General features: G+C 39.6%; 3 protein-coding genes across 6 annotated transcripts; all 3 read left to right on the forward strand.

The window, feature by feature from the left end:
- The first annotated feature begins 27,294 nt into the window (after window positions 1-27,294).
- ELF5 (E74 like ETS transcription factor 5) lies at window positions 27,295-34,205 on the forward strand. Its single transcript, XM_009513974.2, is given in 7 exon segments — window positions 27,295-27,348; window positions 27,350-27,423; window positions 28,665-28,742; window positions 28,744-28,780; window positions 28,782-28,894; window positions 31,532-31,581; window positions 33,973-34,205. Coding segments are annotated over 7 exon segments (639 nt in total).
- Window positions 34,206-55,144: 20,939 nt separating this feature from the next.
- CPT1A (carnitine palmitoyltransferase 1A) lies at window positions 55,145-98,035 on the forward strand. Of its 4 annotated transcripts, none has more exons than XM_064452360.1 (21): window positions 55,145-55,289; window positions 58,460-58,645; window positions 66,797-66,884; window positions 67,015-67,169; window positions 68,254-68,393; window positions 68,722-68,893; window positions 72,041-72,142; window positions 72,843-72,980; window positions 73,832-73,909; window positions 74,580-74,687; window positions 75,750-75,837; window positions 79,920-80,115; window positions 81,020-81,208; window positions 82,213-82,318; window positions 84,167-84,283; window positions 85,126-85,290; window positions 86,545-86,679; window positions 90,201-90,353; window positions 91,402-91,506; window positions 93,486-93,578; window positions 94,900-98,035. In XM_064452360.1, the coding sequence occupies exons 4-21, from the start codon at window positions 67,029-67,031 to the stop codon at window positions 94,984-94,986; spliced, it is 2,313 nt and encodes a 770-aa protein (XP_064308430.1). In that variant the 5' UTR covers window positions 55,145-55,289; window positions 58,460-58,645; window positions 66,797-66,884; window positions 67,015-67,028; the 3' UTR covers window positions 94,987-98,035. The 4 variants fall into 4 exon arrangements, with proteins under 4 accessions (XP_064308430.1, XP_064308431.1, XP_064308432.1 ...); XM_064452361.1 differs by having other exon boundaries at window positions 66,797-66,864; XM_064452362.1 differs by lacking the exon at window positions 86,545-86,679.
- Window positions 98,036-101,933: 3,898 nt separating this feature from the next.
- Window positions 101,934-117,084, forward strand: TESMIN (testis expressed metallothionein like protein). The gene is given in 11 exon segments (XM_064453257.1): window positions 101,934-102,416; window positions 104,315-104,432; window positions 105,159-105,217; window positions 106,471-106,629; window positions 107,276-107,396; window positions 109,161-109,237; window positions 110,655-110,746; window positions 112,085-112,187; window positions 113,594-113,731; window positions 114,278-114,453; window positions 115,898-117,084. Coding segments are annotated over 11 exon segments (1,719 nt in total). The 3' UTR covers window positions 116,091-117,084.
- The last annotated feature ends 27,095 nt before the right edge of the window (window positions 117,085-144,179 follow it).

The raw sequence follows: 144,179 nt of genomic DNA on the forward strand, positions 1-144,179 counted from the left end.
GAGCTGCTCCCTATTCTTCTAGCAAGCCAGCAAAAGCCTTGGAGCTGGAGTTATGATCTTCAGGAAACTCCATCACTGGTCTCATGCCCTGCAGGCGATCCTTCTACTTACACGCAGTTTCCACAGGAGAACTCTACAAGATTATTTTGTGTGAAAGTTATTCTCTTTAAGTACCAGGGCATATTAACAGGCAGCAATGCATGCTGCAGTCACCCTAGTAGTGGGAGTCAATCTCCCCAAGAGTGAAGTGAGCTGCTGATTAAGCAGACAGGTGTCTTTACCAAGCAATTCCACAAACATACACACATTGCAGAAATGCCTCTCAAGAGCATACCTGAAAGAAGCACCTATGGAGCAGCCACATCTGGAGGAAAGAATGGACACATTTAAGTCGATTTCTGTACTAGGAGATTGCACCATTGCTGTGAAAATTAATTGGCCATTCTGTCATTACTGTGAATTACATAATTTAGTTGTTGGTCTTGATGATCTAATCTAAATGGCTACTGGCACGACATGCTTGCGTCTGAGCATTTTTGGTCGTGGACAGAAAGTGCACAAAAAGCATGGTCTCAGATCACAACACAGATTGACAGGAAAGCATGTTAATACACCCAGGACTTTCAAAAGAATAAAAGGAGTGGAGAAGAAAATGGAAGGAAAAAAATGGGCAGGGGTAAGGGAGAGTTTCAACTTATGGACTGTATAGGAAATGGTACAGTCACTTCCTGTATTTCTTTTCTTCACCATACAGTTGGATGTATTTATTTCATAGGATGAATGAGGTTGGAAGGGACCTCAGGAGATCTCTAGTTTAACTTTCCACTCAAACTACAGTCAGATAAGTGAGCAGACCAGGTTTCTATATGCTTTAGGGTTTTGTTTGCCCTTCTAAATCAGTTCCTTGATCAATCAGGTGTATTCCATGAATTGAAACTACCATTATAACTACCATTGTAACTAGTATATCATCTAGACCAGTGCTTCTAAGTATGATTCTTGTATCTCTTCCTTTATGAGACTTTCCAATGATTTATCACATTCTGGTAAGAAGCTTATCCTAGTCATCTGGCTCAGGTTTGCCCTGCTCATGTTCAGCCATATGCTCCAGTTATAATCCACTGTCATATTCCTCTTGTCATGTCACTTCATCTTCTAAACTGTGCATCACATCCTTTTTCAGATCTCCAATAATGCTACACGTAGAGTCACTGAGGCACCATGAAATCCAGTGTCCATAAGCGTACAAGTTAAAAGAAAGCAGCCACGTCTTCATGTGCAACTGTGTATAGTAAAAAAAAAAAAAAAAAGAACAAAAAAAACCCAATAAAAAAAAAAAACAATAAAAAAACAAACCTGAAGCAAATTCCCCTGAAGATGATGGTTAATTATACATGAGTCCAACCATTGCTAAATACCACCTTCAGCATTTTTCTCCATATAGCATAGCTGCATAGAACAAGCTTCATTCCCAGCACCAGCTCTCATCCTGGAAAATCAAAAGCAGTCAAGGCAGGTAAGACATGATATGTTCATATATAGATTCATCACTCATTGGGAGATACAACGAAAAATAAGTGATACTAGAACTTGCACATATCAGTTGTCTTACCATTCCAAGCATTCTTCAGCTTAACACCATAACATATAAATCTAATGTGAGTTTCTGATGACATAATTCTTCAAGAAATGTGGGTTTTTTTACAGTAATAACGAACACAGGATGCATGTCTTAGCATCCTAGCATAAAATATTTGGCATGCAAGTTCTAAGTCTATTTGCTGACATTGAACTATTATTTTAATAATGAAAAAGATGGAGGGGAGTGCAGGGGGAGAGAGAGGGATTGGCAATCATCTATGAAGCACCATTTGGTGTCTATGGATCTTCTCTGAGATGCAAGGTGAAAACAACAATCTGTGTGTAAAAAAAAGATCACATTTTAAAATCACCACCCAGATGAGATTTCATTCATTTAGAATTGAGAATAAATATTTATATATGTATGACCATTACACATATAATTTTGACTGAAATTGATCCGAATAGAAGTGGCCATTTGCAATATTCGGAAGTGAATGAAAGCTTTAAACTAACCATGTTCTTGTGTAGAAATCCTAGAGCTGATAGGAAGCTTTGAACTGATAAAATTTTTCCAAGAGGAAATTATTTGCTGTTCACTTCTGACAGAGTGCAGTCTAATACTCAGGCTAGCAGATCTAAGAATTCATTGGTTTTTTAAACTTCATTGTTTTTTTAAAATGCTGTCTTAACGTCGACTCTTTTTCACAGTCATGGGTTTTGTGCCCTGATCGACTGACAGCAGAGGAAGAAGTCTGAAGAGTACAGTAATGATCTGATGATACTCACTTCAGCCCTGTGGTTGGCTGGACTCTCAGGTGCTGTGTTTTCCTATTTAAAATCTGTTACTCTTAACTAATATCCAATGGTGTCACTGCAAATAGCTACATCACCTGGTATTTTTCAAATTGTTTCAACTGCAAATTTTATAGGCAGATGAGTCCCTTGGACAGAGCTGTGAAAATAACAAATTTCTTATACGAAAGGACAATAAATCATTACTCTGGTGACTCACTCTCTGTATAGAGGATGGAAAATGAAAGGGTAAGTCCTTGAATAAGAACTGACTGAGACCTGAGTGAGACCAGTTACTGAGATAATTAGCCGATGAATGTGAGATGAAAGCTAAAGTCTTTTCATTTATACATTAATGAACCAGAAGATCAAAGACCTTGGCTAAGCCTATAACCACGACTGCAACATTGGCTTGCTATGCAATAATGAACTCATTATTAGCTGCTTTCATAAATTACCTGTGGTAGACTATTTTATTTTTAATACTGTACATAAAGCACAAAAACAACTACATTGTTATTTTAGAATATTTTAATTGCTAAGCCTGCAGTTTTGTGTAATAAGCACGTTCATCCTTTCAGCTGATTGCTGCTACCAACTCTAGTTTTCTCTTGGAAATTTCCCGACAGGTGGCAAACCTCTCAAATTTTGTGGAAGAAAGGGGAAATAAGTGACTGAAAGGCCAAAGTAAGCTTGAAGTGAGGTGCATCAGTTAAGAAAAATCTGAAAATCTACCTCAGAGGGAGGAAAAAACCTGGGCAACATGCTAGGATTTCATAAGACTGAGAAAAGTAAATATTCTAACTCAGCCTCACCCCATCATTTTGTGCCAGTATATTTCTGCCATTTATCATATTAGGGACAGATATGCCTGTACCCATGATCACAGAGTTGATGTTTAGCTTGGATGATTGTGTATTTAAGGCTCTGGGGTTGATCTTAGGCAATCTGGACTGTATTTCTCTTTCTACCATAGACTTTCTGCAAGACTAAAGGCAGGTTATATGATACCCATCTTTCAGGTCCAGACCTGTAAAACATTATATCATTTTATACAGATGCTAGGAGAATAAACGTATAAATGGTCATAATCTATATTTGAGAAAAGCTCATAATACACATGATTGAAACTTCCAGATAAAATCCTAGCAGTTCATGAAGGAAGTTGTGAATCAACAGTAAGACATGATATGGAGAAAAGCTTTGTCACAAATGGACAAGTTATTATGTGGGCATGTTAGTATATGCCCCGTTTTAAGGGGCATAGGAAAGAAAGGTATTTTATTTGTTGGCGAAATTTCTGATGCAAAGATATATTCATATTTATTTATGACCCACTCAGAAGATCTGACACTATTGGCGAGAATTTTAAGCTTAGGGGATTAAGCCATCAGTTGCTACAGCAACAGAAAGCAATTATTCACTGCTCTGGGAATAGGGTAAACCTGACACATTGATTCCCCCCTTATATTTTTTACTTAATGATTTACCTTCAAGATGATGACCGGATGATTCACAGCGCAGATGAAAAGAAGGGTGAGTGAAATCCCCACATCGAACAGTTTATTCAGAAATTCTTTTTGCCTGGAAATTATCCACAAGCTAACATTTTTTCATGTGCTTCATTATTTTGAACTGCTCTGCAAACTTCTGTCAACCCCCACAGTTCTCACCGAGGATTCACCAAAGCTTTTGTTTCCAGCATGACTATTCAATAATGTCTTATTCATCCTGTGACCTCAGTAACACGTTATGGTTGTTTTTCTCCCTAACTGAATGACTTGAGAACCCACAAAGATCTAAGATGGCTGCAGGAACACTTCCATTGAAAATACTCGTGCATGTCAGAGCGTGTCATTGCAGAGGTGCAGCTAGATGGATGTTTATGGCTTGTCCCTATTTCACAAACACAATAGTAAACAAAATGTCAAGCCAAACACAAAGACCAGCAAGTACAGTCCAGAGTTGTTATTAAAACATACATTCTCAAAGCTCTTTGAGTCACTCTTCCAGATTCCCTTGAGAAAGACAGAGAGAGAAATTCACCATTGCTTTGCTAATACACAGGACCTACACAGCACAGTTTTGTTGGCTCTTCTTATGCCCTAGAGAGAAAAAGGGATGTGGCTGAAAGACCTTCAACTAGATGCATTTCCCCAGGAAATGCTCATAGCCTCTGAAAAGGGTGCATTAGCCACAGGAGCTACAACATCTCAGTGAGTGCCAGGGGGCACTGCCAGTGCCAGTGCCGCTGCTGCAGAGTGCCTCATACTATGCCGTTGAAAATCTTTTCTGAGGACTTTAGTGGTAGATGAGAACTTGGCTTAGACATTGAGTTATTTTTGGTAATTAAAGAGACTGTTTAAAATATTGTCCATGGAAAAAGAAAGGGGGGGAGGGATAAGGGGGGACAGTGGAAAGAGCCCTCTAACACCCAGCACCAAAATCTAAATGCAGAGGATAAAGTCAGAAGATATGTGCCATCAACTTCAAGGACACCAGATAGTGCTAGCCCTGCGATCAATACCAGCAGTGCCTACCTGAGCTGCATAGCTGGAGGCTTTCTGGAAGGTGCATTCTTGTTTTGTCACTTCAGCTCTGATAAGCTCTGAATCACAGCAGTTCCTTGGTAGCTTTGGGGGGCAGAGTCCACTCCTTTCTCAGAAGAGTCCTGCTTCACCTCACCCAAGTGCTAGTTTTTTTAGCCTGTTAATTTCAGAGTTGAGATAGACTAAGACATTAGATCAACAAGCTGCTTGCTTTGTCAGTGCAACACCATCATCTTCATTATATGAGTCTATGACTCAGCAAAAACAGTTTCTCTTGCTAACTTTTGACCCATTAACTCTCACTAGTGCTATGCTAAACATCAAGAATCCAAATAGACTGCACCAGGCCCAGCAGTGGAGCTACCTTTCCACTGCCCCAGTTAGCTGGTGTAGGGAGGAAGCAGGATCTCTAGACCCTTCCCAAATCTTAACATTACCTTTTCTTTTGCCTGCCCATGCCTGAGGTAGGTAACGAGAAAGCTATTCATTCATTTGGTCTCAATACAAAGTATTATATCAGCTCGCTATTATTTTGAGCCCTAGTTTAGCTCTCTCCGCCTGTAATTAAAATGTCTAAGGAAGGGCAGCACAAACTGTGTGCTTGTCTCGACATAAAAAACATTTCTTCTTTGATTACCTTTTCTCCATGCATACCGTACAATTTGCATTTCTGCATCATGACCAAGAGTTTCCTGCAGCCCTATTGTCCCATCCTCATCAGAATTGTGACTGTTTCCCAATCAATTTTCACACTTCACAGTAGTATTGGGTCATCTAGCAAAAATCATTCCCAGAGACAGGTGAATCAATCAGCTCTGAATGGGAAAGAAGGAATCCACTTAGCCACAAATACTCTGAAGTTTTTTTTCTCTTGGGTATTGGAGCAGATGAGATCTTAAATTCTTCCAATAATGTTCCTTCTCCTATAAACGCTCCCATTATTAAGGTAGCTGGAGAGTGAGTATGAGAAGCCCACTCCTATGGTTTGGTTCTAAAATGCAGGCAAACTTCTGGGTAGGAAAAGACCAACCTGAAACAGACTTTCCAATCCATACTAACAAGCAGATCTTGAGCCATAGGATTTGCTGTCATTGATCCTTGAAGTATTAGGCACAAACCTATGCAATGGCTCTACCCCAATAATCAAAACCTTGGGAGTATATTTTTACCCCTTTTTATTTAAGAGTGGATCTGTTCATTATGGTTATAGCATCTAGGCATTTCAACAAGCAGGACACACAGACCTCACAACAGATAACATGATCTGATGCATCACTAAAACATCAAGGAAAATTAAGCTCAGGACAGCTCTCAAGGTCCAGGCAACTGGTCACCATTCCTGCACATGGACAGTGTGTGAAGAAGCTATTTAGAGGACTCAGCTGCTTGTCAGTGAGGAAAGTGTAATAATTTTTTGCTTTTTAACTAAACTAAATATCCACAATGGTACATAAATAAGACAAACAGGTCATGAAAAAACATGTAATCTAAAAAATATTAAAATTTATATTAAAATTATTTAGTTAGGAGGTGGAAAAAAAGGAAGAAGTAGAACGGAATTTTAGTTCAGCTTTCCAGCAGAAGTCCTAACTATTTTTAAGATGATGTTTGATCTATGGATGAAAGGACTTCTGTGAATTAGCAGCCTCCAACAGGAGAGGATAGGACTCAGCAGTTACAAGTCTTAGGGTCATTAGAGTCACGTGATCTCACCAAGTTATTCTTTAATCATTTTTTCCCCTTTTTAAACCTGCTTTTGTTACAGAGCGCCAAAAATGCATTGTAAAGATGCAAGCTAAAGCCCAGGCATACCTAGTCAACACTGACTCACTGTGTGCCTTCGGCAAGTGTCTGTCTTATTTCATGAAGAGGTGAATGGTGCTGTGATAATTCTCAGTCTCATAAAACACTTGAAGAGCTTCCTACAAAAAGGTTTAGCTCTACAGCTACAATCTCTTACCTGCCTCCTTCCTAGCCCACTAACATCATCAGAGCAAAGCACAAAAGTCCTACAGAAAAGCAACTCCTACTGCTCATCATCTACTAAACAAAAGTGGAAGCTACAAGAGCTCTTAGGTGAGATGCTCAGGGTGAGCCAAAGTGCCTTGGCCCTGTACAATATGAGATCAGAGCTTGCCCTCAGCAGGGAACAGACAGCCTAGTGTCAAGGCAAGTGCAGCTAGTGCCCTGGAAATCATAGGCAGTAGATGCTGTAAAAGCAGATTTGTTTCCTGCTTGACTCAGCTTTGATTTTAATTTGGCACATCATCCATTTGTTTACAGTGATACAGACCTAGTCTGGAGAAACCAATACATGATTTCCAAAGAGCTAACGCATTCCATTACAGGTCATAATCCCATGCTTGATTAATACATCGTGACCTGTAACAGTCAGGTTGGTGTGTAGAATTGCACAGCGGCTACCTCATTCCTAGGTTTGCTTGTCTCAGACAGTGCCATAAAGGCATATATGTATGGCGGTAACAAAGCATGGGGATGTATTGACTCAATGTGATTGCACTCAGTTGCGATATCAGTTTCACAATGAAGCATAAGGTTTTGAAGAACAGAACTGGCCACAAGCAACCTGTAAAGCAGTCACGCACAACTGCAGGTCAGACCTGCGAAAACAGGGCAGGCTTAGGCGGTCACCCGGTACGCTGCATCCAGGTGTGCGCTGTGGGTAGAGACAGATAAAAGACGTGCAGAGGGACTAAGGCTACGTATTACTTTATCGGCCTTGAACCACCACCTCACGACAAGGGAAGCAGCACCATCTGGTGGAGAGCAAGCCAAAATTAAAAGCGGTGATTCCTCTGGTCGCTTTATCACCACATTGCAAAGAACGAAGGAGTTACTATTGTCTCTAACTCACTTTGCACAACTCCGGGAACCCCTACTCACTCTTCACAGAAGATCAGATCTGTCTCATTTGTGTATGTAATCTGTGCAACTCATCACATAAGATAAAAATGGGTCTGTGAGTCTGGGGAAACTTGGACATCAAGGATGGTTTTGATTTAAATTCCTGAGCAAAATCAGATCCAGATATGACATAATATAAATCTGGGTTTTACTTTAATTCTAAAAATACAAATTATCTAAAGTCAGCGTGTTGCAATTCTATAATAGCTCATACATATTTCATGTTTCCCCTGAAAAAAATGCATTCTTGAGACTCTGTCTTCATAGATATTTTTTTTTAAGCATTCCTCCTCTCTCCAGTCAGAGGAATCTCCCCTCTTCATTCGTTAAAGCACTGAATTTCTTGCAAAGGGGGAAGCCAGAAGGAGCAGTACTATAGGAAGCAAGACCAAGAAATCCTGGTTGCCTGTGGATTTGAGTCTTCTCGCACAGTTCTCAAAACCCGTGTGGGCTCTACCTGAGAGATTCCCCCAGCAGTATTGTTAACTATAGCTGTGTCTTATCTGGATTCTCTCTTGTCTGATAGGTGTTCCAGCACTTCCTACATATCGTTTTTTACTGAGGGACTTGAAGGGTCTGCTCTTTTTCCTCATGTGGCTATTTCCATTGAAATTGTGGTTTCCTTGGGACTTCTACTCATGTGTTCAATGTAATTAAAACTGGCTGGTAGCTTCAAAAGACAAAAGGAGGCAGACAGAAAAGATGCACATGAACTTAGATGCACAAGCTTTCTTAGGAAGCAAGACTGCAAAGGCAAGAAGCTAAATGTGAGCCATTAGCTCATCTGATTGCTTTGCAGTGAGTGGCGCTCAGTCCAGCGATTGCAGAGTATTTCTGCAACTACAACATAGCAACAGAAAGATGCCAAGCATCTGAGCCTATTTGGTACCAAAGTAATTCATTAGAATTCAGAAGAATTAAGTGCAACATTCAGCAGAATTAAGCTGGTGAGTTACAGTTCAGGTCAATTCCAATGATGTTGTAGTTTGGAAAAGAGAAAACATCTAGCAGTAGTTTCAGAGTTTAATATTGAATCAGCAAACATCATTTAATGTTGCTACACTAGGGAAGATCCAAGGGACACCTGAAAAGAAACTTCAAAATCAACAGCTTTGAAAATTACACTACAGGCAGACTGTGCTGAGTCTTTGTTTCCTCCAATGGGATCACAGCTTCATTTCCCCCCCTTCGATTTTGACAGCATTTAGCTGTCTTGCACCTAATGGACCATCGAAGAAGTCAAGTACAGTATTGTGTAGCTTAGTGGGAGATGAATGTCAGATTTGTGTAAAGTGGTTTCTTCCAAGTTATTTTATTTTTGCTTGCCTTGCTAAAGAAATAAGATAAAAGTTATCAGGGGAGAGAAAGAGAAGGTGACAGCAATGGATCTTATTGGCCTTGCACAGCAGTTGCAGGGAGAGGATTAAGGCTTGTGGTGGTATAACCCCAGCCAGCAACTAAGTACCACGCCCGCAGCTGCTCACTGACTCCCTCCTGCCCTGGTGGGATGGGGGAGAGAATCAGAAGCAAGAAAACTTGCAAGTTGAGATAAAGACAGTTTAACAGGTAAAGCAAAAGCTGCACGTGCAAGCAAAGCAAAACAAGGAATTCATTCACCCCTTTCCATCAGCAGGCAGGTGCTCAGCCATCTCCAGGAAAGCAGGGCTCCATCACATGTAACGGTTACTTGGGAAGGCAAATGCCGTAACTCTGAACATCTTCCTCTTCATTCTTCTTCCCCCAGCTCTATATGCTGAGCATGACATCATATGGTATGGAATGTCCCTTTGGCCAGCTGGGGTCAGCTGTCCTGGCTGTGTCCCCTCCCAGCTTCTTGTGCACCCCCAGCCCACTCACTGGTGGGGTGAGAGGCAGAAAAGTCCTTAGCTCTGTGTAAGCCCTGCTCAGCAGTAGCAAAAACATCCCTGTATTATCAACACTGTTTCCAGCACAAATATAAAACATAGCCCCATACTAGATACTATAAAGAGAAGTCTATCCCAGCCAAAATGAGCATAATACTCTTTCAGGAATAATCAAATTTCACATAGAAAATATATAGTCAAATACAGAATTTATGATACTTGGATAAAAGGACTTCTGCTGCTACTCACTATTGAATTTGCCAATAAATGTTAACAATATCCAACACCAAATCTATTTGTGGTTACAATCACCAAAATGGCATTGACAAATAAATACAGTTCTGTCCAAGCTATCTATCTCAGTGTCTCACCTTCATTTTTTACCATGCTGGGAACCACTTATATGATAGTAGCGGTTGCACAACGAAACAATCATCTGTGTGTTTTCACTGTTCTCACAACAGATATCTGCATTCTTTTAACACCTACCCTGTAAGTCATTGTAGGGTTATTTCTTTTGCACTTGTGTATGCCTTCACTAACAAATTGAGACCTCTGCTTGTTTTGGGGTTTTTTGTTTGTTTGTTTTTTAACTGGCAAATCACAGTTCGGTGGATGGAGTATTCTGTTAACTCCAGTACAATCTTGGACCTCTTTTGCTGTAAGAAACCATGTTTCTGTCCTACTACTGCCACATAGTGTCACCTATGTGAAACAAGTAGAGTTCCTCACTGTCTGATTTGACCGAGAATCCCATTTCAAGGGATATTCTCTTGAAGTTGATATATTTTCACAAAATGTTTAAATTTTTGACAGAAGGGAATTTTATTGTGAAAAAAATGCTGTCCTGGTGGATTCCTCGCCAGCATTGCATTCAAGTACTTATCAGAAAATGCAATGACCAGTACCTAAAAAAAAGTTCTCCTAATTTCTGCCTAGGGACTTGGATCTTGCTTCTCAACAAGGAAACATAAAGCAGGGGCATTAGCCCATGTTCTACATTCCTCACTGCAGCTCCTACCTGCTTGGGAAGGTAGTATACATGGCCCATACACCTGCCCACATAGCCTCCACTATATCTGCAAGCAACAATTGCACATTCCGAGGAGAAATTTCCGGGAGGTGTAGTGAACTCAGACCTGGAGTCAGTGCTAAGAGAAGTAACAAATTGACTCACTGGCTGAATCTATGTCATCAGTTCAGCCTGCTCCTTGTTTCAGCCTGGGACCCATACCTGCCTGCATATATTTAATGTAGTAATCTCGCACCTTTACATATCATTGTGGTTTCTAGACATGCATGTGACCTTTCAGACTGTTTCCTTTTTTTCTCTTGTGTTTTTTATGGAAGTAGACTTTAAACGAGCAACCAACTTTTTCCACATTGCAGTAAAAAATAAAAAAAGGCTTCATAAGTTAAAAATAACTACATTTTGGTTTAAAACTACAAGGACTGTGAGATTTTTATGTAACAATGTTATGCTCTAGATCATCGAATCATCAAACCATAAAGGCTGGAAAAGATCTCTAGCATCTCAGGTCCAACTGCCAACACAACACTACCATGTCTCCTAAATCATGTCCTGAAGTGCCACATCTATGCATCTTTTAAATACCTCCAGGGATGGTGACTCCACCACCTCTCTGGGCAGCCTGTTCCAATGCCTGACCACTCTTCCAGTAAAGACATTTTTCCTAATATCCAATCTAAACATCCCCTGATGCAGCTTGAAGCCATTTCCTCTCATTCTATCGCTAGTAACTTGGGAGGAGACAAACACCCACCTCGCTACAACCTCCTTTCAGGTAGTTGTAGTGGTAAGGTCTCCCCTCAGCCTCCCCTTCTCCAGACTAAACAATCCCAGTTCTTTCAACCTCTCCTCATAAGACTTGTTCTCCAGACCCTTCACCAGCTTCGTTGCCCTTCTCTGGACATGGTCCAGCACCTCAATGTCCCTCTTGTACTGAGGGGCCCAAAACTGAACACAGTACTCAAGGTGTGGCCTCACCAGTGCCAAGTACAGGGGCACGATCACTTCCCTGCTCCTGCTGGCCACACTATTGCTGATACAAGCCAGGATGCCATTGGCCTCCTTGGCCACCTGGACACGCTGCTTGCTCATGTTCAGCCAGCTGTCGACCAACACCCCCAGGTCCTTCTCTGCCATGCAGCCACTCTTCTCCAAGCCTGTAGCGTTGCATGGGGTTGTTGTGACCAAAGTGCAGAACCCGGCACTTGGCCTTGTTAAACCTCATACAATTGGCCTTGGCCCATTGATCCAGCCTGTCCAGATCCCTCTGCAGAGCCTTCTTACCCTCAAGCAGATCAACACTCCCACCCAACTTGGTGTCATCTGCAAACTTACTGAGGGTGCACTTGATCCCTTCACCCAGATCATTGATAAAGATATTAAACAAGACTGGCCCCAAAACTGATGAACACAGACTACTTTGTAATGATGTGCTTCATTGAAAATTCTCTGCCTGAAGAGAGTTTGAGGTTTCTCAGCGCCACAAGACATCTAATTCCTTCCTTGATCATGCTGTTATTCTTCTGTTCGTTGTTTGTTTGGGGTTTTTTCCTAATAAGCCAATAAGAGGGATGTTTGCAAAAATGCCTCTGTAACTCTAATGTAAAGTTACTGCAGAGACTCAGCTGATGGCATTTGTAGCTGATTGACTAAGGTGTATAACAGGTTTTGGATCAGAGTTGTGAAGTACTTACACACATAGGCATATACAAAACTGTGAACAGAATATTAATGGAAGCATATTCAGACTCCTGGACCTCTAGAACATTAACAACATTCTGAATGAGCACCAAGGGGCCTTTGCAATTGATAATTCTCCATATTTTATCCTTGTTCTATAGGTAATTCTAAACAGGACTGAGAGCAAATCGTACTATCAAAACCTGCTTTCTGCTGACTTTTTTCAACATATTCTCCCCTTATGGATGGTTAATGTATTCATTTCAAGAAAAATATTGCAACGACAATTCAAGATTTCAATATTCAATTTAAAGAATAATATTGCAATATTGCAATGACAGCAATGACATATGCTACTTACCCTCCTCCACTTAATCGTTAATGTATCTTAAAGGAGCTGATTTATCTTAATGCGAATTACACTCTAAAATTTACCCTATCAGGTGCCTAGGTGAATGACTGCAGTCAGCTTAAGCACTAAAGGCTTCTTCCAGGTGCAACATACAAACAAAGAGACTATTCCTGTTTGAAAACCAAAATGCCTATTACAAATCCATAAGATGCTAGAGATCCCTTCCAAAAAGGTAATGTTCACAGATTTACATGAAAAAAAAAGAGATAGCACAAAGAGTAATATGAACTACTGACTAAAAAAAAAAAGAAGCAAGAAGGATATGTCATCCTTGTGGCTGGTCACTGTAAAAGCACTATCTTATAACCACTCTATCCCACCTTCATAAGTTGTGTTTAATCTTTAGGACAGCTAATGCTATTCTAATGCAGACTCTGAGTATCCTAAAGGAAAAACTGAAGCTTTGAAAACAGCATTGCAAACCCCAACACCAAAAGTGAACAAGACACTTCCCTCGTTTTCTAGATGTTTAGCACACATGCAGGACAGCAGTTCGCTGTTGCTCCCTGCCTCTGCCCTCCCAATGCACCTCACTTGCAGTTCTTCCCTCACAGTAATGTACAGAGACACACTACAAGCAAATATTCTCAAAGCATGACAACGGATTACTATCTGAGTTGGCATTGGTACAGCCCAAGCATGTTAAGACCTGACAGTATTTCAATGTTGTAAAAGGAATTGGACATGCAGTAAGGGCACGCCTTCTAAACTTCTTCACTAAAAGTTGGTTTGGGGGAGATCTGTAATCCAGCGTAATGGTAGAGTAATAAGACTGGTGATAGAAGGTGTAATCCTAGATGAGCTCCATGTAAGAACAAAAACATAGCAATGGTTGCAGAAACTACCATTACACTTATTAGCTCATTGTTCAGCTCTCCGGCTTCCTCACTGAACTTTGACTGTCATTTATATATTCAGGAAAGTGGATATGAACTAGTTAAGTGTGTGAAGTTGATATGTATATGCTAAAGCATGTTAAACCTCCAATTCAGTGTTCTCTTGCAGCCTTAAATCACTGTAGCTTAATCTTTGAGAGTAAGATTATTATATTTAACTTTTCTTTTAGCAAGGATAATTTATCCTAGCCTAGCTTTCAATCTATTTTCCATCAAATTTTTGCAGCGCGGTAGTCATATTGTCTTGTATTCTGATACTTTCAGAGCTCTTTCTTACACAAGGCCAGGTCAAATAAGATGACTAATTGGACATTAGATGGCCAAAAGTGTGACTGCTGTCAGCCAGCCTTGACCCAGCAAGTGGAACGGCTCTGTACCAGTACCAGAGGATGCTGCATTTGCTCTCATTGTTTGTGTGAATTAACCAATTGTATTGTTTGTAATAGTTAAAGCTTGAAAAAAAACCACTTTTTAGAGGAGTGAAAGTGTTCCTGGTATTGTTGCTACCTGCCAGCCTGGATCCATGCTGTCTCAAATGGTATGGTAATTCACTATTTAGGGAAACCAAGGGACTGTCTCCACTGGCAGTTTTTAAGAAGAGGTTGGATGAAAAATTATCAGGTGTTATCTAGATGCTGATTCTGCCTCAAAACAGACATTGTTTGAACCAACAGCACTGTCAGCGTTAAGCTGCCCAGCATTCTGCCCAATGTTCCTGAGAAACAGTAGACACAGAAATTTTCATTTCTTTCTGGAAGCCATCTAGTGAAAGGTAATTTTAATGTGGCTGATGTGCTGATAGTTTACAAGGTCATTTGAAGTAGAAAGTCAACATAATGAAACACTAGAACAGGCTTAAGTTTCAAAATAGTGATGGATGCCCACTGTGCTTCTGTACAGCACAAATTACTGCTACTCCTATTTTCAGGATTAAACTGAAGCAAAAGGTCACACGTATGTATTTCTCCAAAGCAATGCATGGCGAGACAAAAAGTCAAGGACAGGGCCCTTGTTGCTGACTGCTTTCTGTGGTCCCTGGGCTGTATTTTAAACTGCTCTTCACTGTGTCCCAAAGGATGTATGTCACCCACTGAGCTTCCAGACCATGGTTTGAAGGGACTTTTGAAGCAACATTTTCTGCCAAGAAACTACCATACCATATTAATGGTATACTGGTTTAGAAAGAAGAAAGTCTACCAATGCAAAGAGGCCTACCTATTTGACCCACTGTCTAGAAAGCTTAATTTGGGCAGAAGAACCTTTGTTCTTTTTGCTGTCTGTATCTTCCAGCCAAATTTCAGTCAGAATTAGTGAACGCTTTGCCCTTCTAAGTTGTACCATTGAAGGTGACAAAAGTTTGTAGAAATCCAAGCAGTTATCTGGTTATTCCCATTCATTTGTGAGTCTCCAGCAGAGCATGGGGTCTTGCAGGATTTAATGATTCTCATAATCAACTTTTCCAAATAAGGGTGTCATGAGTATTTCCACTCTCTGAGTCTTCTGCCTCAGGTCACTAACAGCTCCTCATGAGATTACTATTACCATTAATTAGATTGTTATTAATTATAGTTTTAGATTACTATTTTATAGTTTCATTTAGTAGTAGTAGTAGTAGTAGTAGTAGTAGTAGTAGTGGTAGTAGTAATAGTACTGTTTTAATTTAGATTACTCTTAATAGAAAATCAGAAGAAAGACTGTGCTTGTGAGAGAGAATTTTTGTTTCTCATACGTGGACACAGAAGGCAGAGTTTATTTAACTGGAACTGAGAAGTGTCCACCTTTCTGGTCACTAAAACATACATAAGAAGCCTTTGCAGGCAATGACAAACCATGCACACATGTCTAGCAATTAAGAGTTTACTTTTCTGTGCCTTTGACTTTCAAGGATTAAGAAACAGGCTTAAACACTTTTTGAAGTTTCTTCTTTCATTGAACCCCTTACTCCCACCAAGTTTTGCACCATTTCTTACTCATTTGTTTATATTTTAATCTAAAGATTCTCACTTGAGAACTACAGTGACCTTTTGTTTAAACCCCAGGCTGTGAGTGATGGTGCAGGTTGGAGTTTTGTCACTGCTTTTCCAGGTGCCTCTCATGACTGGGGGGTGGGCAGGGGCAGTGAGGGTGCAGGTGAGCACTTCATGATGTTGATCACAGCCATAGTAGCTGATTTTAGCTTTGCAGGTTTTGTCACTGGGCCTGAAGGCTTATGAGCTAACAGACAAAGCACTTGTAGAAAGCAAAGGATGTGATGCTGAAAGATCAATGACTGAGCAAATGTCATCTGTCCCTGTGGGCTAGATGACCCTTCATTTTAAATAGATACTAAGTAGAACTGTTAATATAGGTAAGCATTTATACAATGCTAGCAAAGGCCCAGAGCTCATGTTTCACCCACTTCACCAAAAGCTTAACTTTTGGCTTACTACAGGGCCACAAGGAAGAAAACACTCTTGCACGAACAGCAAGCATGGGCAGGACACAGAGGTTAAAACACATTAGTGAGCAATAGGGAAATTGTGTTCTCAGACCAGCATAAGCTGTGAGTTACTGGGGCCTTGCTCTACTCATCTTCTAGGGGAGCAGCAAAGATGCCCTCTCTTACCTATCCCCCCCCCCCCCCCAATTAGCAAAGTGAAGTTGGTGGCTGCTTACTTGTCATGCCGTGTGTTTGCTGGGGATGACAGAAAGACCCGTGTCCATCCTGTCAGAAGCTCTGATGCCCCAGCTGCAGCCCTGCACTCAGAGGCTATGTGTGAAGCACAATGTGCTCTGGCAGCCCTCTGGCTGGGACGGGATGCCACTGCCATGCTGCACCCTCAGCAAGGCTGTGTCAGCCTGTGCTCAGGCCTGGCTCTGGACTGGTCATCGGGAAGCAGTAAAAAACAGAAAACCAGTTCCTCCTTACCCCACATGCTGCAACATGCTGTGGAAACCCTGTTGAGCAAGAGCTCCAGTTGCTCTGTCTGACTTCCAAAAACAGCATCAGAAATGTTTGTCCCAGGTCTTATTTCCTTCCCTTCACTCAGTTTCTGATGCTGCAGCTGGAAGTTCTAACTTCCTTTTGGCCTGCTTTTTCCTCCTTCATGCTTCCATCCCTTCCTTTGCTATTTTTGCTGGGAAAGAAGGCTCTTCCTTAGGAGGAAGGAGACGAAGGACTGCAGCTCTGGTTTGAACTGCTGTACTTGGAGGCAATGGAGGCAGGTTAGGGCTTGACCCACAGGAGGTCTCTTAGAGTTCACTTCAGCGAAGAGTCATACACAACTAGACTGAAAATATAAAGGAGGTGAAAAAAGTTCCATTTCCTTGCTGCTGTATTAATAGTACATAGCACATTTCATTCCTGAAGATGTGTCTTAAGAATGAGGATGATCAACAGTGATCCCTAAAAGGAAAAGATTTTGTACGGCAGGGCTGCCTGTGGAGTTTGCTGCTGGTAGTAGTTATCGCTGAGACGAATGGAGCAGCTAGGTTTCAACAACATCAGCAGCATGACTATCCACTGCAGTTACGAAAAGAAGGACAGCAATAAAAGTTTCTGAACCTCATGGCCCATGGCATTAGCTAATGCCTTGAGAGTCAAGATGGGAATTTTCCTACACGTCCCCACCTCCCCACCTCCCCCGCCGCCCCTAAATTTCAGAATCAGCTGCATGCTTTCTGCGATGCTTCATTTTCCCAGGATATATTTAGTACCCTTCCCTCTGCTTCGTTCTGGCTCGTTAGATTTGGGATAAGAGATGAGATCTGCACCAGACTCTGCTTTGTACCAGGATAGATAGTATACAACATGGTTCCCCCTACCGTGTAGTGTAAAAACTAATTATTTGATCACATAGTGCCTTTCACTCAGAAATTTCACTGACTGACTACCATAAAAATCACATAGTTTTCATGCTGCCCAAAAGAGAAGAATTAGACTCATAGCTTTTATTCAAAAGATATAAAAAATCCTAATTTCTGCTAGTTATACTTTCCAGCCACCAAAATGTCAGGTTTCAACCACAGTGCCTAACCTCTCTAGGATCCACAGAGTCACTCTTCCTCACCCACCATGCTGGAGGCATCAAACCCACCAATGTCATCAAAACTTGCAGAAAAGAGAGAGCTGCAGCCAAGTCTGCCACAGGGTAAACTGCCCTTCTGTTCAGGGCACTGGATGCAGGATTTGACATTCAAATTCTCCCTCCACTTAAAGATCTCACATCCTTTATTGCTTATGAGACCCATGCTGTAGGGTGATGTTCTTTTACTTAGCTTAATTAAGGGGATTTCACACTGCATGGACTAATTCACTAAGCTGTAATAATTTGCTGAGCCAAAGCATGAGGATGAGTACTTTTACAGGACCACTGTTAGGGCACTGACCTTAAATAAAGGGGACTCAGGCTTACAAAGCTACAGAATACACAAGGTGTGAAGAAAGGCTTAGCTTTATTCAGAATTGCCTAAAGAACTATTTTCCTGAATGAAGCGCTTCTAGGCTCCTGTGAGTAGGAAAGGAAAACTGGCTTCAACTTAAAAACTATTAAATGTATTGTCCCAAGACACAGACAGATTCATTAAGCCAAGAAACCTACTGTGCATATGCATGTCTTTAAATCAATCTTCCTTTGAAAAAGAAAGGTGAAAAAAATTTCAGGGGTCACCAAATGATGAATAGTACAAAATGCATACAGATGATGGTTCCCAGGTCAGAATAAATTTGATATGCTTTACCTTCAGATCCTTGCTGTTACTTTATTTTACTTGAGATCCTTCATTTCAGGTAAGTCTAGGCATCTCCTGTGTAGACCTCTACATGAATAGTGGCCATCTAGACTTCTGAGAGAAATAAGCACTTCACATACTGGTGAAGTGAATTGCAGCCTGAGAGAACAATGCCTGTGGGAAGTCTGTGGCCCACTTCCTTTCCGTCAGGCAGAAGGAAAAAGAAAGCAACAAGTTCTCCCATAACAGACTAAATCCCTTTGCTTGATTCAAAAATTGCACAAAGACTTTTCTGCACCAAAGTCAATCCAGCAAAGTAGCATCTTCCATAGAGTCATCAAAGCCACGCTGCTGGGCTGGCTGGAGAACCAGTGTTTCCCTTCTGACCCATCTGCAGCTACAAATGCCAGCTAAACTCAAAAAACTCAAGCACTGCCTACTCTTCACCACCAAGACTCTAGTCAACCTTTGCTTCTGCTCAATATTTCTTTCTACCACCATTTTTAATTCTAATAGCAAAATCATTCAACAATGTCTTCTCACAAAAAATTTTTATAGTAGAAATTTTGCAGCATGTGACTAACATACAATGATCATCCCATGTAATGCCAAGGAGATTTTCAGCTTCCAATGTTCTCCAGCTGCACTCTGTCTGGTGGAGAGGGTGTCTAGGATAGAAGGGAATGGTATGTCAGACAAAATGTTGGGAACTTGTATGCTGTATCTTTCTTTAAACATGTTACTAATTGTGGTATCTCTTACGGACTCATCTGTTTCTAGTCAGTAGCAGTGTCTCTACATGGGATTACAAGAAAAAAGATGGAAAATCTGTACCTTTTCAGGAGACTGAGAAAACCTGTGGGAGTAGATACTATAAAACCCAGCAAAACCCAAGATAAATAACTATTCATGCTGCCGGTAAATGCTGAGCAGCAGGTGCTATCAGAAGTGTAATAGTTTAGGCATGTCTGATCACATTTAGGTTGCAGAAGGTAGGCACACTGAACTACTCTCAGGATCACTAACCAGCAGATTGTTACCGGAAGGCATTGAGGCTTTTTAGTCATGCAGGAGAAACATCTAAAATTCTGGTTTCTCCATTGGTCAGACCAACAGGGTGTAGCTGTTTAGGGACCTGTGCAAGTTACTCTGTTATGTACAGGACAGTTTCATCAGTGCTCCCCACCCCCACCAGGTTCATGCCATCCTGACACAAGCTCCCAACTGCTGGAAAAGAGCCTGAGAGAGGACCTGGTTCTTTCTCAGAATAGGCCTCCCCACTGGTGTTCATGTGAGAGTCATGTCTGTGCTGGCCCAGGTACATGAGAAATCCAAAACAAAATCACATCACAGTAATATTTCAGCCTACTTAATCTAGATTTTTGGAGCATTGTTACTTATCCTCACTGCAAATGTCAGGGTGAGACTCCTGATGGTGACCCATGAGGTGACGCACACTCAACAAGGGAGAGATGGAATATTTAATGTATTTCATGCACACCACTAAACCTTCAGATTTTTCTTTCTCATACAGATCTTCAGAAGTATATCAGGATTTGTATGGGACATTTCTGTGAAAGAGAAAAAGGGTTAATTAAATCAGTCAGTCCATCATTTGGTTAAGTAAGATGTCTTTTTCCAATTAATATTTTTCCAGATACACCTCCCAGAAACTCCCGATATTCTGGGGAAAGTGGCATGATTTTTGTTTAGAGGGTCTACATGTGCAGGACCAAAGATGTGATACAGTGTGTTCATCACGTCTCTGCTATGATAGAAGAGATGACCTCGAGCAGTTTTCTGTTGGTCAGTTCTGAATGGAGGACACCGAGTTAATCAGGTTTTCTGCTGCTGTGGATAAAAGAAGCAATTAGATTAGTATGTCATATAAGTATTGTCCATTGACAAGGGTCCTGCAACTTGTTACAGGAAATCTCATCCACTATGTGTAATAACTATAAATATGGACTTAATGCCTTGCTTTCATTTTAGAGAAGGGTTGTGGGTTTGGGGTTTTTTTCCCCAGAGTACTGTCTATTATATTGTCACATAACCTTAATGGTCCCTCTCTTACTTACAAAACACTATTAGAACTTCCCCCTTTTGGTAAAAAAATCAGATTAGTTTTGTTTAAGGATGAAAGAAAAGATCAGGTCATTATGATCTGAGGTATGCTGGTGAGAATTTTCTTTAAATTTCTTCATTGAGAGGGAGAGAAAGGAGACAAAATCTTTTTTTGTGTGTCTCATTTCTTAGGACTATACCTATCACATTGTGTTTACACAGTCTTTGAGATCCCTTCTGTACACTACAGTAACTCTTATGCCTTATTTAAACAGTTATTGATATGTACAAGGTTATTAAAATTTCTCTAGTAGTGTGTATTTTCTTTTTATAGCAACAGTCTCTATTTTCTGCTTTACCAAGGCAAAAGCCATGCTGCAGTAAATCAGACCTTGGCTTTGCAGAAATAGATAAGCTATTGCACAAACTCATTTGTTTGGCCTCACATACAGTGAACTGGGTTTCTGAAAAGATCTGCTTGCAACGGAGCTGCCACAGCATATATACATTTTCCCCATTGGTAGAAGCAAACTCCATCATTGTGCCATTTTGAAAGAAATGTGGACAGAAAAAGATACAGGAAACATAAGCAGAGAAGGAAATAAAAAAAAAAGAAAAGAAAAGAAAAAAGGAGCGAGAGAATGTAGTTAATTAAAGGAGAGCAAGGAGACTGCAGTGGGGAGGAGGAAGGAGGGGTCATCCAGGCCTAAGGCTTTGCCACATAGGAGCACACAGAGGAATCCTCAGTTACATTTCTCAGACATCATCTTGTGTAACTAGAGGTGAGTCCCCTGGTACAACATGCTGCTCTGACATGGGTAGCTGGGAGAGTGCACCTGGGTGGCCCTCTACATCTTCATTAGCAGCGTGTCTTGGCATGGGCCACATTGTGCTAGGTAGATAAAATGTGTCCCTCTGAGTCACTTTTCCTGGTATTCAGCATTAAGCAATAGCATTACCATACATCAGAGTCGCTTCTCCGTACAGTCACGCTGTGCAGCACCACTCACATGAGATGCACACGAAAGCAGCATGGTGAAGCTCATGAGGCATGCTGACACCACACTAATGGAGCAAATAAATGCCTTCACTTGAAGCGAAAGCATAAAAGAAAAGCAGAAAACTAAACCAAAGGGTTCCTGCAAGCCTCTCTATTTGTCTCATTTAATCAATCCTCCCTCCCCCATCCTGAATGACAATGCCAGCTGAAAATTTTTTTAATACAAAGCCCATATGAAAAATATTAAAAATGAGGTAATTTTTAGTATTAGCACTACTATGTCTCAGGAGATTTGAGGTCTCATGTATGCCTAAATTTGAACTCTTGCTGTTTATGCAGACATCCTCAAGAGGCTACTATTTAACATGAATCTCTGGGGCACAAAAATATTTTGATCTAAGCTGACCAAATTTATATTTAAAAGAAGTATAATTTTATGTTAGATGTACTTATTTCATTCTCCAATTCATTCTCTGCACCACCAGTGTCTCTGATCTGTTGTTTCTAATAGTGTCAAGCATCCTATCCATGAACATCCAAATCACTGTGACTGACTGTGAAGTAATTTCAGACTTAAGGCAGCTGCATCTGGGCTAGAACACAGCAGCTTTTTTATGATCTCAGAGGCACTGTGCTCAGCCAGACAGATGTTGCCTGATACCAGATGAGCACTTTCCTTTCTGTAACGCTGCAGATATTAGCTGCAAGACTTTAAACCCATCACTTCTCTGCATCCTGGTGGTTGCCAGATGCAGATGGTGAGAATGCCAGTTCCTGGGCTTTGAGAGCTCAGGACAGAACACAATAGCTCATCTTACATGCTAAGGTGCTGAAAGAAAGAGTGAGAGTCTCCTTAGTTCAAGTTCTTAAAAATACCATGTTTGCGTAAGGTGACACAAGAGTCATGCTTATGTAAATCAACACTTTTCTGAAAAAGAAGAAAAAAATAATATAGGTAAACTTCCTGCACTCGAGAATGTTTCCTCTATCCCTGCCATCCCTGGGCTATATTATACTATATATTACCACTGTCATCAAAAGGGGGTGTCTACAAGAACTGGAAAAAACAAACAAATGTGTCTGTAAGCTGTTCCATTTATTGCAGTCCTGCAGGTGGCTTTATTTCTAAAGTGCCGGGCTGTGCTGCTGTTAAAGCTGGCTGCACACCCTTGCTCCCAAGACCTACTTCTGCACTTTACTGCTGCATAAGGAGTTATCACCTACCTACAAGTAAGCTTCATTTCTTTATTGAACACATTCTTAAAAGAGCTGTAGGCTGTCAAAGTGGCTTTGCTATGATGATTTTATCAGGCACCTGACTGATGCACTGACTGCCATTCTCATTTGCGCAGCACCAGTTTTCTCAGTGACAAACAATTGACTTTGGTTTAATGAATTAATGGCAGAGGCAAGCATGAGCCTCAACAAGTACTTTTTAATAAGTTTACAATCTAGGCCTGTCTCACTAAATCAAAAGACATTGTTGGTAATATGACAGATAAGTAATAGCTTCTTTGAAGCCAGCACCAGCTGGAGTAAAACCAAGAGCTGTAAAGCTGTTCTGTTGTTTAAAATGAAACTGGTGACCCCCACTTTCTATGTCCCCAAAGTGTATTTAAGCAGATATGTCTGTGTACACATGAGCAGCACCAGCTAATAGGGAACTACTATTTGATGTGACCCAAACCAATATCTTGTTTGCATAAAATAATTGAAAATATATTATCTTTGCTAATGATATTAATAATTAACCTTATTTTCTGGAACTTCTATAGCCCTATATGGGAGCACGAGCGGAAACTGCATATGGGTAAAACAGGATTGTTTTTTTTCCTTCCCAAAAGGCTTTTGCTGCCTGTTGCAGAACATGGTCAGCTCTGTTGGTAGAATTTGAAGCTGCCAGCTTTGCCCTACTCCTGCGAGTCACAGTCTTGCCTGCAGCAGGGGCTGAGTTTGCCAGTCCACTTTACAAAATTAGTTTCCTGGCTTGGAGAAATAAGTCTTCCTCACAATAAACTACAAAATCAAGCATGTGCATAGTTCTGAATTTTTCCATATCTAATGGTTTTGGCTTTATTTCACACCCCCCTGCTTGTAATGGTTCATCCATCTTCCAAAGGATCATTTCACCTTGACAAAATCTAGTTTCCACATTCCAAAAAAATCATAACGAAAATTCACAGGCAAGGCACTAATCTATCATTACCATTTGGATAACAATGATGGAAATGCTAATAACTTCTTACTTTTCTACCTAAACCCCAATGGAGAAAGGACCATAATTTTGCAAAGTAACATTCTTTTATCTAAACCATATTTCCCAATGTTGTTTTTTTTACTAAAAGTACTAACTTTAAAAAGCCAGCAGATTTTTTTTTTGATACTACAAAGAAATTGTGAACTCGTCTTCCTCTCACCTTTGTTTAATTTGCATTTCTAGGGAGAAATAACTGTTAAAATTGTGAAACTGTCAGATAGAAATTATTACCTGGTGACAGACAGTAGAAATAAACCTGAAATTCTGTCCTTGCTGATTTCTCTTAGAAAATTCCTGTTTCTTGAGTAGAACTGGTATTTCATTCCAGGCATTTATCTGTGTGAAATCTTACATATGGACAGGCAGGTATAGAAAGTGGAGGAGATACTTTGAGAAGATTTTCTTCACGATCATTTTTAAAACATGTCTCTCCAATGATCTTCTGACATTTTCTATTTTCTGCAAAATGGTAATTGGCTTTCAGCAGTTTATTTCTGCCCACTGTCGTGGTTTCAGCTGGGATAGAGTTAATTTTCTCCCTAGTAGCCAGTGTAGTGCTGTGTTTTGGATTTATGATGAGAATAATGTTGATAACACACGGATGTTTTAGTTGTTGCTAAGTAGTGCTTACGCTAGTCAAGGACTTTTCCAGCCCCCCATGGTTTGCCCGGTGCACAAGAAACTGGGAGGGGAGGGGACACAGCCAGGACAGCTGATCCAAACTGACCAAAGGGGTATTCCGTATCATATGACATCATGCCCAGTATATTAACTGAAGGGAGTTGGCAGGGGGCAGGGCAGCGATCACAGCTTGGGGACTGGTGGTGTCAGTTGGTGGGTGGTGAGCTGTTGCATCACTTGGGGTTCTTTCCCCTGGGTTTCACATATCTCTCTCTCTCTCTCTCGTGTTGTTTTCCTTGTCATTACATCATCAGCATCATCATCACTGTTATTGTTGTTATTACTATTGTAATATTTTATTTTAATTATAAACTGCTCTTAACCCACAAGTTTTCTTACTTTTGCTCTTCCAATTCTCTCCCCCGCCGTATAGGGGTGGGGGGAGTGAGTAAATAGTTGCGTGGTGCTCCATTGCTGGTACCATTGGGTATCAGTGCATACTTACAGTGGGTTGGTCATTTTACTGAGGGGGATGACTCTTACAGGAACAGGAGTATGCTGGCTGCAGAGGGTATTGTTGGGAGGATCATTGTCATCACACTTTCCCTGGAGGCCTCTACCTTTTTCGGAGATGTTAACTGGGATCATCTCGTGCACAGATGTAGGTACATCTCTGGCAATGTCCCATCATTACAGAAGTGGGTTGTCAGTGACTCGTAACTCTCCCTGTTCTGTGACTTTCTATCCATCTCTTCTCCATGTCTCTGGCCTGCCACCTCTTGGTGACTAAAGAGCAGTGAAATTCTCCTATTGAAAGAATTTCCATTGATTTCAAGAGGGCCAAAATTGTTTTTCCTTTGTGATAAACAATTATTTTCTTTTGCATAAATGATAAGCATGAGTAGGTCTCTAATTCATTTTTTTTCAGAGGCACTGGGGTCAATACACTTGCACTGTAGTAAAGAATGGTTGACCTCCTTCTACCTCATCCTGTGAACTTCAGAATTCTGTGCACAGTAAGCCAGCATCATCTGATTAAATTATTGAAATTAAGCATTAAAGCAACAGCAGAAAAAATTAAATAAGCATTTTGTACTTATTTAGATTTGAATTATATTCTGCAGCAACTCAGAACTGATAAAAATGCCACAGTTCTGACTTACTAAATTGTTTGCAAACAGATATGACAGTGACATAAATGTATCTGACATATGAAACTTTCTCTGTATGGATCATCCAATCAGATGAATAAAAAAATCAGATTGGGACCATCACAAACCTAAATTCTGGTAATCTTCTTATATCTGAGACAGGACCTGGTATATTCATATGGCTCACTTTTTATGAATGCTATAAAATTCTCATATATAAATATTGCTCACTGAATATATGGTGTTCACCCAAAAGCACAGTTACACGTAATGACATTTGGCTGAAATGCAGAGATAACAGACTTTTTGACTATATTGACTAAAATGAGCAATAGTTTATATTCTTATATGTTTCATTCATAACAGGATGGTTAGGTGGAAATATGATGTTCTTGAAATACTACCTTGCCCTATATATGAATTTCAGTATATCAAAGGATTTCAGGAGCCTCCCAATGTTTCCATGTTCTGTACCTCATCATTGTTTTATTTAGACTAAGATCAGAGTTTTCTTTCAATTCTGCAATCTATCCATGGAAAAGTCTGAATCCTTCACATTCCTCAGTACACACAGCTATTTAGACAGCTTTTGAGTTTGTAACAATTTTAGACTACACATTGACCTTTAACAACATATTACCATACTAAAAGTCTCAGGTGTCTTTCTGCTAGATATTACCCAAGCTGGAATTAGTTATGAAAGGCAGAATCATCTTAGGTCTGAAGAAAAGAGCCAAAACTATCTTGAGCAGTTTTGTGTGAAGTCTGAAATGCAAGAGCCACAATCAGGTCCATTTATGGAAGTTAGTCCTTGGAACATTTCCAGTTTCTCCTGAACAGGAGAGTACACATGAACTAGAATATAAAGAACATTGGATTTAAATTCCACTTAATTCTTTCCTTTGAGCCTCCTAAACTGTCACCATTTCTACTAAATTTCATATGGGAGGTTTAGGTTCTCAGGCATAATGAGCCTTAGTCACAAAGTACAGAGACATCCGTATGTGTACATATGTGATCCATGTATAAGAGAAAGAGATGGGAAAAAATTCTTCTGTACCTGCTTTAGTTCATATCATAGATCATGTTATCCTCAGCCACTCATTTATTTCACTGAAATATCACCAGTTCCCAACTAGTTTATTCTTCGGTCATCTCACTTTTGGTGCAAGAACCTTCTTCCCTGAAAAGTAAAACCAGTTTTTTGCATAAATTCTGAGTTTCTAATCTCTTTTGAAAACATATTTGTTCCCTCAGCCTTTGTTCATCTCCTCATGCTCTGGTCTGGCTGACATCTGTGGCCGTATCTTACGGACAAAGTGAGTATCCTTATGGCCAGAAAAATGTTTTCTCATATGTTTGTGTGGGGGGTTGCTCAAAATTTTTTACCAATGACCTCATCAAAGCATGAAGTTAATCTCAACTATGTATTTCTAATTATTTTATGGCTTAGTCTCACTTTTATTTTTATATATATAAATTGAAGTATTAGTTTCCTAGGAATGTCTCATTGCAATAATTTTTACTGTAAATTTACTTATGGTATGTTCATCAGCTGCATTTTTGCTGAAATTCTCAGTTTCTTCCTTCACTGCAGTTTTCATAAGAACAACATTAGCTTCATCTGAAATTTAGTTGACGGTGGGCAATAGTACCTCACAGTACATAAACAGCAAGGGAATAATGCATGTAGCCTTATAACTTTGGTCCTTAACATTCTCTTTTCATCTTCAACTAACATATTAGTATCTTAAGGTGATGCCGGAGTCAGTAACTCAGAGCACGTTTCTGTCAACCACAATGATTTGCGATTCCTCTTGTGGCTTGGACAGTATTATATGGAACAACTGGAGATGACTATACCACCTTGGATCATCAGAAATGTAGGTAGATAGACTCCAATAGAAAAAAACCTGTACAGTGTCAAACTCAAGGGTGATTTGAATTTAATCCATTCCAGACTAATCAAGCAGCAAACAGTCTATGGATTATAAACCTGCTGCTGAGCCTTCTATTGTATGCATTCTATTTTTCTAGCCTTACTGACCTTTTCAAGAATATCAGCAGCCATGCAAAACAAAGTTGTACAGGAAGAGGAGAAACAACTAGCAGCTGTAGAGGTAGGACCCTGTTTAGAGGGACTTTAGTCTAGCACAGTGCAGCCACAGCTATGTTCCTATGAGAAAACTACAGGGTTAGTTTGCTTTTATTTTCCCACAGTAGTCTTTTTGATGTTTTATTTTTCTGGCCATTGGAATATATCAGGATTCACATTTGGGGAGGGCATATTTTTTTTTTTTAAATACAAAGTGGAGGAAGTTAAGAACTCTGTTACTAAAAACATTGAGTGATTTTCATTTCTCTTCTTTGTTTTCAAACACTGGGTGAAAAAAGGAAAATAATACAGAAAATTCCCAGAAATTCTAGGTCCAAAAATTAAAACATTTTGCCTAAATGAAATGTAACTTATCCAACTGACAAAAAGGTGGACCAAATTATATAGGGATTATCTGCCTGCCCTGTATTATCACTGGGCTACACACAAACAGACCGTAAAGTTTGCCATGGCTTATAGCACTATTTCCCCCCATTTTAAGCACACATACTACGTTGGCTTGCCCGTATATGCCATGCAGAAATCAGTGCATCACAGGAAAAGCTGGACAACTGTCTTTTATTTGTCCAGCATTCCTGAACCTACCTGAGACTTACTGACTTCCACAGCTAGACTTGTCACCACTGACAAAACCACATCCCCTGCAAGGCAGGAGATGCATTTCAGCAGTGTCACCTTAGCTAAAGGACATGAATCAAGTCAGATCTTTTTGCATTTTTTAAATTGTTATTTTAAGAGGCACATTTTCTTTTTTTCTTTTCACATGTAAGCACTTTATCTTGAAATTACTGACACAAGATGAATATTTGAAATACAAAAGGCTGTGACAATAGCAAACAGAAAAAATGCAAAAGGCAGGGCTTGATATGTTCTAGAGGAATCAGGAAGGAAGACTGCAGTCATAACAGAAGAAAGAAGAAGGATTAGTTTTGCTTGAAATAAGCTTATTAAAATGAACTCCACCATGAGATTTGCATTGCAATGTTCCTCTTTCTTGTCAAACATGTTGCAGATTATTATTCTTTCTGGACATCCATCCAGAATGCTAGAGTAAGTACAATGTCTGTGAATGGTTGCAGTTTTGCTGTGACCAAACTAAATACCAACTGCATTTCCTTTTCCCACTTTAACAAATATCAACAGCTTACACTTGTGCAACATAACACAGGAAGAGTCCCTAGATGCTGCAGACCCTTCTGGTAAATACTTGCATTACATCTTACGGAATTTCAGGATGCACTCTTAGTGTTCCAGAAATCAAAGACAAAACAAAAAGAACTGCGTTTTTGTGTGAATTTCACACTAACAGTGAATGTGGGATCCATAGTCTCAAACATGGAAAAAAAGGCAAAATAGAGAGGTCGCTTAGATAGGGCGTTGAGGAGTACACAGAAATATGGCAGGCAGAAGACATGCTCAATGCAACTTTGGGACTCAAAATTGCAAACAGACAAGGTTCATCACTGTGAGCCAGTCAAATATCCAAGCAGACCCCAGCACTACTCTCTCCTTGGCCATTCTACTGAAAATGGTGAAACTGCGTAATCCAAAGGAGCTTTACATCCTGCCTGGATATAGAAAGACATAATACACTGTTATTACTGTAACACAAAGTAGTGAAGGTTTCTCTGCTTCTTAAAAATTAAGCAAGGACTTTTTATTATTTTATATTTATATTTTATTTTATTACATTGTTATTTCTTATTTACTATTTATTTTATTAAAAATTTTAAATATTATATTAATCCACTACTCACTGGTAAGTCACCTCATTAGTAGCAGGTTTAATGATTGTCTTGAAAGCAAACAATTTCAATGTACCATTTTCAACCTTGTCTTGGAAGATTTATTACTGCTAAATGAATTTAGGCTCAAAACCTAAGTTATTCAAAGTTTTTTCTAAGTGAAATAAAAGTGAAATGTCTGCTGCAGATACTCTTTCTCTATATTCACTACTTCCCAAAGATTAGTGTGTATACCAGCTAGCAATATTCTACCAGGATCCATTGTGATGATACGAGCAAAAGAGTTTCCCTAAGCAGGGAAATTCATAAGTTAATTTCCCTTTTTATGAGGAGTCACATGGAAGAGACAGGGCCAACAATGGGTAGAGGTTATTCCTGGTGAGATTCCAGTCAGAGACAAGTGGAGAGTTTTTCACAATGAGAACAATCGGCCACTGGAGTAATCTTCCCCTGGAAGCAGTGGGTGCCCCAACACTGGACACTTTTAAGATTTAACTAGACAGGGTGCTGGGCCTTCTTACCTAGACCATGTTTTTGCCAAGCAAGTTTGGACAACGTGATTTTTGAAATATCTTCCAACCCGTTATTATATGATTCCATGATTCTATGCCATAGTAATAAGAAACTGAGGAGCATTTTAGCTTCTTGGAGCCCTCAATGGCTCAAGCTTTCTCTGGCTTAGCAGAGTATTTGACCAAACTGCAGCCATAGGACTCCTAGGAAAGGAAGAAAAGCTTAGGCATGGATCCTGGAGGGCTCTGTGGGAGACGACACTGCCAACAGCTCCCAGTGGTGAGCAGTTGCTGGGTCACAATCTGCTGGACCTTACGCTATCCCATGCTGGTCCCCTACCCACCTCGCAGCTGCCCAGCATGGAGAGTGGCTGGTGAGGCACAGGGACCAGAATGGGACGAAGGCAGCAGTGGAGGGTGACCTGGGTACATGTTGAACATGGGGGTGGCGCCAGGCTGAAGCTGAAAGGACCAGGAGTATTGAGAGACTGAGAAGACCGGAGACAAGGCAGTGCATAAGAAAATATGTGGCTAAGGCTTATCAAAATGAAGTAGGGTTGTGCAGTGACTGAGACGGTTGTCAATAGTACAGGTAAGACTGGGAGAGATGAAAAAGATTAGAGAATGCTGGAATTAAAAAACAACCTTGTGTTTTAGGTTGCACTGCTCTCCTGTGAGACTGACAGCTATCTCTGTCTTCCACCACAACCAGGCCATTCAGAAGATTATTAAATGCAGGCGATAAGGATGTTAGCAAGGGAATTACAGAATACAAAGCCAGGAAGGAAAGCTCATTAAGAAAATTAACTTTTTATAGTCAGTGCAGAGTTTGAACACTTGGCAGTAAAAGAAATACAACAGATCTACCTTTACAAATGGCATAAGGCCTGTGAGAAAAGACAGTAACTGGGCCAGTAATGCAAGACCTTGCCACTACATACTTAAACAATGAACCAAACTATGTCTGCATGAACATTTTAATTCTAGCTTTTCCCAATTTTGCATGCCAGACTCACCACATGAATTAAGTTCCTTGAATATAGATTTGTATGTGCAATGCGTTTATTTATGTGTTGTGAATGTAATGACTCACAAAGGTGATACTGTCCTACTAAGGCAGACAAGTTCCACCCCTGTGAAGATCTGATTTTCAGCATGAGACATGATTTTTACTTGGGGGAAGGAGGGAGGCAATACTGCAGAAGTAGTTTTATAGGGACACTGGGCTGAGTGAGAAAGAACTAATCTAAGTATAATGAAAGGGAGAGAAAATATGATATATATGACAGCAAAAACCAAGTGCAAAGGGACTAGAGAGAAAGGAAACTTAGTTCACATGAATCATGCCAATACAGACATACAGACACGATGCAAAAGGTAAGGAAAAAGAAAACAAAACCACAGGCATGGTCAGAGTAGTGGGAGGGAGAAATCATTTTAGTAGCAGATAAGTTGAAATTTTTTTTCATGGTTTTATAATCTGCTTTTTCTACAACATCTTTCTGAGCTACAGTCACAAGCAATGATGCAAAACGCTAGGAGGACTCGTCTTTAAATTTCAGTTCAGAATTTATTCTGTGAGCAGAAGGACTGAACACTGGGTTATGGTTTTCCCTTTTATGGATTTCGTTTTTTACTGATGCAGAAGAAACAAAGACATGCCTTAAGGACTGTAAGTAAACTTCTTTGTACATAATAAGCTCCATTCAACAGGAAACACACTGTATTCAAAGATTAGCAATGTTTAGCCATTCAAGAAATTCCTAAAAATGAAAAAAAATCCAGGCCATTTACTTCCTTACATGCTTTTCCTGAAATAACTGCAGTATGCAGAGAAGTAAAGAACAGCAGATATCCCAAAATTTCTGAATTGGTATTTTGAAGAGAACCAGGATCCCAGGAGCCTTTGTACATTCACTGAAACTGCAAGGCAAGCATTGAGCAGAGCAAAGCTGTTCTTATGTGCATAGATTTCAAAAGGGTAGAACTACACCTTCATTTCCTCGAGAATACTTTCAGTTTTTGCAGGAGGTTATATAGGTGGTGGACTAACATACAGTCAGAAATACAGATCTTGTTGATCCTGGAAGGAGTGTAGCTTGCCATTTATCTTCTGTGGAGGCAAAATAGGTAATGTTAGCAAAATATCAGGTGCCTGACTATGTCTAAGCACAATCAGAATAGTCTGTAATCACTCACTTCTGGCCAAAACCAGCTCTAATAGTCTAATAACTGTCAATCAGCTCTGGACTATTAGTGCTTCTGGCTGGATTCCTGCATTCCACATTAGGATTTAGGCAACGTGGGATAATGGTCAACCCTTCCAGCCAATAAAAGAAGATGCAACTAACTCGTTGACAAGAAAGAAGCAGTCAGAAACAAAAAAACAACCTGTATTCCAGAATACTATCTTACCAATTCTACCTTATGCTCTTTTGGGGTCTGAATATGGTATGAAACCATCATATCTGAAAGCATAAGTCCTTCAGACAGCCCTGCATGGACATAGACATCTTGCTTCCATTTTTTTATGAATATCATGGTTTCACATGGAGCCAAATAAACTCTTGGAGTTGAGCTCTTAGAAAGAAAACCAAAATGGGATATAAGAATATAAAACTGCAGCCCATCTTCATAGAAGTTCTCCTATTTTTGTCGGGTTTAGCCCACTATCTAGTGAAATGGCGTTGTGAGTCTTCACTTTGTGAGGTCTCACAGGACCTCAATGATTAACCATCACAGTAGGTGTGTACCAAGCAGATACAATTCTTTTGTAGCCACTAGAGTGGCAAAACACAGGAACAGGTTGCCCAGAGAGGTGGTAGATGCCTCATCCCAGGAAGCGTTCAAGGTCAGGTTGGATGGGTCTCTGAGCAACCTGATCTAGTTGAAGATGTTTCTGCTCACTGCAGGGAGGGTGGGGGGAGTAGATGACCTTTAAAGGTCCCTTCCAACCCAAACCAGGCTGTGACTCTGACTGCAGATGAGTATTGTTAGGAGACTTTGATAATCCTTCCAGTTGCAGTCATTCATTAGCCTCTTCTAATTGCTCTGTGCACCACCAGAATATTGAGACAGACACTGCTGAAGTATTAGTCACTTAGCATGGTGTCTACTAAGGCAGTTTTGCTAGTACAAACAAATAAAATTTCACTGAGGTTTGCCTTTTAAGTACTGCCAGCTCTCATGATTTTATCATGAAACTTGAGGTGATTGTTCTTTTTCTTAAAGTCACATTTCCTTCTCTCTTTGCCTATTTACACTGCTTGTAGCTATCTTAATGGCAGAGGTACTGGAAATAACATAAGTTAAAATAACCTAAAGGCTCTAAATGCAGAAAAGCAAATAAGAAACATCAGAAGTCACTATGCTTATGTAGCTCTCAGGACTTGGTGGGGGTCTGACCCATGATTTTTTGAAATGCTTGTGGCCGGTCTTGGGATTGAACATTCATTTAGCACCCAGCACCTTGATTAGCTAGTAACTAATCTGAAGTTAAGGCAATAGCTGCATATAACAGCTCTACCAGCTTTTTTAATAGATTCCTATTATTTAGAGCACATCTGATGCTCAAAATTACGTTTGAACTGAGTTGAAATAACAGAGAAGAGTCTAGCAATCTGGGAAATAGGCTTTGGAAGTCCTCATATTATTGTCTCATTTTTTCAAACAAGGCAATGTTTGTTACAATCTTTTGCTTACAAAAATTTAAATGAACTTGAAAATTGCTTTTAGAACATGAAGTTAAATACCGTGTTGAAGTAACTGATGATCAGTGCAACTGAAGCTATGAATGGCATAAAGTTTGCTATACAATAAAATTCACTAGATGCTAGCATCTGAGCTGCTTCCATGACCCTGATGTATTTTTTTCTGGAACAAGTAATTTGAAGCAGTTATAGAGAGGCAATGCGTTATAATTTTGAAAATTAATTTGAGATAAATGCAACTGGTTTGTAAGGTTAACCCAATAACAAAAATGTACTGTAAATGTAATTCTGCCTTAGAACTTTGGCAGAAGTAAGAAAATATCTACTAAATAGCTGCATTCTTTCTCTTCAAGACCTGCAGAATTCTTATTTGCAGAAAGGTATAAGAGACCTGCCCCTTTCTTCTGAAGAAAGTAATACCACCCTGGACTCAGAAAACAGGGGAAAAGGCATTTTTTTGATTGTTAGATCAGAAGCTCTGACAAAGATGTGGGGACAAAGGAAGTAAAATGACAGAACGACGTATGAAAAATTGAGCAGAACTCTCCAGTGGCTTGACAGGCAGCAGGACCCTTCATTTAGTTGATTCTATCTCAGCATCCGTTTTTCATAACTACCTGAAAACTCAAGCGGGGGTGGCGGGGTGTCTGCTTATTGTGCTTTCTGGCCCATCAGCGATATCTCAGGGAAAGAGGAGGGGAAAAAACCTCTAACTATAGATCTTTGCTATCCCCAACCATAATATCCCTAATGTTAGCTGTAATGGGCACTAACTAAAAGGCTAAACATAAATCTCATGGCTCCAACAGAAACCTTAATCCCCCTGTAAACCTAAACCTAATGGCTCTTACCTTTACCATAACACTAAATGCCACTGTGAAAAATAAACCTACTATGCCCTAACCCTGAAGCTAACCTTAATGAAAAAACAGAGTCTAACAATACACCAAGATCAACAGGGCACTATCCATAACCCAAACTGCTAACATCCGTCTTATCCATACCCCCACAACTTACTCAAAGCCCAACTTCAATAGAGAAAAAATAACCTGTCTTCCCACACAGAAGGTCCAAGTACTGCGATATGTTGCTAGCACTCATGTTCCTTTAGCAGCCTATTCACAGTCTCATCAACACTGGTGATTTGTGCTTGCTCTGTTACTTAACCCAGTCCCTCACCAGGGCCCAGCAACAAAACAGCCTCCACCTATGGCTCCCACAAGGAACTGCCCAGGTATAAGGGTTGTAGTAGTACTCAGTATTCTTTGGCAGCAATGTTGTGGCCAAACATCACCAGGGCCCCATGTGTCCCAGAGCATTCTCTCAATGAGAATCACATTTCCATTTGTCTGTGTTCCTTGTAACCATTAAGTCACCATCAGATAGTGGGAAATTGCTCTAAGATGCATCGGTTGTACCCAGTCCCCTCCTTGGTCCCACACTTGCAGTAGCTGTTCTAATTTTTCCCCAGGCTTAGCATAGGCTCACAGAATGGTCTGTGCCTCAAGAAGGCAGTAGCCCATAGTGACAACTGCCAGAAGGCAGTCAGAGGATACCAAACCAACCTGTAAGCTGCTCAGAGGAGCCTGGATACACAAAGACACTAGGAGGAATATAGGCAGCACAGAACAGCATCCAGAAAGTAATCAGTGGCCCACTGACACCAGCAAAATGCACTCGGGAGCTTGCAGGCTACAAAAAAGGCTACCATTGGATCCTGGACTGCTCCAAAAGGCTCCTGGTGAACCTAAACTGCACTGAAATTCACTCAGAGGCTGCTGAACTGGAGAGAAAGGCACTGAGAGACCACAGGCTACACTGAAAGGCCTGCAGGGCCTGAAAGGGCCTGAAAGACACTGAAATGCACCCAGCAACACTTCGTTAGCACCAAGAAGCACTCAGAGGCCCCTGGAGCACTCCAAAAGGCATTTGGAGACTGCAGAGCTGCTCTGGAGGACACTTGAGGACCCCAGAAGTACAGGATGGCACTCTGCAGCTCTGAAAAGCCACCAAAGAGCAACTGAAGAGCCTTTGACACAAGCAAAATTCATTCAGAGGTTGCTGCCTACATGACAAGGCACCTGGGTGACCCTGCACTGTTCCAAAAGGCACCCAGAGAACCTGGACTGCACAAAAAGGCACACAGAGGATGCTGAAAGTCAAAGAAAGAGACCTGGCAGTGCTTTGGCTGTACTGACAGGCAATTGGTGTCCTCCTCACCCCCCGAAAGGCACCTGGAGGATACAGAGCTCTTCCAGCAGACACCTGGATGACCCTGGATAGCATACGATGGCACTGGCAACCTTTTGACAGTCCTGAAAAGCACCTGCCACATCCTCTAGACTGCACTGAAAGGAGGTCCTACATTCCCTAGAAACACACTTGGAGGCACTCTTGGACTATGACAGTCTGTACTTATTGTCCCCGGAGCTGCACACAAAGACCCTCAGAGGCACAGGTCACACAAAAAAGGGCTCCAGTGGGACTGGACTGCTCTGAAAGGGGAACCTGCAGTGCACTGAAAAGCACTCAGCAGTGCTTTGACAGTACTGACAGGCACTCAGAGGCCCCTGGAGCACAGAGATATGCACTTGGAGGACACAGAACTGCCCCAGAGGATATTTAAATGACCACACAGAGCACAGAAAGGAAACTGATGCTACGGAAAAAGGGATTTGGGGAACCCTGGGCTGCACAGAAAGCCCACAATACTCTGCTAGCACCAAACATACTCAGAAACTGCTGGAGCACACTGAAAGGTGCTTGAAGCCCAGATCCCACAGAGAAGATGAGGATGGTGGACGGTGCCAGAGGACACTTGGAAGAATCTAGGCAGCCAGACTACACTGGTGGGCCCTTTAGTTCCCATCCAGGAGTCCATTGTATGCTGGACAGGTGGGCCTTCAAACTTGAGCATACTCTACAGATCATTGGCAGACATTGCTTTGGGCTAGTGCAGCTGTGACACTTGGCTAGTAGGGCATCAATAGCCACATTCTGCAAAACAAACTGAAGTCACCATTTTCTGTGAATCAAACTTTGCAGAGCATATTTGGGAATATTAGCACAGTGCTCCAAATTCTAACCCTTGGGCCAGGATCTCTACGGGGACCAGTGATCATATCATTTTCCACAGAGTGGATTCTCCCACAATTTACGATATGGGGGAATACTGCAGTCTTCCAAATGTTGGGCTACCAGCCTGTGCTGGTTTTGGCTGAGAAGGGGTGAATTCTCCTCACTGTGGGGGTCGGCTACCTTTCCAGCTTCCCGCGCTCTGCCGCGTGGCGGGGGGGTGGGGTGGGGGTTGGAGGGGCGGGGCCATGGTGGGGGCGGCTGACCCCGACTGGCCAATGGCAGGTTCATTCCATACCACGTGACACCATGACCAGTGTATTGAGGGGCGGCAGTGGCAGCGCGGAAGCGGCGCAGCGTCGGGTGGCTGCGTCGCGTGCGGTTTGTTCCGGCGGTTCGTTCTCCCTCTCCCTTCCCCCCTCCCCCGGAGCTTTGCGCCTCTCGTTGTTCTCCTTTACATTGCATTTCTGTTGTTGTTTCTTTTAAGTATTAAACTGTTCTTATCCCAACCCACGAGCGTTACCCTTCTGATTCTCTCCCCCATCTACCGGTGGGGAGTGAGCGAGCGGCTGTGTGGGGCTGAGCTGCCGCTAAACCACGACACAGCCACGGCAAATTGCAGGGCTGTGTAGATACCTCTGGGGTAGAACCATTGCCGACAGTCCCATGCGAATACCAGTTGCTCCTGTGATTCTTTAGCAGTAGCAATGCTGAAGAACGAATTAGCTAGCCCTAAATGAGCGTGCCATAGTCCAGCTTTGGTTCCACTTAGCTGAGGGAGTGTGCCAATGTCAGGCATGAGGGCTGCAAGCTGGCCTGGTGGGGGGCATCCTTATTTAAGAATCAGCAATCAATGTCATTCTCCAGGACCCATCAAGGAACAAGGCCAGCCTCTATCACTCTCTAATTATCTAGACAATCTTTGCCTGTGCTGCTTGGATGCAACCAGTTTTGGGCAGGGTGGGGGGTGCAGCCTTGCAGTTGTGGCAGGCTGACACCATTTTCTTTTGGCAGGTCACAGTATCCTTGTAGTCCTCCCAAAAAATATCGCACTTATAGAATGGTAGTTCTTCTGAAAGATGTTATCCTTCTAATTTTTATTCCTTGGAGACTTCAAGCTTCCAGGTAGGCTTGCACAGCTACCAGTGGGGTGGAGTGACCATCAGAGCTGCAGCATAAACTTGCAGGTGAGTAAAGAAAGGCAGCAGCTTGGCAACTGGCAGAGTGCGCTGCCCTGCTCACATGGCCTTCTATGCAAACTGCCAATGCCATGCCATCCTCGTGGCGATCCTAGCTGCTGGCTCTTCCTAAGGTCCAGTTACATGCAGCTTCCCATGTTTTGAATGGTCCATGAGGACCACTGGCACTGACCAAATCTCACCTGCCTCTCTCCCTGGACCTGTTGCCTGCCATCTGGTCCTTACACACACAGTCCAAGGGTGCTTGGGGCCCAGAAACCACCTCAGAGTATCCCAGGGACCTCCCAGGCCTTGCAGTCCTCTCAGCAAGTGGCAACAACTGCTGCTGCCACTGCCAGTGTCAGCTTCTTGCAGTCTGAACTGCTGATAAGTCTGCTACATTATACACTGATATTGTGTGCAGCAGCACACTAGGATGTCCTTTTGCTTTGTTAACAACCAAAGGGCGTGCAGGGATCACTCTACCATTTTTGTCCTCTATGGATCCTTAGGTCCATTGCTTGGTAGAGGAACCCCAGCTGACTCCATCCTAATATTCACTGCACTAAGTAAGTACATGACCCCTACCACTCCATTGCCCAGTACAGACACTAGAGGTGGGGAAATTAGGGAACTTCCTGACTGCATGTGCTTTGATTTCCAGCATGTCCTGCTCTACCTGGGCTTCCATTTTATCCAAGCTCAATTGCCTCTTCAAACTTTCCAGTTTTGCTTGCAATTGTCTTGTTTTCTCTAAGGCATTTTCTAGGGCACACAGGTGTCCAGATTTTTGCAGTTGTGCTCACGATTCCCTTGTTTTCTTTAGCTCACTTTCTAAGGTCTCCCCCAGTGTCTAGGCTTCCAATTTATGCAAGTGCAGCTGGGTCTTCAGATTTTCCAGTTGTGCTTATAATTCCCGTTTTCTTTCATCCACTTCCTAGGGTCTCCCCCCATTGCTGGAGGCAAGTTAAAAATAACCAGATGCTACTTTGATCTTGTCCTCTGCCCCATCCTTCTCCTTGGTTCTCTAAACATTGCTCAATATCCCTGCGAGTGAGGTAATTCCTTCTCAGATTCTCAAAATTCTGGGGGGTGGGGGGACAGTGTGATGTGTCCCCCAGTATAAACACTGTATAAACAGTGTTGGCTCACACAGTTGTGTACAGGGACACCCTGCAACTCATTTCACCTTTTCCTGCTCTCCAACATCCCTTGTCCAAAATGGCATTTCCTATTGGAGGCCCATGGGTTTTACAGTAAGGCAATAGGAGGCCCTGGGAGGTATGAGCACATAAGTACTTGGAGCCCCCCAGGTAGACCAGAACGGTACTCAGAGACCCATGTTGCACCCAGAAACACAGGTGGAAGTTCCTTGGGTGCACAGAAAGGCATGCTGAACAACAACAAAAAAGCTTTCAGAGGCCCCTGTTGCACAGATGAAGTCACTCAGAGGCTCCCAGACAGAATGAAGGGCACCCATAAACCCTGAGAACAGACTGAAAAGTGCTGCTCACAAAAGTAATCAGAGACAAGGATGTGCACAGAAGGGCACTTGGAGGCCCCTAGGCAGCACAGAAATGACACAGAAAAACATGGGCTAAACAGAAAGGCATCTATAGGCTCCTTCAGTTCAACAAAATGGCACTCAGAGGCCTCTGGGGAGCACATAAATGCAATGCAAGGACCCCTCAGGACAAAGACACTAAAAGTTTACACAGAGAAGCATTCAGAGGCTCCTTGGTTTAACAGAAAGGCACTGAGAGCCCTCTTTAACAGAATGGGATAAAGAGGCACCCGTGAGACAGAAGATCACATGGAGGAGGCCCCTGGATTGCACAAAAAGGAACCTGGAGGGCCCTGGGCCATACAGAAAGGTACTCAGAGGACCGTGCATCTAATAGAAAAGCTCACAGAGGCTCTTGGTTCAAACAGGAAGGCACTCAAGTGCCCCAGAGCCACACAGAAAGGCAATATGAGGCCCCTGGGTTGAGCAGAAGGGCAGGAATCATTGAATCATTAAGTCTAGAAAAGACCAATATGATCATCAAGTCCAACTGTCAACCCAACACTACCATGCCTCCTAAACCATGTCTTGAAGCACCATGTCTACATGTTTTTTGAACACCTTCAGGGACGGTGACTCCACCGCCTCTCTGGGCAGCCTGTTCCAATGACTGACCACTCTTTCAGTAAATACATTTTTCCTAATATCCAATCTAAACATCCCCTGATGCAGCTTGAAGCCATTTCCTCTGATTCTATCGCTAGTAACTTGGCAGAAGAGACCAACACCCACTTCACTACAACCTCCTTTGAGATAGTTGTAGAGAGCAATAAGGTCTCCCCTCAGCTTCCCCTTCTCCAGCCTAAACAACCCCAGCTCCCTCAGCCTCTCTTCATAAGATTTGTTTTCCATAGCCTTCACCAGCTTCATTGCCCTTCTCTGGACATGCTCCAGCAACTCAATGTGTTTCTTATACTGAGGGGCCCAAAACTGAACACAATATTCAAGGTGCAGCCTCGCCAGTGCTGAGTACAGGGGCGCAATCACTTCCCTACTCCTGCTGGACACACTATTCTTGATATAAGCCAGGATACTGTTGGCCTTCTTGGACACCTGGGCACACTGCCAGTCTGTGTGGAATGTAAAAATACACATTCTGTGACTCTGTCTTATTTGTCACTCATGTTAATGGGGTTGGTGGTCTTGGAAGTTGAACCCCAGGTCCTATTCTTTGTGGTTGTGAAACAATCTAGACTGCAAAACCCAAAAGCAGACTTTAATATAAAAATCACTGCTGTATGTAGTTGTTTGAGCATTGATAAAGTTCCGCGCTGTTATTTAGAAGGAAGGCCTGAAAAATCTTAGAAGTGAGAAGTTCAAATACAGTATTTACATTAATGCTGCTCTTGGTGTTACACATTACACAGCATGTTAAGGACTTGGTGTCCAGCAGCCACCAAAGTTGAAGTTCATCTTTAGGCACATGAACACCATCACAGAATGCACATGTAAATGTTTCAAGTGCTTTGCTGGATTGGAGCCAAAGACTCACATCCCACAGTAGTGACCTCTTTTTGGAAGAGGAAGGATCTGCAACTGACTTTGATTCTGTTCTTGATAAGAATCCATCATTACAAATGGTAAGGTCCTGCCCCAAAAGTCAGTCAGGACTATGTTTATTTAAATGTAACCAGGATGGAGGTATAGTAAGTACAACTAGTAATTTTACTGAAATGCTGCAGATTCTTTAGGCTGTGTGTGCACTGTGAGCTGTAGCCTACAAGAGCATGGATGGACTTGAATGAGCTACATAGAATAGTCAAGGCAATCAACTGCCAGAGCCACAATGTCAGCAGGCTAAATTAGCAGTCTTGCAGTGTAGGTAAATCTTTCTGTAGCCTCTTCACCCAGCAAGCCAATGCCTTTCACAGAGTGTGTCATGTGAAAGGTTCACCCTAGTTTCCCAGGCATTGCCACACTATGGCTGCAGCCAAGAGGAATAAGAGAACTGAGTTGGATTTCATAGGAGACTTCATCAAAGTGCTGATGTTTCTTGGGAAGCCCTGTCACTTGAATGAAGATAAAATGAGTCACTGCAACTTTCTGCCTAGAAGAAATGTTGCTACTGGTGACAGGGGAACCTGGGATCAGACTTAGTGAACTAAGTATCAGAGAGCCACCATAAGGTAAGACGAACTCTGTCGTGATGTCAGATTTAGTTGGGGCAACTCCCTGGATGATGGAAGATTTTCATTAAGCTGGGTTGCTGGGCCTGAAAAACCAACACCTTGGTTTTATGTGTTCCTTTCATTATCAGGCTTCCTACTTTAGCCTCCTGAATAACCTGTGTTTTCTCCTTCCACGGCAGAGATCATAAACTCCCCTTGTACATGACACCATCCTTGCTCTGCTTAACAGTGCAGACTAGGGTCTGGGGCCACCTGGAGAGCCCCTGAGATGTGGGGCACCAGCAATGATGCTTTCTCTAGTAATTTTTCCAACCAAGGATGTTGCTTTATTTTCTTTTGCTTTTGTGTTGTGTGAACAACTTGAGCATTTGTTAAACCACTTCCACCATGTCTGGTTGGTATTTGGTGGGATTCTGCTGAACAAGAGGTGACTGAGCTACACTTGTCCACCTTCACTGTCAGCAGGCTGGAGTGTAAACACCAGAGTAGGCGATAGTGTCCTAGCACCAGTATTTACAGAGAGAGAAGTAAATAAGTTGCTAAACTTCAAACCATATATCTTGTCCAGTTCAAGAGTCCAAACTGGACAAGGGTACCAAGTGTTTTTTGTGCCTGTGGCCTTCTTTTGAAAGGACAGGCTATTCAAGAAAGTCTACCTCCTTCTATTTGTACTCACCATTTGTTTTTAAAGACACTCTCAAAGGCCTCTGCTGTCTCTTGACTGCAGCAAGAATGTCTGGGAGAGAGGGGCAGGAATGGAGAACACACGACATTTTGCCAGTAAATTCAGGCCATATACCTGATATTTACCCTACACATATACTGCTGCATGCATACCTCATGTGGAACTGCACACGCCATACATATTACTTAACATGCCTGATAAGTAAGGAGTGTGGATAACTGACAATATCCCATGCACGGAACTCCACACAAGGACATCTGGTAGGTAAGGGCCCTCCATGCAATGCTGGGATCTCATTACATTAGAGAGTGACATTTCTACTTGGACACTGCAGGTACAATGTGGGAAGGTCAACCGTGAGCTCACAGGATTAATAATGTTATCAGTGTAATCACCAGGTGTTAGAGGAGGATTATGAAGGTATGCACCATGTGGGAAAAACAGAGATTGTGCAAGCTCATCTGTGTTGCAGTATTATTATAGCTACTAAAAAGTAGTGATGGATACAGTCAGAAGTCCCTCTGCAAAAGCTAGCAATGAAAGGGGGCAAGTGACGTTAGCTGATCTCCAAACAGTCCCATCGTATTTGCATCAATATTCATGTATTTTGCACACTTTCACAGGAAGTCCAGCAAAGCTGTGCACTTTTCTATTTGGAATTCAAGTCCAGCTCAGATCCCATGAGAGGGGTGAGAACTGCAGATATCTTTGAGGAGTCTGCAATGTGCAGGAGTTTTTACAAAGATAAAGATGAACAAACAAAAAACAGCCTTAAACTTTCAAAGGGGCTTAATACAAGTACTCTCTGAAAAAGTATGAGAGAAGAATAACTCTGCATTTAGCTAATTTCTCAAATGTAGTAATCAAAAACTATTTAAACACATTTCATGCTGTGTTTTCCAGAAAAACATTGACCTTCATGCAAGTAATCCTATGCTGCCAAGAAAATTATTAAATGACATAAGATCAGTCACAAAAAATATAGGATGAAAAAATGAATCCATAATTTCCTTCCTGTCCCCAAACAGAAGAGATAAAATACCTCCTCAGATTAGAAGAGCCCCGAAATTTTTGGAAAATATAAGATCACTGGGTCATCTAGTCAAGTGCTGGGGTATGACAAGTCACAGCTGCATCAAAGGCAAGAAGAGAAAGTTTCACAATGAGAAGCATGTGCAATCTATGCTTTGTGAGTGCCTGGTCCTAGTAGTTATGTTGAATTAAATCCCAAATCATAAATTTCCAAGGGGTTTTTTGTCTATTTTTTTTTATTATTTTTTTTAGCAATAGCCACGAGAGGGCAGTAAGCCCTATTGTCTACTGAAGGAACTATTCCCTCAGGTTCTGAACATGTTGCACAAAGTACTTGTTCAATAACATATGCAGCTGGTATGTGCAGAGTGAGGATTTAATGTGAGACAGGGCAGTACCTCACCAAGTTTTCAAGGTGAGGATCACTTTGACATACTGAATCAAACTCAGGAATCATGAAAATAAGAACATTTATTAGGGAACTATTATTATGGTCTTTTTAAAACAGCATTATTCTAGAGCATTTAATTTTCACACATGTATTCTTTCTACAAAGTCATTTTCATGTATTTGTTTCTAAAACCAAAATGTGTCTGCATCAAGTTCATGATTCAAATCATGTTAGCTTCCTAGAAAAGCCACATAAAATCAGTCACTGGCAGAGTAATTAACATTTTGCTACAAACATTAGGCCTACATTAAGATATCCTGAAAACACTGCTTTACTATTTTCATGAACTTTAGTATAAAGCAGTCTTTCCTTGGATACTGTGATGTTTCACTATGTTGCTTTTCTCCACTGTTCTTCATTTTAAATCATTCAGAAAAGTATAGCCTTTGAAGGAGAGGCGCAATTTCAGTCCCTTCTCTGACCAATTCCATTTCTTCTATATTGTCATATAGAAGAACAGTGACATTTCTCAGCCCTACATGTTTTTAATAATTCTATATACTGATGACTTTCTTATCTTAGTCATTTTTCCTTTGATCCTTCTATTCCTTCATTAAACTGCAGGAACATATTTATGTGTGGTAGTATTCTAGTCATCCAGCAGGTCATCTGTGCAATTCTTAAATTCGTTAGCCTCCCATGCACAAATGCAACCTAGACTTATTCTCACAGGCAATTAGTGTAAAGCTCCAGCAGGCAGAACATGGGGCTTTGCAATAGTCATTCCCTAGCTGACAGCATTTTGAAAAGCAGCCTGGTAGATATGGCTTACCTAGGAAGCCTACATTTTAGTAAATAGCCCACAGTCATGTATATTTTATTTCTTTAGGTCCTGGAAAATATCTTTGTAAAACATGTTGATGATCTGTCCTTCCAGTCACCTTTCTTTATCTGTTCTCAGCTCTTTATGTCATTTCAATGTGTCTTTCAGATATGTATGGGTAGAATTTGTGCTTTGTTTATGACCACAAAACTGAGCAGAATTACACTGAATGGAACTATGCAGCCACAGATATGGACAAAGTCCACTGGATGCTTACATCACTTCAAAGAGTCAGCCAAACAGCACAAAAGTACTTGTGCACTGCTTAGTTGACTTTCTGCTGCCCATCTTGATAGGAGCTGAAGTTAATGGTGGTAAATAGGTTAGTCAAACACCTTGCTTTCTGTAACAATTTTTATTACTTATTAGGATGGTTTGATAAACATGAGGCTGTTAACCATGACTAAATACTTCAATTTTTCCAGAAACTGAAAAATATAATTGTGCTTTTCTTAGTTATTTACCCACAGAGCCAATCTTTCACCTGCTTATATTTAGGTGAAGAGTACCACAAACTTCACTGCCTCCTGCACCAAATGCAAACCACTTTTTCCAGACTTGCTTTGCTTTTATATATGTAGATACAGCAATGTGCTCCAGAAATATGAAATCATAAAAATATAAAGACAATATATTTTGCCAATTAAGTGAGGAAGAAAGACCTGACAAGGTCTTGTCAAACATGACAAATAGTTTGTTCTAGAAGGAGCTTCCTCATGCAGGGAGGAGAGTAGATACAAACAGCAGAAGACTATAATATAAAACAACCCCCAAACTAAGTTTTGAATCTGGTAATTCTCCAGCCTTTAAACAGTTTTCCTCTCTAGTAAGGCCTTAGTGGTAAAAATCAGCCACTGACTTTATTGGTGTTGGTTTCAGTTTCTGACAGGAGAAAAAAGGGGGGAAAAACAAAAAAAACCAAACAAACAAAAAAAAAAACCACCACACACAAAAAAACCCAAACCGAAACTTCCTTGATGTCAGAGATTCCATGGCAGATGAAAGAAGATTTGGGCTCCTAATTTAAACATTTATGTGCATTAACCAAGATCCTGGTTTTGCAGCTACAGCTTTGAGCATTATAGTTGGGATCTGTCTGCTGTAACACTATTTAAAGCACATTATTGGACAGTCTGCTAACTAGTTCATCACATTACGTTGCTTCACTCTTGGAGGACCAGGGCTGGTATTAGAATGTTCCCACTGCTTCATAGCTGTCTTCAGCAGTTATGAAATCTCAGCAGAACTGTGGGAACTGCCCATTTTGGGGTGCTATTTGTGAGTATTTGGCACTGCTTTGGCAGGTGTGCTGCCCCACTCACCCCTGCAATGTTCCGAGAGACCACTTGAGAGGTTATGGCAATGTTTGCTTGCCTTTTAAATGCATATGTTTCCTCTCTTCCCAGTAAGGATACAAGAAGATTCAAAGTGTCACCAGGGCCAGCAAAAGCAACAGGGCAGAACAGGAGCTGAAAGGGAGGAAAGTGAATGCCAGAATCCTGCAACAATTCATATAGGCAGAGAGAGGAGCTAAACTATCTTTATGTAAGGTTTAGCACCATGAATCCACAAAAGACCTGTGATATTTACTGCCACAACAAGCACACAAGCATACCAGAGTATCTGTTAGGGAAAATGATCAGGTGCGGAGGGTGCGGAGGGTGCCGAGGCCCAACAGTTGTGGCAAGGACAAGACACACAGCATTATGCCACACTGGATCTGCCCCCAGCAGCACCCTACAAACCACTGCTGCAGGTGAAGAGCTGCATCCATAACCTGGATGTGCAGTATAACTATGCAGGGAGATTTTAAACTACTTTTCTTCCAGTGCAAACGTTGTCCATGCCCAAGTTACCTCACACTTGCTTTCTCATGTCCTGCTCAAATTTCTGCAGGATTTTTCCCTCTTCTTGCCCACTCAGCACTCTGCTTCACTTGAGTTGGTGGTACTATAGAAGTTAAAGGAAACATTCCAAATAAATTAGTCTTTATTATGGCTGCAGATATAGAAAGATAAGGAAATTCAATAGAAAAGGCACATATGTGCACACTCAGCTTTGACTGAAGATGAGACTTGCATATGTTGCAAATCTACAGGGCCTTAAAATCTCTTGGTTATGCATTATACATCTGAAACAAAGTCTTTGGAATTGAGCTCATATTGCAGCCTGTTTACAGAAGTCTACTGGTGCGATAAGAGAGCTACTACAGCATAGATAGTTTTTACTTTGGCATGAACATTATAGTGAAAATGAGAACCCTTTCAGGACTTTGCAAAGTTAGAATATCCTTTTCTTTCCTGAAACTCGTTGGGGAACAGTCTTTGTGAAAAGTAGCACTGTGGATCTTAGTTTGATTGCTGTGACTATGGTGTTCAGTGCTGGATACTTCATCTGGTTTAGTTTGGAAATAGCTCTGGCACTGATATTAGATGCTTGACGGGGGCAGGGTTAGCCTGATCCAAATTTTCTGGGAGGTATTCTGAAATGTAGAGCAAGAAAATCACAAAGCAGTAGGCAGAAAGGAAGCATATGTCCTCACACAGCTGTACTCATCACTAAAGAAGGCATATCTGAGCGGCCACGACAATAAATAAGGAAAATGCCATAATGAAGTGTGGATGTGCTTCAGTCAGCTATGGATGAGCTGGTGGCATTTGAAGGGAAAAGACTACACTGACACAGCAATGCTATATAGCCGACATCAGTCATAGTTGCAGTGCTTTGGGGTTTCATTTTATTTGTTCAAAAGCTATGAAGAAAGTGGAAGGACAATCTTTTCATGCCCTCGGCTGGAGGCATGTAGTCCTGTGCATTTTTTATTCTGTCTAAAATGGCAAAAACATGTGAAATAAAGGGAAGTTTCTCCTCCTTACTCCCCACCTGCACAGATCGGTTTTTGCATGGCCTTCCCATGTGCTCTGCTTATCTTGAGCTATGAATACCATTGAGGAACCCAGCTTATATGCTTTGTCCCTAAAGTAGAGTAGGAAGGAATTGAACTCACTTCATTTTAGGCTTGGTCTCTAAACAGCAGTTCTAGCTCCTTCAACCTCTAGACACAGTCTGAGAATTACTGTAAGGCACATAATTGGTATATTAGAAATCAAACAAATAGTCACAAATAGTTAATACCATTGTCTTTGCAGACCTATGTGAATAGCAAACAAACAGTTCTAATTCCATCCAGTAGGAAATAGTGCATAGAGTATCTGTTGCCCGATGGGCAAAAAAAATATGCAATACAAACCCCTTACTTTAGTTAAGCCTCACATTTGAACCTGTTAAGGAAATATATGCTATCAATTTGTAAGCGACTCTTCGTATGAGTGACAGGCTTTCTATTGACAATGAATTATTTTAAATAAAGACATAACAGTGTCTTCCAAAAAGTATTTGCCAGATCCTTCTATCTGAACAAGAAAAGCTCTACATAATCTCCCAAATAATCTCTAAATAAACCTCTATTCTTTGCTAGAAATGATGGTGTATATTTTCAGGCCAGAGTTTTCTTTCTCAAAGTGTTGCAGAGTTTAGGGAGCTCCACAAACACAACCATGATTAGCTTGCAACATTCACTGTGGCTTTTTCTAATATACAGTGACCTTTAGTATTGCATTTTTGACTTGTTCCCTTACCTTAGAAAACTTCCAACTACATTCTTCCCTTTCAAAGCTCGGCCAGGCTCCATTTTGCTACTGTTAGCATAACCTTAGGCACATGCTGTGAGACTTGTAAGTAATGTCCTTCATACTTGGGATGTCATCCATCTTCTCACATCCAGGATGCTATCAGGAGATCCATATTCCTCACCCAATGTGACTGTGAAGGGCAAAGCCAAGAGTCATATATATGCAAAGTAAGAGAAAAGAAGTGAAACATCAGGAGAGAAATGAAAACCAGATCTAAAACTCTGTGTGTGGGGCAGATCTGTCCCATGCTGTGGTTGTTCCTACTAAATAGCCTCTTGACCTATTTTTCTGAGTGGGGGATCCCCTCTGAGCTTGCCCAGAAAGACTGTCTCATCTGTATACCACAGCAGTGCTATTCATTTTGCTCCTACTTGGTCAATATGTGTTAAAAATAACTTGGAGAGACAGTGCTTGAAGTGTGATGTTTTGAGTATGCAGATGTCACTTAATTTCTTTTGGACATTTCTGCCAAAGATGCTCAGGCACTTTCAGAAAATCCCAATGGGGACTACCCATGGTTACTTGATTATAAATTTAACCTTTCCTGAAAAGCTTAGGTACCTGAAGTTTACAGACATTTTGGCCAGCAGCGTATTAGACCTATACCTATCCACTTCTCAATGGATACTGATCAGTGCTTGTGTTCACTTTGTCCCCTGGTCATCTCTTTGGAGGTAAGACTATCTCAGGCATACAAAATGCTAATACCAGGCACTGGGAGCATAACCCCAGCCGTGGAGAATTCTTGGATCAGATCTGGGGAAGTTAGGTGTTTTGTCACCAGCTGAAAGTTGTCATTTGTAATTTCTAAAGCAATAACAATTACAAGTGTTCACTTTCCAAGGAGATTGTAAAGTCTAGCTGGTTCAACAGAGCATTAGAAAGGTACACTGTTTTATTTTGATTTATAAACTCTAAGCAAAACCTGTGACATGTTCTGAGTGATCATTTTGCAATTCCTTAGTCAATGAATTTAAAACCAAAATGCTTGTCCCACTCAAGAAAAATTAATACACTAAAAGTGAATAATCACTTCTAAAAATTATATTGTTTAGAAGAGGGGCATATATATTTTCCCAAAATATCTTTCTGCTATTGCAATCACAGATGCACACCATAAGTCCTCTGCTAGGTCTGACTGCTACAGAATACACTGATAACCTTGTTGACAGCTCAGTCAAGTGAGGTGTAGTAGTAGCCGTTCTATCTGGTTAAAAAAAGCAGTGCAAGACACGGCAACTCACTCTGTTCTGTTTAAGTATCTGTTGCATTGCTGCTGTACCTTCATGAGAAAGTATTTAAGAATGGGCAAAGATCAAGCCAGATCAAAGTCTGAGAGATTACTGCTGGCAGAGCTTTGTGTTACCCAGTAAAACAACAGTGGCTGAGGTGACTGACTCATAGCAAGGGCTTGGGAGATTGGAATGGTATAGAACATGTTAAAAAAGGAGGATGTGGCAAGGCATGGGCATAATTTATGGTGTGTGAAATCACTCAGTGATTTTCACTGGACAGCAATGTGCACTACACAGTTTTGCAACATTTAAATCTTGACAAAAAATCCTATACCCTTTTGGACCCTGTGTTTTGTAAGGACCTTCACTTTTCCTGTATCATCTCACAGAAAGGTAGATGTGGCCATTTTGTGAGTCTGCATATGTGTATGTGTGTACATTAGCAGGGCCTTGAGGATATCCTCCCTCCCCCCCTCCTAGGCTTTTGTCTGCCAGATCTCTGTCCCTGTTTAGACACTGGGTGCAAGCATCTGGCCTTGAAATGAGCTGTTGGGGAAGCTGCACTGCAAGAACCCAGCAGGGTTCCCGCTTTGCTGGGGAGTAACTTTTAAGCTGAGGCCCAGTGCCCTCCTGTAGCCTTGCACCTGGCCATGCTCCCTGTTGATCTGGACCTTAATCCTGACTCAATTTTCCAGCTTGACAATCTTGGACTTACCTCATCTCAAAAAAAAAAAACCACCCCAAAAAAAAACCCCAAGTGATGCAACCAATTACCACCCACTGACTGACACCGCCAGCCCCCACGCCACGATCGCTGCCCCCAGCCAACTCCCCTTAGTTAATATACTGGGCATGATGTCATATGATATGGAATATCCCTTTGCTCAGATTAGATCAGCTGTCTTGGCTGTGCCCCCTCCCCTTCCGGCTTCTTGTGCACCTGACGGAGCATGGGAAGCTGGAAAAGTCCTTGGCTAGTGTAAGCACCACATAGCAACAACTGAAGCATGTCCATATCATCAACACTGTTTTTATCACAAATCCAAAACATAGCCACATACCAGTTACTAGGAAGAAAATTAACTCTATCCCAGCAGAAACCAGGGCAGTCTGCCAGACCTCTGGCCCTGCTTAGACACTGGGTGCAAGCAATCTGGCCTTGAAATGAGCTGTTGGGGGAAGCTGAGCTGCAAGGCCCCAGCAGGGCTCCTGCTTTGCTTGGGAGTAACTTTTAAGCTGAGGCTCTCATCCTTGGTGCCCTCCTGCAGCTGCCTTGCACCTGGCCATGCTCCCTATTGATCTGGACCTTAATCCTGACTCAATTTTCCAGCTTGAAAACCTCAGGCTTACCTCATTACTGAAGATATCACAGAATCACAGGTTGGAAGGGACCTCAGGGATCATCTAGTCCAACCTTTCTCAGAAGAGCAGAGTCTAAACAAGATGGCCCAGCACCCTGTCCAGACGACTCTTGAAGGTGTCCAACATGGCCAAGTCAACCACTTCCCTGGGGAGATTATTCCAATGGTGACTGTCCTCACTGTGAAAAATTTCCCTCTGGTGTCCAATCGGAATCTCCCCAAGAGCAACTTGTGTCCATTCCCCCTTGTCCTCTCCATGTGACTCCATGTAAAAAGATGTGACTAATGATCTGTCCGACCCTCCTTGCTTTCACAGGACCTGTGCTGCTCACCTTGCTTAGGTGCCATGGGAAGATGCCTTCATCAGGGAGGGCCCTGCCCTGCCTGCTTTGTCCTCACCCTCAGCTCCCTGGCATACAAACATGTATAAACTTACCTATCTACAGAAAGTTACATTTTGGAACTGATCTTCAATTCACTTACTATCAATTTGTTTTGCCACTCAGGCTATCAGTGGCACGTTGCTGTGGGACACTGACTTACCTGTGCTTACATCCTAACCATGAAATGGAAACTTTTGTTTTCAGATATCATAGAATGTCCTGAGTTGGAAGGGACCCACAAGGATCATCAAGTCCAACTCCTGTCCCTGCACAAGGACAACCACAAATCACACTCTGAAGCATTGTCCAAGTGCTTGTTGAATATCGTCAGGCTTGGCGCCGTGACTGCCTCCCTGGGGAGCCTGTTCCAGTGCTCCACCACCCTCTGGGTGAAGAACCTTTTCCTAATATCCAGCCTACACCTCCCCTGGCACATCTTCCTGCCATTCCCTTGGGTCCTGTCACTGGTCACCAGACAGAAGAGATCAGCACCTGCCCCTTCTCCTCCCCCTGTGAGAAAGCTGTAGACTGTGATGAGGTCTCCCCTCGGCCTCCTCTTTTCCAGGCTGAACAAACCAAGTGATTTTAGCCACTCCTCGTATGGTTTCCCCTCTAAACCCTTCACCAACTTTGTGACCCTTCCCTGGACACTCTCTAGTAGCTTTATAACCTTAATGTACTGTGGCGCCCAAACCTGCACACAGCACTCGAGGTGAGGCTGCACCAGTGCAGAGCAAAACAGGACAATCCCCGCCCTCGACCGGCTGCAATGCAGGGATTGATGCACCCCAGGACTCGGCCGGCCCTCTTGGCTGCCAGGGCACACTGTTGGCTCATATTCAAACTTCCCGTCAACAAGAACCCCCAGGCCCCTCTCTGCAGAGCTGCTCTCCAGCCTCTCGTTCCCCAGTCTGTCTGTACATCCAGGGTTGCCATGCCCCAGGTGTAAAATCTGGCACTTGCCCTCATTGAACTTCATATGGTTGGTGATTGCCCAGCTCTCCAGTCTGTCCAGATCCCTCTGCAGGCGCCTCTCTGCCCTCGAGAGTGGCAACAGCTCCTCCCAATTTTGTGTCATCAGCAAACTTAATTAGCATTCCTTCCAGTCCCACATCCAGGTCATTTACAAAGAGATTAAAGAGTACCGGCCCCAAGATGGATCCCTGTGGAACCCCACCAGCCCGATGTAACCCAATCAGGCTGGTGACCTGATGTAATATCATGGGAGGTAACATGAAGGAAAGAAACAAATGATCTTGGTCCTGTTTAAAATGAAACTGCAGTGGCGTTTTGACTGGCAAGCAAACTGGGAAAATATCTGCTCAAGCAACTGAGACTGCACCCAATAAATCTGGGTTCTGAAAGTCTTGAATAATTCAATTCCAATAAGCAGAATAATTCTGTTTCAGACAACAAAGAGAATCACTTGTCTGTATTAAAACTGCTTGACTTAAGCAACTTGAGAAACTGAATTAATTCCAGAAAAAATACACCAAAACAGAACAACACAAAATCACACTGGAGATACTCAGGTTTCCAGGCCAGATCCAGGTTTAGGGTATAGTGCTTTGTCATCATTAAAATCTGTTAAAAAATAGACAAAAGTAAAAATAATGAAAGATAGGTATACTAGAGAAGAAAAGCTGCTACAAAGAAGCCACGTTGCATATACAGGAGCCAGGATGTCTTGAAGGGCTGGGGTAAGATAACTAAATGTATTTAATTCAAGAGCTACATATCCATCGTGGTAAGCTGAAGTTATTTCAGCCTGCTGAGGCCCAGATAAATGTGACCTGTCATTGATTATTTTGATTTCTCTGGATTACAGAAATCAGAATTAATTACTAGGGAGGCCTTACAGCACCAAGCACATGTGGTCTTTAGTGATGATACTCATAAATTTTTAGAAGTTAAAAATATGTCAGTTAGTGGGGAGGGGGGAAATTGATTTACCTTTGCTGAGCAGTGTACCGTTGCTACAGAAGCACAAGCCACACTGCAGGCCTGCAGATGACTATAGTTGCAGCCATGAGAGGCAGAATTGCCTTATGCCCTTAGCTGAAGAAACATGGTTAACAGAGGAGATAGACCACTTCAGCAGTGCATGTTGCCACACAAAAGGTGCAAAATGTTCTGATTAGGACGGTCTTACAGAAGTATCTAACTTGCTCCTTGTGGTTTAACAGGTGAATGGAGCCTGACCTAGGTGTCAGTGCCAGGACCACTGGGAACTAGTCACAGGATTATCTGTAGGGTTCCCATTTGCCAGTTAAACAGAGCCAAGTCAGGTTTGGCTAAGTTGCAATCATTGCAGACTTATGTAATGCAGTACTTTAATGACTTTCCTAAGGTTAGCTGCAGGGGGCTTAGAACCATGTTGAAGTAAGCACTCTGTCTTACTAGAGTAATTAATGACAGCTTGCACAATGCTCCCTAATTCATGTCAGCTTGCACAATTATTTGGAGAACAAAATAATTAACACTAACATCTGTTCTGACTGATTCCCTCCTGATTATTGTGCAGATGAAAATGTTGACTAGGGACTAAGATACGTGCAAAACTCCTGGTAGAATGAGTGAAAGTAGATTTGGTTTGGGGTTTTTTTGATATTTCAAAGGTAAAAGGCACCTGGAAGATAAAAAAAGGACCTAACAAGACATTTTAGGTTGCCTTTGTGCGTAATGAAAAATGTACGGATTATTATTTTTTAAGCTATTAATTACCTCCTTGTAACTGTCCAAATTACATTCCTATCTGCTATGACTAAAAATATCTAGATATGAATGCTGCTGTTTGTAGTGATTTATTCTTTTGTTTCCTTTCTCCTCCTGCTAGCATTAATAGGTCGAAATTCCTCTCCTTTTTCTCCTCCTCCACTTGCTTTCTTCTAGGCTTTATGTTTCTTTCTGAAAGAGAACATCTTAAAATTGTATCACTCTGCACAGAACACTAGAAGGGAAAATTCTGACCAGAAGTGGGGTTTGGTTGGGGTTGTGGTTTTTTTTTTATTGATTGTATGATCAAGTGATCTAGTGTAAGGGAGAGGTTTAGTCTGTAGTGTCCCCACTTCTGGATGTGATCATTTGTGCGCTTTGGAGCTTCCAGCCGCATCCTGGAAAATGTGGTAGGCAAGAGTGTGTGGCTGGATGGGTCTGCCCACAAGGGAAAAAATGTGTGAATCCCAACTTGTACTAGTTCAAAGAGGCTTCATACCTACACCACCGCAGCCTGACAGGCCATCACCTCCTCTTGGGACACTGCAGACTTCCTGTTGCTATTGTACTGAAATCAGAGCATCAGATATTCAGGCTGAGTTCTTGAAGGTGACCAGCCTGTTGCAATCCAGAGGTATTTATTTCAAATTGAGTGCCATTCTGCCCTGAGACTGACACAAGTGATTTCTCTGTAATTACTTTCACAATTTTGCATTTTTTAAAGAATGCAGTTGCTTTTGCTGAGATGTATTGAGCGTACTTATTCTCTCCAAACCCCAGTATCTGCTGGAGTGGAGCGGGCTGGCTGGTCCTTCCCAAGGAGGCCATCTTGGGTACACAGCTGCACCCCAAACAGGTCCCCCACACCCAGCGCTTCCCCAAGGCACACCTTTTCCCCTACATATTTACACCCCCAGGACCTCTCCTCGCAAATCCCTGGAGCTTCCTTCCCCGGGACGGCTGTGAGACCACGGGGACCGCCTGTTCGCGGCGACCCGGTGATGCAGTCCCCCACTGCCACCTCAGACCCTGGCATCCCCTCGGGCTTCCCCCTCAGCGCCTTCCTTTGGCCTCGCCCTGGGCTCCCCGTCAATCACACAGCCCAACCCGCCTCCCGCCAATCAGTGCCCACCCCCACTCCCACTCCAGCCCACACCAGCGGCGGCCTGCCCCGCCCCGGTCCCGCCCCCCTGCCGCCGGCAGCCAATAGAGGAGCAGGCGGCAAGTCCGGCTCTGGCAGGGTGTGTGAGGGAGCGGCCGCTGCCGCAGTCGCCTCTCGTTCGTCCTGTAGCTCGCTTCGGCTGGGCTCGGCCTGCCCCGCCGGTAACGCTGCCGTTCTCTCAGCAGGTTGGTGGTGTGGGGGAGCCCGGTCGCTGGCCGCGGGCAGATGTGAGGCGCAGGTCCTCAACTGCCGATTTACCGCGGCTGGACTCGGTTTAGGACGGCGGGCCCCGGCCGTGCCGGGGGAGCGGAGCGGGCGGGAGACAGGCGTTCCTCTGTGCCCGGCGGATCCACCGCGGGCCGCCGCTTCGCCCCCCGCCGGGCCGCGGCACAGCGCCGTCCGCCCGCCCGCCCTGGGGCTGAGGGAGGGGGAGCCCGGCGGACTCTGGCGGACCGGCTCGCTCGGGCTGGTTTTAACCTATTTGCTGTTTTCGTTAGGGCGTGCGCCAAATTCCCTTGGTAAATGTGGGAGCGTGCCGGGCGCTGTTACCTCAGCGGGGTTTATCCTCGCTGGAGGAATGGGTGGAAACGCAGTGAGGGTGATGGGAGCGCCCCGGCGAGGCAAGGTGTCCTTGGCATCCTGATTACCTCTTCCCCTGGCTCGCGGATTAGTGTTTTGTGGTATCTTTTCTGGTTTAAATTGGAAAATCGACTTAAAAATATGATTTCGGTTTTAACCCAGTTGTAACAGCGGTGCTAGTGTTGATGAACAGTAACAGGAAGCACTTTCTTTAGAAAAAGTGCGAAGTAGGATCAAGGCAAGTGTCTCCTCTGCCCCTCATCTGGCTATTTGTCAGCGCTTAAAGGACAATCGATTTGAAACTCTGCAGTCTAGAGGTTTACCGTACAGAAAACCGCTTGTTTCCTTATCACACGTTTGTAGGAGCGTGGCACTGAGCATGGGAAAGATCTATTGCCTTCATCCTCCTTTCCTGAAACAATTACATTTCCCCGAGTATCTGACCTCTGCAATTTCCAGATCTAGAAGCTCTTTTATGTGTTTTCTGACCGTTGTGAATGGATGTTATTTAAAGATGTATTGTAGTCTTCAGCTGTAGCGAGCAGGTTCTTTTCCTGTAGTAAGCACATCTATATCCTGATATAAATGAATAATTACCGGCTTATGATACTGTAGGTAAGCACAATGCGGATCCCTACGAGTGTAGGAAATGTGACTTTAGCTGGTTACGCAGTTGGTGACTTGGCTTGAAGGCTATGTTGATCTGAGGGCTCTTTAGAAATTTGGGGTGTTATGGCCTTGATTCGGGAGCCTCTTCCAGGAAGAAAACATTACTTCTGCCTAAGAAAACTGTACCGTCAGGCGACCGGGGGTTTCTAGCCCCGAGAACCAGAACAGAAGCCGTTAAGCCGCACTTAAGAACGGCCAGGCTTTGGCTGCGCTTGGCCCGCCCGCGCTGCGCCGGCGCGACCTTTCACCCGCTTTTCGGGCGCGCGGTCACGTGAGCGGACCGGGGGAGGGGCGGGGCGCACCCCCGCGGTCACGTGGGCAGGCGGCGGGGGCGCTCCCCGCTGGGCCTCCCAGTGTCCTGGGGCGGGGGGCACCAGGCGGGGGGGGGGGGCAGCGCACCCGCCGCGGGGAGTAACGCGAAGGCGGGTTCCGCGGGGTGATGTGCGCTTGGCAGGGAGGCTGTTCCTCGGCGTGAGGGAGGCGGGTGGTGAATCCCCAGCGTGACGGGTGTTGGAAAGCCGTGGGTGAAAGGCGGCTTACGTGAATGTTTGTACGTAAAAACAAACAAACCAACACCGTGTGTTATTTTTAATATTCCAAAACCATTATCTTTGTCTTGCAGCATGCTGTATCATAGTCCTGAACTCACCAAAAACCAAGATCTAAATGGCTAAAAAGCATCCCTCTCTTCCCAAGTCTGGATTAACATTAATTTGAATGGTCATTTTCAATATTTGTAAAACGTTTGGAACTGGTTCCTCAGCCTTTCAACGTCGTACAGATCGAAAGACCTTATTCGAGTCTTTCAACCTTGTACAGTAAATGATCATTGAACTCCTGGGAGAGCAATCCATTCAGTTTGCCTTTGGTCACCAAACATTGTTGTCCATCTTCCAGGATCTCCAAAGTCCTAAAATGTGATATCTTGCATGTCTTGTAAAAGTCCTGCCATTCCAGAAATATTTTTTCTTGTAGAGAAGACAATAATTCTTTACTGCACGAGGATAGAAAATCATTAGCGCAAAGGGAGGGAGAAGGGGTAAAGCTCATATGATCTAAATGCCTAGACACATCTTTTATAGCAGTGTTAAAAACAAATACCCAGATCCTAAAGCCTGTTTTTTGTGGCATGGGGGAGGTTTCTGCGTGGTATGACAACTGTCGTGTGTTAGCTTTGTATGCTTCTCTCTTACTCAGCAAGATTATTCTGAATTTCTAGAAGGTCAGAGGAGGTAGCTTGCTGGGATGTGTACAATATAACATGTGTTGCAGTAGAGACTAGAATATTCTAAAAGGTCTAGGAACAGTGTAGTCATGTCCTACTCTGTATATGTAAAAAAAAACAAAACAAAACCGTAAATAATGACAGTTGTAAAAGTTTCTGTTTTGATTACACTTGCAGAGCATGTCAGTGTTTTGGGGGGTGGGGGGGGTTTAACTGTATATTTGGGAACCATCTTTTACAGGAGCATGCTATTTGGGAAGAGGACATATGATCCAGAAACTGTAGGGATTAATATTCCTTAGTGTTAGACTAGTAATTAACACATTGTCTGCCATAGCCAGTCTCCTCTACTTCTTTGGCTGACTGTCTCCAGTTTGATCAGGTGAGAAGACAACTTACTATCTGTGGCTCTTCTCCTGAAGTGCCAGTGAAAACAGTCTGTTCTGTGAACATCTCTAAGAAATCTTGATGGCATCTGTGTTGACTATAATGGGAGCTTAAAGCCTGCAGGTGAACACTTGGATGTCTTAAACTGAAAGCTGAAACTAGTGTTGGGAGTCTAGCCCCTGAGATTACCTTGCTTACTGCACTATCTAGTGATCACTAGTTTGAGCCCCCAGAAATGTCCAAGTGAATAGCAGACTAACTTTATTTCACTCCATAGTTCCTCACCATCTCAGACCTGTTAAATGAAGACAGATTGATCCAGCTAATATATTAATCCAGTGTACTGGAAAAGAGTGTTTCAGAACTGCTGTTTGTGACTATTCTATCATTGCCATTGGCTTTTCTAAAATGGTTCCAGCCTCATCCAGTTCCTTGGAGCAGTTGAAAGCTGTGTGTGAATCAAAGCTCAGACTGTTTTTCTTGACTTTATTTCAGAGCTACAACTGACTGTTTGCCGTTGCTGTAGTGTAATGTCTATTAGGAGCCAGCAGCGTTGGAATGAGGCTGCTTCTTGGTGTCCTTAACCTATACAAGATCCCAGCTGCAGTGGGCTTGTGGGACAAAAGATTTCTGTGTGACAAATAGATCTCAAGCCTGCATTTGAGGAAGACAGCTGTTCAGGTATGCTTGCATTTCATTTGTTCGTCTGTTTGTTGTTCTCTTCCCTTCCATATATGCCTGTTGCTCCAGTTTACCACTTGGGAAGGGGATAAAGAAATTGGTCCAACATTCCAGAGGAGATGCGTGCAGAGGGTAGCTAATATTCACCCACGGGTGATCTTGGAAGACTGCTGAGGACAGGATACGAGCTGATAGGTTGTCAGTAGGACAGCAAGTTACTGCAAACTCCTTAGGTGTTCTGATTTCAAACTGTCTGCTGTGGGTGAGGTTTGCTGTAGGTTGCAGTGTCACTGTACCTGGGCATATATATTCAGTGCTCCACCTTGGCTTGAACCACTGCATTTGGTCATTTTTTTCAGATGTGAGAAATCCTTTAAAACATTTGCAATTCCAAGGGACCACAGCTGTCAGCTATAGGTGAGGGCGGGAAGAATTGGAGCCAATGATTAGCAGTAACCACAGATGACAACTTGAAATGATGGCTGTTGGAGGAGAGGCTTCTGTTTCCAAGTGACTTAAGCCACTTCAGTCATGGCATAGGAATTTTACTTTGGGGACACTGTGAGAGAGGGCTGCCACATAAACAACAGATTCAGCTTTTAGAAGGCTTAAAACTGGTTTTAGCATGTGTCAGTCACAACTAAAGTGACATGAGAGAACCTGTCAGTTTAACTTTGTTTTTGTCAGATCAAATGAAAATTGCTTGAATGCTATGTTAATTCAAGTTTTAAAGGAGAGTGATTCTTTGGTTTCTGTTTTATTTCTATACCATAGTAACTAGATTCACTTGTTGAGCAAATTTAAACCACATGACTATTTATTGCACAGAAATAATTTGGCTTCACTGATCTCAGATTTCTCTTAATGATTTTTTGCCTGTAGAGTAGGATTATTCATGGTAAGGTAGGAGAGTTATTGGTGAGACTTGAGAGCAGCAGGTATCAGTGCCATATGCTGAAGCATAATTAGATATTATTGAAAGTTAGTATGCAAGGAAGCTATTTAGAAACAAAAATTCTCAAGTGAATAACAGTGTCTGGTTAATCTTTACAGTAAGTTCAGAAGTTGGCGTCTTGTGGAATATCACATACACTATGAATAAGCTCTCTACTCTTAGGCTTTGGTATCTTGTTACCTTTTTGCAGAAGTATAGTATATACTGCAAGAAAGTGACATTAGCTGGTAGAATATCCAAGAAACTGATAAAAGAGAGACCAGACAGTCTTTTTGGTCATATGTTTTAATGTTTGAGCTGTGTATTTTATACTGTTTACTGAAGATTTTATGGATCAAAACTTGAATTTCCTTTGAAAGGCATGAAACTCTAGACAGCTTCCCAGTGGTTTCATTTCTCTCTTTTACTGTGGAGCCCAGAACTGGACACAGTACTTGAGGTGGGGCCTCACCAGCACTGAGTAGGAAGGAAGAGTCACCTCCCTCAACCTGGTGGCAGTACTCCTCCTAATGCACCCCAGGATTTTGTTAGCCACCTTTGTTGCAAGGGCACCTTGCTGGCTTCTGTGCAACTTGCTGCAAAGTTGCTTTCCAGTCAGTCAGTCTCCAGCGTGTACTGGCATACAGGGTTACTCCTCCCTAAGTGCAGGACTTTGCACTTCTCTTTGAGTTTAATAAGTTTTCAGCCTGCCCATTTCCTCAGCCTGTCAAGGTCCATCTGGATGGCAGTGAAATCCTTTGGTCTATCAGCTGCTGCTCCCAGTTTCAGTCTCTGTACTGGTAATTCCATCTGCAGTTTGCTGCTTTTTTTGTTGTTTTTTTTTTTAGCTGTCCTTCAACCTTTTAAATAGGTTTGACAGCTACCACTTTTGCATCAAACATCTGGAAGGGTGTCAAATTGGTAGACTTCAGAACCTCCGCAGAATTAAGACAGATGAAGACATATTTGATGAATGTTACAAAGACAGCTACACTTACAAAAATTATTTGTTTTTGAAGACAAATGCTTTACATTTGTGTAAGAAGAGATCCTGATGCTTAATGTATTTGATATGCTTTTTGGTTTGAAGAACCTTGTTTGGACGAGTCTTTTTCAATAAACAAAAAAAACTCAAGCAATCTTGATTGTCCATAGATTGCATCTACTTCTGGGATGTCTGTATAGATCAATGTTGCCATTAAACTGTAGTTAGTGGCAAAGTATGGAAGTAAACTAACATGCTAGCAAGTTATTTTAGGATGTTGGCACTGGCTGCTTTGTGCTTTGCTACGTACCATTTCATTGCAAGCACGCTATCTAGGCAAAGTCAGCTCTCAGGGTAGTCTGAATTACTTTAGGGGATATTGAAGGCTTGGACTGACAGGAGCATTAGTAACAGAAATCTGAAGAGAAATTTGGAATAATGCATGAAGAGACTTGAATGGACATCTTGGTCTTTGGAATTCTCTTGCTTTTAGCTTAGTATCTGGTATGAAATCAACAGATTTGAGCATAAACAGTTCTTAATTGATTTGTATAAAACAAAATGCATTCATAGTTTTGGCTTTATAGGAGAGTAGAAAATGCAAATTTCTATAGTAATAGCTTAAACAGGTGAGAGAAAATACTTGATCATTGTCTCAGCGCAGACACAGCACAGGTATTCTAGTGGTTTAATACTGGCTCTGATTCCGTTGATCTATCCCGAAGCGTCAAAATACATTAATGAATGAATCTACAAATGAAACTTTTCAGGTGTCTGTCTTCTTCCAAAAGTGCTAGCAAGCTCATCTACTGAAGGGAGATATAATGTGCAGACAATAAAATACTGGGTAAAACTTCAATGTTTTCAATATCTAAACAAGTTTCAGAGTTGAAGTCTTCTTAAGAGAACTTGTGTGAGCTCTGGAATTTTTTTCCTGTTCTATGTGGCTGCTTGAACATTCAAACAGTAACTCTTTATTGCTTTGCATGTTGATAGAAATTGATTTCTCACCCTCCCCACCCCTTTTTCTCTTTGAAATAAAGACAATGGGGCACTTGCTTGGTTTCCTAAGACCTGAGTTGAATGTGTCTAGCTTTAAATAGAAATCATAATATAGTTCTAAGTATTAATGACTAAAATTAGGTTTAAATAGAAATCTTAATATAGTACTAAGTTTTTCCTGACTAAAATCGGGTTTAGTGTACTTTCAAATGATATCTCCCTCTTCTACCCATCTTGAAAATTTCCTTAAACAATGTAATTGTAAATGATTTTAGTATCACTAATTCTCTCCTCACCAGTCTCTATTCCTATTTGAAACCTGAGCACAAAGCTAAATTTTGAATTTGTAAGTTTATTTTAATAAAGGAGCAAAGAATTCCTCAGGGTCAGGTTTCTGGTTGTCAGGTTTGGTTTTTTCTTTTTTTTTTTACTTTTAAGCTTGCTAGTAGGAACTTGACAGGAGTCTGAAGACACTACCTATGTGATAAGATGCTTCTCATTGCTTTATTGGTGGTACCTTGCATCTGCATGAAGTTATGAGGGCTTCTGAATTCAGAACTGCCATTGTACTTGAAGATGCAGCATGTTGTAGCTCTTAGCACAGGACATGCAATGCTGCAGGTCTGCCCGCCATCTATGAACAGCCTGTGGTTTGGGTGGGTACCAAAGACCTCTATTTGAGGGCTCTGACAGTATGAAACCTGTGTGGGGTGGTATGTAGCAGTGTTCTTGGAGAAATTGTATGCAGCAGTCACTGCTTTTCCAAGAAAACTGTCAACCTTTGATCATCAAACTAGATTAACTGGAGAGAATTGTTTTGTGGGCTTGGTTTCATTACTGACAGGTGTGTGCCCTGTATATAAAAGCTAATCTATAAATAGATATCAAAAACTGAGGAGAGCCTCAAACTAAATTTTTCAGGTAGCTTGTAAGTGAGAATTCAGTCTTTCACCAAGGTTTTAGTTATTCTGGGCCATGTGAATAAGACTCTTCTCCAGTTGTCCTCTGCATTTGTTAGCTTGCTTCCTTTGCAGGAAAAGGAGCTGTAGATGTGAAAACTCATGTAAATAATATGTCTTTTTTTCCAGTGGATGTCTGGAGTCCTGTCAAGGAGAAATGGCAGGGCTTTCTCTATTACAAGAGGAACAGGAAATGCATAGGCCAAGCAATGCATGGGAAGCAAGTGGCTGAGCTCTGAGATAAGAGGTGACAGGGGTGTCCCCTTAAAGCTGAGGATCTGCTTTTTGTGAGGAAGAGGTGGTGACTTCACTTTTTTTTAGCACTACCACTTCATCCATATAAAGCTTATGACGTCTACAGAAACATCAAGACTCATACTTCTGGAATTGCTGTCGAGTAACTGCTTCAGGAGTTAATACTTTGTTTTGTGCAGTGTACTGTAATACATTTAACTCTTGTATCATGGCTTGGTGCTCTTTAAGAAGCACATGGTAATTCCTTCCCTGTCTTTCAGACATTGTGTTCTATGTTTATGTGCTTCAGAGCAACTTTACCTACCACAAGTGACTAAATGAAGCATCCTGCACATGGTATCTCTTTTAGTCTCAGATTTGCCAGAGCTGAGGCCTTAATCTCCTCCTGTGACTGTAGGAACATGTAAGCCCGAATAGAGTTGACTGTTCTGTGTCTGCAACTTGAAATCATAAGGTCTGTGAGCAGTCTGTGAGTTAAATCTTGGACTTTCTAGTGTAAATATCCTGAAACTGCAAAAATAGCAGTCTGAGGAGGCTTTATGCATAGCAGGCATAGTAGCAGAGTGTTTCAGACCATCAGGGCTTAGGCCTTCCAGTGCACTATATGTTTTCTTGACTTAAAAGTAAGAGCCAACCCAGCAGTACTTGTTTACATCAATAGGAAAAAAAATTCTGGTAAGTTTTTGATTGGCTCAAGCAGAGGTATGAAAAGGGAAAAGGAGAAACATCTGTGGCTGTTACAGCATGTTTGAATTGAAGTAAAACCAGAAAAGAGCAGGGAAAACAGGCAGCTTTCTCCTCTAATAAAAAAAAAGGAAAAGAAGGAAAGCGGGGGGGAAGAAATGAAGTTTTAAGGGGGAGGTGTGTTGTTTTCTTTTGTTTTTAAGATACATAGTATTATGAGAGAACAATGAAAGGAATGAAAATAGCCGTTTCAGATTACTTCTAGAAATTATTGTGCTTTTCTTTTTGCCTCTTTTAAGTAAGACTTGGCCAAATTGCTAAGGAAGTCAAAAGCTTTTATTTATGGCTCTCTGTTGGGAGTGAGATCAATAGTATATGCTGTACAGAAATATGTTGCTGACCAAAGTGCCTGAAGTTAGTAGTTACCCTTTCAGTGCTAGCTGATTGATGTGGGCGTTGCCATACTAACATTGGCAAGTCAAGTTTGTAAATCTTGCGCATGCTCCTCTGGCCTGTGCCCTTTTACCTACTTTGCTAGCAAGCACGTGACACCAGAGGAATGCAAAGGAGGGGAAGTGTACAGCAGCTTATGATTAAATTGGCCTTTAAGGAGGAAAATAAGTGTTCAAAGAAAGGAACTTCAGGAAGCCTTTGGTGTTCAGCCATTGTAATTCAGAACAGTCTTAAAGGCTTACGGTTTTCTTAAGGAAAGGAAAAGGATATGAAAAGAAACAAGCCATTTGATTGTTTCACATCTTAGGGTCAAGTAATACAGTCCTAGAACTAGACTTGTCTTTGTTTTCAGGGCTTGTTTATTTGATTCAGGCTTAATTCTTGCTGGATTAATATTTCTTCATTTGGGAATAAGGAATATTTTCCTTGTTGAAGCTTATTTAATTTTATGATCATGCTAAGCTTTAATTCATTAAAATATTGTGTTGACTGTTTGATTAATGCTATTTATAATCTCTTTCTGCCTTGGACAGTAGAAATGCATGTGTCTAAAAAGGGAAGGGTTCCTGAAATTCTTTCTCTTGAGAAACAGAGGGGATGATAGTTAAAAATTCCCAGGCTGAGTCACAGGGAAGTTGAAGCATAATAGAAACTAGTTGATCTGGTACATAAGACACTGGCATTCCAGAATACAAAATTCCATGAGTGAACTGGAGAACCAGTTGGCCCTTCTCAAGACAAATGCAGATGCCTGATTCTCCATATGGAGATACAGTTGGTTTTGTTGTGGGTTTTTTTATCCCATTCTTAATAGCACTGCTAAACATACAATGAATTCTTAACTTTGGGTGCCTTCCCCTTTTGCAAACTCTGAGTCCAGCCTATACCATGTATTACTGCTGCCTGTCTCTGTTTTATTGCTGTCTTGAAGTTTTGGTCTCAACATCAAACTGATGATGCACAACTTGAATGAATGAATGAACAGCTGACTGACTTCCTGATACTTGTCTACAGCAAGGCCCCTATGAATAAACAGTTAGTGACAGAGTCATTAAGTACTACAAATTGCAGTTGTTATTAGGGCATACAGGGCTTGTCTTAAAGGTTTTGAGACTGGTGTTCAGAACTGACTTAGTTTCTTTGTCCTAATCAGACACTACCTGCATAGGTCAATTTGCATACTATCTGTATGATGCTCTGAGCTTTAGCTACCCTTCTGGAAGCCCTGATCAGCCCAGGACAGCCTCTAAAACTTGAGCAGTGGCTGATGGATTCGGAAGATCTGTGAATTACCATCAGCTACTGTAGCAGTGGTTGTATTGCAGAGGTTGATCATTGCAGGCTGGCCTAGGGATAGGCACTTTAAATTGCAAACAGTCCCTACCTATTCTTTGGCAACCTTACTAGACTCTGTGCAGCAGCATTTATCTTGTTCATCTCTGCCTAATGCTCCTTCTCTTCCTATATTGTGTATTTATTTCCTAAGCCTACTATTAGTGCAGCATTCCCAGTACTTACATTGGCTAGCTGTCTACTCGTACACCTTTGCACCCCTTCCTTGTGCTCCAGATGGCTTTGACATAGTAGGATATTTACAGACTAGAGGAGCAACACTACAGTCATAAACTGCTTTTTGAAGTGCCCAGCTGAACTGTACTAGTTATCCCTCACATGCTGTTCAACAGGGGATGAACATCTACCAGAATTTAAGTTTAATTACAAAGTCTAAGCTTCAGGTTTGCAAAAGAAATGTAAATTTCAACCTTTAGGATTCAAAAGTAATGAAGTACTTGTACTTTCTTTCGGTTTTGCTTAAGTAGAAATGCCAGTGCCACCTTAAAACACTTGGTATTCATAACATTGTGTTTTGTACTAGTAAAAATGTGAAATTAAAACTTGCCCTTGAATCCTGACCTACAGATGGGATTATGGATTCCTCTACCTTTTTGCCATACTTCTAAGAGGATGTTGTTATTAGGATTATGCAGAGGAGTTTTGGTAACACAATAAATGAATGGACAAAAGACACTGGAATCACAATGTTCTACTCAGGAATATGTAGTTTGGACCATTTCGATATTATACATGCAGCCTGTCTGCAAAAAATCTATGTTCTGATTGTAAGTGCTCAAACAACATTACTCTGAATTAATGACGAGCAGGGTTAACTTTCAGGATAGTTATGTAGAAATGCTGGTTATGAAAAGAAAGAAGCTATGAAGATGAGCTGATAAGTAAGAGCAGCCAGTTCAGTTCAAACTGGCTGTATCCTCAGAGTTGAGACATAAATATCTAAACAGAATCACAGTTATATTTCTGTTTTAACTTCCAGTGGTTTTTTGTTTGAGCCTGTTAAGCCTGCCCATTATGATGGTCTAGTGTCTCGATTGACACTGTTGTTGGGTAGTTAAACTGAGCTGCAATTCAATTAAATTTTCTCTTCATTTCAGATTTGTTTATGTGACAGTCATTTTTCTGACAGTTGTGATTTGATTTCCTCAATCTGCATAGTTTAGATTTGGCACTTATTGGCCAGTCAGAATTCAGAACCACAGGGGCTATAGTGTCTTATTGCTGTGACTAATCAGCTTGAAATTAAGATATCAAAAAAAATTTAGAGGAAGGTATGGCCGGAAGCAGCTTTGTTTTGCTAGCCGAGGTGAAGACTTTAAATACATTTTGTTTCAGAAAGTCTTTTTTTCATAATTTTGAATCTCCTTTATGAGATGCTATGTACCTGCAATATGCTTTTTCTAAACATTATGGCTTTAATTTTCTGCTCTGCTCTGAATTTTTTGTATATTGCAGGTATGCACAGTATTCAGCCTGCTGCAGACCTGCCAAAAGGCCTTATGTGTGTGTTTTGCTTCCATTTTCAGCTGTTGCGGTTAGAAGTACCACCTTAATTAACATCCTGGAAGCTCGGACTGAAGCGCAAGCACAACCTGTAAGGAAGAGACAAGTACTGTATGTAAATTTGGCATACTTTGAAATGTTTCCCCAAATTACTGTGTAGAAGATATCTTGCTAGAAATGGGCTGGCTCTGAGGTCCTTTGAACAAAAAGGAAATAATTGTCTAACTTTGCTTCTTGACAGAACTGTCTCTGAAAATGGCAGAAGCTCATCAAGCCGTAGCTTTTCAATTTACAGTAACTCCAGATGGGATTGACCTGCGGATGAGCCATGAGGCGCTCAAACAAATTTACTTATCTGGTGTCCACTCATGGAAGAAAAAGTTCATCAGATTCAAGGTATTTTAAATTAGTCAAGTCCACCAAACTTGAGGATTATTTAATGTTTTATAGCTTTACTGAAGTTATGTTTAGGCAAAACTTTTTTTTTTTGCCTTTCCGGCTAATAAAGTTACTTATTGTGAAAGACTTGTGTGGGTTTAAGTTAAGACACGGGATACTGAAGAAGGTAGCACTGGGTGATACTGTAAGACTGAAAGAATACATCTTTTTATTCTATGGAAGCAAGATGAAACAGATGTAGAAATTAACAGTAGCTCTAACTTACTTCATTCTCTTCATAACACATCATGTAATTACGTAGTCTTTTAGCGTAAGTCAGAAATATAACTAGTTGTGATTTTTAGTGTCATATCATTTGGAGGTACAAGATTATACTCTTGAATTTATGTATTCTTTGCCAAAATTAAGTTTTGAAATTAAGGAGAACATTTGCTGTTTTTGAAGTTACCTAAACTTTTATCTTGTACAAGTTATACTAAGTAGTACTATTTCTGAGGTATTTGATATAGATTGTTGTGAATTTATCACTTATGATCCCATGAACAAAATGGTAAGTATCTATTTTTGTTAGTAGCAAACTAGATAAGCTACATGCTGTCTTCAACATCTCTCTCCAAAACATATTTTTAACAATAGTCTTAAAATCTTCTTATAAAGCTATGAGAAGGACTGCTTAAAATATATAAAAATATTGATTCTGGGTTTCAGTGTTCAGTAGAATATTTTGGCCATGTATTCATTTTTGAAGAGGGCTAACTCAGTGTAACTGGGAACTATTGAAGTGTTGTTTGCTAATCTCAGTATTTTGGTAACGTTTGCAGCAGAATCAGGGTTGTCTACAAAAGAAGTTAGAAGTTCCTTTAATTCTTGATATCATTGTGACAATTTTCTGTAGCTGTCAGACTTAACTAAATCCATTCCCTACTCCTGAATTAAGCATACATAAGAAAATGTGGGATAATCTTAGCTTCTTGTTTAAAACTAAATTACTTAAATGTGTTGATTTTTTTGTTTCTTTCCATGGTAATATGAAGTCAACCACTTTGGTATGAAAAAATTATGTGAAGGCTTTTCTTTCCAGAATGGAATTATCACTGGCGTTTATCCTGCTAGCCCATCTAGCTGGCTTATTGTAGTTGTGGGTGTGATGTCAACAATGTATGCCAAAATTGATCCTTCTTTAGGAATAATAGCTAAAATCAACAGAACACTTGATACAACGTAAGTAGACTGAAAAGTTACTGTTCTTCTAAAGAAAATCAGTTTTCTTTGTAGCTACTCTTATAAGCTAATCCTGTTAAAGGTTGTTATACCAGTATTACAACATTGTTTTCTGAGTATTTGGGAAGCACACTTGGCAACTTCTATGGCCTTTGATCTTGCTGCGTGAGAGGGTGTTTGCAAAGGAGTTTAGGAAAAAGGGCTAAACAGGCGTGAAGCTTGTGTAATGCCTGCCTGTAGTACCATTAGACTTGGGTTTGCAATATTAAGTTCTCTTTAGAACTTAAACTGACATTAACTGGCACATGCTGGCTTTTGTTTTAAATAGTGGCTACATGTCAAACCAAACACAGAACATCGTGAGTGGAATCCTTTTTGGCACAGGGCTTTGGGTAGCCCTTATTGTCACAATGCGCTACTCTCTAAAAATGCTGCTTTCCTATCATGGTTGGATGTTCGCTGAGCATGGCAAACTTTCTGCAGGCACAAAGTTTTGGATGGTAAGGGTATATTGTCTTCTTGTTTTATCTTAACTTCTATCTGATCTGTATTCTAAGCCCTAAAAGAGAAAACTTTGTAGGCTTTCTCCTTGGTTGTGTTTTCTGTGTCATGGGACAGGAGGCTGTTAGGTAGAAATTTCTACTAATTACTGTCATCCTTCCGATGCTATAATTAAACTATTTGGGATAGTCTTGTAGAAGGAAGAGTAAAAACTTCAAGAATAACTTCTAAATTTGCCAACACCTTGGGACTGTGTGACTCAAAGACCTACTTTTTCTCTATGTGCAAGTACAGCTTAGAGAACTTGGACTACAGCACCAAAGATTCTTGTCCTTCCCAGAAAGTGCTACCCTAATTCTTTGTGGAAATGTTGTTAGGATTTCTAGTCATCTGTTCTAAAATTAATGAATGTCCTTTCAATTGACTTAGTGGTATGCCTCCAAAATGAGTTGAAGAAAAAGCTTAAGGTAGGTAGGTTTTTTTCCCCACATAAAATGAGACTGATCTGTCTCCTGTTGATCATTGTGGTGCTTTAGAAAAGGATCCTTAAAGGATGTGATGAGTACAAAATGCAGAGATGCATTTTTGCTATTTGGACTGAAGTTGTTTCAACTTGCTTTTGCCAACATTGTTGTAGAAATAACTTAAGTGCCCTACTACAATAAAATTAGTCTCTGCAGCCTCAAAAATTGGCCCGTGTGTTAATAAATCGTGACATATTAGACTATGAAATAAGTTCAAGACTGGGTATCCAGAATGGTACACTAAAATAGAATTTAATGTTCATCTGTTACAAATGAAATTTTTAATTGATAGTTTCTCCTGGACGCGGTATCAGGAGCCTCATGACTCGAATTTGTACAGTACAGGCTCTGAATGGTAAGGCTTTCTGTCAATTGCTTGAAGCTGTAGCTGTCTGGGTTTTCAGCATGTCCTACCAGATAGATATTTTAAAGCTGTTAATATTGCCTTATCAACCTTAAACAGTATGAACTATAATGCTACTTACCATGCTTTGTTGCATATTGCATTTATAAATTTGTCTTTTATATATGTTGCATATGTATTTTGTTGTGTATTTTGTTTTAAAATACAGAACACTATAAAGGTGTATGCCCAACAGTGTCTCATCTGTACTTAATATGAAGCTCTGTTTTAATACCTTATTGTTTCTTTAGCTAGTCCCAATGAAACAGAAGACTGGTTTCCCTAGTAAGACAGTACCAACTATCTTAGCTTTACAGATTTTTATTATCCTTTAATATTGTGTAACTTTCTGGAGGGGTTTTCCTGTTGTGTTTTTTCTTAACTGTTTTTCATCCTGATTAACAGCATGAAAAATGCTATCACGAATATACTGTCTTCTGATGAAATAATCATGCAGATCAAAAACCCGAGCTCTGATTTCAGTCACAGTACAAAGTAATTCTCAGGCTGGTTGGAAGTCTGGTGTCACTTTTAATGATCATATTTCATCTTCTAAAGTCAAATTTCCTGTATCAGGATTAGGGGAAAAATCAAGTATTAGTTGCCATTTTAAAAAAGTTAAATAATAATCATCTATGAACAGATGCAACACATGCTAGAATGAGATTATTTGCTGTGTCTGCATAGGAAATCAGAGTTGTAATTAAGTATGCGTGACTGTCAGATCACTTCAGTGGTCTCAATCTGTTATAAATTCTCTACTACAAGTTTACTTAAGAGATAAATACTGTGAAATGTGTTTGCTGTTTTTGTCAGTTGAGCACATACTCTGTCTGAAGATAATTTCAGCCTTTCCTGGCTTAAGAGTTCTGGAATAAAGTTGTCGCCAACTATAGAATTAGATTTTTGTTTTGAAAAGCTGAGCTTTTTTCTCGCCTCGCTTCAAATTTATCTTGTCATGAAGCACAACTATATTAAATCAGCCTGATTGCAGTGTTGCATCCATGTACATCTGATACAGATTCGTTTGCAGGGATGTCTTTGGTGGTGGTAACAGTCTGCAGTTCTTAAGTTTTGTGCTGCCTAAAACAACCCCTTCTAGCAGTGCTGACAGAGGGGGCAAAAGCTCTATATTTTAACAAGTAGATTTGTCAGTTGTGGGGGGGTTAGATGGGAGAAGTTGTAGGAATTTAGTAGTGAACGACGTCCTCTGTTTTCTTCAGTCTACTGGCCTATACACAATATACTGTATACTATATGGGACCAAGATTGGACTTTGACATAAAGGTTCCACTGGATTGTTGGTGTAATAGTTAACCTTACCTTCATGCTGAAATAAGGTGATAATGTCAAAATCCATGTGTAGCCTAGAAGTTGTATGGTCTAGACTTTCAGCCTAGTGCATGTCACAGCTGAGTAGTAGTCATAGGCAAAAATGCTGCTTCTGTCTTCAGTCTCCCATGGAAAGCAGGAGATGCTGTAATATCTGAAGCTAAGATGGGAACTGTAATCTCTGGCTTTTTTTGTTTCATTGTTGTCTTTTTGTAATACAAGCACTGAGTATAACACTGGCATGCTTGCGCAATTTGGTATGTTCAAATCATGCAGTAGACTGCCTGAGAAAGACTCATGCTTGAAGAAACTCTGTGTAACATCAGTACTATTATTGATGTTGAGCTATAGCTTTGGAAAATATTAAACCGTTATTCCAAGGCATAATTACCTCTTTTTAAAGGTGGATATAGTTATCTAGGATTCTTAGCTGAGTGACAGAATTGATAACGATTCCTGTTTTGAAGCACAATATCTGTATTTTTGTAGTATCTACTAATATTAAAAGATCAGCTGGTTGACTTGCCTTTTTAATCCTTACAGAGGGAAATGTATGAAGAAGTGCTAAGTAACTCTCTTATTTTCTGTTGAGATCAAGGTGTGTCATTCACAAACAGAAATATTGCCTAATGACCAGAAGACTGTCTGGGAAGTCAGGAATGACGATGACAGTCCTTCTCTTCCACTGACATGTTCTTTAACCTCTAGGAAGTTAGTTTATGTCAGTGCCTCTTTTATTTGTGAAATGGTTATAAATATGATAGTTTACTAAATTTTGTGTCATATAATTTACCAGTGAGAAGATCTGAGTTACGTTACACTTTATTACTCTGTCATTTTTCATTTGTTGAACCTAATAATTTGATGTGTGTTTTGTCTTTCTTCAGACACTTGTGAAACTCTTTTCAGGACGTAAACCCATGTTATACAGTTTCCAGACATCTTTACCACGATTGCCAGTTCCAGCGGTTAAAGACACAATCAATAGGGTGTGTACATTCATTAATTCATTTTCTTCAGTAACACTGAATCCATATTTAGATCCCCTTGTGTGGTTTTTTGCTATGTCTTATAGAAGTACTGCATGGTGGTATTAATGGGTGTAATAGATTAAAACTTCTGCACAGAAATCAAAATAAAGGCTATGACAAACCACTGAAACTGGTGACAAATTGAAGCTGGTGTAATTCATATTGGACAATGTGATGCCTGCTGACATAAGACTACACAATGAAGTGTTTCCAGGGCTTCTGAAACACACCGGTTTTATCTTCCATGGCTCGAACATATAAATGTGTGTTTTATGACACAAAACCTTATAGCAAAGTGTGTAAATAGACCAGTATGTCACATAAACTGAAGGTTTGATTTATAGAGATGAAAAAAATCTCTGCCTGATATAAAAAAATACCAGTATGTCTTCCCCTTTTGAGTGGAAAGTATATCTTTAGAAAAGTAACCTGTTCCACTTGTGGTTTGCTGACAAATATCTGGAGAAAGATGTCACTTTTGTCATTTACAGGCAGACGTTTAAGGAGTGTATGTTCTTATTTTAACAGCGTATTATTTGCGACCTTATGAACTGAGTCTTGGATAATCTTTGTCTACCATTCAAATGCTTTGTGTAGGAATGGCAAGAAGCTATGTAATAGCTACTATACTGATGCTGATTCTTTTTCTATATTCTAGTATCTGGAATCAGTTCGACCTCTTATGGATGATGAAGAGTTCAGAAGAATGGAAGGTCTTGCCAAAGATTTTGCATTTAATTTGGGACCAAGGCTTCAGTGGTATTTGAAGCTAAAATCCTGGTGGGCCACAAACTACGTGAGTAGATAAATAGGAGGCTTAGCTGTTGAAATGGCATAACTTTCATTCTTTCTTAAATGTAAAATAATTTATTATTAACAGTCAAATATTTTTGTAACGTGCATCAGAGACCACCTGATTCACACAGAAATAATTTGTGCGATTTGGTAAAGTAACAGTGTGGTGAATGGAACTTGAAAGAATGAATCCTCATTCTGTGTATGTTATTCTGGAGCAGATGATTTAGCTTTTGCTGTTATGATTGCTTTTGAGATCTGTTTATTTGCTTGTTAAACTCGATAACTCAACAATGGGCCTGGCTACCCAGGTAGTTTAGAAGAGTGATTTAGGACAACTTTTTTTATATAAAGCAGCTAAAGCATATGGAAGGTAAATAGAGTTGTAACAATAAGGTTTGGGTGGGGCAGGGGGGGAATGCTGGGGTTTTTTTGTTGCTTGGGGCTGCTTACCAAAAAGAAAACCCAAACACCAACATCATAGTGAGGTTCTTCCTGGTATATTATCTAACATTTAGCTAAACCCAGTAGCCTAAGCTGAGGTACGGTGTCCCGGCAAAGGCTGCAAAATATTCAAGAGATCTGATGTATTTTAAATATTATCTGAAGATGAGTACTTCTTCAGAAGCTTATCAGAGAGCTACAGCAGAATTTAATTTAATTCTCTTGCCCCTTTTTTGCTGTTTTCCCTAAAGTTTATTACAAAATAAGTTTTATTTGTCATCTTAAAGTAAGCAGCAGTTTCCTTCCTGCTTTTATGTGGAATGTGGTGTTGTGGAGTCATTAATATAGAAGACACAAACTGTGGGAATTAGGAGATTTTTACTGCTCTTGTTTTCCTTACTGCTACAGGTTAGTGATTGGTGGGAAGAATATATCTACCTTAGAGGACGTGGACCAATTATGGTTAATAGTAACTATTTTGCAATGGTAGGTAAATACTATAAAAATCTTTTACAGTGCGTCTTTGACACATAGTTTCTGCCAGGTGTCTTATTTCATGATACCTTTGTTTCATAAACCATTGCCACTGAGCATGTCACCCTTATTTTTCTTTCTTCTACATAACCTGCAGCCAACATCTTCAAGTAAAGTGCTATCGTAATAATAAACTTAGCACATCTGCCACTTAGGCAAACTCATGTAGTAATGACTTGTACAGTTTTGAGCTTACTGCAACAAGTAATCTTTCAAAAGCTCCATGTAAAACTTGATGGGTAACACAATTCAGCAAGGTGTGTACTCATTCACAAATGTCCGTATGGGAAGTAAAATTATAAAAGACCCTACAAATAAAAGCAAAAAGAGGGAATATGGTAGTCTTGAATTCAAGTTTTAAGTAGTATTGTCTTTTCTACTGGGTTGATTAACAGCCATCATGTATGTTTTAGGACTGATGCTGTTTAAGGAGATTGGGACTGCTGAAGAAATTTAAGTTTCAAGTCATCAACTTGCTGCACTAGTGCACTTCATATGTTTTAAAGCCTTTTCTATATTGGCCAGAATAAACTTTAAGAATGTGGATGAGAAGTACTATCAGTAATTTTTTTTTAAATGTAGCCTGGTAATCATTAACTTATGACTCTTATGTACTTTACAGGACTTCCTTTATTTATCTCCCACAACCCTGCAGGCAGCTAGAGCTGGTAATGTTATCCATGCCATCCTGCTCTATCGGAAAAAACTGGACAGACAAGAAATCAAGCCAGTATGTATATCAGTTTAAATGGCTTTTGATCTTTTTCCAGCACACTCTGTAAGAAACGGATCAGTTTCCAGAATGGGAGAGAAGAATGTCTTATTGTCAGACCTATGTGTAAGATGTAACTCAGTTTGTAGTCCCAAGCATCTTGGTTGTCACTCGAAATTGCACATGGGCAGAAGCTTCCAACTATCAAAAATAGGATTCTGTCATGCCAACTAATTGCGTATTTGAAATTAAAATATGTATTTGATCTTAAAGGTCTTTTCCAACCTAAATGATGTAATGATTCTGTTTGCCCAAAAGGCAGAGGTTTGTGCTTGTACTTACACAGAATACTTAACATATGCAACATGTTACTGGTATGTGCGAAGCATGTAATTGTACTTCTGAGCCACTGAAGTTTGAAAAGTGTGTGGTATCGCGTAGTGTGAGTACAAGGGGTGGTTGGGACAAAGGACTGGACCTTGAGGCCAGTGGCAGCCTAAGTATAGATGATAAAATCCTGTGTTGCACTAATTTCTAGGTAGCAAAGGTGAATCCCATTCTGAATTTTTGTCTAGCGGCTGTGTGTTGTAGCAAACAAATATTAAGAGAACAACTAAGTAGTTTTGTTGAAGGTCATGGCAGCGATGTGATTAGTTGTATGTAATTACATATCTGACAAATGTGAAATTTTGTTCCTACACAGCCTGAAATAGCTTTAAAAGAAGAAATTAAGGGATAATGCATGCTGCATGTATAAGTTTCTTGCATCTAGATCATCCACTGAGAGCTCTTTGGATTTCAGATGCTAGCTAGCTTCAGTCATCCCTCCTGAAGGGTGAGCTCTTTGGTAGGAGGGAAGAAAATACAGTTACTGGAATGTCAGTGGGATCTTCCACATATAGTTCAAGGACAGACAATTAAATGGGGGGGTACGTGACCAAAAAACCCCAAACCCTGAGTTGATGTATTATAAATCTTGCTGTTCTGCAGCCTACCTTGAACCAGAACCTGTTTTTTCTTTCCTTTTAATTTGCTAATTGTATATGAAAAATTACATTTTAATGTACATTTGTGGCACAGATTCTTCTGATGGGATCCACTGTCCCTCTCTGCTCAGCTCAGTGGGAGCGGATGTTTAATACCTCCCGTATCCCAGGAGAGGAATCAGGTAAGCAGGGCCAGCCAAGCCTTTTGGTTTTGGGGACATTTTCTGCTAAAATCCTTTCTTCCAGATAATGATGTGACAGATACAAGGTCACATGAATATTGTGTTCTGATACTTGCTATACAGTGCATAGATGTTTTTCCTTTCAGGGTGACTTTTGAAACTTCTTCAGTGTTTTTTGTCTCTTCCTTAAATTAAAAACTAACTTCAAGAAACTGTTGTCTGCCCTGTGTTTTTAATTTATAAATAACCTTTACTCTTCTCCATTCTACTTTTTTAGGCTCCTTTAATATCTGTGTTTTTCTCTGTAAAAGTTGTGTTCTCTTATTTCAACCATTTTAAAATCTTTTGCTTGCTTTACTTTCCCTTTTTCCTTTCAGCTAGTGATTCAGAATAGTATCCCAATGTGGTGTTCTCAATATGAACAGATATTCAACACTAGTTGTTTACCTGGTTTAGAGGCAGGTACAGTCTTAGTTCTGTCAAGGTTTTCAGTGCCACTGTTACCTTGAGCTTCTGTATGCACTGTAAGTCATGAGCTAAGTGAAATCACCTGTAATAAGGACTGTGTCCAAAACTTTCACTGTAACACGTTAAGAAAATATATACCCTGGGTTTTCTTAGTTCCTGCCTTGCCCTAACTCCCAGCAATAGTCTGATTATCCTAAGATATGAGTAACTAAGTTTTCACACTTTAATGTTGAATAGAGGGATGTACCTGTGGACTTACAGCAGGGTCATTTTCACCTGAGTGTTCCTGGAACTTCTCCTTTATTGTGGGAGACTAAGGAGATGTTTACATGATCACAAGCAATCATGTTAGCTCAGTCAAAAAAAAAAGATCTGTAAGTAACAGTTCACATACTGTTTCACTGTAGGTGTATGTATGCTCTTATTGCATGCATTCATTAATACTGCCTATAGACATAAAAGCATTTCTCTTTAGTCATTGGCAAACCTTTGATACATTTTTGTTGCTGTATCTCAACATAAAAATACCGTATTTCTTTTGATGGCCAAGATCTTGAGGCTGATTCTTCTCCATATGGTGTTATTTTTCTAAAGGTAATGTATCCCTGAAGGTTCATTGTGGATTTCTCCCCAAGGTAGCCCCCAAAGATCTTTATCGAGGCTCAAGCTGGTTTTTATGATCTTAATATTAAGTGGCTTTTCTGTTTTTTTTCCCTGAGTTTTGTCACTATAAAAGGAGGCAGACGGCATCTAGAAATACTAGCATTTGTAGTCAACAGGTGGAGGAAAACATTGCTATCCATTTTCTTCTTCTTTGAGAAGCAAACTAGTAATTTCACAGCAGATTTGAGTGTGTTTGTGCTTTCTACAAAAGCTTAAGCTATATCTTTCTCTGAACTGCTTATATGCTGAAGAGCCTCTTAAAACTGAGGTCACACATTTATACAGCACTGCATCATTGTGGCTGCATCAGAACAATGTATACCATTTGGCAGTTATCCTGACAGTTGTGATTAGTGCAGAGGACAATCACTAGGAATTTGGAATGCAAGGGGTTATTGGTTAGTCACCTCTGTTGGGAATGTACATATGGGCTGTCACTTGAGGATAGGATATATTTTTTAACTTCCTTTGAGATATGTAATTCTTACATTTCAAGATGCCTTTGACTAACATAGTCCCACTCAACCACAGAACAAAAGATATAAAGAATTTCTAAACAGACAGAGGGATGTGCCCACTTTTCCCTGCTGGAGGTCTAACACTTGCTGTACTGTATGGAGTTGGATAAGTGGGGGAAGTGGCATTGGCTAGTAGGTAAAGCAGTAGGTGCATGTATCAGATATGGATTTTAATCTCAATTGTGCTGCTGGCCTTTGATAGGTTATTGAGGAATCATGTCCCAGGTATGCCTCAGCTTCCTTTGTCTGCAAAATGGAGAAAAACATATCCCTGATGTGATTTACTCCCTGATCATGAGCTAGTAGCAAGTTTTAAAATCTCTATTAGACAACTGTCATGTATAAGCTGTTGTTATTTAGAATACTTCAAGTACTGAAAGTGCTACCCTTGCCCCTACCCTGTCCTCAATAAAATAAGAGGTATGAACTGTTTGCATTTGGTGTTCTTAGTCTGAAAGAGTTTTGCACAAAAGTGTAGAAGTAGCCAATTCTAACTATAACACCTAATTAAAATAAATCCTGTACATCTTAATGGTTCTCCTCAGTTTCTCCTGCTTAATGTCTTTCAAATTAAAGTACAGTCAGCATCATAAATTACCTTACTTTCTCCGTAACCACTTCATGTTTGCTATTTTACTTTTTCAGTTTTTCATTGTTTCTATTTTTCTAAAGGAAACACAACTTCAGTAATTCTGTATGTGGATAAGTGAGTTACAAAGGAATTTTTCTGTTATTTTCAGGAGTAGGTTGGCAGCTTTCTCCCTGATTTCAACTATATTTTAAGTATTTTATGTAACCATTTCTAAAGGAGCAGCATATTAAAAAAAAAAACAACCAAAAACCTGTGTCATGTCTTCATGTTACTTGGTGGTAAAATCTTAATGTGCACTGTATCCTGTCACCTGAACAGTTGCTGAATCATCACATTAACAAAACACTACAGAGTCAACCACTATAGAGTCAGCAGGGAAGAGTCTTTCTGTCTTTCCATTCCTATTTTTTTAATAGGAAACCCATGCAGCATGTTAGATGCATCTTCAGGAATATATAAATGACTTCTTGGACTGGCATGGAGAAGGAGAGGATTTTTTTTAAATTACAACAAATCTGAACTCCAGGTGCATAAATCTGTACTTAGGACCATAAGTTAGGTGTCTGAAAGGTAATTGCAAGGGCTTATCAACTCTTGTGCGGTCAGATGTTGATGTAGATGACTAATGAACTCATTTTTGCTTTCTACACTTGAGGTTGTCTTTCTTTTTGTACAGACACATCATGTACATGAGGCAAACACTTGGTGTCCTGACTCAGGTTGGGATTATAGAAAGTTACCTTACTAGGTCATTGCTTTGCTGCTGCTTTTCCCCCTCTGTGGGGTTTGTCCTCAATTCACAATCCATTGTATTGATGTACTTGGCAGTTGGAGTGGTGCTTCTGCCAATCCTAGTCCTTTTATCGCAGGCGTCCTATTTTTGGCAGAAGCACGAAGTGGATAGACAAAGGCCTGATTAACACAAAACTGCTTCTGATCAGTAGATGGAGCATACCTACCAAAACTTTATGGATGGCTGAGAGCATGCAAAGTACAGAACTCTTTCCTCATACAATGCTTCTCAAATCTCTCGGGATCATGACTTTTAGGCTCAGCCTTCATTTCTGACATCTTTACCATTTCAGTAATGGGTCTTTTCAGGTTTATAGGAATGTAACTGTTCTTTGGGGTAATGAAGGAATTCAATTAATGGTTTTCATTAATTGAGGGCTCTTCCTGGCTGCTGTATCAAACCACAGATGAAGGTTTTCACAATACCTTCATGACTAAGTTCAGGCTTATCCCAATTAAGCCATATAAATAATAAAATGAGGAAAACTTGGTTGTAGCCTAGGTTTCTGCTTCACTGACTTCCATAACTACACTTTTTGGCCACAGATGGAGTATTTGCTCTGGGTCTGCCAGGATAAATGTGAACAAAAGCTTATGGTACTAAATTTGGGCTCTCTATAACTCCCCACAGATGGTACTGTGCATTGTCTAGCACTTGAATGTAGATGACTTAAAAGTACCTTTCCTCAGACTCATCTAGTATGTTTTCTGGCTGAGTGCTTGATTAGACTATACCACTAGCTCTTGCTTTTCAGATGCAGAAATACAGATTTAGTTGTTTAATATTGGCCTCCAGTGTGGAAACTGGTGGTGCTATATGATTATGCATATGCAAATGATTATCACATCTGGGTATTTGACTGTTTCATGCAGGAATCTTTATGCTGAAATAAGATGGGGGAGTGGTTTATTCTATGTTATTTATTACTTTACTGAAAGAAATAAGCTGCAGCTAACCAGTAGTACATGCAGTAGGCATTTGATGTTATTTAGTGGATTAATGTTTTGAGACTTCAGCTTTTTTTTCACATAAGCAATTGCAATTCTAGATACTCTTCAGCATGTGAAAGACAGCAAACACATTGTTGTGTATCATAAGGGCCGTTACTTCAAAGTGTGGCTGTACCATGATGGTAGACTGTTGAAACCCCGAGAAATTGAACAGCAGATGCAAAGAATTCTTGACGATGATTCAGAGCCTCAGGCTGGTGAAGAGAAACTAGCAGCTCTTACTGCAGGGGATAGGTATGGTGGTTGTTATTTTCTTAATTTTAATGTTTCAAAATAGTTGCATAACATACTAATTGAATATTAGCCTGTAGTTAGTGGTATTGGAAGCTTTGCACTATTACACATATTGAACTACTTGAGTTTTGTATCTATTTTGGGGCTCACTGGGATTTTAAAGAATATCTTAAAAACTGAGATTGAGAATGTGAATTCAGTAACTGTTATTCCATATTCATGACTTGCACCATGTACTTGGTTCTAGGTGCAAGATCATTACATTCAATTAAATTGTGACAAACTTAGTTCGGTCTAATCGTTTCTGGACAAGGGAGAGAAAGAGCTGGATTTTAGAATATATTCTTACTAGGAGTCATTCCTTTTTCTTACTTCCTGCTTTAAAACAAGCTAATTTTTTTTTTAATTGGGAAAACCATATAAATTTATAAATAAATGTGGTGCAATCATACAGAAATTTTATTGTTCAGGACTTCCTGAACTTCAGATCTGTTTCAGGCATTTACCATGGAACTTCATTTTTACAGTTGTCCAAACTCCTAGATTTAGGTGTTATAACAATGAATATTAATATCTTTTGTTTTCAATATTATTACTGTTTTCTACTTCCATATATTATTTTCTTTTGTTCAGTTATGAACGTAGGTGAACCATGCTGTACATATTGCATGCCACTGTAATGCTGAATTTCTGAGGATTAAGCTTCACACGTCTGATATGTTGAATTGGATCCTAGGATTACATTGTATTTTCAGAACTTTTCACTGCTGATATAGTTTAGATGCAATAAAAGTAGTTGCTTCATATTTGATAAAATTAGGAGGAATGTCTCATAGTGATCTGAAGGGTGACAAAACACTGACAAATTCACATAATCTGACTATAAACCAAATTCTTTTTGCAGAGTACCATGGGCTAAAGCTCGACAGGCTTATTTTAGCCGTGGAAAGAACAAACAGTCCTTAGATGCTGTTGAAAAAGCAGCATTTTTTGTGACCTTGGATGACATCGAGCAAGGGTACAGGAAAGAAGATCCAGTGGGGTCACTGGATACATATGGAAAATCCTTAATGCATGGCAGATGCTATGACAGGTACACTATTGACTCTGTATAAAACACCTTCTCGTTCTTTCAGAATTTCACTAATTTACGTGGTTAATACATATGAGTAAGTGACCTATAAGCTGATAAACTTTATAGAATCACAGAATGGTTTGGACTGGAAGGGACCTTCAAAGATCATCTAGTTCACACACCCCCTTGCCATGGGCAGGGACATCTATCACTACATCAGATTGCTCAAAGCCCTGTCTAGCCTGACTTGGAACGCTTTCGATGATGGGACATCCACAACTTCTCTGGGCAACCTGTTCCAGTGTCTTACCACCCTCATCACGGAAAATAAAAATAGCCTCCCTTATGACAAATCTAAATCTACCTTTGTTCAGTTTATAACCATTACCCCTTGCACTGTCACTGTAGGCCAGGTAAAAAGTCTTTCTTATAAGCTCTCTCTATATATACTGAAAGGCCGCAGGAAGGTGTCCCAGACCAAACAACCCCAATTATCAGCTTTTCTTCATTAGAGAGGTGTTCCAGCACTCTGACCATTTTCGTGGCCCTCCTTGACCTGCTCTAGCAGGTCCACATCTTGTACTGGGAACCCCAGAGCTGGATGCAGCACTCCAGCTGGGGTCTCAAAAGAATAGACTAGAGGGTGAGAATCACCTACCATCAACGTGCTGGCAACACTTCTTTTTATGCAGTTGACTTTCTGGGTTGCAAGTACACATTGCTAGCTCACATCCAATTTTTCATCCACCAGTACCCCCAAGTCCTCTACAGAGCTGCTCAATCCCTTCATCCCCCAGCCTGTACTGGTACCGGGGCTTACCCCAACCAAGGTGCAGGACTTTGCACTTGACCTTGTTGAACTTCATATGGTTCAATTTTTTGTGTATTTAAGTAAATCATTATTTTAAAAAAAGCCAAGAACTAGTGCATTTGAATATGAATTTTTGAGAGGGATGAAGTTACTGTATAAAAATGCTTTTGAAATGTATAAAGCCGTAAGGAAATCTTAATTTCTTTTGTAGGTGGTTTGATAAAACATTTACTCTTATAGTATTCAAAAATGGCAGAACGGGTCTGAATGCAGAGCACTCTTGGGCAGATGCTCCTATTGTTGGACACCTGTGGGAGGTAGGTGTTTAGTACAAAAAGTTAATGCAGAAGATAATGTGATGTAGTCCGTGCAACAGTCCTGGGGATCAGCAGTTACTTTCATTTCCTTGCATTCATGTCGCTGATGAGTGATTGCGGGCCTGTGTCTACAGTGACTGTAGAATTTAAAAGGGGGGGAAAAAAAGACCTTGCTTAAAAGAAAAGGTTGCTGTCCTTTAATTTAAAGGTCTTTATTGCATTTTAATGAGCATGGATATCTTCAGAGAGAAGTGATATGGCTCCCCATCTAATTTGTTTATTATATTGTAAATCAATAGATTGTTGCCTCTTTGATATGGCATTGTATTTTGCATACATGTGTGCTCCTGAAGCACTTCAGCTTTCTTGTGCTATAAAAATCCCACACTTAATTTCAAAATGTAAAGAGATGGTACAGTTTAACTTTTCCTCTAAGCCATTGTTTGCTGAGCTGCAGATTGATATGCTGCTTGAATTATCCCTTGTATTTATTTGCAAGGAATGCAATGAATATACTTCTGTCGGGTTTGTTCATCATGAGCTTAGTTGATTACTTGAAATCCTATTTGATTTTTTCTTTTTCGAACCTTAAACTTATAAACAGTTGCATGGCTCAATCACTCAAAATTATTTCATAAACATAAGCTAATTCTGATTTCATTACTTATTTGTGCAAATGGATCTCAGGTCTGGCTGATGTCCCATGTAATTTTCTAATTTTATTATATGAACGTTTCCATGTGTGTAAGAAAAAAAAAATCCTCATTGCATTCTCTAATCAGGGAAGAAGGAAGGCCAAACTGATTTGAGATTGACTTGACAGTGCAGTTTGGACAAACTCAGTGGAAAAGAGTTATTTTGTTTTCTTTTAATGATGTTATATGCTTTAGTTCATATCTCTGTACTTCCTATTAGTTGGTTCTTTTTCTGCTAAGAGTTAGGATGACTAAAATAAACTAAGTGGTATTTCATTTCCTAAAGAGTTATCTGTTGTAGCTTCTTACAGATTGCCTATTTTTAGAGTAGAATGGATTAAGCTTTATTTCATAGTTGGTATGTTTTAACCACTAAGTGAGAAAATTAAATTAAAGGAAGAGATTAGAAATATATATGTAGAACATGCAATAGATTTTTTGTCAAGCTTTTTCTTTGACATCTTTAAATCGTTGAGCAGATTCAAATCTATTGATAATTTGGGGGGGGTTGTTTGTTTGTTTGGGTTTTGTGTTTTCTGTTTTGTTTTGTTTTTTTACATTGAGAGTGTTGTTTGAAATGTTGTAAGAGGAAGCCTTGTCAGTTGTCCAAGTTGTATTTTTCATGTGGAAACATTCTAATTCCCCACCCAAGAGCTCTAGTGCACATATAAAATAAACTGCAATTTTGAGTGGGATGCAAATCTTAAAAAGTATTAAATTACTGTAGGGTTATGCACTTTGAAATAAACTGTTTCTTAATGAACAAGTTTTCACAGATAACAAACTTACAGAAATTCTGTAGAATCTAAATTGAACAAAGGTGGTGAAATCTAAGACTGTTTTTTACTACTAGCAAGTTTGAGGTGGGTTTTTAATTGAAATATTTTGATCGATTCAGTAGCATCTAACAAAATACACCAGTGTAATTGAATAAGTGTTTCTGCAAATTTTCCCACTCAACACATTTTTAGCAGCATTAAAATAAGAGGTAAAACAGAAGGCTTCGCTTGCAGCTGTTTTCAATATTTGGAAATGGATTGTCTATTGCATTTCACTGTGTAAGGAAAATAGGTTATACTGATTTCACAACTAAATCCTAATTCCACGCAGTATGTAATGTGTTGCAATTCTGAAGAAGTATTGTTCTTTGCAGAATGCAATGGCAACTGAGTATCTTGAGCTGGGCTATTCAGAAGATGGGCATTGCAAAGGAGATACCAATCAAAATATTCCTATTCCTACCAAACTACAGTGGGAAATTCCAGAAGAAGTAAGTACAGAACAGATAGTGGTTTGAGGAAGAAGCTCCTCTTCTCCTGAGCAATCAAATAGTTTAATTACAGATAACCCTATGAATTGGCTTTAAATTCCTTTGAGTCCTGTAAGATTTCATGTAAACTATGTAAATAGTTTCCTTAAAAAGATATCGGGGGTTTTAACATCAGTCTTCAGAAATTCTGGCCTGAAAATGCCAACTTTTTACTAAAACTGTCTTGGTGAGCAACAAGACAAAAGTCAGTGGCCACCTATTTTAAATAGTAACTATGTTAAAATGAAGTTTAAGTTGCTGAGGTTTCATTGCTATTGTCACGACACTCTTGTTCCTTGAGATTAGCTGTCTTTTTTGTGTTCAAAAATCTGTATGAATGTGTAATAAGGTTTTATTTTTTTTTACGTTTTGCCTGTGTTCAAGACAAACTGCCGTCACCTATTTGGATTTTAATTTTTAATAAAAAGGTAATGGTTGGTGATATGTTTAATTAAGCATATTTGGCAGATGGGAAGCCACACAGCTATTGCCGTTCTGTCTCTGTGGGTCATTCTTTTATGTTCTAGTGACCTGAACAGCCTTAATGCTGGTGTTCTTTAAAGTATAATTTTTGGATTCCAGATGTGTATTGGCTTAAAGCTTTTTTTATAAGCTCTTTAAATTTTAACTTTCTCCTCTTTCCTCAAAGGGAGGTTATTTAGATAATGATGTTCATGGCATACAAAAAGGCAACATTTCTTATTTATCACTTTAAAATACTTGCACTTTTTCAACAGTTCTCTCAAATGCCATTGAATGCATGCATATGCACGTATGTGCGTATGTTTGTTTATGTATTTTAGTGTCAAGAAGTGATTGAGAGGTCTCTGAGCACTGCTGTAGCTCTTGCAGATGATGTGGACTTCAATTCATTTTCCTTTGATGCTTTTGGGAAGGGACTAATAAAGAAAGCAAAAACCAGCCCTGATGCCTTTGTGCAGCTTGCCCTGCAGCTTGCTCACTACCGGGTAAGAACAACAAACTGTTTCTGGCTTATAGAATCTCATTAAATTGGGTATAGCATGTTTGTGACTAAAGTGTGACTGTGTAAAGTACTTTAGAGTAACCTTGCACTGCTTGTACAAGGTTATTAAAGATATTCAATGGAAATTGGTACAATCCCTAAACAGATTACTATCTGGAAATTAATTGTGCAAAGATTGGCCTGTAGACACTCATGCAGATTTTTCTTTTCTGCTTAGTTGATCTATCCCTAGGCATTTTGGACTTGAAAGAAATAAATATGAAACTTCTAGCAGCTGTGTTCATACTCTAAACAATGTTATAATCTTAACAATATTATACTTATCTTCTAGTTTGGAGTCACCCTTAATTCAGTAGTCATGGGTACTCCCTAACAGGATTAACAGAAATGCTGGCCTGTGTTCTCTTCTGTTAGTTCACCTTTTCTATAATGTGCTTTCACATTAGTATGTAGTAGCATGCATATTTTTCATTTCACTTTCTAGTTGTCACTGTTGAGATACTGTTCTACTTCTTTTTAAGTAATTCCGTATGGTTTTTTCAAAGCATTCAGATTTCCTAGCTGCTATTACCACTTAGTTTTTCTTACCATTGGTTAGGCAAATAGTTTAATTACCCACCCACCTCTTATTTTCAAAACCCATCCTCTTAATCTAAAACTGAACAGACTTGCATGATCTGTTCTGATGCATATTTTAGAGTTGCTAACATGTTAGATAAACTATCATTTGGCAACTTTTAATCTGTAAATTGTGCACATCTACAGGAAATACGGAAGCCACACTTCCTAGTTTTTGCAGACTGTTTTCAGTTCACACATTCTTGAAAATTCCCACACTGGCACGCATCTCCATACTATTAAACTTTTAACTGGAAATACTTTTAAGGATGTTACAGTTTTCTCAATTACCACAGCTGTATTAATTAGGGAGCCACTGAATTTTCAAATAGGTTTTTGATAGCCTTTAAATCAGCTTATGTTATAAACTGGAGAATACAGAATATCAAACACAGAGGGTAGTCCTTGCTAGTTTGGTGGTTCTATTAGTGTTTATCAAATCCTGCTACTAATCTTATTTGTGCCTTTATTATCTTTAGGTAAGACTGCTAATGGTGGGCTACTAAAAACTTAATGTTGAGTTTAATTTGTGGAGTGATTCATATCCTGCATGCTTACCTTGAACTACTGATTAAGAATGAGTGGCTAAACCTTTAAGGTCTTACTTTTCCTTTTCAAGGACATGGGAAAATTTTCTTTAACATATGAAGCCTCTATGACACGCTTGTTCAGAGAAGGCAGGACTGAAACCGTTCGCTCATGTACTGTTGAGTCATGTAATTTTGTTCGAGCCATGGAAGACCCAACTGAAAGTGTAAGTTCATGGTGTTGTTGCCATAAGGCACATGAGTTATCACTAGATATCCATATAAGTTCCCAAATAGTTTTTAAACACTTAGTGTGATGCCTTTGTTTTTTTGGAAGGAAATGCAGCATAAGGTAATTGTCCACATTTTCTGTCAATATGGCAGAATTTCCTACAGTTCCTGAACTCCAGAAGACAGAGATAAAATTTTTGTGACTTGTAAAACTCAAACACAGATCTTTAAAACAAGTAATCTCATACCAGTTAGGCTTTCCTTTCTGATGGGAAAGCAAGTATTATTCAGAGGAATATATATTGGTCTTATATACTGATGTCAGTGGGCTTTTTAATCTTTCTTGTGATTTTCTGGTTAGGAAACAAAGGAACCATGGTCTAGTGGAAAACATCTTGGTTTGGAAAACGTGGACAAAACTGGTTAAAATGTTTGCTGTCAAAATGGAAGGGTGGAGGATGGTCATCTTGAGGGCTGTCTGTTGTTTAATCCACTGCTAGTCACAGTTTTAACAGATACAGTTGATTAAATAGATCATTACACTTGCAGGTTTTGCTAAGCTGAAGGGGATTTCCATGTCTTCAGAGTCGATAAAAATGTAACCTGAAAAATAGGGTTTTGTTAAATAGGAATGTACTCAAGGTATTGCATCCAGGCCTGAGTAACAGCTGCATAGGTAGCAGTTCTAATGAAGATGTAGGACTATAATAATCAGTAACGGAACACTTACATAGCACATTCAGCACTGTGCCACTGGGAAAAATGGAGCCCTCACTTTAGTTAGTCTTGCCCTTTGTTTTTAGTGGTCTTTTGTCTCTAAACTTTTTTTCTTGTACTGCATTAGCTGGGGTGGTGTGCCCAGTTTTGGACAATGCACTTGATGTATGGATGAGTTGGAGAGAGTCTAAAGGAGAGCAAGACAGATGGTTAGAAACCTCAGAAGAGGATTTGTGAGGAGAATTTGAACATAATTATTCTTGCTTAGTCTCAAGAAGAGAGAACACTGTGGAAGAGGTAGGAAGCCAGCTTGTGCTCAATAAGATAAAAATGCTGATGCAGAGATGATAGGAACAATCTGTTCTCTGTCCCAAGAAGTTATGAACATAGATTTCAGAAAGAAACACATTAGGGGAAACATTTTCTGCTAGTAAAGGATAATGAGTAAGTAGGGAAACAGTGAGAAGCCTGAAACAGATTACCTGGGGAGATTGTTTTTTCACTTTGAAAATCTTTAAAAGTAATTAACATCATGGTCCTTCAGGAAAGAGTTTTAGTTGATCATATCTTAGGGCAGAAAAGTCTAAGCAGACGAGCAGTTGAGGTTCTTTCTAGTCCCATGATTCTATGAATAAATGTTACTGCAAGCATATAGATGCACAGAGAAACAAACTCTTTTTTTTTCCCCCTCCCTCCTCTTTCTGGAAGTTCTATGTAGGTAAAATCCCCCATGATTTCTCAATATGCTGTGCTGGGAGCTGTGATCAAACTAGTGCGAGTCTGGAAATCCAGCCATATCAACATGTCATACATAACTTTATGGCACAGATACTGTACAACTATACCCTGTGTGTAGAAAGTAATTTTAATATAGTCCTAATGTCAGAATTAACTGCTACATCTCTGCAGGTAACATCTGCATTTTTGTTAAAGGAACAAGGTAGCCCCATATATACCAAGATCATATATATATATATATATATATATATATCAGACTTCATTCTGCTCACTGATATTTTTATTATTTTTTTTTACGGTTACGACAAACGTGATTCTTTTTCAGACTTGTTGATTCATTACTGCCCTTCACCTGGAATGATCAGCCAGAGACCAGAGGAGCCCTGTCTTCATAATGCAATTTCTACTTTTATGTGTTATGAAGATTATATTATATACATTTATATATATTGTTTGTTACAGAGTTGTCTACCTTTACTGCTTTCTTCTACTTTTCTCTGGGTTTTTCCATAGAATTTTTCCTGAGCACTTGTATCCTCTGTGGACTATCCACAAATCTTTACTCCTCAATGACAATGGTTGTCACGCTTAGCATGACTACAAGTGATTTATTAGTTTCTCATGCTGGAGGCAAATAGGCTACTCACTGTGTCCCAAATAAGTGGTGTAATATGCAGTGATGCTGGAGATAAGAAGTGACAGGTTGCCATATACTCAGTCTGTTGAATTCCACATTATGGAATCTTAACAGAATGGCTAAGTGTTTTGAACAGCCACTTTCTTTCAGCCTTTGCAACATTCATACAGTGTTCATCGAGTCATAAAAATCTGTTTGGTAGAGACCCATAAGGGTCATTGAGTCCAACTCCCTGCTCCTCTCAGGTCTACTAAACCATATGACTAAGAGTGTCATCCAGATGCTCTTTGAGCTCTGACATGGTTGGTGCCATGACCACTTCCCTGGGGAGCCTGTTCCAGTGTTCGACCACCCTCTCAGTGAAGAACCTTTTCCTAATATCCAGGCTGAACCTCCCATAATGTAGCTTCCTTCCATTTCCTCATGTCCTATCAGAGACAGGAGATCAGCACCTCTCCCCCTTCACTGCCCCCCTTGAGGAAGCTGTAGGCTGTGATGAGGTCCCCCTCGGCCTTCACTAAGCTGAACAAACCTAGTGACATCAGCTGCTCCTCATTAGTCTTGCCCTCAAGACGTTTCACCATCTTGGTCATCCTCCTTTGGACACACACTAATAGTTTGATGTCCTCCTTATACTGAGGTGCCCAAACTCGAGGTGGGGCTGCACCAGTGCAGTGTGGAGTGGGACAATCAGCTCCCTCAAAAGAGCCCTTTTTATTGTCCTTCACAGTACTCATCAGCTTGAACTCTAATCGAGCTTTGGCTGCACTAATTTTCTCCCAGCGGTGGCAAAGAGCATCTCTATAGTCCTCCTGTGTCACCTGTCCTTGCTTCCAATGTCCATATCTTTTCCTTTCCACCTAAGTTCTAGAAGGTCCCTACTCATCCAAGAAAGCCTCCTGCCACACTTGCTTGACTTCCAACAGTTTGGAATTGCCGGTTCCTGAGCTCTTAAGAGAAGGCTTTTCAAAAATGACCAGCATTCATGGACCCCAATACCTTCAGCGTTGTCAGTTTGCCTTCTAAAATGGCTGTGGAGGTTCCAGATTTTCTTACATCATGTTGAGATTTGCTATTTTATAACTTTTAAGTCCCATGTCTCTAGAAATGAAATATGCAATAATATAGTAAACTTGAGTTGTAATAGTTTGATTTTGTGGTTAGATCACACTTAATATATACATCTGTTTTCATTATGCATTTACAGCAGGTAATAGTTGAAACTTGCTGACACCTGAAATTGAATACATGAGGTTGAAAAGCCAGAGGATGTTACTATTTGGTGTTAGTTGCATGCATTGTCTTATATTTGACCCTTAAGTGTTTTAGGCTTGAGAGCTATTGCTGTAACTCAGTTTCTGCACCTCCATCCTCAAACCAGTTCACTTAACTGATTTTTTTTCTTAATCTTTTTTTCATTGTTAGAACGAAAAGAAACTTAAGTTCTTTCGGGTTGCTGCTACCAAACATCAGCACTTATATCGTCTCGCCATGACTGGTGCTGGCATTGACCGCCATCTGTTCTGCCTTTATGTTGTGTCCAAGTACCTTGCTGTGGATTCTCCTTTCCTTAAGGAAGTAAGTGACTTTTATTGATAACTATTAATTATAGTAAATAATACTTTGTTTACTTAGTGTTTTGTGGTATCTGCTTACGTACTTGTAGAACTCTGGTTTTCCTAATAAAAAAGTTCTAACATGCTTAACATCTCCTAGTAGACTGCAAGTAGGTTTTATTTTGCTTTGTGTATACAATTAACACACCTATAGTAATGCTTTCTGTGAGCTTCGTAGTATAATACATGTTACTAAGGATTGCAAAAAAGGTATAGTCAGTGTTACAAAAAAAAGTACTGATTGCTTGTGGTTTTTACATATTTTCAAGGCAGCATAACAGGTTATGTGCTTTTTCTCAAGAATATTATTTTGGAACTGTGACAAAAATTCTTCCTCTTAACTTACTGTGAGTTAATATTAGTATACAGCTCCTTTAATTTTTTTTAATGCACAACATCAATGTCCCTGTTTATTACCGTGACAAATGCTTTATTACTTAAACTAGATTTTAACATTGGGTTTTATAAAAGTAATTATATTACACTTGTTTGTGTTTTCTGATTAAGAGAAAATATGTTCCCGCTTGCCTCCAAATTAAGGTATTTACATTTGCTTGCCCTCCTAAATGTGAGTAGTGGCTAAGTCAAGAATAAAACAACTTTCTACAGCTTCCACAGACTTTCAAGATAAAGTGTACTGCTAGAGATTTTACAAGCTTCTAACTTGATGTAGTATCTTACCAGGGCTTGAATATGGCCATTGATGATCTCATTGTTAACAAGACCTGTTATGCAGAATTTACAAGGCTATAGACCAGATTATTCTGTTCTGAAATAGCATTTCTGTGGAAAGAACTTCTATACTTTTTGAGGAATTGACATCATGACCTCATATGTTAATGGTTTGCATATCAGGACTTCTTTTAACCTTCTTAATTGTTCATTCCATTGAAATGGGAACTGCAGTTATCCTTCACATCACTGTATTGAGTACTTTCTAACTTATCTTCACTAGTTTTTGAGAAAGTTACATGCAGTGTGTTACACCTGTTTGCATCTCTTCATTAAAGGTTTTGTCAGAGCCTTGGAGGCTGTCAACGAGTCAGACACCACAGCAACACATTGATCTAAAGAAGAACCCTGAGATGTTATCCTGTGGGGGAGGATTTGGACCGGTATGTTTGCTAAATACAAGTGTCCCTTTAAAAACATTTTTATTTTGAATATGCCAATCTAAAAATTTCAGATCTGTAATACCTTAATGTTGCACATCAAAGGTGCATCACATGCTTTTAAATGCATGTGTTTAATGCTTTCCCATGGTGTGGATGTGCTTAGAAAAATCTATATCACCTTTTTTCATATCTCATTACAAGAATTCTTAAGGAAATACACAGTTATCAAACGTGGTACAGGGCTCCATGGCAGAGAGATCTGATAAAGTGGGGGCTTTAATCACATCACCTATGCCCAGAGCTTCTGTATATCAGGCTATTATTACAGTGCAAATGCCTTCTTAGTTAAACTAGATTTTAAGGTTGGGATTTGTAAAAGTATTCATACTTGACTTGTTTTTTGTATTTTCTGGTTAATTTAAAAATATGTTCATGCTTTTCTCCAAACTAAGCTACTCACATTATTCTGCTTGCCCTCCTAAGTGTAAGTAGTGGCTAGAGTCAAGAACAAAACTTCATTCTAGAGCTTCTGTAGACTTTCAAGAAACTAGTGTATTGCTAGAGATTTTACAAGCTTCTGACTTGAGTTTTGAACATGGCCATTAATGGTGATGATGATGATGTTAACAAGAACTGTTAAGCAGACCTCATGAGGCTATAGGCTAGATTAATTTGTTTTTAAAAAACATTTCTATGGAAAGAATAATGACACACAGAAGTTAGGATGATGAGTACAGTGTATTTTGGCTTGTTTGTCAAACTGGAAGGTTTTTTATGGGTTTATTTATTTATTCATATATCTGATAACAGCTTTCAGTAGTTCTTGAACTTGGAATGAGTTCAAATTGCAGTATCAAGGAATCCTAGCTTATTCTTGCTTATTGACAAGAAACTGGCTTCCTCCACCAGATTATAAAGTCGGTATTTAGAATCCCCCAAAAGATGTGGTCTGGCAATAAAATTTGGTTTTGGCCACAGGAACTTCTAACATTTTCCTTTTGGTTTTGCTAGTGCTACATTAACTGCTCCCTTCTTACAATTTCTTCATTCCTTAAATTTCCTTCAGTTGTCTGCCTTTCCAAATAACCCTGCTTACTTTTCCCTTCATCATTTCTTGTACCCATACAAAAAGCGCTTTGGGTTGCTGAAGTAGCCCAGAGATTATGTACATCAGGCTTTCTATGTTTGTTGGTTTGGGGTTTGGTTCGTTTTCTGTGGTTTTTTTAAGTGTTCTGTATAATGTAGCCCTGTAGCAGTAATGGAGAGAAGACTGTCAGGCTGCTTAGCAGCAGTGGCAGCAAAGAGCTTGAAGGTTGTGATCCTCTGAGTTAGGAAAGAGGAAGGAGGGTGGCAGCAGGATAGTCTGTGTTTACTAGGCATACTTTAGGTATGACATCAGACTGTAACTTGGGACAGTTAATGCTGCTAATGTTGAAATCAGACCAGAGCTCTGCTCATAAGGCTGTTCACAATCGTATCTTTGCTGTAGAGTCAGATGACTTTGCCTTTGGGCAAATTTCCATAATATAAGGCTTGTTTACTCTGTATTTATATACTGTATTTGTTTACATCTGCAGAGTGATCCCATGAGCAGGATGTTTAGGTATACAACTGAACCACTTTATTCTTTTCTACTTAAGCACTGAAGCTGTATAGCTGCTTAGGCCCAGACCTTTACAGGAGAAGGTCTTTGAACGAGTATTCTACTTCAGAATACTAAAACTGGGAAATATAACAGACATATATTCAGAAAACGTTAATTCCAGCACTTCAGATAAGACTAGAAATGTTTCCTCAAGTGGAATCCATCTTCAGAATTTATGCATTAAATGCAGAAGCTTAATTTTTGCTTGAAGAGAAATTGCAACTGATTTTAAAAACTGCGCAGTAAGAACTGGGTAATTATGTATAAGATAACTTAGGAGTAGAAGGAAAAAGAAGTAGTTTAGAACTTATTTTTCTCTTTTTTCTTTCCCTAGGTGGCTGATGATGGTTATGGTGTTTCTTATATTATCTTGGATGAAAATTCTATCCATTTTCATGTCTCCAGCAAAATATCTTGTTCTGAGACGGTAAGGGTCAGTCCTTGAATAAATCTGTTCTGACATCTGCCCATAAAACTGTTCTACTCATTGTCTAAAAAAAAAATTTGGTAGGACTTGCAATATACAGTTATGTGTTATTTCTTTGGCAACATATGCTGTTCTGCTGGTTGTTTGGGTTTTTTTTTTGTTTCCACTTCTATAAATTTAATAGCTTTATGAACCAAGGAAACCATATTCTATTTCTTATGCTTTCAAGTGTAAAGAAAGCATGTGGCCCAAAGTCATCTTTACACATGTGTAGTTCCCTGGAACTCGTGTAATGTGACTCATATCTGTCCCATAAACAGTAAGATGAGTGTCTCCTGTTTTTTGTTATTACAATTTTGCTTTGATTTGTTTCTGGCTGCAGTTGTAAAGACAGAATAAAACATATACTTCTTACTCTTTAAATCTTATTGGTTTAAATAATACTGAAATATGCTGGCCCACAAGTTGTAATTTGTGCTTGAGAAACATAATTAATCAAAAATTTATTCTAATAACACCCACTATTAGAATGCAGTAGATGTTATCTATTCAATATTCTGCTGTTGTGGAGGCCTGCTTTGAGTGAGCTTCTGTTCATCCTTCCCTTTTAGATTTTTATGACTTTAATAAACATGCTGAGTTTGTTCAGGATTACATAGCTGAACTAGTTTTCCTCTCTTGACCTTAGCTTGTCCAAGAGATCTTGGTACCTTTGGCTAATCATTAAAGATTAGGAAATACAACTTTGTTTTTACATAGTTCAAATTGTTCTTCAGATGCCTGTTAGCTTGTACTTTAAATTTCCCCATATTTTTCACTTATTAGTCAAGTCAAAGAAAAGTCAGCATTTCATACATGTGGCTTTGATATTAGTAGGGTCTTTGTGGCAGATTCTGTAATGTAGCTAATAATTTATATTTGTAATCTTAATTTCTCCCTTGTACTATCCATCTGACACTTAGAATGAACAGAACAAGTTCATAGTTTGCTTACAATTAGATAAGTGTGATTTTTTCATTTTCAATACTTCATGTAATTTTTTTAATGGCAAATGATTCAAGATTCTGATAGGAACCCAAATACAAAATGTTTTAGTACTTCTAGGTCATTAGTGATACACTTTCTGAAATTCTTTTGTTTTCTGAAAACTAGCTTTTGCAAAATCTTGTATTAAAAAAAATACTTGGAACCCAGCTATTTTAAATTAACAGAAAGCTATAGATGCATCTGACTTCAAAAGGACATGATCTCAGTTCTGTCTGTAGGAAAGTAAATGCATAATGAAGCCTTGGTTTTGTTTTTTGTTTGCTTGTTTTTAAAGGATTCTCATCGGTTTGGAAAAAACATCCGAAAAGCAATGGTTGACATCATGGATTTATTTAACCTTAGTAAAAACTGTACCAAGTGATTTGCCTTACTGGTGCCAAACAATCTCCTGCTGTTGGGATGAAAACACGTCTAAACAGTGAATGAGAGCAAGGTTTGTCAAACAGTAGCTGGCGAAGAAACTGAATCACCATCATCTTGATCACCTATGAAAACCTTAGCAGTGTATCGAATGTTTCATTATTTTTTTTCAATAGTTTTCAAAAGTCATCCTTTGTGGAAATAAACTCTTCCAGTCTTGTATGTTTCTAGGGATGAAGTATAGTATCATTGCATGAAGTCATGTATATTCTAACTCCTGCAGTTTTCTCTTAATTTGTATACACTTGCTCTTTTTTTAATTAAAAATAGTCTACTTGTATTCCAGAATCAAAGGGATAAAACACACTGTCTTAAACTCAAATACTAGGAAAAGTTTGATTTGCTATGTATTAACAGAAGAATGTTCTTCAATGTATCTGCTGCTCTATGTCAATGAATGACAAAACTTGTGGCTGTTTACCATCATTGTTTATTGGGCTTGGTTTTTTTTTAAAGGTAACTTCTGTAAAAAGTAAAAAAAAAAAAAAAATCCCTGCTGTAACCCACTGTAACATACCGAGTTGTAGAAATTTTTTGGGTTTGGAAAAAAAAACATTGGGTAGGGCTATATTGGGCAGTAAAATGTGTCACCTAATTAGCAGGTATCATATTTTTCTTATTACTTCAAGCATATTTGCCACACTATTGATTTTATTTCCATATAAATAAATGGACCTCTGCTTGTTCATGTGAGTGCCTTAGAAAAAGAAAGATCCTAAGCCCAGGAAAAAAGCTTACATTGGGGGCTGGTTTTACATTGCCTTAGTGGTAAAGGAGGTGAAGTAGTAGTAATGCAGATCTAGTTTTCAAATTGTAAGTTGGGTTGGTGTGGCATAAGTAGGCTTGAATATGTTGCCTTATGGTGCAGTTAGGTTTAAAGCTCTAATGAAATGTTCCCATGTTAAATGGCAAAGATCAGTCACTATGAAATGCAGGAGTAACTTTGTTTCAGAGCTTACAGATACTTGTGTTTATTTTGTTGAATGGTGTTGGTGGTCATTTGAGGTAAGAGTTTTTGGGTCCCAGGGAATGTCAGTTTAGTTAAACGCAACCTGTTGGCTAGTCTACGAAGCAAGGCTGCCTGTAGAGGCTGATCAGTTGCAGTTTGCCTGCTTTCAGCCAGGAAGGACCACTCCTACATTGCCAACCATCTGCATGAGAAGGACAAACTGTTAAAGCTGTGGAAAATAACTCCAGAATGGAAGAATCCTGGCCTTCTCAAACCCCTCCCAGGAAATGATCTTGGTCGAGCATGGTTTCTGAAGGATACAAGGTGGGAGGGGAAAGCTATTTCACTCAGAAAGGAGCATAATGTTTCCAAGTGCAGAAATAAAATGGCTACTGGAATATGGAGTAACTGTGCGTGATACTTTTCTTCCCCAGGCTTTATAGGTGCGGTTCCTTTTTACATCCTGCAGTGCAGTAAAATGTCACTATTAGCCCAACAGTTTTTTGTTTTGGTTTGTTGTTTTGTTTTGTTTTGTTTTTTAAATGTAAGGTACATGGTGTTTAGTAATACAGTGAATGCTGCTCCAGAGCTATGCTGATTTTAAAAGGCCTTTGGGGTTGGTATAAAACTTATTAGACTTTGAATGTTTTCTGGCCAGTATTTCTAACTTTCTATGGCTTTTAATAGTTTTGGGTTTGGGTTTTTTCCTTCCTCTGATCTAGCTATTAAAACACATACGTATGTTTGAGGTGGGAAACCTCAAAGATCACAGATGTATATGTAAGCAAATGTATGCTTACGTAAATGTAGGAACGCTCACAGGAATTGGCCAAAGACACTCATTATTTGATTAGGTGCAGAGTGTGGGAAAGGATGCTTTGAAATAAGCCTTACTGTGGCTGGTAGGCCTGGCATTTATCAAACTACTACAACAATTTTATAGTGATCGATTCCTTTGGAGCTGCAGAAATAATGCACTGGTTTTTTGTTTCTTTGTTTTTTTAATTGACCACTGACCAATCTGTGCTTAAATTAACATTAGGGCATATTAGCTTGTTGGGTTTTCTTTTAAAAAAAAAGTTTAGATTTTACTCTCAGGTTTTAAATGTTTCAAGTCTAATTGTCATTAGTGCAGTTATCAATGCAATTTTACATTCTTAGAGACTAAGTATAATTGGCACAGAAAACTGTCTTTTATTGTAAATTTTTTAAACATTTTGTGGTGTTAAATGTGGGGTTTTTTTAATTTGGGATAGATCATAATTCTAAACAGAAAATATTTTATTTCATTTTCTTTAAAATGTCAACAGCATGTAAATAAAATGTGCTTTTTGGATGTAAATCTTAGAAATCCACAGTGAATGTAGGTTATTAATAATTAATTTAAATCTTGATGTTCAATATTGTGTACATACAGTAAAACTGCTTGCTTTTTTGCTCAAAAGCCATAGGAATGTAACTGAAATTACCTAGATTTGAATGAACCTTTTAGTACAGTGTACTTTATTATAAAGTTAAATGTTCATATTAGAGAAAAAAACTATCAATTTGTTACTAAAACCTTGAATTACTTAATTACTGATTTAAGAGCTCAAAATTAGGGTTGAGTTAGGTGGTAAAGGTCAGGTTGGATGGTAATAAATTGACCTGCTTATTAAATAGCAGTGTGGAATTGGTGGAATAGCATGAATGTGCATTTTCCAAATTTCTTATTTCAGCTATTTCATGCCAGAAATTGGGAGAGCATTAAGTGCATTTAGAGGCTACTATTGTCTAGGATTAACACCATTCCAAACTAAGTATTCTTTTAAAGCTTGGGGTTTTTGAGGGACTGAAGAAGTGTGTGCCTGACATTGAAAATCATGGTTCTAATGCAGCCTTTGTACGAATTGTTTTCTCATACAAAATATATCCATTTAAGCTATTTTTTAAATCTTGTTCAGTTACTTTACATCTATGGTTGGTTATTTACACCCAACATTTTGTCTCTTTTTTCTACCCTCTTCTGTGACTTCAAAAATAAAATAAAACTTCAAAATTACCACCACTTAGTACGATGATTACTATCTTTTATATCTTCTCCCAGCTTCCTTGCTGCTGTTTCTGGACTTGTGATGTCATTGCTATTAAGCCAGTTAGGAATGGTAGCAGCAGAATATCCAGTTTATTTTAGCAGTGATTTATACATGTCTTGCTAGTTAATAGAGAATGAGTTAATGACCAATTTTTTCTTTTTCAGGTTCAGTAGAAAGAAGAAACAACATAGGACTTACTTTAGATGAGCTTTTTTCATGAGATGCTGGAATGTTCCTGCGACACAGTCTGTCAGCAAGCTAGTGGATAGCACTGTTTTGATCTTTACAGTGAATAGTCCATAGAATATGAATGGTAAGGCAGTGGAGAACTAGTTCAGGCACAGAAAGTTAACATTGTTAAAGTGTTATTTGCTTTATCTGAAGATTCCCAGTACCTGGAAACTCCTTTGAAATTGCATTAAAATTGGGGACTACTTTGAGACAGTTGCAGAGGATTTTTTTTTTTCCCTTTAAAGGTTCATGTGGTATTTTTTTAAATTGCTGCTTAATAAAGTAAAATTTAAAAAATAGTTTTGTGCGATAGACCATTTTCACAGTTGTTTAGTATTTTGTTTTTCTGGATGTTGCAGCCTTTGCTACATAAAAGAGCACCGTGATTTCGATTTCACACTTCATCTCTTAGATACTGTTAGTTCCTGCTTGTATTTCAAACATCTCCCACCAAGGCTGAATACTGAAGTTGTAAACAGGTATGTTCAATCTAAATAGAAATTCTGTATGGAAACTTTCTAGGCAGAGAGAATACGGATCTGTTTTGGTGGGTTTTTTTCTCCCTCTTCCATTTGCCTGTTTTTAAGGGTGGCAAGTTTAAGATGCACCTTAGAAAATGTTGCTGTAGTTGTACATGATGCATGGGATTAGTCAGGTCTGGCCGAGATTAGTGAACGCCTGTTGGAAAGTACTAGAATAAAAAACTTAGCTGTTGGATGAAGCCTTTGAAAGGGAAGGAGAAAGCATGGGGTTTCTTTTGTTCTGTTTTTCTCTAACTTTCATGGCTGCTGATCTGGGGCTGGCAGGGTGGAAGTTTGTAAAGAAAAGCATAAGGAAAAAAATATTCTAGTTTCTTCTTGGATTAATTGTATGGTACCTTATGGATGAAAGGTAGATTGAAATCAGTTTTGGTGATTTTGCTGTGTTTTGGGTGTTTTTTTAATACACAAAACTTCCTCAAAATGAAGACATTAATATCTAAAATTAAAAGTTCAGGTTCAATTTCTTCTTTCAAGGAAACAATCTCTTATCTTAAGTGGCCGGAGTAGTGGCCTGGTAGGTTTGGAGTGTTTTCTAAACTCTGCAATCTTTATGGCACTGGGGTGACAATTCCAGGATTCGCAGAGTGAGTTGTACAAAGGGCTCTAAGAGCAGAAGCTGGAGCTGGCTATTTCACAGAATGGTTGTGGTTGGAAGGGACCTCCTGGAGGTCACTTAGTCCAACCAGATAGTTGCCCAGGACCGTGTCCAGAAGGCTTTTTGAGTATCCAAGGATGGAGACTCCCAGATCCTCCCTGGGCAACCTGTGGTGGCAGTGCTTGGTCACTCTTACACTAAAAAAAAGTGTTTGCTGACATTGAGCCTGCTGCGTTTCAGTTTGTGCCCATTGCCTCCAGTCCCATGAGTGGGCACCACAGAAAGGACCATGGCTCCATCCTCTTTGTACCCTGCCTTCCACTTTAGCCTAGAGATATAAACAGTCCTAGCTCTTCCAGCCTTTCCTCAGAGGAGAGATGCTCCAGTCCCCTCATCTTCACGGCCCTTCATCGGACCGTCACCAGTATGCCCGTGTCTCTCCCGTGCCGGAGAGCCCAGCGCCGGCCACAGCACGCCGGGTCTGGCCTCGCCAGTGCTGCGTAGCGCTCTGGGTTATAACAAAGAGCCGCTTACTCCGTGCCAGGGTCTGGTTAATCTTTTGGCTCCGTGTAAGGCGAGATAATTTCCAAGGGAAATTATGCTTTACATCACCCAAAACGCTCAGCCGCTGCTGTGCGCGAGGCGCCCGCGCGCTGGCGGGGGAGGCGGGGCTGGCCTCCTCTAACGGCCGATCGCGCGGCCGTCCCTCCTCGCTGACGGACGGGCGGGCGCCGGCTGCGGGGGCAGGTGAATGGCGGAGGGGAAAGGGTCAGAGACGTGCCGGATCCGCTGGGCAGGGCTGGTCCTGCCCCACCCCACCCCACGGATGTCCAAGAGCTGGTAGTGGTTGGTGTGTGGCGGTCGGAGAGACTCGACCCTTCAGGGGGCTGCGTGTCCCCGTCCAGTCAGGGGCACACGGGTAGCCTGACCCTCCCTGTATTGCCTTAGTCTATATCCAGAAATAGTAGCGATGGCAGTGCAGGTGGATCTTGGCCTACGTCTTTTTAATGGTGGTCTTGCCATACTTTAAGTAGCGGTGCTTTGGCTTGCATTGTCTGTAGCTGCCAATAATGACATGGAGAGTACAGATAGGGTTTGGTCTTAATGTGCTACTTACTGACACAAACTTAAACCAGTATAATTATAGCTGTCTAAATGTACTATGTCAAATTTGCTTTTTTTTAGACTACTGTCACGAATCCTGATTTAGGGTCCTGCCAAGTATGCCAATTTGTCACAAAATAAGTGATTTAGATTGCTTAAGGAATCACCACCAAAGGTATTAAAGTAGTTTTAATATGATGTTGTAAAAGTGCAACGTAACAAAATTCGATGGCAAGGTTCACTCTATTAATTTCATGGAAGAAACATACAAAGGAAAATTGAGTTACAGTGAAGATAGAATGATTCACAGAGAGACCGGCAATGCAAAGAGTAAGGAAGACGCTCCCATTGAGTCACGAGGTTGAGAGTAGATGCCCTTGCTTTCTAAACTGATGGAGCTTAGGTGCGGTTAGGTCCAATCTTGGTCTCAGACTTGGGCAATGGTTTATGTCTAAGGGATTGTACATGCAAAGTTTATGTAATGTTTCATTAGCATCAATCCAACATGCAATCAAAGTTACCAAGACAAAATCAAACTGTGCTACAAGGTTATGCGCAATATCGGTCACTTAACAAAGGTCTGTTGTTGGTAAAGGTGTCTCTGCTCGAGGAGCAAGCCTGAGAGGTGTCCCAGCTTAAGGGGAGATCACTGCCATGCAGCCACACTGCCCAGCAGGGAGAGCTCACAGAAGGCTCACTTAGGCTATCATATTTATGGAATAAAGTGGTTGGTTTATAGTGAAATTACATGTGATGGGAAAGGTATGCAGGAGACTCCTTGTACCCACAACTTTGTTCCTTGATAAATGAGTCTTGGAAAAGCTACCGCTATTCACGTGTCAGTCGCGTGATTGGTGTTGCAAGCTCATATGCATTGATGCCCTCCCTCTGTGCTGCTTGGCTCCTTTGTGGATACTCAGACAATGGATCAGAACCAGAGGAGTTCTTGGCCCAGCCACAGATCAGGCCTTTACCTCCCTTTGAGCCTGTACCAAACTACCGTGAGTTTGGTTAGGAGGTCAAGTGCATCCATCACAACTGCTAAAGCCAAGCAGCAAAATTCTGATTTAAGTCTGAATGGCGTTAATGTGTTTAAAAGTTACAAATAATGTGTTCTTATCATAAAAGCAGCTTGTTTGTGTCAGCACAGTAGCCTGTATTTTCTGAAAGCTATGTTCAGAACCCCAACAACCTCTTCCAGTGTAATGATTTTAAGTTTCACAGTTACATGTTAGTTGGGTTAATCTTCAGTATTGTATAGATATGTGGTTTGGTTAAGACTATTTCATTCACTTCTAGATAGAAAACTCTTCAGAAGAACACTGAAAAAGAAAATTTAATTATCTTCAATGAAAAAAAAAAAACTAACCAGTTGACAGTCTGTCCATGACTATGGAGAGTCAGATATTGCTTGATATAAGATCAGTAATAGACAGTGGACTTGTAACTGAAATATTTAGTCAAAACGGTCCCGTTACTTCTGAAAACTTCAATCTGGAAACTCCAATAACTAATAAACCCAGTGAAGAAGGATTGCTGCCAACTCAAGACAATCATTTATGCACCGTAAACGTGGGAGAGACTTTGCTAGATCACTTCACATATCCACTTACAATTGAAAATCAAAATACAATAGTAAAAGTTGAAGTACATCCACATGGAAACAACAGCTGTGGTGATGAAGATCTTGAAACGTACAAGGAATTAAACCTTCCAGAAGCTCCAGAATCTGAACATATGCATTTGTCTTATCTGCCTTCAAATGGCGTCCACTTTCTTTCTTCTGCAGTGATGCAGCATAGTAATTGCAGTGTTCCAACTTCGAGCATTTTCTCTGCAGAAGGAACAGTCAGTCAAAATGTCAGAATGATACCAGTAAGATTAAGTGAAATAGGAATTTTTATATATTTGTGACTTAATTGTGGGGAATTGCCACCTTAAAACTTATATGGGGTAGTGTTTAAATTTATGACATAAATTTTAGCCTAGAGCAAACTTAGTAGTAAATAGAGAAATAAATGGGTAGTTGTTTTGCTCGTTTAAAAAAAAATCTTACCATGTCACAAATATACCCGCTTTGGTTTTATATATTCCTGTCTGTATTAGCAACTATTAGATAATATTAGATTTGTACAAAGTACAAATAGGATATTAACTTTTGTTCTCTAGCTCTACAGGTGACACACTTGTCATCTTAACATTTATAGTCCAAATGAGTTAAAAAGTAATTTATTTGCAGCAGTAAACTGTAGCCTGTATTGTTAAATCTCCATGGGGAAAGTAGTATTGTAAGAGAGAAGGCTTTCCCATTGCTTACCACATTTGGCAGTTTTTCTGTGTAGTTTGAAGTTATATTTTCTATGTTGATCAATTACTATCTAGAAAGGTACACAGCATAAAACCTGCGATGATCACAAGACCAAATCCATCTGCTTAATGCAAGCCATTGATAGGTAGAATACTTACATGTCCTTGCATCTTTTTTTATGGCCATAGAATATCATCTGAAGAAATCTCCAAATTTTAAGTTTGCATTGTGGCTGCTTCTAGAGGGGCACTGAGGTTTCCTCTGAGAAGCTATGTTGAAATAATTAAGCATACCATTTGACAACGAACACCACTGTTCTCAGATTCAAAAATCAAAAGCATTAAAAAAACCCCAAACCTCAAAATCACAAAAATCACTTGGTTGAGAATGAGGTCTGATTTTCCCCTTGCAGTATCCCACCAAGGTGCCAGGCTGAAGTCAGGTGGCAGCTGGGGACTGTCTGTGCAGGAAACCTCCTGTCAGAGAAATCACTGCTGACACGACCCAGCCCAGTGTGTTTCCCAGTGCCATTTCATCCAGAGACGCTTGAAGTCTACTGTGACAGTTGCCCTATGTGTTTTCGTTTTCTTTCTGATCTCAGGATACAGTTATAGTTTAGAAGTATCTCTGCCTGGGAAGGTTGTTTACACACGTGCTCAATATTATCAGTAGTTCCTTAATAAGCAACACCTTCAATCTTTTGAACTGTTAATAATATTCAAAAGGCTGGTGGAATCCTCTAGAAAGTAAAGGTGTGATTAAGGCATAACAGTTGCTTTCTTCAAAGTCAAGTTGAAGATAAGGAAAATTTGTTAGTCTTTGTACAAGGAGCTAAAAATCAGATTTAGAAGAAATCTTTCTGACTAGCTTTCTTCCTAGTATCCTTATGGTTTATCACGCTAAATCTGCATGTTTCCTTAATCTGCCCTGTTTCTTGAAGATATTAGAACAAAATGTTAATCAGGTTATAAATAATTTTACTGAAATAAAGCAAGCTGATTGATTTTTTTCTACGCTGCTTGCTTACGCTCCTAAACTGCTGTGTATATTAAGAGGAAGCACAGCACATGCAGAAAGCAAATTGTCTAGTTCGAACAATCTCAATTCTAATTTGAAACTAGAAAATAGTTGGTGTCTGTCTTTGTTCCCTTTTCTGTTCATTTGGTTTGTTTTTGAAAATACAAATGTAGGTATTGTTTGATGCTATTATAGTTGTAAATGCATTTAATCTGAACCATAACTATATGTTGAGCAGAAAAAGCAGAAATAATATTCAAAATATATAACAGTACCTGGTAATGCTGAATAGGCTGCAGCATTTATGTGCTTAATTATGTCATGAAAATGTAAATAACTTCCAATTTTCAGGGTCACTTTAAGTCAATTTTTTGTTTATTCATTTGGCTTTTAAAAATAAATCATTTAATGCATAAAATAGTTATAAATAAAAACTTCTTTTTTTCAGGTGATCAGATCATTCATACCTTCAGTCACAGGTGAGAATAAATGTATTTGTTGTGATCAATTTAAAGGAATCCAAAACAGTACTATGCAGTTACAAAACTTGACCAATTGCTTACATGGTAAGTGCCCCAAGTGATGGAGTGGGATTTTTTTCTTTTTCCCTCCTCTTCTAAGTTTAGGGAAGGATTTAAATAGCTAAATAAATTAATATCTGGATTCGGCAAACTGCAGTATGAGACTTCTCTGATAATGTTAATATCACTAAGAATGTTTGAAAGGAGAATAGACCACTGTTTGTTCATGTATGTTCATGGTGCTTCAACAACATAGTTCAGACTTTGTTTTGATTTTCCTTTCCTCTCATACCACCTCCCCATTCCTTCAGGGGACTGTGAAGAAGATATTCCTTCTTGCAGCATAATTTTTTTTTTATTCAGTTGAACAATGTTTTTATTCCATTTTGGAGTTTGACCACTGGTTATGAAAGTTAGATGGTTTGCACTGATGCTGCTGATGTTAGTAAGCTTGTGAACAGTTGTTCAATGTGTTCTGCCTGTTCACAGCCCTGCTCAGGGTTAAACTGACTGCTAGATTTGACCTTATAAAGTAGTTTTTCCTGAAGCTAAATGAACTTTACCAAACAGGCACAATAAATCTTTTAAAAACATCAAAAGACCCAAGCTGATGTTTTTTCCACCAAGTCTGTACAAAAGAATATTAAATATTTCTTTCACAAGAATTTAATGCTGTAGTGACATAAAAATCTTTTAGTGATGCTCTAAAGGAGTTCTTCGTATAAAACACTGATATTTTGTAAACAAGACATGCTTTATTTTATGTACTAGAATCTTCCAGTGATATCTGTGGCTTACCTCAGACTAGTGCTTCTGTCTACGATGAACTAGTAAGTATGCATGCAATATTTTGTTATTATTGGAAGAATCTGTCCTAGTGTTGAATGTCTAAAATGGGATTTATTTTATATGCCAGAGGGTAAAAGGTTCTTTCAAACACTGTCCTATCTGATCTGTCCACAAAAGAGAAAAAAAAATGTTGCTCCATAGATTTCCTACACTGCTCCGTTGTGGAGGAAGGAAGATTAGCATCTGGATTTTTTGCCTATTTCCATTCCTACAGGCTCAAGTCTAGTTCGCTCCTGTCTGCCACTTGCACATTCTGGCTCCAGTTCAGGCCAGTTAGGGAGGGGGATTCTCCTAAGGCCACTTGAACACAAACTGCCTAGTGGGACTCCACCAAATCCCTTTGGGCAGCTGATTAGTATTTGAGCCTTTATCGCATGCATAGTATGTATAAAGGAACATTGCTGAGGATAAAAATTGAACTTTAACATTAGCACTTCCCACCTATGGAAAGCTGTTCTTTGCAACGTATTCACTTAAAATGCTTGAATTTTTCAAATATAATTTCCTAGATGTGTGCAAGACAAACTATAGAAATTCAGGTATTTCATGAAAGGGAGATTTCTGAAAATTACTGGAATTATGTAGCCAGGTTTTTCAAGGTTGTCTGGTGTTTTAAAGTGTATACTGAGAGGGGCAAGGTTTCATCTGGAGGTGTGACCTTTGTGAAGATGACACTGTAATAAGTTAGTGGATCAGCAAGATAGGTGGTATATTTCTTTTCAACAAATATAGGGGGCACCACATTATGATGGAAAGCCATGACACAAGGTAGTTGATCACTGTAAAAAAGCTCATTTTGGAGCAACTGAATTTGCAGTCCAGTCTCAGATGACTAATTCTTACTTAGACTAAATCCCAATGATTCCCAGTCAAGTTATATAATTCCGGATTAATTCTTGTTTTGCATAATTTGCTGTGACTGTTGCCTAACTCCTCCAAGGCAGTTTAGAAATCAGTTGATACTTCTTGATGTTGCAGACTCTGAAGGCCATTGTTACTCTGAAGTATGTTACTCTTCATTGTTATTCTTCAGGAATATTTTTAATTGAAATATAAGCAAAAATCATTCTGCCTTTGACAAGTAAATTAACTATTCTCAGTATTACATTTGAATACAATCCTTGCTTTAAAATATATTATTTATGCAGATACATTTTTAATTTTATTGTGTTTGCTTGGAATTTGAAGTAGATATTAAAGCATGCCTTTTAAGATTTAAAATTTTATATTTCAGGCTGAGGTAAGAGAGGCAGCTAGTAATGTTTTCGAGAATCACCAAGACAGAGCAATTTTTCAGAGTTTGAATGTTGACGAGTCTGGCTGCAAGTTATTAGCATTGCACAATGTAGTGGAGGAGTCCAGATGTCCACACGGAAACGATTCCAGCCCTGTGGTAATTATATCCTGAAATTGATAGCAAAATTATATGCTAGAGAAAAATTAACTTATTTGCACCACACTAGCTTCAAGAAGTCCCACTTAGTGAGTGCTGTACCAAGAATAAAAGGCAGTCCCTTCCTTGGACTCACAGTCTAAATTTTATCTAGTTATAATGCTACTTGATATATATATATATATATTTAATATATATATTAAAAAACCATATTATTTTCTATTTAACAGCTGTAAACAAAAAAGAAAAGTCTTTATTTAAAATCACAGCTAAATAAATGAAATTAAACAATAACAATTACAATGGCATGTTCTGGTTAGGGAACTGAATCTGAAGCCAGCACAGCAGTAAATAGCTAGAATATGCTCTACAAAGTCCCATGGAGCAACCTGAAGAACAAGGAATCCATATCACCTAGGCTGAGGAGCTACACTGTTAGATCTCAATAGCTGCTTCCAAAAATAAATTAAAACTAAGGGTCAAAAAGCAAACATCTTAATGCATAATGATCCATTTATTTCAGAGATTCCATTCTGTGATTAAGAAGCTTTATCAGACAGGTGGTACTCTTATGAAAACCTTTATATCTATATGCTTAGAATTACACTTTCTTAGATGAACACTAATCATCAGTTATTCATTTTAGGTTATCTGCCAGTTGGAAGGAGGTACTCAAATACTCTGTATAAACAGTTGTGCCACACAAGATCTAAAACCAGTTCATCTAATTCCTGAGTACCAGGAGCAACATAATTACTTTCAATCAGGTACAATAAAAATTAAAATTATCTCTAGCCTGCCAGATAGTATTGTAGATTGTTAATGTCCAACTGCATGTGTTCATGTTCTTAAGCTGCAACAGTGTGAGATGAGCCAAAGATAATGTAGCAATCACCAGTTATTATTTTACTTTATTTTATAACTGAAAAATTGCTAGTTACTTCAGTGTAATAAGAATAATGTAATGGATATGTTGAATTTACTGAAAGTTTTTAATACACAGATTACTTTCCATGTAAAGTGCATTCAGCATAAGCACCTGCATACATTTGCATCTACCCTAGCTTACCACCAAGAGTCACTGTTTCTCCATAAAAGAGCAGCAGTACTGAGGGCTATGGGTATATTTCAGCCTTGGGATTCACTGATATTTACATAATTACATGAACTGGAAATGCCATCCATTTTTAAAGACAGTGGTTTCTGAGGTCCTAAAGTTAATGCTATTTAGATGGAGCAACAGGTTTTCATCAGAGCAGCAGCAAAGTATTTGAGTGTAGTTTAGTTTTAATTTAAATAAATATTTCCTATACCTAAATATAGCTTCCTCAAAAGCATTATTAACTTAGTTTATTTCAGTATTATTACAATTTTATTACAGAGATGTATTTTGAAGGCAATGCGAAAATAAAGCCTTTCAATATTAGGCACATAGTAGACCAGATACTGCTTTCAATATCAATAGGTGCTGAATGTGAGCATCTCTCAGCAGATGCTCCAGGTATAGAGCCTGTTTACTTATATTTGTCAGAAGCCATCAGAAGAGTAAACCAGGCACATTCAATTTAAATGTCATGTTCCTTTATAAAATTAAATCTCTCATTCATTTGCTGTAATGTTAGGGAAGAAAAAGCTGAGGAGTGCGCTGGCATGTGTTTGTTAGTTTTTATTTGCTTGAACTTTATTCTGGTTTACTCATCCTCAGGGCAAGTAAAATAATTAGGTCCAGAAATTATATCTAAAATTTTCTAGGGACTAAACTCTTCAACTTTTGAATTGAGTTGTCCTTTGGCTTCCATTATTTTTTCTTTCTTGAGATGGAAAGAAAGTAAGTACAGGTATAAGATTCATCCTGTAATCTTACTATGATGTTTGCTTTTTGTCTGCATAGATTAGGATGCACAGGTACTTACATGCAGTTCGTCAGGACTTACAGAAAGACTTACTCTTACAGCTATGTTTTACTCCATGGTTTTTTAGTAATTTTTTTTCATAAGTTAAAGACCTCTGTTCCCGGTGCTCTCTCAGAAATCTGGAAATTTGTAAAATAAGAACTCAGGATAAATATATTTGTTTCTGGCATTTTTCTTACTTTATGAGACTTACTTTATGAGAGTATTTTAAGTTCATGGCAGTGGAATTTTAAAGTACTTGATGTCATGGACTAAAAACATCCTATGCTCAAATTCCTAGCTGACAAATTGGTGGCTGGTTCTTCTGTCAGAGGTATTTTTGTGTGGTCAGGTTTTTATACTTGGGGTTTTTTTTCAATAAGAAAAACATTTCTGGAGAGAAAACTTCTAGATCCTTCATTGACACTATTTTTTGTAGAGTGAGTTTGGATTCAAAACTAAATTGTAGGAGACGGCGCTAGCAGAGGACAGATAGCCTCAGGTAATTTTTTTAAATTAACAAAAGAATTCAAAGATACCAATTTGCCTGTATACTTAATTCAAAAGTATTTATGCATAAATGAAGCTTTATACATTGTGAGTAGTTCTGCTGTCTTCAGGTAAATGTCGTCTTTTCAGATGTGGACAACCCTGTAACAGCTGTACTGGGGCAGTTTTTGCCTGTTCCAGGTGATCTGGTTCTGAATGAACAAGAGGTAAAGAAGCTTTATCCTTTAAACTTGTTAAATACAATATACACTCTTTTCCTTTTCTTAAAATGGGTTGTTAAGACTATGTTAACAAGTAACAATTGTATGCATTTTCTAAAGACAGTTTAGCTAGTTTGGACAGATTAGTTCTGCACTCATTATACTTTCTGCATATAATGGTTTCCAATTTCAACATTTTCTAGACGTAATACCAGAATTAAAAATACAGTTTTCCATAAGAAAAATAAATTTATTCCAGTTTTGAAACCTTGCATTTGGTATTATATAGATTGCTATGTTTGAGAACCATTTTGGGGTGAAGCAAAGCACATTGACTTTTACCAGAAGAAGGGAATGTTTTCTTCTAATAGGATTTTTCACACTCTTTTTTCTTGATTAGGATTTAACAGTTGTATAATTTTTTTGTTGATTTTTTTTTTGTTGTTGATGAAAATTGAACAGAAGACTAAAAATCTTTGCAGATGTTTGGCTTCTCATGTGTTACTTCCAACAGAGCTGGTAGCAAAAAATAATGCAAGTTTTAATAGTTAACTTCTGATTTGTGTGATTGTGTTTGTCAGTACAAACACAGCAAATGGTTTGTGGAGAGCAGCCACTATCATAAAAGATAGAATAAAGAACCCAAGGCTCAGACTGAACAATGACATAGGAAGTCTTCCATCTCTAAAGGCAGTATAAAAGTGGTGCCTAAACATTCTGGAGCAGTGATGTAGACAGGCTTGTAATTCTTCTCTAACTTTATCCCAAATTAGTTTCTTCCTAGATGTCTTGTCTTGAATTAAATATATTATTTTTCCCTTTCTTTATGGTCAGCTATATTACTCACCTTTTAAAATAACAGCAATTTACAATTATTCACTGTCCCTCCATTACCAGTAATATCAGTGCAATCCTAATTGTTCTTCCCTTGTCTCTTTCCAAAACGAGGCCCTTATTAATCATGTGTCTGAAGAGCCACCAGATCTGCAGTGTGTTTTCTTGGCCTGTGAGCTGATTTTTTTTTTTTAAATTTTGCTTAGTCTTCAACCCATTAGCTGTCATATTGCAGCTGAGCATAATGAAAATCAAGTCACTAACCAGTTTCAATTGACTACTGGAATTAAAAGCAAATGAACATAGAATTACCAGGAAATTTAAAATAGTGTGCTAACACTGCAGCACTGAAAGCTGGTTTTGGTTCTTTGCCTTGGGAGTAATGGGATGCCTGACATACTGTATGGCTTCCAAGAAGAGATGCATGCTGTTTTCATGACTCTTTACTCCCATGAGTTTTTATCAGTAACCTTAGCAGTCAAATTATCCCAAGAAGCATTTTCTTTGTGATACTTTTTCTCTGTTAACTTACAAGCATACTTTTTAAAAAGTTAACATAAATTGGATATATGCATTTTATCTTGAACAGTTTGAAAATGGACCCTTACAACCAGTAGCTAGCACTGCAACGTTGCATCTGGAATCAAATCTGCACAGGCCAGTGAAAATTACCTCAGAGGGGTAAGATGAATGAAACATCTTACATCCATGATGAATTTTGAATTTTAAATTGGCAATGACTCCGAGACATTTTCATGTTGCATAGCTGCTTCCCTCTTGTAACAAAAACACAATTCTATAAGAATGCTTTGTGCCTATATCCTGGTAGTCATTATACCAGTTGCTGGCGGTCAAGACTATGTAGCACGGTTTCAAGTTCTCTTAGGATCAGTGCAACTGTGCTGTCCATTTGCCTGAAAAACATTTAATTTTCTAAGTTAATTAATGTGTTTCCTAATCTAATTCGCATGTGTTTAACCTCTATTTCTAACACTAATGGAATTCTTTTAATAATATTTAATTGCAGATCATTTTTGAATAAGAGGCAGATGCAACCCCAGGGTGAAAGGTGAGGGAGCTTTGCAGCTGGACAATTATTACCAGACTGTATGACTAAGGGCAGACCTGTCCCAAGTAGTGACAGCTGGTAGATAGACAGAGATTACAGGTTGCTTCTTTTTTTCTCATGCACTCTGTGAGGCCACACTTGTTAAATAACACCAATATGGTGTAAAAAAAATAAATAAATTGGTGTTTATTGTTTCAAAACTATAGAATAATAAGTTTTCATTGCAGTTGTATTTGTGATTTTTTTCTTTTTTATTTTTTTTCCTTTTTCAACCTATGTAGCTTACCTTTTGGTTCAGGGGTTACAAAGTCTAAGAAACCGTGTAACTGCACAAAATCTCAGTGTCTTAAATTGTAAGTAATAGTTTATCAACATTTAATAAATGCTAATAACAGTGTATAGAAGAAAGGACAAACATATAAGAAATGTGTGCTTTAAAATTAATGGTACATACATCTCAAAAATTACTCATCTGATACTGAGTTAGGAAGATCCACAGCTAATGTAAACTAGTGTCACACAAGCTCAGAATTTGGTGCAGAGATGTAGATGACTGCATATAATCCAAAGTATAAAAACAAAAGGAGAAGCTAGAAGAATTTTTCAGAGCCTATCTGGAAAATCCTATGTAGATTGTAAATGCTGTATACTAAAATATAATTTCTCTGTCTTGCTGCTGCTCTCATACATAAACAATACGCACAGAGATGTATATGTAATAATTAAAGTTTGATTCATTGACGGACTGGGTGCAAATTACAAAATGTAAAATTGAAAGAGAAAGGGAAGCTCATTGTCTAGGTTTGGATGTGATTAAGTTACAGATGAAGAAACACTTTTTATGAGTAGAAACTGAACATTCTGTCTAGAAGTAGAATTAAAATTTAAAAATTTACTCTTAAAGCAGCTAATCTTTTAATTTCTTTTCTTGTTTTACATGTTAATCATAGATATTGTGATTGCTTCGCCAATGGTGATTTTTGCAACAACTGCAACTGCAATAATTGTTACAACAATCAACTTCATGAAATGGATCGATTTAAAGCCATTAAGGTAAAAAAAAAAAAAAAAGTACACTACACATTCATATCAGTCCATGTATGAAAAATATAGCAGTATTGGTTTTTCCACTAGTTATAGTATTTGAAATACTTTTAACATAAACAAAACTAAGTTTTGCTTCTGTATTATTCTTACATAAAGAAATGTAGGGATTTTTTTCCTTGCTTTTATAGATTCTGATAGTATGGATTAAAACTATGAAAATTTTTGTTCTGGGAAGAAAGTATTCAAACCCAAATTTAATTTTGGAAAATTTTTTCACTTGATGCGAAATTTATTTTAGCCCAAAGTCAGAGAGTTCTTAAAGGAAAACAAAGTATTACTATCCAAATTATTGTTCTCATTGACAGATCTTCTGCAGTTATCTGCATTAGTCTTTCCGGTTGCCCCATGCAGCAATACAAACTTGGCTCTTGGGGCAGCAACGCTGAACCCTGCACTAGTGAGAAGCAAGTTTCTTCTGCATTTGGAGACTGATGTTATTAATGGAATAAAGAATAGTATGTGCGATAACTTTTGTGTGTATATCAAACTACACGATTTGGGCAATAATTTAATCTAGTATGTATGTCATGTTTTGTAAGTTTTAAAGTGATAATGAAAAGTCTTATTTCACTGCTGATGCACTAAGGATATATTAGTGGCTTTGTGCTTCTTGTATGCAACTCCCCAGAAGTCTTTTTGTATCATTCACATCATTTCAGGATGGTACAAGCCACTGATCTAATTAGAGTTAGGGCTTTGCCACATCCACCCAATTAAAGCCACAGCAGTTTTGCTGTCAATATGCAACAACTAGTTTTCAAATCAGATGCTTGTCTGTAGCTCAGCTGTTGGGGTTGTTGATGTGTAAGCACTCCTTTCACTGCTGTAGATTACATTTTGTAAAGCATATATATCATGTTTGTCACTGCCTTTTAGTAGTCCATGGCATTGCGAGGTCTTGGGACCTAATTAAAACCTGCTGTTCCAATCCAATGCTGATTTCAGTGAATGGTCTTTGTATTGGGCCATTAATGAAATCAGACGCGTTTAAAACTTCTGAGATGTATGTTACTATGTATGCAAGGGTTCTTTCTTCACTGAGAACTTTTTATTTCTGGTGAAAGTAGCATCAGCAGTGAAAGAAAACCAGCACCAAGAGAACAGTAGATGGGTCATTTAGGTTATTCCATAAAAACAATGTAAATTGCTTCCCATGCTAGAGCCAAGTCAGCTTAGTGTTCTGGAGTCTTTGAATTCCTGCTCTCAACATGCCATGGAAGATTCCTTTATCCATGGGCTTCATATCACCAGAGAGGAAAGTAAGAACTTCTTTGTTAAACATTGGTTCACAGTCATTCAGGTATTTAAAACATTTATTTGAATTTCTCATAATCTAGCAAATTTTTTTTTAGGCCTGTCTTGGCAGAAACCCAGAAGCTTTCTTACCGAAGATCGGGAAAAGGAAACTAGGAGAAATTAAACTTCACCATAACAAAGGATGTAATTGCAAGCGCTCAGGGTGCCTCAAGAACTATTGTGAGTGCTTTGAGGTGAGTCAGGTGAACTTTCCTCTCATCAGTTACTACCTAATTACTGATAATATTCTGTAACTAGTAGTTGCTAAAAATAATCACTTCTTTCTTTGCATTTTTCATCATAAACCATTTTGAACATAGGAGGCACAGTCTCTTTCTTGTCATGTCTCTAAGGAACAGAATCTGGCTGAAGTTGATCAGCTAAAATTTTCAGTACCAGGAGCTCTTAGCCAATGCCTCGCTCCAGAAGAAAGGAGGAATGGTTTTCTGCTAATCCTAGTAGTTTCTTTGCATCTGTGGTATTTTGTTATCTTGCAAAGTCATCCACAAATTGAAGTGAAGAGTGATTTGTCCATGTACAGATCAATCACCACAGAGAATCCATGGAAAAAAACTTGTCTTGCTTTCTTACTGTATTGATACTGATGGTTTTGCTCTGGGAGTATCCAAGGCCAGCACATCTAGAATAAGTCCCTGGTGGTATAGCTCCAATGGTTGCTTGAATGTATGCTTAATTTAAGATTTATACATTTTTTATTCTAAGTATTCTGTATTTGCCAGGCTAGAATTATGTGTTCCTCTATTTGCAAATGCATTGGTTGTAAAAATTATGAAGAAAGTCCAGATGAAAACAGCCAGTTGAATGTGCTAAACTACATGGACGCTGGAAATAACGGAGCAGATACCCCGGTTTTAACATCAACATTCAAAACATTGCCCAAATTGAAGACAGGCAGGTGAGTATTAGGAAACAGCAATGCATAATCAATTGGTCTGACTTCATTAATTTTTTGTGTAACCATTATCTTAATTGTCTAAGAAATAGTGACTAAAAAGACAGATGGCTTATATACAAGGAATCACATCACATAGCATTTGTCATCTTGTTTCTATAAATAGAGAAATATCTAAAGGAAAGGTTATAACTATCCTTTATAGTATACACAGTTGAGGAATATATGCATTAGTTCTGCTTACAAAACAGCAGTTATTTATGTATTGATCACATATTTTATTCTCTTAAATATTTCTCCCTTAGCTACTATGTTTTTTCTTCAGTTTCTCTGTTCTTCAGTTTTTCTATGTTCAAGCATTTATTTCTAACAAAACCTTGGCCAAAGAAGTTCTAAGAAAATTATGTTATTAATATGTTTGTGGTGTTCAATTAATAAGCATGTTTATGTCACTGCTTCTTATAAATCTCTTCTACCTTTGGTACATGTCCCCTTAATTTTTTTTGTGTTGGCAGTTTGGATTGTAAAATATCCCAAGAAGGCTGTACTGTCCTGATTTTGTTATGTTTTCTAACATAGTTGTAGCCTAACTCTATTTTTGGTTGGTTTATAGTAATTTGTCTAATAAATAGAAACACTTGTTAATAATAATTAAAATTAATTAAGCTGCCTTTTAAGTGATTTTAGGGAGCTTTACTCCAGGCTCTAAAATTTTCAGTTTGCATACATCATTTGCTTCTTTGCATCAACAGTTACCTTGAAATTCTTATCTTAATTCCATTTTTACAATACTTTCTGATGATCTGTTTTTAAAATATTTTCATAATTTCTGCTTTTGGTAGTGTATTGATGGGGTAGATGGTGCCAAGTTATGCCTTTGCTTGAAGCACACAGTAGGATGATTTACGTTATTAATATAGTAGAATGAGTTATGAGTTATGTTATTAATGTAGTAGAATGAGTTATGATGTTAACAACTGGTAGTTTCAAAAGCAATGCTGCTAAGGTGCCATTCAGGGGCTTGGTGGTGTTTCCTTTAACAGCAGTAGACTGAATTTACATTTAGTAACTCCTAGACCCTGTCTAAGACTTTTTAACACATTTCCTTGTACTTGAGCCAGGATGTGACTGCTGCAAGCAGATGGAGGAAGGGGCTTGTTGTACAATCTTTCTCTGTCTGCACCTGTTAGGCAGCATGCGCATAGATTAATTATGTAGTCTTCCATGTGATGAATTAGAAAAACTCAGAAGCAGTCTGTTAGAAAAAGAAGCTATTTGGTGTAGAACAGTGAAATTCCTACAAGGATGTAACTTACAGTAATAGTGCAGCTACTCTGATTCAGCTCTGTGCGTTCCAGCTCTTAACCAAGTTTGGCAGTTTGTCTTTTAAATAATTTTGTGTATTTAAAATGGAAATATTTCATTCAAGTTTCTTTTCCCCTGTCAGACAACCAGCTCTGTGTATATCTTGGGAAGATGCGAAAGCAACGTGTGCTTGTCTGCTGGTGCAAGCTGAAGAGGCAGAAAAAATAGGTTACTCTATCTGTCTAGCTGAGCGGATGATCATGGAGGAATTTGGGAGATGTTTATCCCAGATCCTACGTGCATAATTAAAATCTAAAGGACTGAAAGCTGAATAATGTTCAAGTTATTGTAAAGCAGTCTCCAAAATTTTGCTACTTAATGATCTTACTTGGATCTTTCATAGGACTAATTTCATTGATTTCACCTGAATTCTTTCTGAATTATGCTGGTGTAAGTGAAACCAGCGCCACATCCAGCATTTTTCTGAGTAACTTAATACTGTAGAAAGCTTATTGTATTTTCTACTAAACCAGATTTTCCCTGTAGTTAGGACTTTCTGGGATGATTCTTCAGTCTTTACCTAGACTCTTATTAAAAGTAAGCTTAACTTAAAATTACTTTATTGGATGTTTATGTGAGTGGAGATGCAGTAAAAACTGAGTAAGAATATGCTTTCTTAGTTTGGTTATTTTATGAATTGTGAAACAATTCCATTTTCAGTGGTAGTAGGAAAATCTACTAAGTTTACCTTTGGGTCTTCTCTATTTTGGCAACTTATTTCTGCTGTTTGAAGATACACTATTTTTCAAAAATAGAGCAATGTTGTCAGTAGTTTTGGTATTTGCTGTTGGAAAAAACCCACACAAGACTTTGTTCAGCATTAGATTTGTTAGAGAGATGAGCCTCATAAAGAACAGGAGAAGCGTGACCTCCTTTTTACTCCTATTGTAAAATACAAGAGTGAGTGATAGGAAAATCTTTTATGTACCTAGCATTTAGAATTGAAATTTGCTGAATCCTACATTTACAATCCAGTTTCCCTTAAAGCTTTTGTTTAATTATTCATTTTTCTTATGTGGACACTTTCTCTGTGATATTTCTTCCTCTTCTTATTGTCACTGTTGAGATAATAGTACATTTTATTTTTTCTAACACGAGTAAGCTATTTGCTACTATGTTTCTGGAAAAGCAAAAAAAAAAATTATAAATTGTCGTCTGAATGAACTGACAGATTATATAAAAATTAATGCTCTTTGGTTTTAGACATTTTATGCTAAGTTAATAATATGTGCTTAGATATTTTTGACATTTATGCTTCAATGAATAAAGATATTCTCCATGTCTGCCAGGACAGCAGGTGTTTTTACTGCATGCTGTTTTAAAATCATGGTTAATGAGAGGGAGGGATTTTTATTAGTGGTAGTTGATATGTGAATGGATTACATTTTATATCTTTGTTTTTAACAACTGCTGCAGGAGATTGCTGAAGGTCGCAGGAGAAAATGGGTTCTCAAAGTGCTCCATAAGTGATACAGCACCATCTGTACGCTTCACCCCTTCCTCAGCCCTTCAATTCCTAAGATGATTTCTCTTGGTTTTGGAATTAATACCTACCTAAAGGCATCATTTTAAAAAGTATTTGTCCCCAGGTAGAGTTACTATGAGGACATAAATCAGAAGAGCACACAAGGGCCGTAGAGTCAATAGACACTCCATAAGGAAACAAAGCATGGAGAAAAGAAGAAACCAGCCTGTATTGCTAAATCATGCCTTGAAATGAAATCTCAGAAATCAACTCATTAGAATTCCCATTGGAGGTGAGGTTCAGTAGGATTAACACTAGTCAACAAGAAGCTAGGGTTAGGACTAGTGATGTAAGTATGGATTAAAAATATCAATTAGAAATAGAATTACAAAGTAAAATTTAAAATTATTGGGAGGAGTAGAAAAAGACAAATACATTGTAATATTTAGAATCCTTGCAAAACTCAATTTAGTGTGATGCAGTCTCATCTTCAGATGCATCTTAATTTGAATACACACAGCAAGAAGCAATGCCATAATATAAAATGGCAAGTTATTAAGCACAAAAGAGAGGTGATCTCAAATGACAAGGAAAAAATTATTAGGAAGAAAAGTCATAAGATTTTGACTAGCCAAGAGGTTGGAAAATAATAAAGAGGAAAAAATCACAGGGAAAATATAAAAGATATAATACTGAGAATTAAAACGGAATTAGAGTGAGGATGATAAGAATATTCTACCACCAAAAGTAAAGGGCAGGAGTGTAGGGCAGAGATACAAATAACATAGTAAGATGAATGAAGAAGACACGAGCTATAGCTTTGAGCAACATCCCTAGGCTCTCGTTTCTGATAAACATGATATATATATAATACTAAGACTTTCACCCAGGATACAAGCTAAGAAGCCTTGAGGGAAGGTTTCTGCATTTTCTGCCTAAATTATGAAGTTGCTGTGTTAAGTGAGACAGGCATAAATGAAATTAATATCAATTTGATAATAAAAAAATAGAAGGCAGTAGAATGTGTAAGAGTTTACACTGAAGTAACAAAAAACCAACTACTAGATGCAAAAGTCTGAAATTATTTTTTCATTATAGAGAGGTAAAAGCAGTTTGATTTCATATTTTTTATATTACAGATGGTATGAACTCAGTCTGTGAAAACACTCCCAGGCTCTGTGGTGACTAGAATTGTAATTATGTTCTGAAAACAAAAAATAAATATAAAGCAGTAGTTGGTAATATATAATGTAAGAAGCAAGCCTAGCAGAAGCAATTTTTATCATTAACAAACTGAAAAACTCTGTCAAAGAGGGTTATATATTCAATAAAAAGACAGCTAAAACTAGCTTTGTGCTCTTCAGTTGTGAAATGATCTTAGAAAAACAATGACACAGCCACACCTGAAACAGTCAGGTAGGAAATATGTATCAGTCTTATTAACTAAGTGTAGCCCTTTTTTACTAAAGAAAGGTTTAGTTTCATAACAAAGGTGAAAACTGTCTTGGAGAAAAGGGTGCCAGAAATCCAGTCCTGGGTAGGTCAAGAGGTTGACAACTGTACAGAAAAAAATTGGGAAGAGAAACCTTAACTGAATAGAAGCCAAACATATGGGTACTATATTAGGGGGGAAAATGGCATTTCAAAATAGTGGGTAATTTGCCTTTCTGCTTCACACAAGGATCTTGGAAATTAGATACCAATGAATGGAACTTCTTCAAATGGCTTTACGTGAACAAGAAGAGCCAAGCATAATTGCCTTCAGTCACTGCTGCTTTGTATAGCAAAAGAAACTGTGGTCCCCAGCAAATAAATAAATAAAAAGGAAAGGATAGCTAAGAGACGAAGCACAGATAGCTCTCTTTAGAGTAGCTATTGTGCTGTTCTTTTATTTTTACAGTATCTTAAAATTTGTTCATTTTCTGAATATGAAATTATGATATATCAGAAATATGATGTTAATTGTTTCTGAGGAAACAAGCAGGAATTAAAAAACAAGCAAGCCCATGGATTCATAAGTCCATGAACTACTTACATTTTAACCTTGCAGATAAAACATGGAGACCTTTTAGAAACTGGCTGTCTCATCTGAAGATGACAAATTTTCATGTTTTAAAAATAGGTAAGGATTATTTTGATAGGTACAATTGTAAAGTTTCTTAAAGCAAATGTTCTCATCAAATGTCTTCTTTGTGTTTCATTTTTTACCTACAGGTGTATCACACAGTGCTCTAAAGGCTTGGTAAACTGTTGTCAGGATCTTCAGTGCAGAGACCAGGGAACAGCACAATAAAATTATTTCAGAGAGGTCTCTGAGATTCAGAAGTTCAGACACTTCTAAGATGTCTCTCTTGGCTCATAATCATGCAGTTCAGCTGAAGGATGTTGTAATGTGGTATGTGAGAACTTGTTTAGAGGTATGGATTGGTACAGAATAAAAATTATGTGGGGAACTGAATGTCTCATATGTACAGGATGTGAGAAGTGAAACACAATACAATCCACTCCAGGAGATCTCTACTTAAAAATTGAAAGTTGCTGTCTGGTACCTTCCCTATTAGTTAGGTTTGGAATTTGTCCCTGTTTGATTAGAGCCAGCGTCATCAAATTTAGCCAACTGTTCTTAAGGATTTTAGGGATTAAAGGTTTCCCTTTCAATCTACACGTTAAAAAAAAATGTAACGTATTCTGACAGGACACCCCTCCTCTTTTTAGACTACTACTTCTGAGAAGCTGGCATATATGGACACAAGAAGAAAAGGGTAAATGTCAGAAGAGTCCCAATTTTAATAAGCAGCAGGATGCAGAAGAACATGAAAGCAAATAGAGGTATGAGAGATACACCTTAGAAAGAATGTCAGCTGGAGCAAAGTAGTAAGGTGTAAGAAATAGCTTCTAATTCTATATTTGTTTTGCATCAGTTTGAGGCAAGGGGAGGAAAAAAGAAAGATGAGACTTCTACAGTGAGTCAAAAGGTGACTAAGCTACCAGTATTCATTCATTTCATACAGCTATGAAAAAGCTTAATAATGTTCTAGGAAATATTAGAAAAGGTATTTTCAGTAGAGAGAGGAAATATTTGTATTATTTTATAAAATATGGCTAAATCTTCATTTGGAATACTATGTACAGTTCTGGTCATCTGTGTTCAAGAGAGATAAACTTAATTTAGAACAGATGCAGTTCTCAGAAAGGCTCCTGGGATGAATGAGAGAATGGAATATCTGTCTTTAGGTAGAGGGAGCAAAGGAGTTTGATTTGGTCTAGGCAAATAAACTTTGAGAGGAGATATTCCTCTTTATAATAAATTCAGAGGATAAATATTGAAGAGGGAAGAAGCTGTTAAAGATAAATGATACATATCACTTACATTTGGAATACGAAGTAAGTTTTCATAAGCATTCAAGGAGTAAGGTTCTGAAATGGTCTTTCAGAGAGCATAGTGTGAGCCAGGAACATAAACTATTTAAAAATAGAACTTCAGAAATTGCGTAATTAAAACAGATTTCCTGGAGACAGTAAATTATGTCTGTGGTACAAGGCTTTGGGTGTCTATTGGCATTTTCAAGGGATTTTGGAAGGCGAAAGAGTAGATTATGCCATATTTCCTATGCATGAATCTCATACTTTGGGGCTTTTTCTAGTCACCTATGGCACCCAGAAAAATATTTCTTCTTGAAATGTCTTTCTTAGAACCCCTAAGTACTGAACACCAGCAGATGCTGAGACAAAATGCAGGCAGTGTGTGTTCACCTTCCTAGAGATATTGAGTTCCCCTGTTTAAGTGCTCAGGCTTGAACTGATCTAACTTATTTTAGGGTCATGAAAGAATTTTCAATCATATGAGATAGGGAAATTTTTAGCATCCTCTGTGAGGACCATCTATGCTTTTTAATGTTCTCACAATTCAAAGATTTACTTGGGGTTGATGATCTCGGTTTCTGATTCTTTTCTGTAGCACAGTATTGGTTTGAATTAATGTGTGAAATATACAATAAAGTGCTGGGGAGTGTTTGGGGAACAGGAAGTAGATGTTCTGTGATCCCTTCTAAACTGGACATAGATGTTGCTTCTCATCAACAGGGGACTGGGCTTGAAGAACCAACCCTGTGTGCCTAAATTCCACAGGGAATTGCATGAACTGCATGGTACCTGAGCAAGAAGAGCAGAAGAGCTCTGGTGATTGTAATAAGTAATACAGATTGTAATACGGTCTGCTTGTTGCCAGGCAATTCCATAGTGATGAGGTAAATTTGATGTCAAAACAAGAATTCAAATCAGTGATTGAGGATCAGCAGGGTATGTAACCAGACACAGATTCATCTATGAAGTAGCTCAGGAAGGAGCAAGATCTGATCTTAAATGCAGCACCTGAGTGAAAAGGGGAGGTCCCCAACAGGGCTTCTCACAGATCTTTCTTACACGGGTCTGATTGAAGGCTACAGCTGTGCCTTCAGCTCAGGCAGCCAAACCTCTCTGAGGGGAGGAGGAGGTTGCAGAATCTGTTGGTGCATTGGGGTCCTTAGAGTACGGTCAGAACAAGTTTATTGTGCTGCTCCGGGTTCTGTTGATTAGACAGAGACATATAACACAGGTACCCCTTTTTCTCCCTCTCAACAACTTGTCCCCATTTTACAATTTTACTGTTCTTCCCATTTTTATTATAGTTTAGGTCTTGATTTTTTTTTTTTTGTTTGGGGACTGTGAGGGGTGTGCATCCTTGCTTGGTAGTTTCAGCATTTGCCAGTGACTCCAGTAAGTCAACAGATGCTTTTTCACTATCTTTTCAGTCTTTGCCCAAAGGGAGTTCTAGACACTCCCTTTTGAGTATTTTATATCTAGAAATTTCTCCTGTTATTGTCCTATTAATTAAGCACCAGGTTAAGTATGGCCAGCTGATTTTTCCCCTTCCATTGTCTGCAGTATCTGGCAATTTCTCACACCCTGTTGGGTTAACCCTGGCCAGGTCTGGCCTTCTGTATGCATACCTTAACAATTAATGAGTATTACTGAAAGTTATTAACTTTGTACTGATATAAAATTATTATATTCATTGCATTCTATTTCACTGCACTGTAGCTGTAGCAGTCGTTTCTTATTGGATTAAAAAAATCTAGTGCCATCATTTAATCCCTGTGTTTAGGTGATTTTTTTTTTTACATTTTTCAGTTGTAGGAATAAAAGATGAAGGAAAAATAATAATTACTATACCTGCTGTAGTGACAGTTCTATGTATGTATGTTTGGTACTTTGGGCATGTCTGTATTTCTGCTTCTGGGGTAAAGCAAAGGTAAGTCAGCTCATTCTGTAGAGCTACTTGTAATCAATTAATAGAGCATGTGGGTAAAGGTACACAAATGGTCTTCATTCCAACTGTTGCATGTGGCAACCTGCTGTGGCACACTTTATGTTGCTTATTCATTATAGCTTTTTTTTACAACCATAGTCAATAACTAACTGAGCTATGCCAGACAGGCCTTTTGAGAGGTGCTAATAGTTAACAAATTTACTAATTAATTGCACACCACAGAGCTCCATTTACAGAAATGATGTGGTTTGTGATTAAGGAGCTAAAGAGGGACTTTGGAAACCTGAGTTCACTCCTTAGCTCTGCTACATGCTTCCTGGCTGGAGATTCACTGAATTTCCGTGGCCTTGATTCAGGAAAATGTTTGAGTGAATACTGAATAATAAAGTCAAGCATGTTGTCAAGGACCTTCTTGAATTAGGACTTTTGGAAGTGGGATAACAACCCCCTCCATCCCCCTTGCTTTCCTTTAGTCTGCCAGTTATTTGGGGTTCAGTCCATAACCCATCCAAACTCTCTCCATTTACTTCAGCAAGCTCTGAGTCAGGCCTTTAGAAAGAATAAGGAATATCAGATGATGAGCAGGTACCTAACAGAATTGGCCCTGATCCCAGCTGGGGCTTCTACTATAACATAAAATATAGAAATACTGATAATATGTTTGAGGAAAGAAGTGTATAGAGAATTTTAAAAACCCAGTAGCTACCCTATAAGCATACCCCAAAATAATGCTTTCATAAATCTTCATTGTCATGTGGATATTTGCCATTCAGTATTACCCACTTCAGAGACCAAATGTGACTCATTATTAAGTTACTTCAATCTGCACTGATGTAGAAGCACTCCTGACACATCTCTTAGTGAGCCATTTCTTCAGAGTAATTGCATTAGTAATAGCCAATTACACAGCAATCTTATGTTCCTACAAAATTAAGGTAATTACTGTAGCTAGAAACATATCCCTCTGTATTCTGTCCTAGTAAGGAAGCTGGTAAAAGGCAATGTTATGCTTCAATTCTTTGTAACAAGAGAAACATTAAGGTATAATTATATTATTGATGTGGTGTAGGAGAAATTTTCGTTTCTGAAAGGAGCATAGAAACAAAATCATAGTTTGAAGCCACAAATTCCTAGTCCATAAAGGGGAAAAAAGATCTTTTGCATTTTGGTTCCTTGACAAGTATGGAGGAAATGTATTTGAAAAAAATGAACTGGTTTGTGTTCTGTACTTTGAAAGTAGTAGGTGTTGGTCTTTGAAGTAGATTTATTATGCAAAAGGTGCATTTTTCTTTGAACTGGATTGTCCAGAGAAGCTGGCATGGATTTATTTTTATACTGAAGCAAATAGGTGCTAATTTGTTCATATGGCAAACCTCCTGAGTATTGGGGTCATCTTCTAATTAGTTTGCATGCTATAGAATTTAATTTGTGTTTTAGTTTTCACCTTTCTTTTTGTCCTTGAGGGAAACCTGACATTTCACATCTTCTTTAATACAATATTAGATGTTAATATAACAGCTGAGGAAGAACAGACAGGCCATTCTCTGCAAACTCAGCTAAGTAATGCAATCCTGAGTAGCCTAGAAGGGATACTGAAAAGCCAGTCTCTTCACAGGTATTATGCAGCGTCAAAATTCATGCACAGAGGGTCCCACTGGGTCATTTAAGAGTGGCACTTTGTGTCTGGGCTGATGAAAATGTGTTGCATGATATAAGTACCCCTTGCCGGTTTTACTTTCTGTTGCATTAATGTACCATGTTTGAATTGTTGAGTGCAAGCCAATGGCCCTGGGGTAGAAAATAAATGTTCACTTGTGAAATACTTCTTGCAATATATGTTATACAAAACTGATAAGAATAATATGGTGCTCCAAATGGCTTTGACTACATAGGTAAAGTCCAGCAACTAAATATGGATTGTTCAATTAATGTAGCGGAATATGAGAAGGTCAAGTGTCAGGTTAAACTAAATTCCTTTAATGCAAGGATCTTAGCAGATGTTTTGTATATAATTGCAAATATTTATGGTGAACAAAGTGATTCCTTTAAACTGTCTAGAAAGGAGAAGTCTTATGGGATTATTTACTTTAAAAACATCTTATTTGGAAAAAGAAAAATTATGTAGGAAAGTACTATATTTTTATGTTATATACCAACTGGACTGGGGACAATAGAAGGCAACTTCAGTAGGAGGCTGTCCAAATTTACATTTTTTTCACATTTTCATATCATTAATCCAGCCTCACTTCATTGCATATCTTTTCTGTCTTCTTAAGAAGACTATTGGGATGTACATACTGTCAAAACAAGTTAACAGGCAGTTCTTAAGAGAGATTCTGACTGCAGTGAGTATAATATAAATAATAATAATTGTCAGAGATTGCTGCAGATCTGCCATGATTTGGAAGCTGTCAATGCTAGTGCAGATATAATTATGGAAAGGGTATAACTGATACATTGTCAGAGTCTAATTATCATCTCTGAATTGTTGATAGAGCTTGGTTAGGCACTGCTATTTGAAAAATTAGAACAACAACAACAAAAAAAAAACATTAGTATTTATGTTTATCTGTTTTGTTGTTTGTTTGTTTTTAATCAAGCAGAATGCAGTACTGGCCCTCTCTTTCTGGGAATAAGTTTGTGTTATTGATCATTTCTATTGTTTGTTCCAGTCACAGTAGTGTTATAAGTAATAAGTAATAGCGCACATCAAAATTGGGACCATGGCACTAACGCAGCAGGAGAAAATTCTCCCTGTAAAGAGCACGGTCTAGCTCACTGGTGTAAATGAGAAGTGTATGGGAAGTAAGTGAAAATAGATGTTATGAGATCTTTCTCTTCAGAATGGGAAGTTTTGGAGTTTCAAGCAACTTTTCCATTTAGAGCCATAAGTATCAGGCTGCATGCTTCTTCACAGAGTGGCCCTGAGAAACCCAGTTTTGCAGTTTTCTGATTATGCACTTATTAAGTACTGAGAGAATTTGAGATAGGCAAGTGAAAACAGAATAGATTTCTTCACTGGAAGTGAATATATGTGTATACACACATCACTTTTTTTTTTCTTCACTAGAAATTAGTAGGCATTCATCTCTTTTTTTTTTTTTTTTTTTTTTGCCACTTCTATGTTTTAACATTTTTGCTTCATTTAAGAATGGATATTCTTGGAGCTTCACACTGTTTTACTGAGAATCTGTCTTGTAGAATCACTTTCTTCAGTTTTACAACACACAAATCCCATTTCTTTGCTCCAAGTGGATATAAGCACAGTTCTTTATTGGAACAAGTGATACGGAGTGCTGAAAAAATTTTTTCTTTGGGAACTCTCCTTGCAATTGGAGCTGCTAGTGGGATTTTTGTAGCCCAATGGGCCATCTTGAATATGTTCTTTTCCGCATTATAGTACTGAGACAGGCAGCAAGGAAAGATTTTTTTCTGACGCAGGGGTAGGATTGACCAGTCCGTAAAATCAATGGAAGTCTTTCTCTTGACTTCAGTCAATTATGAAAGGCAGTGGTCTTATACATGGACTTGCCTATACCCTTTACATCCCTCCCACACATAGTTCTGTGCCTTTGGAGATAAAATGTTTTATTTGTGCAGTGTCGTTCACTGTTTCCTTTAGCTCTGCTAAAACAAATAGTGAAAAATCAAGTCCAGTAATTTTTCCTGCTTTGCTAGAGCACAGAGGATAGAACAGGTGTATGGTAAAAGTGGCAACAAACTTAACTGAATGCAGAACTGAAAGCCAAGGCACTATTTGGTATTTATCAGGAAGTAACAGCAGTCTATGTGATCCTAGATGACTCTTTCAACTATAAACTATGCAGAGATGTTACAAATTATCACAATTTGTTACAATTATAATATATTAAACTTAGGCTAGGGCACCTGGATTTCACTTTTATTCATGTACGTTACCATTGTGCCTAGGACCCTTGTAATAGAGTAGGACTAGGACTCTCTCCAGTGGCAGAAATTCCATCAAAATCCCGTCACAGTAAATTAAAAAATAAACCAGATGGAGATTTTAAGTTTACAAGAACATTGTAAACTAGTGTCAGCACTGCAGCAGAGAAGTGGTAGGATGTCTCAGACAGAGCAGAGCTCAGGCCAGTGTTTGAAATTTATATCATCTTCATACCCAAACACAGACCACAGCTGTTGCCAGATCATAGCAATATAAATAAGTTGATCTGTTTTACAAAAGTGAATGTAGCAGCTGTCCTGTGTCAGTATGATGGGTGAGCAGCTGACACAGCTTTTCAGTGGGTAATTAACAAAATTTAACATTTGCACAGAAAAGATCAGAAGCAGCTGTCTTGTGAGATTCTGTTATTTTTTCTAGATCTTATGCAAGAATCCAGCATATTTTTAGGAAGGTTCATGAAATTGGCAGCATCAACTGCCATTAAATATCTGTTCAGATTTCTGAGCTCTGTTGTAGTGAAGTTGGAGAAGAAAGAAAACACTGTAAGTTTAATTAAATAAAATATATGAAATAGTAACAGGTGAGACATGTATGAGACATGGTAATTACCTGAATGAGGGATAGACACACTTATATTGTTTAATGTCTTTTTAAAGATAATGTCATCACGTGCACGTGTTGTGTTGTGTTGTAGAAGGTATTTGGCATCATCTGTGTTGTGAGAATCGCATAGACGGTGTCTACATGGAAACACTTCTTTCTCTGTAGCAACCTAGCATGAGAGTGATAGGCCCAGGCACAGAGAGAAGCTGAATATAATTGGTGGAGTTGAATGAATATTGTAATATCACATATGTCACGCTCTAGAAAGAAGCTCTTTGAGGACAGCAAAGAAATGTTTATCTGATGTTTTGAATACTGCTGCTTCCCACAGACAATTATGAAAATTATAAGGGGAATTACAAGCTTTTAATTTACTTACATTGTCTCCTGTGCATAATGTAAGGGGGAAAAAAAAGAGATGAGCCATATTAGTAAGCCTTTAGATTTCATAACTTTCAGATGTAACTTCAATGAGCTAAAATGAAGATTCATCTTGGAACATCCAGATTTAACACTTTCTGGTCTTTAAAGAGACTTACCCTGTGACATTTTCAGTCATTACAATCAGTTAACAGTTTTTTAATTGTTGTTTTTCAGTGTGAAGTGATGTTTGCAGCAAACAGTAGGAAAGCTTTCATTTAAAGCAGCTGATGTCTGTATTTTGGGCTGTAAATCTTTTGATGTTCAGAAAGTCCATCAGTGTTGAACTCAGCCTACAGTTAAAGAAAAAAACATTCTGGACATTTTGCAGAAAGCAGAGCTTGTTATCTATGATTAATTTTCATAACCTATTCTAGGTGCATTGAGGACAAGATCTTTTCTCTGACATAAGCAGTGTTGGATTTGGGTCTTACATCCGTGCAGCAGCTGCTGCTGCTGTATATCTGTCTATCTTACAAGCCTGGAATATTGTTCTTGCTGATCCAGCCTTGAAAGCGTGTGTTTAGCTAGTCCCACACCACAAATTGAAAACTTAACTTTGAATCTCCTGCATAGGCCCAACTGAACTGTGGCGCTTCCTTTCCACGACAGCAACCCAAGTGTAAGTGAGAGGTTGTCCATGCAAGAGATTTGCTTTTAGAATTCTTTGGTCTATTTTCTTTTAACCTTCCAGCAGCATCCCTATGGGCTAAGTCAATGAAACCAAAACTAAGTGTTCATTTTCTAGGGCTGGCTGAACTGGTGTTGCGAACACCCTTTACTCTCCTATTTAAAGCTTAGTTTCTGCCATTAATCTTCTGGTAAGAATTACTTCTACGGGCACAATTCTACGAAGATTCTGGAGCAGACATTCAAAGTCCATCTCTGCTATGTATGTGCTTAATCACCTTTCTTGCACAAGAATGTTTTCCATAAACTGTTGAACTGGTCTGCAAACTGATCCCTTAATGCTACCAATTTCTGGTGTTTCTCAGAAGCAACTGAAGAACAACTAGGGATTATGCTGAAGACTCCCAGGTCTCTTTCGTAGGACTACTCCAAATTAAATTTTGGCCCCATTAAAATTGTGGGAATGTAATCTGTGTGGCCCCACTCCGGAAAAAGTAGAATCTTCAGATTGTGCCATTGCATTGTGAGACAGTGGTGCTGTATCTCCGAACAGCTACTTCCCAACAGTATAACTCTGTTTTATACTCACAGAGAGGGATTGTAGTGTCATAAGCAATGAAGAAATTCCACTTGCCATAACACTGACGTTGTTCTTTCTTTCTGCCACCTGACATCATCTCATGCTGTCTGTATGTGGTACTTCCATTACATCACTGCATCCTTCCCTTGCCAGGGCTGTTCCTGTTGGCTGCTGTGATCCTGTTGCAGTCACAGTTCTTTTGGGTGTGGGAAATGCACTAAACTGCTGCTGGCCTTTTCTCAACTCCAGATATACAGAAAGATCACAAAACTTCTGGTGTGTTTTTTTGCAAGAAATAATTGAATTTTTAGAATACCACTGGTTTTGGAGGCAGGGCAATGCTGCATGCTTGGTTAATTCTGCTCTTAGAGAATTCAGACTGTCACAGGGAGCAGAGAGAGAATAATTTTGACCACTGAAAAATCCTGGCCTCCATCTATTTTTCCTTAGATCTCAGTTGATGTACCAAACCAAGGAATGCAATAGTGTAAATAACCCCATGGAGTTAGAGCAACTTACACCAGCAAAAAAGGATTTTGCTTTTAATATTATATTTAATATATTTATCTGTAGCTAGTATCATGTATATTTTTTCTTAAAAAGCTACCTTTTAAAAATTCACTAAGTCCTCCAGATTAAGCTTTTAATACTCTCCATCATTGTCAGAGGCATATCTCCTGCCATGTAAAAATGAAAGCAAGAAACAAAAAGTTCAGAAAAACCATTCCATCAACACAGCATCCAATTCAAGGCAACAGGTATTAGTGTACTCTGTGTATAAGAGGGAGCTGGATCTGGGCAGAAGAATAATTGTGCAGCTGCTTGCTATAGAATGTCAAACATTGACTTTAAAAGGCAAGGCTCTGGCCCTAGCTCAACTAACCTGAAGGTTATTGCAGTAATCCTGATATGAGATTTGCATTGCCCAGGCAAATAGTTAGATCAAATAGTTTAAATTCCTTGTGTACTGTTTTCAACACAGAAATGACATGCCCCTGGGTTCTGCTTATCGCTATGGGACAAAAGATACTGTAGACCTGTACAGCTTTTTGTGCTTGTAGATTGAGATTCAGCCTGCCTGACTTTAGCCAGGTCTACAGTCAGACATTTATATTAAGCTAGTTGCACAGGCTCTTTCCACTATCAATGAAGAAGGAGAGCAAGAGCGAGAGGCCTCCAAAGACAATTAACTGATTTCTGAACGTATTCCTCTACATATCTGTTCTTTAATGGTTTGATCTCATCTTAGGATGGGATACAATATCATCTGGAGGTGCTTTTCCTCCTCTGCCTGGAGAGGAAATTTGGGCAAGTGAATTAGACTAGATAACTGACTTCTGTTTAACTAAACTTAGGCAAGATGAATTCCAGCCCTGCATCAAATCTGCTATCTCAGAAACACAGTTAAATAACACCCTTACTGGGCTTTGTGATGGAATTACTTAAGCCATGTATATGTACCTTTTGGAGGGTGAAAAGCACATAGCACAGGTCAAGGGGGGATATTTCATATAAAACCTCACATGTCTCAATTTCTCTGTGTAATACACTCGGCCAAGTCGTCATCTCCTGCACTTTTCAAACATCTTTACATTCTGTACAGTGGCTATAAGAGTACAGATACAGATAGGGAAGAACATGACAACTCTAAAAAATCAGTTCTGGGAGCCTGAAGTCAGCTTCTTGGTTTGGTGTGATTAGAGCTAGATGATGTCTATCTTATGTTTTGGAGTTTCTTGCCATTGAGGTGCCACCCTCAGTTGTGTAACTACAGTAGAGCTACATTTAATAACCCAGAATATATCTCCCAAGTCATAAAATGGGTAATAATTACCACATCCACCACAATTACTTATTGCCAGCTCCTTTTCATCTTCAATGTCTGATAGCTCAGATCACTTCCTTGTGTGGTGTGTTTTGGAAAAGAGTCTTGGTTTGCAGACAGTATTTAGAATGGAGATGAGGTGAAGGTAACCCTTCATACTACTGATGTAGTTGGGAAAGGAATCACATCATTATGTTACCTGTCTATGAGTGGTCAGATGCTTTAGCTGTGATTTTACTCCTCTGAGTTGATTTAATTTTTTGTATATGTGATGTAGTTCCTTGTAAGGCAGTAGGAGGCACCATGAGCTATTAACAGCTAGAGGTGTGAAAACATGTGAGTCTCTGGCTAGAAAGCATACATGAGAGGAAGTCTGCAGTGTATATAATGTCATGCATGGTAACTATAAGTATAATCATAGAATCATCGAATCATTAAGGCTGGAAAAGATGTCTAGCATCTCAGGTCCAACCGTCAACCCAATGCTACCATGCCTCCTAAACCATGTCCTGAAGCGCCACATCTATACATCTTTTAAATACCTCCAGGCATGGTGACTCCACCACCCCTCTGGGCAGCCTGTTCCAATGACTGACCACTCTTTTAGTAAAGACTTTTTTCCTAATATCCAATCTAAACCTCCCCTGATGGCACTTGAAGCCGTTTCCTCTCATTCTATCACTAGTGACCTGGGAGAAGGGAACAACACCCACCTCGCTACAACCTCCTTTCTGGTAGTTGTAGAGAGCAATAAGGTCTCCCCTCAGCCTCCTCTTCTCCAGGCTAAAGAACCCCAGCTCCCTCAACCTCATAAGACTTGTGCTCTAGACCCTTCATCTTCATTGCCCTTCTCTGGACACACTCCAGCAACTCAATGTCCTTCTTGCACTGAGGGGCCCAAAACTTCACACAATATTCAAGGCGTGGCCTCACCAGTGCCGAGTACAGGGGCACGATCACTTCCCTACCCCTGCTGGCCTCACTATTCCTGATACAAGCCAGGATGCTATTGTCCTCCTTGACCGCCTGGACATGCTGCTTGCTCACGTTCAGCTGACTGTCAACCAGCACCCCCAGGTCCTTTGCTGCCGTGCAGCTTTCCAGCCACTCTTCCCCAAGCCTGTAGCATGGCACAGGGTTGTTCTGACCAAAGTGCAGGACCCAGCACTTGGCCTTGTTAAACCTCATACAATTGGCCTTGGCCCATTGATCCAGCCTGTCCAGATTCCTCTGCAGAGCCTTCCTACCCTCCAGCAGATCAACACTCCCACCCAATTTGATGTCGTCTGCAAACTTACTAAGGGTGCATTCAATCCCTTCATCCAGATCATTGATAAAGATATTAAACAAGACTGGCCCCAACACTGAGCCCTGGGGAACACCACTTGTGACTGGCCGCCAACTGGATTTAGCTCCATTCACCACAACTCTCTGGGCTCAGCCAGCCAGCCAGTTTTTTACCCAGTGAAGAGTACACCCATCCAAGCCATGAGCAGCTGGCTTCTATAGGAAGATACTGTGGGAGAAAGTATCAAAGGCTTTATTAAAGTCCAGGTAGACAACATCCACAGCCTTTCCCTCATCCACTACTTGAGTCACCCTGTCATAGATGAGGTTGGTCAGGCAGGATCTGCCTTTCATGAAGCCATTCTGACTGGGCCTGATCCCCTGGTTGTCCTGCACATGCTTGGTGAGCTCACTCAAGACGAACCGCTCCATTACCAAGGTCAGGCTGACAGGCCTGTAGTACCCCAGATCCTCTTTCTGGCCCTTTTTGTAAATGGGCGACACATTGGCAAGCCTCCAGTCATGTGGGACCTCCCCTGTTAGCCAGAACTGCTGGTAAATGATGGAGTGGCTTCGCAAGCTCCTCTGCCAGCTCACTCAGTACTCCTAGGTGGATCCCATCCAGCCCCATAGACTTGTGAGCGTCCAGGTGGAGCAGCAGGTCATAAACTGCTTCCTCCTGGATTATGGGGGGTTTATGATGCTCTCCATCCCTGCCTTCCAGCTCAGGGGGCTGAATACCCTGGGGATAACTGGTCTGACTTTTAAAGACTGAGGCAAAGAAGGCATTTAGTACCTCAGCCTTTTCCTTATCCTCAGTTGCAACATTCCCCTCCACATCCAATGGAGGATGGAGATTCTCTTTGATTTGATTCTCATTTTGTTGTTAATACATTTGTAAAAATGTTTTTGTTATCCCTTACAGCAGTGGCCAGGCTGAGTTCTAGCTGGGCTTTTGCTTGCCTAATTTTCTTCCTGCAAGACCTAACGAGGTCTCTCTACTCTTCTTTTGTTACCTGTCCCTTCTTCCAAAAGCAGTAGACTCTCCTTTTTTTCCTAAGTGTCAGCAGAAGCTCCCTGTTCAGCCAGGCTGGTCGTCTTCCCCACCGGTTCATCTTGCAGCACTTGGGGACAGCCAGCTCCTGTGCCTGCAAGACTTCCTTCTTGAAGACAGCCCAGCCTTCCTGGACTCCTTTGCCCTTCAGGACTTCCTCCCAAGGGACTCTCCCAACCAGTGCCCTGAACAGGCCAAAGTCTGCCCTCCAGAAGTCCAAGGTGGCAGTTCTGCTGACCCCTCTTCTTACTTCATCAAGAATCAAGAACTCAATCATATCATGGTCACTAAGCCCAAGATGGCCTCTGACCACAACATCTCCCACCAGTCCTTCTCTGCTTGTGAACAGAGTAACACTGAATAATATCTGAAGATACTGAGTAGGTGTCCTATTCTCTGTTCTTTAAGTACCTTATTAATTCAAATGTCTTGTTTTCAAAGATATTTGTAGACGGGGTGCCTACTCAGTAACATTTTGTTGTCAAACAAGCAAACTTCACATTCCACTCAATCATTCCTCACGAGTGCTTGTCTTTTTCCATGTAATATAATAAGATGATTGCATACTATGTAGATTCCTCTAAGTATCAGCAAAATAAACCATCTATTCACTAGATAGCCTTAAAAATCATCAGAACTGGAGTTTAAAACCCTGCAATAAAATCCCTAGTTCAGTTTGCAGGTAGAAGAATAGGTCATTATGTTTGTTTAATTTTGGAAGCAGAAGGTATGTTTCAGCTATGTGCCATCAGACTACCACACGAATTAAGTCTTGCAGTTCTGCAAATACTGCTGGACACTCTCTCCATGAAAGGCACATGTAAAATAAATATGTATCTGAATAAAATATTATGGCATAAACATTAAAAAAATCTGCTAAAACCAATGTATACACAATACAAATATGCTTCTATTAATTTGCATAATTTCATTTAGCACAGCTGTCATATCACAAACAATTTTATTAACATGCTTTGATTTTCTGTGGTAGTTTAAATATCTATTAATGTTTTTAACTTCTTAGTCCAAATAACCATATATCTTCGTTGTTGATAGGACAAGTTTTTGAACATACAGAGTCCTTTGAGGAATAGCATTGATTGTGGGTTCCAGCTTCCCCGTGCAGCTTAACTCTGCAGTTACAGAAAGAAAGTAGGTATTATTTAACCAGAAATGAACCTTCTCATATGATAAACACATGTTTAACACAATGTTTACCTTTGGAGCACACCCAGTTTCAATGCTAAGAAAAAACATTAATATGGCACAGGCACAAAGCACAGCAGCTTTAGTTTTCTGAAAGAAAATAATTCTTTTTTTTTTTTCCTGATGCAGTTAGCAAAAAAGAGCAGTGAGTATGACAACAGCTGCATGCATACACTGTAATCTTACCATCCTGTCACGTCGGCTGTCACTCCAAACTAGCATCCAAATGCTGTCAAAGATTTGCTTTGCAACTCTTTCACCTTTAAAGAGCTAAGGTAGCTGAGGACTGTAAAATATACAAAACTTAGTCAACTTGGTAATGGTCCTTGCCAGCCATCTGTCCTACAGGCAACAATGTTTGCATGCAGATCAGTTTGTCAGAAGTAGGTATAAAGCATTTACTTTCTTTTGTGATTAATGCTAGAAAATTACATGCCAGGCTCTTTTATATCAGGGTAGTTAATGATAGCTGGCCCCAGGAGATCTGGAAACAACCTGTACCTGAAAGAAAAAACCCACAGCACAGAAGTTGACTAAATGTCAAGCATAATCAGTAGGTGATGTACATATGTAATCTTCATCTTCAGTCCTGTCTTCTACTACAACAAACAACTGACTATAAGAAGATTTTTTTTAAAAAAAGTCTCCTTTCTTAACTGACTCCATTTGTTATGCGTGCATTCTTCTGTCACATTCTTATTTTCAGTTTTTATAAGTTATGCATTCATGTATCTGTAGATTTCTTATTTTACTTTCAAGTATTTTTCAGTGCATTTATTGCAGCCATTGTTTATGTTTATATTGTTCTCTGGCTCATTATATAAAAATACATTCTTATTTCACTTTTTTTATATTCCTGTTTCAGGCCTTTGATAATTTGATTGCAAAAGCAATTACTGTATGCATATAAGTGACTATTATAATGGTAGGATTCATTAAGAAAGTACCTTGTTCCTGTTAAAAGTGGCCCCACTGATCACATAGGATCAATAATGGTAACTGTACTGTTATTTTTATGATTGCTAGATTTAATAACGATGAGATGGGAAAAAAAGTAAAAAGTTATTTAACCTTTTACTCTTACAGAGCTCTCCAAAATTAAAACATGTTTCACCCACAAAAGAGAGGTTGCTTTTTTGATACATACAGAAATGAAGCTAAGGGCTATAGCAAAATACTTTTTCTGGAGTAAAATAAAACTAAGGGACAAGGAAGTTATAGTAACTCTAAGATTCCTGCTTTGCTGTTCAGTACATTTAGAAGCACAGCCTGAAAGAATGAGATTTGATTATGACTGCATGAATGTTTTTCTCTCCAGTTCTCCAGTTTTTAACACCATTGCCTATGCCTCATTTGCATGAAGGACACTTCTTACTTTCTTGACCTCACAAAGGGCTTCCCAAAGGATGTAAGTTTCAGTTTCCTCTTTTTAACTTTTCATGGTGCCAGAATGGTTTGAAGGTCTGCTTTTATTGTAAGATAAAGTTAGAACCTGATTTTGTGTTTCTTTTCTCTGTTGAAACTTCGTATTGTAGTTAAATGGAATTTAAGAAAGGCCTGAAAGATTAAAGGGAAGACAGATGAATATTTGCTCTAAATTTTAACTTGCACAGTACTGAAGTAACCAATCTTACACCTTGTGGAACCCAACACTGAAACAGGGCCCTAGGATCTCAGAAGTTGTGTTACCAAGTAGTGGTTCATCAGTCAGTGAACTTAGAGATTCACTGTGTTTGTGACAACATACAGAAAGAAATTACGTGAAGACTCGATGTGCATGGTATTTAGGCATTTTTCTGCTCAGAGCTGCCTTTTGCCTGTATTGGATCCAATTACTCAGGACAATGAGGGAGAGAGAGATATGAGGTGAGCATGTTCAGCAAGTGGAGTTCCACTGCAGTTACATGCAGAGATGTGACAACCCAAAATCTTCAGTAGCACCTGTGCCCCTACTCTGCAGCTGGGTCCATGGCTTTTGTGTTCACATGCCCTGGCAAGAACTCAGAAAACTGCCCTGGAATTTGTCTTTAGCAACCAACAACTTTTTTGAACCCCTACATAGAGATTCTTTTGCAATGTGGAGTTGAGCTAGCTGTCTGTTCCTCTTCTTTTCTTGGTTTCCTCATCTATTCTCCAGGTCTGGAAAACACAGGCAGGTATATCCCAATGCAGCAGAAACACGGTTTAAATATAATTTCTTGTGTTGAGACAGGGGAGTGTTATTCTCAGATCTGTATCTGTTCAAACACTAAATGTACGAATACATGTGTTCTTTCATTCTCAAACTGGTAATATTTAACAAAATGTAGCTGATGTTAATTTTTTGTACAAGTGATTACAGTGCTTTTTAGGCTTTAAACAAATTATTTTCTTTACTATGTGTGTTCAATTATACTCTCAGAGAGTTATCCACTGTGTGATAAATAACTTGCTGAAATGTTCCAAGACAAATGTATAGAGTTTTATAACTACTTACCACTTCAAACCAATGTTTTCATTTGAAAAGGTCTAATGGTTTTATGGCTTCAACTCTTGCCTTAAAATTTTCAAGATATGTAGATTAAGGTGGGTTTTTTTGCAAGTAGGAGTACTACTTTAAACATCTGCAAATTGCTGAACTTCAAGCTGCTCTTATACTTCATGCAAAACTTTGACTCATGTTCTCAGAGCAGCAATTCTGAGTCACCTTGCACACTATCCTGTTTACAATGGCTAGTTGCAGATATTTGTGGAAAACTGTGCAAAGCAAAAGAAATTTATGGCACAAGATTTCCCTCAATGCTCTAAGCCTCAGGAGATGACCAGAGTTAAAGAATGCATGTAAGTAAGCATGTTTACTAATCCCTGATGGAGTCTGTCTAATTACATCTTATTCTTCTTACACATTTGTCACCATCTTTTGTGGTAATGAGTTCTGTGATGTGCTGTGTGATAGTTTTTTTTCCATTAGCTTGACTCTAACTTGGCCTTCCAAATTTTTGCGTTATGAGAAATGTATGTTATTTCCTATTCAACTTTTCTGTCTCCATTTGTGATTTTGTAGACCTATGTCAAATTCGAATAATCTATCTTCTAAACAGAAGGTATATATTCCATTTCATTTCTGCTTCTAAAGGAATCTATTCCATACTTGGCCTCCTCAGTACCTGTTCTACCTCTACTATTTCCTTTCTTAGATGAGGTGATAAGGTGCATAGTGATAAGCCGTGATAAGCACGTCAGTGATGACGACAATACAACAGAGATTTTTTTTGTGAGGGGTCTCCTCCGCCTCCATTCTTTTCCAAATAATAATTCCCAATGGTCTTAAAACAAAATAGCTTAAATCTGCATATTAATATATTCTTAGAGTATCAATTGCCAGGGAAAGGCAAAGCTTACATTTCAAGGAACATTAATGATTTGAGTAGGTAAATACAGATTAATGGATCTTGGTTTCAGAGGACAAATGCTCATCAAGTTGAGAAATTCACTCCTTAGGGCTTCACAAACTTCTTTTTGAGAGTTAAGTCTATTGATGGATATCTGCTATGTGTATATTCGCAAAGCAGGGGACTCTCTCAGCTTTTAAAAAGCCAAAGGAATTGTTTCATTTTGCTTTATTTTCAGCTTTCAGAGAGAGAAAAGTATTGAAAGCTGGGGATCATCACTGCAGAAAATTTGAGGCCTGATTTTTCATATTTAACAGCCTTTGCTTTGTCCACAGCTTCTAACTAGAAATAAATCAAGCTTTATTTTTTTCATCAGCCAGTCTGCTCAAACTGTGAGATCTCTTCTGTTGCTTGTCTGGACTGTGTGCATTACCGATGTTTCCTTCAGTTACAACATAATTTGAGAGGCACACCTTTTAATGATTTGTCTGTCTCACTGCATTGATTTATGTGACATATATTGTAAGACAAACAAAAAAAAAAAAAAACCCACACAGTGGTTAGTGGTCCATTAGTTCTTTGCACAAATTTGTGCTGTTTACTGAGGGTCACATCATGTACATTATGTTTAATATTTTTTTCAAACATGTACTCTTTGTTTGAGGGGATAAGTTAAAATTTTTGGTTTAGGGCATAGCTGAGGTAACTCATTGCAAGAGATATGGTGTCCCATGTGTAAGCATGCCGCTCATCGGCTTAGATATTGCACTTGTTATTGAGATTAGAGGAGTACCTCTCCATGAAGCAGTTAGCTTAAGCTATCCATTTGCTATTCATTTGCTTTATTTACAGAAACCTGTGCAGAACTCACATGAATCATAGTGAGAATGCAATGTTCTCCCATGTGTTTCAGGGAAGATGTACTCTGATGTACAAAGTGTCACTGTGTGCAGTGATACAAAACTTGTAAAGAGTGAATACTGGATCGCTTTCTTTGTCTTAACTACTGTATGTGAGATTCAGAATAGCTTGCATTTTTATTCCTCTACTAGCAGACCTGCTAACAGAGAGAAGGTAACAAAGATAAGATAAGGGGAATACAGGAATATTGTGACAGCCACAAAACTGTTGTCTAGCTGAAATTCTGAAAAATTAAGACAAGACCTTATTTTTGCCAAAGTTTGTCTGTCCATGTTTGGTGGCACTATGAACTCAGAACATTTCTAAGAGAAAATATCATATCCCTCAGGAAAACTTTGGTTCATTTAACTAACTAGAATGATTTACAGAGCTCCAGGAGCTGGGGTATAGACAATAAATGTAAACAGACTTCCCCAGTTCTATGGGATGATATGTCATGAACCTGTCCTTGAAAAGATGAAGTTTGCCCTCTGACAAGTCTTTCTTCTAGTATGGGAGACAAAATGAAGATCTGCAGGTGGCTTGTCAAGCACACAGCTGTTTCTTAAGGGAGAAGTGATGTCAATTTGGAAGCAGTTGTTACTTGTGTTATAAGGTGACGAGGTAGCTAGAAACACAGGAAGATATTTTGCATAAATCTATGGTGAGTTGGATCATTAAAACTACAGTCAATTTACAGACCAGAAAGACCTACCTCCCATATTACTACCACCTCCAAGAAAATATGGGTCAGAGTTGAGGAGACTCCCTTCTGAGAGAAACAGAGGGTCCAATATGCCAGGCTGACCCTCCTCGTAGGGAAGTCTGCTGCCTCCTCTCAGGAGCCTGGGTTAGAGATATAACTAGGAAACTTCCTAGCCTGGTACGGCCCTCAGACCACTACCCATTACTGCTTTTCCATGTGGGTGGTGTTGAAGTTGCATTACGTAGCCCAAGGTGATCAAAAGAGACTTCAGGGCCTTGGGATGGTTAGTGAGGGAATATGGGGCACAGATTATTTTGTTCTTCCCTCCTTCCAGTTGTAGGCAGTGATGTTGGAAGGAACGGGTGGACCCAATTTATTAATGCATGGCTCTGTGGCTGGTGTCACTGCCACAACTTTCATTTCTTTTGACAATGGGATGGCCTACACGGCACCAGGCTCTCTGGCATCAAAGAGGAGCCACCTTTCTCAAAGTGGAAAGAGGGTCTTTGCTCAGGGGCTTGTGGGGCTTATTGACAGGGCTTTAAACTAGAGGTGAAGGGGGAGGGGGAACATATCAGGCTTGCCTGTGACAAGCTGTGGGATGATACACAATGGTTAGAGGGATGAGCTGCTACTATGAGCCCTCAACCTGTTGCCCAGAGGTGTGCTGGGGACACTGCAGCACATTTGAAGCCTGGTGGAGATGAGCTGGGGGCTCCTGAAGTAGTAGGAGCCAACAACAAAACTTTCGTGAAACACCTCAAGGGAAACAGGGATGTTCCACTTAAGAAGGTGACATGGCAACAGCCCAGATGAAATGCCTCTACATGAACACACACAGCATGGGAAACAAACAGGACAACTTGGAGGCTACCATGCTGCTAGAAAACTATGACCTGATTGCCATTACTGAAACTTGGTGGTACAAATCCCATGACTGGAGTGTGGCTATCGATGGCTACAGGCTGTCCAGAAGGGACAGGCAAGGAAGGAAGGGCAGAGGCATTGTCCTCTACATCAAGAAATGGATAGAGTGTGAAGAGTTGTCCCTGAAGAATAACCATGAACAGGTCAAAAGCTTATGAGTAAGAATCAGAGACAGAGGCAACAAATGGAATCTTGTGTCTACTACAGGCCGCCTGACCAAGGGGAGCCTACTGATGAAGTCTTTGTCTTCCAGCTCCAGAAGGCTTTGCGCTTACAGGTTCTCGTCCTGCTGGGGCACTTCAGCCACCCTGACATCTGCTGGAAAAGTAGCACAGTGACCTGTAGGCAATCCAGGAGATTCCTAGAATGCACTGAGGATAACTTCTTAAGCTGCATAATAGACACCCCTACCTGAGGAGATGCAATACTGGACCTGATGGTCTCCAGTGCAAGTGAGCTCATCAGTAACATCAAGATTGGAGGCAGCCTGGGCTGCAGGGATCACACATTGGTGGAGTTCACACTCCTGAGGGATATGGGAAAAGTGAGGAGTATAGTCAGGACCCTAAATTTTAGGAAAGCGGACTTCCAGCTCTTCAAAGGGTCAGTCAGAAGGACTCCCTGGGAAATGGTCCTCAGGGACAAGGGAACAGAACAGAGAATCACAGAATGACAGGTTGGAAGGGACCTCAGGGATCATCTAGTCCAACCTTTCTAGGAACAGCAGAGTCTAAACAAGATGGCCCAGCACCCTGTCCAGATGACTGTTGAACGTGTCCAATGTGGCCGAGTCAACCACTTCCCTGGAGAGATTATTCCAATGGTTGACTGTCCTCACTGTGAAAAATTTCCCTCTGGTGTCCAATCGGAATCTCCCCAAGAGCAACTTGTGTCCATTCCCCTTGTTCTCTCCGTGTGACTCCGTGCAAAAAGGGAGTCTCCATCTTCTTTGTAGCTACCCCTTAAGTACTGGTACACGGTGATGAGCTCCCCTCTGAGCCTCCTTTTCTGCAGGCTGAACACACAGTTCTCCCAGCCTACCCTCATATGGCAGCTTCCCAATCCTTTGATCATCTTGGTGGCCCTTCTCTGGACCCCTTCCAGCCTGTCCACATCCTTTTTGTATAGCGGGGACCAGAACTGTACACAGTATTCCAGGTGTGGCCTGACAAGCTCTGAGTAGAGTGGGATAATAACTCTCTATCCCTGCTGGCGATGCCCTTTTTGATGCAACCCAGCATCCTGTTGGCCGCCTTGGCCGCAGCAGCGCACTGTTTGCTCATGTTGAGCTTTCTTTCAACCAGGACCCCCAGGTCCCTTTCCACAGAGCTGCTCTCCAGCCAGGTGGATCCCAGTCTGTGCTGCACTCCTGGATTATGTTTTCCCAGGTGCATGATCTTACACTTGTCCTTGTTGAACTTCATAAGGTTCTTGCTGGCCCTCTCCTCCGGCCTATCCAGATCTCCCTGCGGACCAGCTCTCCCTTCTGGAGTGTCTACTTCCCCTCTCAGCTTGGTGTCATCCACACACTTCATCAGGCTATGCTTGATGCCGTTATCCAGATCACTTATAAAGATGTTGAATAACATTGGGCCCAATATCGATCCCTGGGGGACTCCGCTAGTGACAGAGTGCCAGTTTGAGAAAGAGCTATTTACCACCACCCTTTGGGTACGGCCTGTCAGCCAATTCCCCACCCACTGCACAGACCACTTGTCTAGGCCATAACACATCAATTTCTCCAGGAGGAGACTATGGGGGACCATATCAAAGGCCTTGGAGAAGTCCAGGTAGACAATGTCCACCGCCCACCCCATGTGAACCAAGCAAGTCAATTTGCCATAGAAGGCCACCAGGTTTGTGAAACATGATCTGCCTTTAGCGAAGCCATGTTGGCTTTTCCCAGTCATGTGCTTCAATTGACTTGTGATGGCCCCCAGGAGGATTCTTTCCATAACTTTCCCAGGGATTGAAGTAAGGCTGATGGGCCTATAGTTACCCGGATCCTTCCTCGAGTCTTTCTTGTAGATAGGGGTAACATTTGCCTTCCTCCAGTCCTCTGGGACATCCCCTGTTATCCATGACTTCTCAAAGATTATGGAGAGCAGCCTTGCAATGATGTCAGCCAGCTCTCTCAACACCCTCGGGTGGATGGCATCAGGGCCCATTGATTTGTGGGGGTCAAGCTCCTGTAGTAGTTCATATACTAACTCTTCCTTCACCGATGGTGGGTTGGTGTTTGGTTCAATTGGCAATTTTGTTCCCAAAGCCTGTGACCCGACAGTGCTGGTAAAGACCGAGGTGAAGAAAGTGTTGAGGACCTCTGCCTTTTCTGCATCATTCGTGATTGATTCTCCTTTTCTGTTTAACAGTGGGCCTATGTTTTCCTTCTTTTTCTGCATGTGGTTGACATGTCTGAAGAATCCTTTCTTGTTATTTTTTATGTCTACAGCCAGTTTCAATTCAAATTGGGCATTTGCTTTTCTGACTGCGTCTCTGCACTCTCTGGCTATGCCCTTGTAGTTCTTGGCGGATAATCCTTCACTTCTCCATCTCTGGTATGCCCCCCTTTTGGATTTGAGTAGACCCAGGAGGTCATGGTTGAGCCATGGGGGCCTCTTGCTCCGCTTACTTCCTTTTCCTTTGTAGGGGATAAATTGGCTTTGTGCTTCCAATAGAGAGTTCTTGAAGAATTCCCAGCTCTCACTAGCTCCTTTGTATTCCATGGAAGCCTCCCATTGAATCCCTCCCAACTGAGCCCTGAGTGAACTGAAGTTTGCTCTTCTAAAATCTAGAACCCTTGGCTTAGAGCTGACCTTCAGCACACTCATCAGGATCCCGAACTCCACAATACTGTGGTCACTGCAGCCAAGGCTATCACTAACTGAGATATTACAAAGCAGGCTTTCTCAGTTTGTGAAGAGCTGGCAGATCTTTAAGGATGTGTTCCATAGAGTGCAAGAGTTCTTGATGACCAGGTGTAAGAAGTCAGGAAAGGAAAGCAAGAGACCAACATGGCTGAGTTGAGACATGATGGTCAAACTAAGGGAAGAGGGAACTGCACAGGCAGCTCAGGGACAGGTTTCCTGGGAAGAGTATAGGGACATTGCCCAGTTGTGTAGGGATGGGGTCAGGAGGGCCGAGGTGCAGCTGGAGCTGAATATGGCAAGGGATGTAAAGAATAACAAGAAGGGCTTCTACAGGTATGTCAGCCAGAAAAGGAAGGTTAAAGAACGCATACCCCGCTGCTGAACAAGAATGGCAACCTAGTAACAACAGATGAGGAGAAGGCTGAGGTACTGAACAACTTTTTTGCCTCAGTCTTCACTGGTAACCTCTCTCTTTACCCCTCCCAAGTCAATAGACTGCAGGATGGAGACGAGGGGGATAAAGCCCCTCCCACTGTAAGTGTGGATCTGGTTCAAGACCACCTGAGGAACCTGAATACACATAAGTCAATGGGACCTGACGAGATGCATCCAAGAGTCCTGAGGGAACTGGCTGATGTAGTTGCCAAGCCACTCTCCACGATATGTGAAAAGCCATGGCAGTCAGGTGAAGTCCCCAGGGACTGGGAAAAGGGAAACATTGCACCCATTTTTAAAAAGGGTAGAAGGGAGAGCCCTGTGAACTACCGTCCTGTCAGCCTCACCTCTGTGCCTGGGACGATCATGGAACAGGTCCTCCTAGAAGCTAACCGAAGGCACATGGAGCACAGGGAGGTGATTTGAGACAGCCAGCATGGCTTCACCAAGGGCAAGTCCTGCCTGGCCAACCTAGCAGCTTTCTGTGATGGAGTGACTGCATCAGTGGACAAGGGAAAAGCAACAGATGTCCTCTATCTGGACTTCTCTAAGGCCTTTGACATGGTCCCCCACAATATCCTTCTCTCTAAACTGGAGAGATATGGATTTGATGGGTGGACTGTTCAGTGGATGAGGGATTGATTGAATGGTCACATCCAGAAAGTAGTGGTTAATGATTCAATGTCCAAATGGAGACCAGTGACAAGTGGTGTCCCTCCGGGGTCTGTACTGGGACCAGTGGAGATTAATATTTTCATCAATGACATAGGCAGCGAGATTGTGTGCACCCTCAGCAAGTTGCAGATGACACCGAGCTGAGTGGTGCAGTTGACACACCAGGACAGGATG

This window comes from Phalacrocorax carbo, chromosome 5, assembly GCF_963921805.1.
Source record: "Phalacrocorax carbo chromosome 5, bPhaCar2.1, whole genome shotgun sequence".
Lineage (NCBI taxonomy): Eukaryota > Metazoa > Chordata > Aves > Suliformes > Phalacrocoracidae > Phalacrocorax > Phalacrocorax carbo.

Coding starts and splice junctions, on each gene's coding strand:
- CPT1A (XM_064452360.1), top strand. CDS start 67,029: ATGGCAGAAGCTCATCAAGCCGTAGCTTTTCAATTTACAGTAACTCCA. Junction 80,116..81,019: donor GCTCTTACTGCAGGGGATAG/GTATGGTGGTTG, acceptor TTCTTTTTGCAG/AGTACCATGGGCTAAAGCTC. Junction 91,507..93,485: donor GTGGGGGAGGATTTGGACCG/GTATGTTTGCTA, acceptor TTCTTTCCCTAG/GTGGCTGATGATGGTTATGG.